The 133,045-nt window shown below is 36.3% G+C and overlaps 5 protein-coding genes and 3 long non-coding RNA genes across 15 annotated transcripts; 3 read left to right on the top strand and 5 right to left on the bottom strand.

The window, feature by feature from the left end:
• Nucleotides 1–11,438: 11,438 nt before the first annotated feature.
• On the top strand, nucleotides 11,439–11,979 carry LOC109184389. The gene is made up of 3 exons (XR_002054769.1): nucleotides 11,439–11,542; nucleotides 11,620–11,719; nucleotides 11,899–11,979. It is a non-coding gene; the product is annotated as an uncharacterized LOC109184389 (long non-coding RNA).
• Nucleotides 11,980–18,449: 6,470 nt separating this feature from the next.
• Nucleotides 18,450–22,148, bottom strand: LOC109184302 (protein FAR1-RELATED SEQUENCE 4-like). Its single transcript, XM_019334299.1, has 4 exons — nucleotides 22,137–22,148; nucleotides 21,982–22,056; nucleotides 21,541–21,800; nucleotides 18,450–19,110 (listed from the first exon to the last, which is right to left on the bottom strand). The coding sequence occupies exons 1-4, from the start codon at nucleotides 22,146–22,148 to the stop codon at nucleotides 18,450–18,452; spliced, it is 1,008 nt and encodes a 335-aa protein (XP_019189844.1).
• Nucleotides 22,149–38,025: 15,877 nt separating this feature from the next.
• Nucleotides 38,026–43,380, bottom strand: LOC109184388 (syntaxin-32-like). Of its 2 annotated transcripts, none has more exons than XM_019334387.1 (5): nucleotides 42,643–43,380; nucleotides 41,659–41,903; nucleotides 41,300–41,475; nucleotides 39,778–39,981; nucleotides 38,026–38,408 (listed from the first exon to the last, which is right to left on the bottom strand). In XM_019334387.1, the coding sequence occupies exons 1-5, from the start codon at nucleotides 42,881–42,883 to the stop codon at nucleotides 38,249–38,251; spliced, it is 1,026 nt and encodes a 341-aa protein (XP_019189932.1). In that variant the 5' UTR covers nucleotides 42,884–43,380; the 3' UTR covers nucleotides 38,026–38,248. The 2 variants fall into 2 exon arrangements, with proteins under 2 accessions (XP_019189932.1, XP_019189934.1); XM_019334389.1 differs by having other exon boundaries at nucleotides 39,778–39,978; nucleotides 42,643–43,379.
• Nucleotides 43,381–49,272: 5,892 nt separating this feature from the next.
• Nucleotides 49,273–49,990, bottom strand: LOC109184390. Its single transcript, XR_002054770.1, has 3 exons — nucleotides 49,919–49,990; nucleotides 49,867–49,872; nucleotides 49,273–49,290 (listed from the first exon to the last, which is right to left on the bottom strand). It is a non-coding gene; the product is annotated as an uncharacterized LOC109184390 (long non-coding RNA).
• A 3,043-nt stretch (nucleotides 49,991–53,033) lies between these two features.
• LOC109184342 lies at nucleotides 53,034–55,043 on the bottom strand. Of its 3 annotated transcripts, none has more exons than XM_019334338.1 (3): nucleotides 54,919–55,043; nucleotides 53,360–54,330; nucleotides 53,034–53,268 (listed from the first exon to the last, which is right to left on the bottom strand). In XM_019334338.1, exons 2-3 carry the CDS (start codon nucleotides 54,295–54,297, stop codon nucleotides 53,136–53,138), a joined length of 1,071 nt encoding a protein of 356 aa, XP_019189883.1. In that variant the 5' UTR covers nucleotides 54,298–54,330; nucleotides 54,919–55,043; the 3' UTR covers nucleotides 53,034–53,135. The 3 variants fall into 3 exon arrangements, with proteins under 3 accessions (XP_019189883.1, XP_019189885.1, XP_019189884.1); XM_019334340.1 differs by having other exon boundaries at nucleotides 53,360–54,299; XM_019334339.1 differs by lacking the exon at nucleotides 54,919–55,043 and having other exon boundaries at nucleotides 53,360–54,680.
• Nucleotides 55,044–70,717: 15,674 nt separating this feature from the next.
• Nucleotides 70,718–97,933, top strand: LOC109184379 (helicase and polymerase-containing protein TEBICHI). 4 transcript variants are annotated; one of them, XM_019334375.1, is made up of 29 exons: nucleotides 70,718–70,889; nucleotides 71,102–71,523; nucleotides 71,697–71,937; nucleotides 72,028–72,873; nucleotides 73,686–73,750; nucleotides 74,855–74,960; nucleotides 75,048–75,248; nucleotides 75,521–75,721; nucleotides 76,616–76,777; nucleotides 76,855–77,094; nucleotides 77,255–77,467; nucleotides 77,704–78,054; nucleotides 78,229–78,381; nucleotides 78,947–79,171; nucleotides 79,412–79,630; nucleotides 79,743–79,860; nucleotides 80,154–81,274; nucleotides 81,744–81,941; nucleotides 82,957–83,216; nucleotides 83,563–83,752; nucleotides 83,858–83,968; nucleotides 84,097–84,449; nucleotides 85,090–85,198; nucleotides 85,310–85,450; nucleotides 85,790–85,886; nucleotides 86,170–86,337; nucleotides 86,438–86,810; nucleotides 86,867–87,181; nucleotides 97,920–97,933. In XM_019334375.1, the coding sequence occupies exons 1-26, from the start codon at nucleotides 70,854–70,856 to the stop codon at nucleotides 86,268–86,270; spliced, it is 6,480 nt and encodes a 2,159-aa protein (XP_019189920.1). In that variant the 5' UTR covers nucleotides 70,718–70,853; the 3' UTR covers nucleotides 86,271–86,337; nucleotides 86,438–86,810; nucleotides 86,867–87,181; nucleotides 97,920–97,933. The 4 variants fall into 4 exon arrangements, with proteins under 4 accessions (XP_019189920.1, XP_019189921.1, XP_019189918.1 ...); XM_019334376.1 differs by lacking the exon at nucleotides 97,920–97,933 and having other exon boundaries at nucleotides 86,667–86,810; nucleotides 86,867–87,250; XM_019334373.1 differs by lacking the exon at nucleotides 97,920–97,933 and having other exon boundaries at nucleotides 86,867–87,250.
• Nucleotides 97,934–102,099: 4,166 nt separating this feature from the next.
• Nucleotides 102,100–114,009, top strand: LOC109184380 (G-type lectin S-receptor-like serine/threonine-protein kinase At4g27290). 2 transcript variants are annotated; one of them, XM_019334379.1, is made up of 7 exons: nucleotides 102,100–102,105; nucleotides 110,832–112,087; nucleotides 112,211–112,476; nucleotides 112,576–112,786; nucleotides 112,945–113,179; nucleotides 113,271–113,421; nucleotides 113,500–114,009. In XM_019334379.1, the coding sequence occupies exons 2-7, from the start codon at nucleotides 110,836–110,838 to the stop codon at nucleotides 113,797–113,799; spliced, it is 2,415 nt and encodes an 804-aa protein (XP_019189924.1). In that variant the 5' UTR covers nucleotides 102,100–102,105; nucleotides 110,832–110,835; the 3' UTR covers nucleotides 113,800–114,009. The 2 variants fall into 2 exon arrangements, with proteins under 2 accessions (XP_019189924.1, XP_019189923.1); XM_019334378.1 differs by lacking the exon at nucleotides 102,100–102,105 and having other exon boundaries at nucleotides 110,748–112,087.
• On the bottom strand, nucleotides 102,714–124,464 carry LOC109184381. Its single transcript, XR_002054765.1, has 3 exons — nucleotides 124,452–124,464; nucleotides 106,033–106,039; nucleotides 102,714–102,837 (listed from the first exon to the last, which is right to left on the bottom strand). It is a non-coding gene; the product is annotated as an uncharacterized LOC109184381 (long non-coding RNA).
• Nucleotides 124,465–133,045: the final 8,581 nt, after the last annotated feature.

Genomic DNA, 133,045 nt, shown 5'->3' with positions numbered 1-133,045 from the left:
TATCCCTTGATGAACAAAACTTGTACGTGTTTCGGGGACTCCGACTGGAATTCTGTGCCATGGCGGTGTCTCTCGCCATTTCAGGTACTCCCGTATCCATTTCGTAATTATCAAACTATTTACAGGCTCAGCAATTCATTTTTTTCGATGATTTTCCGTCGGGTGGTGACGCGTTCTCTAGCGGGTCTCCCACGGCGATGATCGCTGGTCGTGGTCGCCAGCAGAACGGAGATAGCGGCCTCTGGAAACCAACAGTCTCATGGTGGTCAAGGTCGTGGACGTCAGCGCGGGCACGGTGGTCAGGGCCATGGTCGTGGAGGAACGCCTCGCTGCCAAATCTGCCGATCCCACGGTCACGGAAAAGTAAGCCCCCATGCCTTGATTGAATTTGGCTTCACTGCGCCCAAATCCAACTAGAAAATCTCACATTGGCCTCTTGTTTGTGAGGCTTCAGCTGTAACACCCCCATTTTCCAAAACCAAATTAATTTATTAAAAGGCATTTATTTGATTAAAATTTCATTATTTAATTGCGGAAGCTAAACCAAACAAGGAAAAAGGGATGCTACCGCCACGTTCAGGTATTCCTCTTATACCCAAACGCTAAGGCTAAAAACAATTAATTAACTAAAATAACTCAAAATTATGAACTAGTACATCAACAACTAACAATTCAACTGTCTAACTAATAAATGATATCTCTAGGTGGTTCACTCATTCTCATGCCCAATGCTCATGCCAGAGTTCCTGCAAAAACAATTAAAGAATAGAAAACAAAGAAACACACAAATTCAGCATTAAGCTTGTAAGATCTACTTCACCCCGTAAAACATTTTGCACATAGCACATAACACATAGGAGCAGGTAATTTGCACATAAACTCCTTAAACATTTTACCATCTCATCAATACCAATAATCTGTAACTTTAACCATTTAAAATTATAAATATTGAGGAAATCACACACTCAAGTACAAAAATATCCATAACAACTTCTAGCAAAACGACTAAGGCATTGCCTATCCATAATCCAAAATCATCCAACCATTATTCTTTCCTCAAGATTTCCATATAACCTCATCCTCAAAACATTTCATAACATCCTCATTACTCAAAATTTCTTTAAATCATAGTCATAATATAATCACCAAAATAATTTCCAATAATAACCAAATAGAGTTTCCAAACTCTCAAAATAATAACCAAAGAGAGAATTTCAATCTCTCAAAATGATCTCAGAATATATTACCAAAGAGAGAATTCCAACCTCTCAATTTATCTCTTTCCAAGAGAACATCTTCCACCAATACATTTAAATTTCTCAAAATCAATCACACTTGATATATATCAATTGCCAAGAAGAAATGGGTACCAAATGGAGGATTTCCAAATTCTCAAAAATATATTTTCCATGAACAGGGAGTTTTCTCGGCTCCCTAGTGAGTCCGCTTTTACATCACTGCTCACTCCTTAAAACAACAAGGAAGTTAATATAGAACCCCCTAGTGAGTCAGTATATCTCAACTGCTCACTCCACAAAACAGAGAGTTTTTAGGCTCCCTAGTGAGTCGGTATATTCCAACCACTCACTTCACAAAAACACCAGATGGCACCACTTTCCATTGACAATATATATATATCTAAAACCTCAAAAGTTCACCACTTAAAGCAAAATATTTCCACCCAAATAATACTTTCAACTTTACACCTGAATCTATAACCTTTGTACCAATATTTCCAAAAATGTATTTCCAAACATCCTATTAACCTCATAGATATAACACAAATTAGCGTATTCCACACCTAATTATTATGAACACAACTCTCCATATTTAAAAAAAATGATAAAATGATATTTCACACGCAAGCAACTTCTCAATATCTCAAATAAGAAACTGACAAAAATTTTCAGAAACTATGACCTGAATTGCAGAATTTACTGAGAAAAATCGGTAACATATTTTCATATGAAATTCTCCAGATAAGTGGTAAAAAGAGTCTAGATTACACACAAAAAGTTTCAAGCCAATCCAAGGCATAGAATTATTTTTCCCGAAATATTTCCCAACACTGCGCCAGACTGTAATTTAACTGGCAGAACACTGCCTCAACTTTACGAAATTATTCTGGAAAAACCTAAACATATTTTTAATCAAAACTTTTTACAAACAACAATTATATCAAGTCTAGATTCTCCAGAAAACTTTTCAAGCAAAAATAAGTTTAGTAAGCATTTTTCACGAATTTTTCTTTCCAGATGCGCCAGACAGAATTTTCTCAGGCAATTATCAAATTGTGTAAAATTTATCCTTCTTAATCACCACAAAATCTCCATATCACATATGCAGGGTTTTCAAAACATCTAAACACATATATCTATTCGCATAATATAATCAAATAACTTTTCACGTTAAATATCACATATTCGTTAAAATCATAAACACATAGGAATAGTGATTTTTGATTTGGGGCAAAAGAAATTTTAGTGAACATAAATCTTACCCTAGAAGTCAGAATTTCTGTTGCATACGCCCAAAACATTAAGAGTTGATGATCCTCGTCTACTAGCTATTGATTTGATGATGAGAAGGGAGAAGAATACGTTTGATGACGAAGGAAGAAGCGAAGGTTATATTTTTTTACTTTTGTTTTCTGCTTCTTGGCATCAACTGAAGAATACGGAAGGGATGATATTTAGGGTGGAAAGACGTGAGATGAGATTAGGAATACTGGTAGAAGTTAATTAGAAGTGTACTGTGTATCGAATGTCGTGTATATAAGTATATATGTAATAGGTTTATGAAGGAATTTAATATAGGAATATATATGTATATAGTGCCGTATGTATGAACTAAGATTTAGGGACAATGTGGAAAATGGTAATTAGTAACAATTATATAGGTTTGACCGGATATATGAGGTGCAGCATATATATTAGGAGGTAATATATTTTAAATTACAAAACTATTTGGCTCAAATAATAATATGGGTTTAAAAGATATTCGGTCAGAATTAGAACCAAAGAAATAAAATAAAATTACAAAATAAGGATTAGGAAGTTTGCATACAGCGTCCAAAAATATGGGGTATCACATCAGCTGTTTATAACCTAATTTCATCCTTTCCGGCAGTTTACTGCTTCAAGCGGTATTCTGGGCAGCCTCTGACTCAGGCCAACGTGGCAGTGACCGGCTATGATGGTGCAGCGGCTGCAATAGACACTTGGTATCCGGACACCGGGCTTCCTCACATGCGACGGCCGATGCCACGATGATGACACAATCGGAGGAGTACACTGGCAGCGACCTGCTTCGGGTCGGCAATGGTACATGTTTGGGTATTTCCCATATTGGTCATGCATCTATCTCGTCTGTGTCTAAACCTCTTCGTTTGTCAAATATATATTACATGTGCCTGATTTTTCTGTCCCCCTCTTGTCTGTACAACGGTTCACTAATGAAAATAACATATTCTTCGAATTTCATCCTAAATTTTGTTGTTGTGAAGGACTGCATCACCAAGGCGGTACTTTTTAAGGGTCCTAGCTCGGGTGGCTTATACAGGCTGTCGGTTCCCCGATCTCATCTTGTGTTTCTGAATGCCCGTGCTTCGTCCGTGGTTTGGCATCGTAGGTTCGGTCACCCGCATGTTTGTGTCCTCCAACGTGTTCTACAGAGTTGCCCAGTTATTCCAAATAAATCTAGTTTGTCGGGGTTATGTTCTGCGTGCCAACTTGGCAAATCTTCCCGTTTCCCTTTAGATAGAGTAGATTCCTCTAGTAGTAATATTTTGGATCTTATGTACACGGACATTTGGGGCCCTTCCCCCCTTATTTCGGCAAACGGTTTTTGATACTTTGTTTATTTATGGACGATTATTTCCGTTTTTACTGGTTTTATCCCTTACGTTTAAAATATGATATTTATAAGGTTTTTGAACTGTTTAATGCAATGGTAGAACGTATGTTTTCACGTTCTATAAAGTCTATACAGTCTAATTTAGGGGGTGAATACCGCCGTTTACATTCTATATTTGAGTATATTGGTATTATGCATAGGCAATCTTGTAACACCCCTAAATTTCAAGGTATTTAAAACTTATAAAATAAAGGTGAATTCATTGATTAAATCCCAAATAGAGCATGAAGCTATCCATAAGAGTCGGGGTGCTATGCCACACCTAGGTTTGAGAACCTAGGTGCACAGGCTAAACTAACTAAACATAAGAAATCCTCAAATAAATATTCAATACAATCCCAAGGCACGCAGACCACTACTGAGCTAAAACTAACTAAGCTAAGTCCAAGGCTCTGACTAGCGCGCTTCGGAGCTAAAGCTCATCACCTGAAAAACATTCGGTATAACAACCGTCAGCGAATAATGCTGGTAACCCACTCCAACGCGTTAAGTACAATATAGGTAGATATAAGAAACTCATTTTGAAACTGAAATACATATATACTTACGAGACTCTAGTTTAAATCCAAGATCAAGACTCAAGGCATATAACAGACTCAATATCATAGAATAATCATAAGAACTAATAGACATCCTAACCATGCAATGCAAGACATAACAGGTGGATAAGCATGTAAATAACTAAGGCATTTAATACAATCAATTAGCAAGTAGTCAACAAAGCACACAATTCATCATCCACCCTTATACCATGTTCCAACCGTATAACTCCCCTCCGTCCTTATATCAGTTCCAACCTATACCTCCAGGCCACCCTTATATCCCCACCCCTTATGCCCCCGGGCAACTACATGCCCCCACCGACGAACCCACCTTTCAACCACCAACATATCAAGATGGTGCCACAGTGCCATTCAATGATCCGCACCTCTAGTGCCAATATCAAGGGGTTAGCGCATATAGCCCTAACATGACACTGCAACACTTATAACCTGACCCAATACTCAACTGCAAGCTAGTCGAAGGTGGGTGTGTGCCTTTAGCACAGTCACTGTTATGGCCTGTACCTTTAGTACAATGACCGGACACAAGTAGTGCCAACCGCCAACAATTTATTTTCCACCAATCACAACCTCATCAATATCATTATCATCATCATTATCAGTTACACTGGCCATTGCGCAATGACCACGATACTCATCATCACCAATCAATCAACACATAATCACATAACAAGCAAGACATGACAACGACACGTAATACACATAAAATCCTAGAACGATGCCTAAAACACTAAACGAGACTCATACACGACAAACGGGGTACAACGGGACACCACGGAACACGGGGAAATATCAAACGGGAAAAAACACCACAAACCACACCGGGATTCCAGCGGGTAGGTGGCGGGTGGAGGACCACCCGCCGGCGGCGGGTTACTATTCCAGCGGGTGGCCGGCGGGCAGACCGCCGCCCGCCGGCTGCCCGCTGGAACAGTAAATGCGGGCAGCGGGTAAGTGGCGGGTGGTCAGTCCCCCCACCTACCCCCCCACTGATACACAGGCAACTTTATGGTCCTGGGATCTCTCATGGAACCTGAAACCATGTCCAAACACATTCAAACACATAACGACAACACCACGTATTCAAGTAACGAAATTAAACCAAGAATCACACCAAATATACCCTAACACGATTCCTAAACATGCCAAGACTTAACATAAATCTCATAACGATCCAGGGACATCTGGGATCACAAGAACATCAAGAAATCTATATGCAAAGTCCTAAACACAAGTCCTAGGCTAGACTCAACACCCGATCATGCAAAATCCCACCCAAACATACCAAGAATAACATAATACGAAATCCACGTTATAACCCTAGGGCTCTAGACATAATCAAAATACAAGATCATTCATATAATTTATCATAGTATCAAGAACATCAAGATTATCACATAAGCATCAAGATTAACACATAAACATCAAGATTATCACATAAACACAATATAAACCCTAGGCAAGGTTCTATCAAGACTTAAGCACAGAATCATATATCAAAGGAGCCAATGAATAAGATATAGCAAGGAAAATAGGTTTTGTTGAGACATGGGTTACCTCTTAGACTTAATCAATATCCTTGGCTACTAAGGTTCTTTCTCTAAGATCTTCTTCCCGTGGGTTCTCCTACGTTTGGTGGCATGGGGATTCCTGGGGGTATCTTGTGTGGTAGAATTAACTGTGGTAGGGTTTCTAAATGCTTCTTAAGTCCGTATATATATATATATATATATATATATATATATATATATATATATATATATATATATATATATATATATATATATATATATATATATATATATATATATATATATATATATATATATATATATATATATAGGAGTCCTAACTAGGGTCTGAATAGTAAGAATCCACCCATCCTATTCCTTATAGGATCAAGGATTTGGGTTTTAAGAATAAGGGTCCATGATCCATGGTGGGCCTCTTCAATTAATTAAAGGGATCCTAACCCAATTAAATCCTTTCTAATTATTATTAACGGTAATCAATTAAATAATTAGTTCGGGTTAGAGGCCGTAACACGGGGTGTTACAAATCTTGTGCCTATACGCACGAGCAAAACGGTCAGGTTGAGCACCAGAATACACATGTTGTTGAAACTGGTTTGGTTCTCCTCGTTGAAGGCTCGGTTCCCTTAAAACACTGGGATTCTGCCTTCGAAACAGCTACCTATCTCATAAACCGTTTACCTTCATCTGTGTTACAGTTTGCTAGCCCGTATCATCGTCTATATAAATCTCTGTTGAGCATATAATATAATATAACATAAACATGAATGTGCAATCCAACTATCAGCTTAGGCTTTTAGTTGAGATGGAGCACATGCTTGAATTTGGTATCAGAGCCATGCCGAAGGTCATGGGAAAAAGGAGACTACGGTCCATGTGTTGTTTGTAGCCCATCAAAAGTATCGGCCCTCACACGTAAGGGGGCATGTTGAGCATATAATATAATATAACATACTATCAGCTTAGGTTTTTAGTTGAGATGGATCACATGCTTCAATTCCCCCTACATACACTTTCCTTCGGGTTTTTGGGTGTCGTTGTTATTCTTATCTTAGGCCTTACAATCGACACAAGATAGAGTTTCGTTCAGCACCTTATGTCTTCTTAGGGTATCCTACGTCATTTAGGGGTTACCGATGCATGAACCTTAATACTGGAAAGACCTTTATCTGTCACCATGTAAGATTTGATGAGTCTGTGTTTCTTTTTGCTACAGATTCATCTTTGTAGGGTAAGCCGCATCAATCGCGCATAATGCACCGTAGGGTTCCGGGCTTGTGGTGCCAAATACTGAACTCTCAACGGGACCAACGGTCACGCCCTTGGATCTAGAAGGTGCTGTCGTGGCTACCTCGACTAGAAGGCGTGGTTCACATGCCCAACCGCAAAAGCGGGCTCACGTCATGCGGCTTCGTCACATAACACGGGGCACTGGTGAGCAGTTCCATGCTCTAACCGCGTCTGTTGATCCCACTTGCTATTCTTAGGCTGTGGGCCATCCACAATGGCGTGACGCCATGGACCAGGAGTTCAATGCCCTGCTACGTAATAACACCTGGCGGCTTATTCCGACTGGACCGGGTATGAATATAATTGGGTGCAAGTGGGTGTACTGCACCAAACGCAAGGCAGATGGATCTGTAGAGCGCTATAAGGCGCTTGGTTGCCAAAGGGTTCAACCAAGTCGCTGGAGAAGATTTTTTTGACATGTTTAGCCCTGTAGTCAAGCCGACTACAGTACGCATGTTACTTTCTCTTGCAGTATCCCGTAGCTAGACTCTACGCCAACTCGATGTGCACAACGCCTTTCTAAATGGGCATTTGGCTGAAACTATGTTTATGTGGCAGTCACCCGGTTATGAGGATCCAACGCATCCTTATCATGTTTGTTGGCTCCAACAGTCTCTGTTTGGATTGAAACAGGCACCCCGGTCCTAGTTCAAATGTCTACACGATTTCTTATTGTCTACAGGATTTGCTGCATCCAAAATCGATGTGTCCCTTTTTCACTACTCGGCTGGCACCTCGCGGGTATTTTTGCTGGTCTACGTGGATGACATCATCATGATGGGTAATGATCTAGCCTTAATTGACACGCTTCTACTCTTGCCTCTCCTCTACCCTCAAAATAAGGGACTTGGGCACGCCCAACTTCTTTCTTGGCATTGAGACTCTGCCGGTAGACGTGGGCCTACTTCTCTCTCAGCGTCGTTATATAGATGATCTTTTAAACTGGACATGTATGTCTGACTGCAAGCCGCTTGCCACTCCAGCGGCTGTTACACAGGCTGTAGCTCCCTCGACTGAGCCATTCGATAATCCACGCAATACCGCTGCTTAGCCGGTGCACTTCAATACTTGACTATAACTCGGCCAGGTCTTTCCTATGTGGTCAACCGGTTGTGTCAGTTTATGCATGCTCCTACCAATGAGCATTGGGGGCTTCTAAAACGTGTCTTGCGTTATGTCAAAAGCACGCTCACCTATGGTCTACGCTTGTTTGCGTCATCTTCTTATGACATTCATGCGTTTTCAGATTTAGATTGGACTGGGTATCCCGTTGACCAGAAATTGACGAGTGGGTATGCGGTGTTTCTCGGTTCCAACTTGGTTTCTTGGGTATCACGCAATGAGCGGACAATTGCCCATTCTTCAACTGAGGTCGAGTACAAGGGTCTCGCCGATGTTGCGATTAAGGTCACGTAGATTGTGTCGCTTCTATGCTAGCTTGGCCTTCATTCCGGTCAGCCAGCTACTCTCTGGTGTGACAATCTGGGTGTGACCTACCTGTGTGCCAACCCCGATTTTCACACCAGAACCAAACATTTGGAAATTGACTATCATTTTATTCGGGACAAGGTGGCTTCCAGGGACTTCTTGGTTAACTTTGTGTCTACGAAAGATTAGCTGGCCGACATCCTCACGAAGCCGTTGCCAGCCACTCGGTTTGGGTCTCTGGGGGCCAAGCTCGATGTTGTCCCCCTCCAACCTTGTTCTTGAGGGGGTGTGTTAGAGATATTAGTAATATGTGGTTTTAATTAGATTGACTTTAACTACTAGCCTAATGTATATGAGTAGTTACGTATTCTATTTCCATTGTATTGTTGTATTACCAATATGATATTGAATACACAACTGAATCCTCACTTCATCGTGAGACGGGTCGTATCTAAAAACAAAATAAGTTTCAATGATGGTTATGTCCTTGGTCTTTGTCCCTTTTTAACTGCTTAATTTCTTATACATTTTGTTTTCAATGTTGTACAGTACATTTTTATTGACAAAAATATCCAATATATTATGTTACTGTTAAATGGACTAAAAGAACCGTTAAATATAATATAAAAAAGGCAAAATTCATTTCGTCCACTCATTTTCCTTTCACATTTTCTCTGATTCAACCTAATTTCTTGGCCGTTCCCGATACTGCTCATCCATATATTAATATCTCTTGGCCGTTCCCGGCGATACTGCTCATTTTCTCTACAGATTCCTCCCATCATTCATCCGCTCATCTTTCATTACCTATCTGCCATAGGGTACCTATGAGGATCTGCAATCAGCGAAATCCTCTTCATTACCTTCTCAACAGAGGAAAGAACAGTTACAATCAACGGCATTCAAGGGGTATGAACATGAATTGCGCCTCAATGTTTAAGTGGAATTACTATTGCCTTCTTTCTTCCAAATTTAATCTAAGGTAATTAATTAATATTTTTGTTAATTTCATACATTTTGATGGCTGTCATTGAAGGTTCAAATACATAATTTCAAAAATTTGCCAATCAAATTAGTTATGAATTTCTTGATTTATTACTTTATTTAGTTTTGGAATATTGCTTGATTTTAGGATGTATGTAGCTATTTAAACTGCTTCATTGTACACTGAAAGCACCATCGAATAATTCCATGCTTTTATTTTTTCTTTCTCTAAAACTTTAGTATGTTATTTCACCCTCTTTATCTCTTCTCCGCCACCTTCAGGTTCTTACTTCCCCTATTTATTCCCATTGTTAGATGGATAGTGATGCTTAGAGTTTGTAGTATTTAACTCTTTATGACAATGTGGAAGTCTTGAAATTTGCTTTATCTTTGATATTTTCATTTTTGTTTGATCCAGGGGTAGGAATAATAAAAAGATCAAATGTTTAGGTAGAGAATTGAATTCTGGTTGTTAAGGTTTCGGTTTCACTGTTTGTAATGATTCTAATGTTCTTGCTTTAACTTTTGCTCATTCTTTATTAGCTTTGTAGATTGGTCAATTGATGAGTGGGGATAAAAGGAATTAATTTAAAGTTTTCTTTGTCCATGCCTCTGGTAACCCTATAGGCCACAGAGAGTTATGGTTTTCAGTGTTTGTATATCATTAAATAGAAATATAGAATATTGATTTGAGTGCCGACCTGTCTATTTTCTGTCACTGTTGGAATCTTTAGTTTTCTTATGTTTGGAATTTTGACAGTTGATGGTCGTGGCTCTTTGTTCTGACAAACATGGATGATTTTAAACTTTTGTTGCTTATTCCCAGATTCTGTTCAATTCATTTCCTAAAAAATTTCTTAATATGTCTTGAGCTACATTGTTTGAATGAATTTACACTCCCTAAAGTGAAGGTTTATCGCAACAAATTAACTGAATTCCTTGCTGATAACTTTTTTCAAGAGTAACAAAAGACGGTATTTCCATGAAAATATAAAAAATCTTTTTTCTTTCAACAAGTATTAGTGATATGATCATAGTTTTAAGGCGAACCAAACTTTTATGTTTCTTTCTGATATGCTAAGAATGTTGTATAGTTTTGATGCTTATGTAGTTATATCACTTCTTGTAGTATCTCCCTCCCCTATGGCGCACATGCTTTCATGAATATCTTATAGTGCCACACATTTTCATAACATATATATATATATATATATATATATATATATATATATATATATATATATATATATATATATATATATATATATATATACAAAATATTTTTTCAGAAATGGAATCTCACCTTTTAATCCCTCAAATCACAACTAAGATAAAACAATGGAGTTGTAAAGTTTGTGTTATTGAAAAGTTGAACACAAGAGAGTCAAAAACCAAACCTGAAAACTTGTACAAACCTATACCATTTCAAGATGAAGCGGTTACTCCTTTTATCATTTTGAATTTTAAACATAATTATATTATGCATATGTTAGGATTATAAATATTTGTTATATTTTATTGACATCTATTTTGAAATATAATTATAGGGCAATACAGTTCATGGAATGACTTATCAAAATGATATTGAACTGCTTGATGAAAGGCTCAAGTTAAACTCCACATATATTATCTCTAATGCATTAGTCTCTCGTGCTAATGGATTTTTCAATGTTCCATATGAGAGATATAGGTTTGTTTGGTCAATTAATAGGAAAACTCTTATACAAGATGTCAATGATGATAAAAAATTGGATTTGCAACCTTCTTCTGACATGGATACAAAATCATTTGGACAATTGTATGCCTACAAATCTAAAAGACAAGCAATCAGTGAGTTTTGATTCTTTCCATGTGTTAAATAATATTTTTAACATATTGTGTCAATCTAATTCTAATATTATTTGTAGATATCATTGGAGTTGTGATTTCTAAACTACCAAGAGAATTTATTGTAACCAACATGAGATGACAACAAAAAGCTAATGATTTTGTGATGGTTGATGAAGGGTATGTTTATTGAATTTATTTAACTTTGAAAGTCTTTAATTGTCTATTATAGCTTGGAAGGAAGCATGATAATTTTATACTTTATTTTATGTTTTCTTGCATTGTGTAACAACAAATAAAATATTATTGTCAACTAAGTTTGCCATGATCTATTTATAAATTCCTTATTAATTTCCTAGGCTTAAACCTATCATTTTCACAATGTGGGAAATTTTACGGTTTATCAAGGGGTTGAAATTGACAAAGAACTCCAATCAGGAGATTATCCAGTTGTTCTCGGAAAAAAGGATTATTGTCACCCCATATCAAGGTTTGTATGCAATCTTAATATTCATTTCGATAAATTAATTATGAAAGAGTGAGTATCAATAAAATGATCAAGTATTAAATGAGGTTGTTAGAAAGGGTAAATTTTTGCAGCATGAATAATTTTCTTATAAATTAATTGCAATTCATATTTTTATGCTGCAAAAATATATGCGCAATATTGGTTTAAAGGTTTAAATTACAAACCAAATATTGTAATTTCAATATTAATTTTAGCTTGTTTATAGTTCTAATAAGAGTCCAACTTGTATTCCATATTTTCATGTTCGTGTTGCACCCTTGCCTAGACTTATTTATACTGTAATATGTTGGAGAGAACTATGAACATTGAAATAAGATGTACTGAGTATTATGTAGTTAAGTATTGTATCAATGTGAGGACTTTAAAGTCAATTATGGAGACTGCATTCTGGATGTTCTATTGTGTTATACGGAGTTAAATTTTTTATGTAGTAGTCAAGCCTTTTATGCTCATTTCTTTAACTAAAAATTAAATCGCCTCATTAAATCCATGCAAGTCATAAATTTCATCCTTCTAACTCAAATTCTACCGGTAGGATGAAAGGAGGTACTTGTCATTTTCCTTATCAAGTGTGTTTAACATGTTAAATAGAAATTTCCTTATTTACAAGATCTGATTCTGGTGTAGAAGTGAATCTGTTTGGCAAACGTGCCGAGGCTCTTAAAGAATGGTAACCTAAATTCATCTTTTGTCATTCAAACGTTCTGCTAAATGGTTCTATGTTGTTGATAGGGCGAAGACTAATTCTTTGGTTATTCAAAGATCGATTGTTGAAAAAGCACATAACAATGCTATTAGTGAATTGGCAATCCCTCTAGATAAACAAATATCACCAATTTCAAATTTAAAAAAGTCATTTGAGTAGGTTTCTCACTAATGTTAGACCCTTTTATTGTTTACATTTTCTTTTTAACTTTTTTTTTCTCACTTTTATTTTGTTATTTGTATGCATATGTTCAAAATTAAGTAAAAGCAGTCTGGGTTAAATCAAAGATCACACTCATAGACAACGGAAATCCTACCTACTACATTGGTTGCAACTATTGTGATAAGAAAATTAATTGTAATGAAGGTATTAAATTCCAATGCATGTTTTGTGGTCATGCGAATGCAATTTCTATCAAGAGGTAAATCATAACTCTTCAACGTACTTGTACACATCCTTATAGTGTTATTATATTATCTCATAGTAATCATGAGGCATTTTTTTTTACAGATACAGATTAATTGTTGAGCTATTTGATGACACAGATAGAATTGAAGCAACAATGTTTAATCATCATGTGGATAAGTTATTTTCTTTAACAGAAACAGAGAATGGAAATGATGGCTTTGATTTTCAAAAGCTCCAAAAAAAACTTGATACGCATACTTTTGCAGTTGAGCTTAGGTGTGAACACCAAAATCGGGGAGGAATGACAACAACTTACACAGTTGCATCTCTTGTGAAGATATATCAACTTCATCAATTACCGGTACTAAAAAAAAACTTGCATTTGGAGAATCTAGCACTCCGGTGGACGATTCAACAAATTTACTACCCTCAAATGTTGACAATCACAATGTGAGAGAAAAATATCCCATACTTGAGTGATATTGTGATTTCTAATTATGAAGTCTTTATGATACTTTTCTGCTATTACAAGAATCCATGACTCAAGTGTCTATATATATATATATATATATATATATATATATATATATATATATATATATATATATATATATATATATATATATATATTCATATGTGAACTTGAGGACTGATATGAGCCTTGTATTTTAATTTATGTACGGATCTGATTTTAATAGTATTATCATTCATTTCCTTTTTGTGTTTTGCATTATTTTGTATAATTATTTATAAAATTGGTAATTTATTTATGAAAAAATTAAATGATCCATTAAAGATGGAAGAAATTTTGATCAAAATAGAAAATAAAATTCCCCAGCTACCAAAGAAAGGTAAAAGGATGAAAAGAAGAGAGAATTGATCTAAAGGATCGCCAGAATCACGAGTGAGACTAGCTATTTCTTCAAAGAGAAAGGAGAGTTTCAGGAGAAAAGAGAAGGAAAAGGGCGAAGCCAGAAAATGATCATTAATAAGAGGGGTACTGGATCACGAAAAGTCAGGGATGATAATTTGAGTAGATAAAAGAGAAATCTGAAGTTATTATTAGTGGTCCAGGATATGGTAATGTTCCCAATGCAGTGGAGGGGGAATTAGTTGCTGCTGGTTGGCCTTCTTGGCTTTCTATAGGAGATGGATGATCCCGAGTGACTTGACAGTCGCGAACAAGATGAGAAAAAAAGAGAATAATAGTCGCGAACAAGAAAATACACGCAGAAAAATATCAAACGCGGACGAGAAAAGCAGAGAGAGAGAGAGAGATTGAGATCAAGCAACGACACCTGCACAGATCAGATCATAGTTTGTATATGTACCATCTCATATTTGCTGCATTTTCACTCTCCCATGTCACCGACACCTTGCTAACATACGCGCCGCCACCTCTCCCCGCCAGGTGAACTGCCTTCCAACTTCTATACCTCTGCATTTCTATCTGTGTTTTGTTCTATTTGTTGAATCTAAGTGTAAATCTATCTTACTTAGTGACATACTGATACTCTTATTATTGTGAAGGTGTTGTTATAGCGGTAACTAGTGACAAGGTCAAACATTGTTTGGGCCGGGTTTGGCATGAGTCATGGCTGGTATGGGTCGGGCTTGGCATGGGTTACGGTTGGTATGGGCCGGGCTTGGCATGAGTCATGGTTGGTGTAGGCGGACTGCTCGGGAAGAAGCGGTTCGTGAACATGCATTGGGAAACGTTTGATGCTGCGTAGTGCATGGTGCAAGCCAATGGCAATTGCTGGTTAGTGGAGCATTGGACAAGGCACACAGTTTAGTATGACTTTGCAGGGGCACTATACCAAGAAGGGACATGGACCTAGTATAGGCCAGATGCAGGAGGTCAGTTGAACGGGGTAGTTAGCATGAGTCGCGGCTGGTATAATAAGTCGACGACTGAGGGCGAATGGCTTAGGACAAAGCGGTTCGTGTACATGCACCGGGAAACGTTTGATGCTGCGTGGTGCATGTAGCTGGCTAGTTGGGATGAGCATGGTTATTCCTACCCATGTGTATATGTGAGATAAATCTTTTCTCTTAAAGGGCATATTTGTGAAGGTGGAGATGGTGAGATAAGTCTTTTCTCCTAAAGAGCATATTCGCCAAGGTGGAAATTATTGAGTTTGTCACATATAGGGATTAGGAATATGAGTTTGTCTCATATCAGGAATAGGAGTGAAACAGGTAGACCCATTGTACAGGGACTAGATGCTTATGAATATATTGGTTGTATCCCTAAGGAGTTGCATCACCACGATCACTGTCACTATGAATAAAAGAATAGTTTTACTTCCGTGGATGTAGGCATATTGCCGAACCATGTAAATCTTGTCTTCTTTATACTTTCTGCCATTATTATTGTTTCTTGTTCCTGTTAATCTAAAAAACAGATACCCGTTCTTTTCAGGTAGATTAATACCCCATGATGCCCATGATTTCACCTTCAATGGAGTGTTGGAGACAGGGGCGGAGCTATAATAGGGGCAGTTGCCCCCACCGCCTATATATATAAACTTGGGCTTAAACGTGAACGTGTGCACTCGTACTAACCGTTCATTCTTTTTTGATCGACGTACACAAACGGGAGTGCACCGCTGCTATGTGCACTCAATCCACTAGATCGTTGCCCGTGTAGATTGGATTTTTGTGTTTTAGTTCTTATTCGACTCTTCCTCTCAATCTTACTCAACCCGTGCCTGTCGATCGAGCTAATCCTCCGAACCCCACCCGTTAAGGAACTTGGTCGGCTCATCCTAGGCTGGACTTTTCTCGAGTGCAATATCCATGGTAGATCTCAAAATAGTCGTCCATGGTTGTCTCTCTTAAAATTGGTGCTTGTAGTCTAGGTGTTCATAAACTCAGAGTTATCAAACATTCTGCCTAGAAATTGCACAATGGGTGTTTAACCAAAATTGCAGATACAGTAATAATCTGAATAATCGTGTTATCTACTTATCTTAATAGTTATTAGTTAAGGGGAGTAAATACTGCAGTAGGTCTGTTTTTGAGTTTGAAAACGTAGTTAGGGGTCACTTGGTGGTTGGGATGGATTCTGCATGATTGAAAACACTTAGGGGAATGAAAACATGAAGAGTGTGGGGCAACACTGCCAAGCTAGTGCAACAATGCCTAAACTATTTTAATATAGGATTAGACTTCCAAAATGGGATTTGGATTCAAAAACATAATTATTTGTACATGATTCCGTCTCATTTATCGGGATAATAAACTTCAGAATTTTCATATTAGGATATTTGACTTCTAATATCATGCTTTTGCCTTTTGGTTGCTTGTGTTCTATTCTAGTACTATTGTAGTGTCTAGGTACTGCAGACGTAGAAAATGGTTTTTGCCCAAAATTATTATTGGTATTAGTAATAATGAGTTTGGTGCAGATCATGTGCTTGGGTGCGTACTTGGACTCTAAGATGCAGGGGCTTCGAGCTGCACGCCTTCAAATGATGAAACCAAAGACGATGCAGATGGCTTGGAGGGATACCACGTCAACGTCGGAATCTGGGATCTTCACTATGCGGCACATGGAGGCATACGCTGGACAGAGCTGTGCGAGCTGGGATACGGGCCTGCAACGAGAGAATGCCATGCAACTACTCAACTTATGCAAGCGCTACATGCATAATATCCTTCTCAGCGTGGTTAACGCCCATACAAACAGTATTCAACGCGTGTTGCAGGGTTTTAACGTAAAAGATTGGTGCAGCTGCATCGGTGATCAGGTTGGGGTGTCAGCTTGGAATAAATTTTGGTAGTAACTGAACCTCAAATCTGGGGGTTTTATTTACATTTTTGTGGCAATAGCAGGTATGGCGTAGCTCTAGTCGCATGCTTGAATGTTTTGGTTAGATTATCTTAGTCGTTGGTGGAATTGAATACTAGTTCTATTATTAAGGATGGTGCAGTGCATTTGATTTACTTCGTCTACTATTTTATATCTGATTTCGCTTGTTAATTATCTTATTAGGGGTCTATACATGCAACTGGTTTTGTAATCAATATTCGTTTGATTATCCGTATACTGGTTTGCAATCCGGGGTCTTGCGAATGATTCAATTTTAAACATTTATTGTTGTATACCAATACCAAAACGAGGTTGTGCAACTCATGTGGGATATCCATGCACTTAGTTTTAATATTAGTTAATGATGATTTGTACTACGTCGTAGTCGTACAATGAAAGTGTGTAAATAATGATGACATCTTCAGATAAGTGCCTGGTGAAAATTTTATTGCACATTAGAGCTTGATAAGTCGCTAATCACATTTGGACCAGTTAGCATCACTGCAGTTTAAATTAGTTGCCATTATCGTTAGTTAGTACAGCCAGTTGAACCAAAAGTTGAAGGGGATAAAAAATCTGATGTAATTAAAATGGGGTCAATGTTTTACAAGCCCAGGCAGTACTAAATGGAATCTACAAAATACGCTTAATCCAGAAAACAGAGCAGTAAATAGATTCTAAAGTAGGTGGGAATAAAAATAAAACAATTTAAACACACTACAAATTTTCAAACAAGTTACTTTGAAGGGAAACTACGTGCGTTATGGCATGCGTATTTACCACAAATCCCGCACTTCCGGCCGACTTTCACATTTTTCTCAATTGCTATCTCCCTGCTACTTTTTATACGCTTCCCGATGCCTTTGTTCTTCGCTTGGGGGGGGGGGGGGGGGCTTGGATAGTTATGGATTGTAGTGGCTCCACGCCGTATAATGCTTGTATTGCAGCACGGTTACCCTTAACAGGGCTCACATTTAGGCCGTCACTACCAAATTCAGCTGTAAGACACTTTAGTACCGAGACCATCCGTGTCTGCCGCTCTAGGCTATTACCCGCCAACACAACGCACGTGTTTATCTCAGCCACAGTTGGGTTGCTACGGGTGGTGGGTTATCACTTGCAGATGGTACCCCCTACAGTTAAGGTGCTTGTACCACCGGTTCACAATATATTCGGGTGGTAACTGTTCCAACTGTGCACCCCGGAAAACCACAAACATATTTCAACAGACGAGGCTGATTCTTCTGAACAAGTTGCAACTGCAAGACGTTCCAACACCGCCTGCCTTGTAGTGCACAGTCACAATAATGTTGTGCTCACCCTCAATGTCGTAATGAGTGCTACCCCCATCGTGTCGTACACCGACCACAGAACAATAAAAACAAGCTGCTTTTATTTCTTTCTGTAACTCGTAAAAAATAGTGATTGTGAACACCTGTGCAATATGCTGCTAGAGTGCTAATGGCGTTTTGAACTTTGGCAGGTAACCCTCGCACTCTGCGTTCAGTTTATCTTGCTGATAGCGTTGTGTTCCCAACACGCTCTCAAATTGCATGTAGAACACTACCAAACTAGAATGGGGGTGTGCGAATCTACCGTATACACCATTCTCTGCTTCTGACCGCGATGTGGTTCGCAACAGCCCACTCATGGGAAGATCTGAAAAAAAAGCTGGGATCCAACTCTCCCTTTCAGCAAACATTTTGCAAAACCAACGGTGGTTTGATAGATTGTATTCATCCATTAGTAGTTGCCATTGCGCCTCAAATTCAACACTGTGAATTCCCTCGTTCGAGACAATAGCATTTAGTTTCTTGCGAAACTCTGTGACCTTAGCTAACTCACCCCCGAACTTTTCATTAACCTTTGTCATGATGTGCCACATAAAGTAGCGATGGCGGCACTCCGGTAATACTTGTTGGATAGCAATTCTCGTCGCTGAGTTTTGGTCTGTCACGACGCACATTGGGGTCTTGCCCATTGCACATGTAAATTTCTCTAACAGCCAGCTGTATGAGTCAACATCTTCCTTTGTGAGCAATCCGGCCCCAAAAGTGATGCATCGTTTGTGGTTGTCCACACCAGTGAACGGCACAAACACCATACTATACCTGCACAATTAAAAGGGATCTGTGATTTTCTAACCGGCTAATACTATTATCATGCCACATATACTATACATGTAATGCATCACCCGCATGTATGCAATACCAAAATCTGGCAGGAAATAAAAAGTGGCAATCACGTAGGTTAACAAATAATATTCTCCACCACTACCTTAATAATTATGTGCAGAAAAAGATACAAAAATTCATTGAATAAACAAATCCCATGTTACGTAAGTATCAATTCATTATTAAATAAAACTATTATTGTGGTATCTAATTAAACAAAAATCAAGAGTTGGCAGGAAGTATTTTTATTCCAACGTAATTTAACAAATAATAATTCGGTCAACAAAAATGCTATACCAATTCACATACTGTTTAGGGGATCAGTCCGAACACCAATGAAAACAAATGAATTGGAAATCAAATTGCAACCCCATACTTATTTGTTCCATAGGTTGCATCGAATGAAATGTTATCACCATAGCAAGAAAATGTCTGCCTACCGAGGGGGTCAGCCCATAACAGTCTCGTTAGCCGGTTTTCTTCGTCCAGATGGTAATAAAAAAAAGAAGTCACTACAGACATCATGCTTGGCTCTTGATGTTGCAATAATCATCTCACCATCAGCTACATCAACGTACGTTTGGACGTCCCATTTGAAATTATGGAATTCCACGTCGGTTGCACCGACATTTGCATACGACCCAGTTGCCTCCTTGCAAAACCGCAGCCCGGTTGAAGCACCAATGTTAGCCCTAATACAATTACCTAAAAAAGCTTGTTTATCCGCAGGAATAGTTTAGACGACTCCGAGCATAGCTTGTTGGTATGTTCCTCAACAAAAACGGGCACAACGAACTCCCTGAAACCTTTTTTCTTAAACCCGATTCTAGCTCCGCAATTAACCCTATTTGAAAGCCGACGGTGGCGCTCCCGCTTATCTCCACCACCTACAACCCGTTCATGACGTATCATACCACTTCCTTTGACCCCTTGCCGACTGCACACCAAATACCGTGAGTAGATAACTCCAGCTCGGTCTCGCTTCACGCTACTGCAACGGACGTCAAACTCTATTCGGGCATAGTTGGTGTAGTGTTGGATGCCCTCGTTTAGTGTTTTGAATACACGCCCCACCGCTAGCAATACTGAAACTTCCACAGCAGGCGTCTATTGCTGGTCGTCACTTGGGGTTAACCCCGCCGTAAAGCCAAGGATGGGCTCTGCTTCCAGGATCATCGCTCGGTCCCCTGTACAAACACGGGTCAATTGTTACGAGGGTAAAAAACAAACAATGTCGGGAGCCATGCAGCGAGGAAGAAAAACACGCGGAGGAACCTGTTTATGCACAAGCATTGGAGTCGCCCATCGTCACTCCTCGTCGGAACAACCACTGTTGGTGAAGGATGGGACGTCAGCACCGTAAACAATGCGAGAAATCAGTAGTGTATGGATTGTCGGATTCTTATCACACACGATTGGGGATGTTACGTAAATAGAACGGGTTATCCCATGGTGCGTGGTGCAGCATACCCCTTTGCACTACCAACGTCTGGGCCCTATGATCAAACATATCTACGATCCATGTTGGTACACTAGTTCACACGTTATTAATGGTTCGCAACAGAAAAATAGCCTATATATATATATATATATATATATATATATATATATATATATATATAGTTTAGTTTTACGTATAAGTATAAGCATACAAATAAAAGTTAACAAAAGATGACTTAGTTTAGCTGGGCACATTTTTGACTTTCTAAAGGTTGAGGAATTGAATCCTTCCATGGCTCAATCATTTTGTATTCTAACTATTTTATCAAATTAATTATGTTTCATATTTTGTTATGAATATTTTTATAAAGTTTTGATATGTTTTATTTTTACTCATATCCGATAATATTTATGACTATACTTCTTAAGTGTTGTATTTGTGACTCCTTAGTAGCCTCGGCTGTTGTTTTCCAAAAATAAGCGAACCCGGATTATCCCAAAATTCTCCCTCACAAAGAGAGCTCATTTGCCACTTGAGCTACCCCGTTGGGTTATTACACTTTAGTTTCATTTGATAATATTGCTCTGTTCTTCAGGTTCATTTTTCATTCACACTAGCTTCATTATAGAAATACCAAAGTATCATTTTAATTCTACTCCAGCTTCGTTTGACAATATACATTATTGCATGAGGTCTATTTTGTAGTTTCATTTTCTACACACACTAATTTTTTTTTATTATTTTTGAAAACAAAAGATAACCATATATTAAATCAAATGTGAAATACAACTAGGAGGGAAAGAGTTCCAGACTCCAAGAACAGAGGAAGAATCAGTTGCCCATGCAAGCACATAAGCCACGTGATTCGCTGACCTAGATGTTCCCAATGTCACTAGCAATTAACCGACACTGCTTAATAATCAAACCATCCAACATGAGAACAGTCTTGTCTGATAGAATTGTAACTAGTGCAAAAATTAAGGCAATCAATCTCCACAATGTAGCTATTCACCGGACGAGATTTAATCCACGATAGAGCTTCTTTGACCGCCATGGCTTCAGCAAGAAAAAGATCATCATTACAGCGAAATTGCCCAAAAGTTGCTCTATCTGCATGTATTGCGGCATCGACATTGCACTTCAAAACTCTAGCAGGTGGCGGAGCCCAGGATGAAACATCGTTGTGCTACTACAAAGAACAAGTAGGTGACAGCAATAACTCTAGCCATGTTGCAAATAACACCTCTCTCTGTAGTTCTCATGGAGACAACCATATCAATTAGATAATTTAATGATCAAACGGAAATTATGTTTGGATATGGAGATAATTTGGTGTTGCAATGCTCACATTTGAAACTGAGCCCGACCTCTGAAAACGTCAATGCTCCTTTTCCAGCTGCTGCTGCAACTCCAAGGCCTACTGTGACCGCATCAACACATTCCTACACATATAACATTCAATAGACAAGAACATAGATTAGTGAACATTGTCAAAGCAAAACGCAGTTCAAGACAAATGGACAAGAAATTCCATATTAACTAAAAGTTTAAACTATTAGTCAAAATACACATTTATTATTTATATATTTATCCTCAAAATGTAGCAAGGCTCATATTTTCACTTATTCAATCAAGAAAATGAACTAAATACTAACTGCTTATTTATATATTTATCCTCAAAATGTAGCAAGACTCAGATTTCCACTTATTCAATCAAGAAAAAGAACCAAATACTGACTGTTTATTTATATATTTATCCTCAAAATGTAGTGTTAGACATTATATGGTAGAATAATATTTGATATGATCTCAGTATAATATCTTAGGGATAGTGTGTATAATATCTTAGGGATATTATTGATCCTTACCATAGTTAGTGTGCATAGCCTAGTATAAATATGTGTATCCTCTTGACTCAATAGTATGGAATACAGAGATTAGAACATGGTATCAGAGCCACATAAAGAAAAAAAAAAACACAGAAATTTTTTTTCCTCTTTCTGCTTCTGCGCACGGTGGAGGTTTGGGTCGGGATTGTCGCCGGCCGTTTGTCGTCACCACCATCAGGAGCAGAGTCGCCGATCGCCGATAGGCCGGACTGCTGAATTCAACGTGATTTCGCCCGGCGAGTGGCCCTCACGCGCCGCCTTCGTCCCTCGCCGGCTGTCCACGCGCCGGCGCGTGTGCGTCACTCCGGCGCCGGAATCCACTCCGGTCTACTTTCCTGAGGTCGACCGGTCTTCTACGTCGCTGCTCTAGGCTCGGTTTTGGCATTGGAGGTCCCGGTAATATCCCTCTTATTTTTTGCTTTGCAAGACAGTGAAGTTGTGTGGCTGTTTGTGTGTTTGTTGTGGCTTAGAGGTCTGATTCTGGAAGTTTGGTTGTCTGATTTGAGATATCTTCTTGTTGGATAGCCTAATGTCTGAGCCTAAGTCTATAGTTGTGTCCGATATTCTTCCAGTTAATGCAAGAATCACAGAACACAAATTAAATGGCTCAAATCATTTGGATTGGAAACGAACCATTAAAATATATCTGCGTAGTATTGACAAAGATGCCCATATGACTGCCACCCCACCCGAGGATGACAAAGCTAAGCAAACTTGGTTGCGTGATGATGCTAAATTATTTCTTCAAATACGGAACTCAATTGAATCTGAGATATTTGGTTTTGTTAGTCATTGTGAAACTGTCAAAGAGCTCTTAGACTATCTTAATTTTTTGTATTCGGGTAAGGGCGACATTATTCGAATCTATGATGTTTGTAAGGCTTTTTATAGGGCCGACATGCTTGACAAACCTCTGCAGACTTATTTTATGGAGTTCAAGAAAACAAATGAGGCTCTTAATGAATTAATGCCATTCACAACGGATATAAAGGTGCAGCAGCAACAGCGAGAACAAATGGCCATCATGAGTTTTTTGGCTGGTCTTCATCCTCGACTAGAACCAGCCAAGTCCCAGATATTGTCCAGTGAGGAGCTCAAGTCCCTATCTGATGTATTCTCTAGAGTATTACGTACAGAGACCTATCAACCCCCTCAGTCGAGTAGTGTTCTTGTCAGTCAGAAGTCAAAGGGGGGGGGGGGGGGGGGCATGTGAAGTCGTCATATCACAATAGGGATCCTCATGGCCAGCAGTATAATCCAATCATTTGCCATTACTGTCAGAAACCGGGGCACATGAAGAAGGATTGCCGAAAGCTTCAGAATAGAAATCATGGCAATCGGTCTGCCAATATGGTGTCTTCTGATACTCATGGTGAGAAAACGGTTGTATTTTCTGTAGATGAGTATGCTAAGTTCCTGAAGTACCAAGAATCCTCATCATCTCCCTCAACTGTAGCGGCTGCCACCTCAGGTAATCCCAACACTTGCCTCGTCTCTTCAGCTTCCAAATGGGTTATTAATTCGGGAGCCACGGATCATATGACAGGTAACTCTAACCTCCTATCTACCTTTCAATCTTCTCCTTCAACTTCCCATGTCACTCTAGCTTATGGATCCACTTCTAGGGTGCTTGGGATTGGCACTGCTAATCCGACTCCTGATCTCCCGTTATCCTCGGTCTTGAGCCTTCTCAACTTGTCTTTTAATTTGATCTCTGTTAGTCAAGTCACTAATGCTCTAAATTGTTCCATAACCTTTTTTTCCACTCACTGCATGTTCCAGGATCTTACGACGAAGCAGATTATTGGTAAAGGGCATGAGTCTGGTGGCCTCTATATTCTTGATTCCAGTATACCGAGAACTGTTGCCTGCTTTGGGATGGGTACTCCGTTGGAAGTCCATTGTCGTTTAGGGCACCCATCCTTACCATTGTTGAAAAAGATGTATCCGCAATTTAGTAAGGTGTCCTCTTTAAATTGTGAGTCTTGTCAATTTGCTAAACATCATCGAGTTAGTTTAAGTCCTAGAGTCAATAAACGAGCACGTGCTCCTTTTGAGTTAGTTCATTCTGATGTTTGGGGTCCATGTCGTGTTATGTCCAAAACCGGGTTTCGGTACTTTGTTACTTTCGTTGATGACTTCTCTCGCATGACTTGGTTATATTTTATGAGAAGTCATTCTGAATTATTTTCCCATTTTCGTGCTTTTTGTGCTGAGATACAGACACAATTTAATATACCTGTTCGTGTATTGAGAAGTGACAATGCTAAAGAGTATTTTTCTGAACCCTTTTCCTCTTATATGCTTGAACATGGAATTTTACATCAATCTTCCTGTGTTGACACCCCATCTCACAATGGGGTTGCTGAACGCAAAAAACAGGCACTTACTAGAAACTACTCGGGCTCTCCTGTTCCAAATGTGGGTTCCAAAACATTTTTGGGCTGATGCAGTCTCTACTGCTTGTTTTTTGATCAACCGTATGCCGTCTTCGGTCTTACATGGTACAACACCCTATCAGTGTCTTTTCCCTCACAAATTTGTATTTCCTATTCCACCAAAAACATTTGGATGTACTTGCTTTGTGAGAGATGTAAGGCCCCATATCACGAAATCAGATCCTAAATCTTTAAAGTGCATCTTTTGGGATATTCTCGTGTTCAAAAGGGGTATAGGTGTTATTGTCCGTCAACGGGAAGATATCTCGTGTCTATTGATGTAACCTTCCATGAAGATGTTTCATTCTCACCTTTTTCAAATTCAGAAAGCCATGGCGACAGTGATGATGATATTCTCATCTATACGGTTACCACCGCTTCCGCTTCTATTCCACCTTCCCGACCACCAATCACTCAAGTATATTCTCGTAAACACCAGTCTGTTCCAAAAGAGGTTAACCCGAATCCCGACACTACTTTGGTTCCTGACAATACGCCAGATTCATGTCCTGAGCCGGATTCTTCGTCGTCTGATCCAACTATTGTAACACCCCAGATTTTCAAGACATTTTAAGCTTATATAATAAAGGTAAAATCTCATTACATCCCAAAGTATATCATAAGTGTACGGGGTGCTATGCCACACCTGGGCTAGAGAACCCAGGTGCACAGGCTGTCTAACTAATATCCATTGGAATACAATGCATAATATGGCACGCAGGCCGAAAGGGAAGCTAATCTACTTCTATGCTCTAGTTCTAGCGCGCTCCAGTGCTCTAGTCCTCTGTGCCTGAAAGCCAAATATATCTGTTCAGCGAGAGATGCTGGTAACCCACTCCAACGCGTTGAAATACAATACATATAGAGATATATATAGATATACGAAAACCATTTTGAGCATGAAGATATATCCTACGAACTCTAGCTTTAAAACCGGGAATGACTCGACAGATAAGGCCAGACACAAGCAACAGTTATAACGAGCGTATGCAGTTCACAACAGATAAGGCAGATAAGGCAAAGCATAAACAATGATCATAACCCAACATGAACAATTCCCAATATAAATCCCATAGTCACATCCCCCAAGACACTCGTAATCACAACTCGTCCATGTCACAGCACATAACACACTTTGTTGGCGCCACAGGACCAATCGCATGCCCATACATGAGGGTCAGCGCATATAGCTCTGACACGGCCCCGCAGCACCCTGCCCCGTATCGCAACACGGAGGGGTCGATCGCAACCGACCGATGAACCGCAGCTCATCATAGTGTTTGATCGCAACCAAACAGTGGACCGCAGCCCAAGAGAATGTCATCTGACCGCAGCCAGGAAAAAGGACGAACCGCAGCTCGTATAGAAACATTTGATCGCAACCAAACGGTGGACCGCAGCCCAAGAGTATCAATCTGACCGCAGCCAACTTCTGAACCGCAGCTCAGGATAACCAATCCGATCGCAACCGAATTGGGGTAACACACACACATAACACATAGCAAGCACATGCAACCCACATTACACATTGGGAAGGGGGAGGAAGCGTATAACAAAACCTATGCGTGATCCATCACATACTAAGAATAGTCCTAAGGGGTTCATACTTCTTCCACCTAGGTCAACGGGATACCAATTCAACTAGCATGCAATATAATAGACTCGTAAACCTATAAACGGCACCCGAAATATCAAACTAGACATAGGCACGATAAACGGAGTCCGTTGGGACACCACGGGGAACGGGGGAACATCAAACGGGGAAGCTGGGATCCCGAGGTGGGATAATTTCCAGCGTGTAGCCGGTGGGTGGGGGGCCACCCGCCGGATGATACTGTTCCGGGCAGCGGGTCGCCGGCGGGCAGCTGCCCGCCCGCCGGCCACCCGCTGCCGGGCGGTATTTCTCGGCCGTGGGTAGGTGGCGGGTCCCCTACCCCCCACTGACTCTTTTCATCACTTTACGCACCGGGAACCGTTGTGAAACCCGAAACCATGCTTAGACACTTTACAACGCAATTAACGATAACACGTAGACAATTAACGAATCAAATACAAGAAACGGACGGCACATAACCTATCATGCTTTTCTAAATATAATCAACACCCAAACATGCGATTTCCCCACCCGATAATCCAAGAATAAGATCATACGATACAACCTAGGGTTCTAATCACTTTTATATCAACAAGTATACGGTTCGTCTTCTAATTGCAAGATTCGGTAAGAATAACACATAAACATCAAGAGCATCACACAATTATCAAGAACAACGCATAATCATCAAGAACTCTATATAATCATCAAGAATTCCATAATCATCAAGAATCTCCCAATATCAAGATCATCAAGATCCCTCATGGGATCATCACATCAAACATCAATAATAATCATCATATCTCGCCAATACACAATAATATGGGGGAAACTCTAAGGGGGAATCATAGCTATGAAAATAGGTTTTGTTGAGACATGGGTTACCTCTTAGCCTTAATTAATTCCTTGGCTATGAAGGATCTTTCTCTAAGCTTCCTTGCTTTCTTGATTTCTCCTAAGGGGATTCTTGGAGCTCTTTTGGGGTGGTGGGGCGTTAATCTTGTGGGAAGTTCTAGGTGCCTCCTAAGTCCCCTATTTATATATTTAGGAGTCCTAATTAAGAACTTAATATTATAGGCTTGCTAATTCTATTCCTTTTGGAACTAAGGATTGGGTTTAGGGGTTGGGTTTATATATGAGGGCCCATGGACTATGGTGGGCCTTTTTCCCTAATTAATCATTATAACTTATTCCTTCTTTTGGGCTATTGATTGATTAATTAAATGGTTTTAGGGGCCGTAACACGGGGTGTTACAACTACCTTGCCAATAGCCCTACGCAAAGGTAAAAGAACTTGTACTTATCCCGTTTCATCGTTTGTTTCTTACAACCACTTGCCCCATATCTCCTGCTCTTTTATTGCTTCTCTTGACTCTATACAAATTCCTAAAACTGTCAAATAAGCATTGTCCCATTCTGGTAGGCGTAACGCTATGATTGAGGAGATGAATGCCTTGGATTTCAATGGTACGTGGAACTTGGTAGATTTACCTGTACGGAAGAAGGCCATTGGGTGCAAATGGGTGTTCGTGGTGTAGGTTAACCCTGATGGATCTGTAGCTCGGTTGAAGGCTCGTCTAGTTGCTAAGGGGTATGCACAAACTTATGGTATTGATTACTCTGACACATTTTCTCCTGTTGCAAAATTGACCTCTGTCAGATTGCTTATTTCTATGGCTGCTACATTTAATTGGCCTTTACATCAACTGGACATTAAAAATGCTTTTCTACATGGTGAGCTTCAAGAAGAAGTCTACATGGAGCAACCACCTGGGTTTGTTGCTCAGGGGGAGTATGGTAAGGTTTGTCGACTTCGCAAATCTTTGTATGGCCTTAAGCAAAGCCCTCGTGCATGGTTTGGGAAATTCAGTCAAGCGATTGAGAGGTTTGGCATGATAAAAGGAAAGTCTGATCATTCTGTCTTCTATAAACGCTCTGAGAAAGGCATTATTTTATTAGTTGTCTATGTGGATGACATTGTCATCACTGGAAGTGACACCGCTGGTATTGTATCTCTTAAGACCTTTCTTCATAGTCAATTTCAGACTAAAGATCTTGGTACATTAAAATATTTTCTAGGTGTTGAGGTAATACGGAGTAAGAAAGGTATACTTCTCTCCCAGAGAAAATATATACTTGATCTATTGACAGAAACAGGGAAACTAGGAGCTAAGCCCCATGCAATACTCCAATGATCCCTAATTCACAGTTGACATCATAGGGGGAGCTATTTGATGATCCAAAAAGATATAGAAGATTGGTTGGTAAGCTAAATTATCTGACTGTAACTCGTCCTGATATTGCTTACTCAGTAAGTATTGTAAGTCAATTTATGGCATCTCCAACTATTGATCATTGGAAAGCTGTTGAACAAATCCTGAACTACTTGAAAGGTGCTCCAGGACGTGAAATTGTATATCAAAACCATGGACATGTGAACATTGAGTGCTTTGCAGATGCAGACTATACAGGGTCTAAGGAGAATCGGAGGTCTACAACCGGATTTTGTGTCTTCTTTGGTGGAAACTTGATCTCGTGGAAGAGCAAGAAGCAAAATGTTGTCTCACGATCGAGTGCAGAGTCAGAGTATAGAGCAATGGCACATGCAACCTGTGAAATCTTGTGGATATATCACATTCTCGATGAAATAAGGCTCAAGGCCTCTATTCCTGCGAAGCTATGGTGTGACAATCAAACGGCTCTCTATATTGCAGCCAATCCTGTTTTCCATGAACGAACCAAGCACATTGAAGTTGATTGTCATTTCATTCGTGAAAAGATACAACTACGCTTAATTTCTACTGGATTTGTGAAGACAAGAGAACAGCTAGGAGATCTTTTTACAAAAGCTATGAATGGGCCTCGAATAGATTACTTATGTAACAAGTTGGGCATTATCAATATCTATGCTCCAACTTGAGGGGGAGTGTTAGACATTATATGGTAGAAGAATATTTGATATGATCTCAGTATAATATCTTAGGGATAGTGTGTATAATATCTTAGGGATATTATTGATCCTTACCATAGTTAGTGTGCATAGCCTAGTATAAATATGTGTATCCTCTTGACTCAATAGTATGGAATACAGAGATTAGAACATGTAGCAAGGCTCAGATTTTCACTTATTCAATCAAGAAAAGGAACTAAATACTGACTGCTAACAAAAGTTGCCTTGTGAGATGAAGAGACAGAAGATTGATGAACTCAACTCTTTCTCCAATCCCCCCCCCCCCCCCCCCCCCCCCCACTAAGCACCTCAGTTGCCAAGCCAGGTTAATGGAATAGCTCAAAGTCTACTTTCAAAAAATTGCCATCACAGAACAGGGATCATCATAAGCCAGATTAATGGAAACCACCCTTAAGAACTCATGCCTCTCTGAAGTTAAGCCTCATTCTCAAAATAAAGATTTTATAAGTTTGTCGTCCTCCCAAGAAATAAATAAATAAACATGGGAAGTTTACTGAGGGGGAGAAAGTAAAATCAGTAAATGAAGTTCAGATTCGCCTTTTCTCTATCAAACAATAAATGAAGGTTAATCTGCCTAGCTGCAAAAAAAATTGCCATGCCGAGATACAGGTAACATATTTTCAGACAAATCTAAAGAATCATCAAAGCCTCTTTCATACTTTTTAGGGCTTAGAGTTTAGGGTCTAAGACAGCCACAAAAAAAAGAAAAAAAAATGAAAGCACCATATTCGCATTGTCTATCAAAGTATAATAAAGCTGATTTCACAACAACACTAACAAACTGAGAGATCGATTTGTGCTCAACACTAACAAAAGAAGACCCCTAAACCCTAAACTCAAAAATTTAAAAACCCTAACTTTCATAAACACACAACTGTTAGCACACAGAAATTAGGGAACATGAATAACTTACTTGAATAGCTTCCCGGTGAAATGAGCTGCCGGTGCGGTCAAGTGTGGCCGAGTGATTAACGAGAGAGTGGAGGGCAGAGGGATTAACATGGGAGAAGCTATGGGAGGAGAGCGGAGGGATTAAGGATGGAGAGTAAAGTAGGTGAAATTTAGGGTATGGCCCTATTTTGGCAGAGTGAAAAGTGGGATCGGATTAATAAGGCGCGACTTTTGGGCAAAAATTTTGGGTGTGGCGCCTCTTTCTTTTTGGCATTTCTGTTTTTTTTTTTTTTTTTTTTTTTTTTTTTTTTTTGCAAAGATTTTTAGGTATTAATTATATAAGCTAAAGTTCTTTAATAATAAAAATACATATCAAGTACTAATTAAAATAGACATTAAAATTATTAAAAATCATCCTCAACATTGTCGAATTCGTCATTATCAACTTCATCATCAAGATCTCCATCATCATCTTCTACAAAATCATCATTCTCATCTTCTTCAATTTCTTCACTATCCTCTTCTTCTAAATCTTCAGTTTGGACACCTTGGTTAGACCATTGGTTTTCGCTTTGAGGTAATTCCACTTCATTCATTTGTAATGCTTCATGCACTAACTCTTGAACGTCATCTTGAATATTTTGATCATATCCATATGTAGGCAACGGTGTGTTATCCTGTTGATATGTGTAACTAGAGCTATATGCATTGTCAATAGCTCCTCTAGGGCGTACATTCAACACTACCCACCAATTCATTTTCTCCCTTATACCTCGTGGGTATGGAATATAACACACCTGGCATGCGCTTTGTGCAATGATAAAAGGATCATACTTCCTATATCGTTTATTGTAGTGCACCTCAGCGATACCATATTCAGAATTGAATCGTGACCCAATATTTGATGTCGGGTCAAACCACTCACACTTAAAGAAAACAACCTTTTTAATTGGAACATTTGGGTACTCAACCTCAACAACCTCTTGCAACGTGCCAAAAAAATTTGATTCAGATTATGCTAAGCCACCTCCCTTAATAGACACTCCATAGTTAGAAGTCGACCTTCTACGGCAATATGCTTCAGTCTGAAACTTGAACCCATTAACAACATACCCATTGTATGTGTTAACCTCCATTATCGGTCCAAATGAAAAATCAATGAGTGATTGGTTACCCACATTGTTCACTGGGTTACATAGCTAAAAATAAATATAAAGAATATGTCATATAATACCAAATATAGTTAATACTGAATGAAGAATGTCAAAGCACATTAAAATCTTACATATTCTTTAAACCAATGTGCAAAACTTCTTTCGATTTCACCATCTACATCTTGGTCAGTACAACCAGGATTGCAGCGTCATAAACCATTTTCATACATCCTACAATAGTGAAATTAGATATATTCATTTAAAACCAACATTAAACCAAAAATACAGCACACATACCTTAAAATAGGTCGAACCTCCTCACAATTCAGTAACACATATTGATGAGCGGCAAATTGTTCTTCTGCACTCAAAAATCTTATTTGTCTCTTGCCCATCGACCGACCTGGTCGATTAAATATTGACAAAGTAACTGGCAAGTTAGGATCAATGCGGCCATCATTTAGGTTACGACATATCCTTGTTCTTCTACTCTGCACATCATCGTCAAAATAAAATGATGCAAAATGTGTTGCTTCTTCAAGCATATATACATCAGCAATTGAACCTTCAACATATCTCTTATTTTTCATTTTGGACTTCAAGTGGTTGAGAAATCTTTCAAATGGATACATCTAACGATATTGTACTGGGCCACCTAAACGTGCATCATAAGGAAGATGGACAGGAAAGTGTTCCATGCAGTCAAATAGTGCTGGAGGTAAAAAAAAACGTTGTAACTTACACAACGTTAAAACAATCGAGTTTTCCATTTCACATATTTTGTCTACACGTAGGGATGTGGAGCAAAGATTTTGGAAAAATGCACTTAACTCAGTCAAAGGCTTCCAATGAGAACTTGGTAAAAACATGAAGGCTATAGGTAAAAGAAACTGCATAAAAATATGACAATCATGACTTTTCATCCCAATCAATTTAGAAGATGTAGAATCAACACATGTAGCCAAATTAGATAAAAATCCATCGGGTAACTTCAAAGTCTGTAACCACTCATAGATAGCCAATTGATTAGTACAGTCCAAATTGTAGCTTGCCTTGGGAATAAGAAAACTTCCATTTTGTTCCTTCAACTCAACTTGTGGCCTATTACATGCATCTTTCATATCGAGACGTGCACTAGGCGTGTCTTTGTTCTTTGCTATGCCTTTGACATCCATAACCGTATGAAAGATGTTGTCAAACACATTTTTCTCTATATGCATCACATCAAGGTTATGACGTAGCAAATTATCCTTCCAATAAGGCAAATCCCAAAATATGCTCCTTTTTTTTCAATTATGTGACTGTCCAAACCCCTCAATGCTATCAATTGGACCATCAATAATCCTCGGGATATTTTCCAAACAGTGAAACAACTCATCCCCTGTCCTGATTGGTGGAGGTATTGATTTCTCTACCCGTCGTTTTACGAAGGCATCTCAATTCTTCCTCCAAGAGTGATTCATTGGAAGGAATTGACGGTGGCAATCAAACCAACATGTTTTATGACCATTCTACAAGTAAAATGATTTAGAATTCTAAAGACAATAAGGACATGCTAGTTTCCCGGCTGTCTGCCATCCAGATAACATACCGTACGCAGGAAAGTCATTGATGGTCAACATTAACGCAACTCGCATCATAAAATTTTGTTTCAGTGATTAATCATAAGTTAAGACACTTGTTTCCCATAACAATTGAAGTTCATCAATTAAAGGTTGCAAATAGACATCAATATTGGCTTTTGGGTTCCTTTTTCCAGGAATAATACATGTTAAGAATGTGTATGGTGCAGTCATACACATTGAAGGTGGAAGATTATACGGAACAACCATAACAGGCAACAAGAGTACTACTTCGCATTGAAAACAAAAGGAGAAAATACATCAGAGCATAAGCCTAATCTCACGTTTCTAGGATCTACTGCGAAATCAGGAAACCTCCTATCAAAGTGCTTCCGTGCTTCACCATCTGAAGGATGACACATAATACCAGGTTCGTGGCGATTTTCATAATGCCAACGCATATGTGAAGCAGAGCTATGTGATGCATGCAAACGTTGCAATCTAGGGATGAGAGGAAGGTAATGCATTCTTTTGCGTGGCGCCTCTTTTGCACGAGTACATCCAGGTGGACGTGGTTTAAATCTTGGCTCACCACAAAACTTACAGTGATTGTCATTGATTTTAGACTTATAGTACAGCATACAACTGTTTACACAACAATCAATCTTCTCATGTCCAAGACCAAGCTTTGTAAGTAATTTTTTTGCATCATAATACCTGGTAGGTACTCGATTATCGGGACCTATAAAATGGTTAATATACTGAAATATCTGATCCATTGCTAGCTGCGGTATATTAAAAGTTGTCTTGATATTCATCATCCTCAATGTATATGCCAGCTATGTTTCTTCACTAACATTCATTGATAAAGGTTGTCTCGCAGCATTTAACAAATCATAGAAGTTTCTTGCACTACTATGTGGCTCTTCATCTTGGGCATTCTCGGTATTTAGTGGAAAAAATGATGGACCAGATACATCAAAAACCATTTGTTCATACCGATTATTTTCACTAGGGCCCTCATTCATATACGGTTGTCTTGAGGGGGGGAAGCTCATCGTGACACATCCATACCCAATAATTCGGTTCAAAACCCTTCTTATACAAATGAAAACGAACATCATCTACAGACAAGTGTACTAAATTCCTACACTTACTACATGGACACCTAATCTGCATTGAAACCTCGTAAACATGAAGTGTGCTTGCATATTTTATAAATTCCTCAACACCCGCTAAAAACTCATCAGTGTACCCTCTTCTTCCCGGTAACAATCGATTATACATCCATTTTCGATATTCAGGTATATTAGCCATGTAAAACAACTGCAAAAGTATATACAATACAAACACAACATATATAAATAATTTAAATAATTATATTATCAACATACTAATAAATACACAACATATAAATTAAAATCCAAGGTTAAAAAATCTTAAATATACAAATCATTCTAAATACACACATAAATAAATAAATAAATTTTACACACACATGTATGCACACTACATAAATAAATATAATAAATTTAAAATGTATTCACAAAAATATAACCAAAAAATTAAACCTAGATCTACAAAAAATGACATAAATAGAAATTCTTAAAATATATAAACATATCATACCTTGATTTCAACACTATAGTCAAAAATTTCCTGCAAAAAAAATGTACAAAAAGGTTCAAACTAGCTAGATCTAAAAAAAATGACATAAATGGAAGTTCTAAGTATATATATACATACTTTGCTTGATTTCTACATTATTGTGAGTGGTTTAGCAAAAAAATATCCAGCAGAAACGAAGAATTTGTAGAAAGAAGTTTAAAAAAAAAAAAAAAAAAAAAAAAAAAAAAAAAAAAAAAAAGGAGAGAGGGGTTTGGAAACTGGACAGAAAATCTCTGCTACGGGTAGATATAAAGGAATTTCCACCACCCACGGGTGGTCGGAAACAGGCAATTTTAAAAAAATAACTCAGGGAATTTCCAACCACTTCCCCAAGAGTGGTCGGAAATATCCGACCACCAAAGCGATCGGAAATTTTCCCTGACGCGGCTAAGGAAATCGTAATACCTTTCCGGCCACTGTTGCATGTGGTCAAAAACTACCTACCACTATAGAGAAGTGGTCGGAAACTTCCGACCACTCTAGCAGTTGAAAAAAAAAATGAAAAGAAGAAAAGCACGATTTGTGACCATTTTTTGAGGTGGTCGGAAAATCGCGAATTTCCAGCAGTGACTAAAGTATCATTTTAATTATACTATAGTTTCATTTGACAATTACATTGTTGAATGAGCTCTATTTTTTAGTTTTACTTTCCACACACACTAGTTTGAGTAGTTTCATTATAGCAACACTAAAGTATCATTTTAATTCTACTATAGTTTCATTTCACGACCATGGTCTACATAGCACTATGGACTATGGTACACTGTATAACAACCGCTATGGGAAGGATGCTCCATTTAGGTTATCCACATTAAGCCCAATAATGTTCGTGTAGGAAATAATTATGAAGAGTTAATTTCGCATTAACCACAAAATGAAAACGTTACGGTTTAAGTTCGAGTCATGTGATACTCCCACTCTCCTTAAAACCTTATTTGCTACCTCCTTTAGGTGGTAGGAGTGTTGTAACCTAGGTTTCTCAAGATGAAACGAATTAGACTTTATGTTTGAGAAGTCAAACAAATAAGTCCGGTGAACAAGAATACTGGTTAGAACACATAATATTTGGAGGAAGGAGAGTAGGTTTTTTCGAGAGAAAATGTTTCAAATTGTTTTGTAAAATCTCCCGCTCATCCATGTTATTAATACTGTCAAAGCGTGCCGGCCTTCCCCACCACGGGCCTAATTTCTGGGGGGTTTTGCGGGCCGGGTGCAAGCCCGCGGGCTAAGATTCATGCAACCCTAGCCTGCCCCCACGCAGGTTGGCGGGCCCCGCAAACTTTTGTTTGTTTGTTTTTCTTTTTTGAAGGAAGAAAACAAATCACAACTGCGGCGAGGTTGGAGGCTAGAGTGGCGAGTCGATGGCATGCAGCGTACTAGCGACCTTGGCGTGCAAACATTATGAACCTAGTACTCTCTTCTTTATAAACAAGACAATGAATATGGTATTTGTTTCATTTCAAACCACCAAAACTACCATGCTGACCCAAACACATACTAACCACAGTAATCAACATTGATCCAGAAAATTTTAGAAACCAACAGCAGGTTTGCAGAAGAAATATCATCCACAACTGGCACATCACGAAACCACCTAGAAATCAATGTTATCATGACCCTCAATAATCGTAGTGAAATGAGAAATCAATGTTGAAAATAACAGGCCAGAACTTCAAGACACTGTACAGTATCAAAACTATATGCTATATGATTCACCTCCCGTCAAAAATCTCATGTCCCTAACTAGAGGTCACTCTTCTAACAACTAATTCTTGTTTAGCCATTTTGGAAATTCTCAAGTCAGCAATAGAAGACCTTACTAATTGTTTTGTTTCTCTAAATCACAGCTCGAAAAAAGAAAAAAACAACTGAACTGTTTTCTCACAGCTTTTTATTCTTCTAAGACCTCTGTTTTGAAGGAAGCAAACAAATCACAGATGCAGTGTAATGGCTCCAAGTGTAAGGGCAAATGGAAGAAGTGAAGCAGATGAAGCCTAGTTATACAGCAGTTAAGAACATGCCTAAACGATGTCGTCTGAGCAGCCGTTAATTCGTTGGTGAGAATAAATTGAAACGACGACGTAGGACTGGGCAGTTGCAGGGCAGCAGTTGATCCCTTCCAGCGACGTCGTTTTGCATCCTCAATTCCAGATGTGCGTCAGTTAGTTGTAGAGAGCTGAATTGTGGGATTTTGTTAGCCTTAGCTTGTATTTAGCTACTGTAAGAAGGATGGGAGTTTTTATGCTGAAATTTAATACAAATGTCATCTCTTTTCTTCTTCTTCTATCCCTTCTAAACCCTAATTTCCTCTCTTCTACCTTCAATTTCTATCATTCTACCCCTAAGTCCATTACATGCAGCGAGGCTGGAGGTTAGCGCGGCGTGTCGATGGCGTATAGCGTATTAGCAACCCTATTATGGTGGCGACTGACGTGGTCCGCGAGGCTCTAGGGTTCATTTATAGAGTTTTTTTGTGCTAAGTCTTAAGTTTGTTATACAAAAATGAAATAATGTTGTGAAAGTAGTTTTGATATAAGGAAAACAAAATGTGAATTTCCTACTTTACCATCTTCCATCAGTTTTAACCGTCAGGAACCGAATGAAAGTAGTTTTGATATAAGAAAAATAAAATGTGATAAAATGTGAATTTCCTACTTTACCATCTTTCATCAGTTTTAACAGTCAGGAACCGAATGCGACACACCGAATGCGACACTTCGTTCATAACTGAAAGACTAAAAATAGATATAATCATAACTCAAGGACTGAGTCAGAATAACTCAGGGACCAAATATGCAATTTTCTCTAATAATAATAATAATAATAATAATAATAATAATAATGTGCATTTTAAACTTTATACTAGTTATTTCCTTTCAATTCCCATGTATACCAAACATTAAAATTGAAATTCGTAGCAAATTAAATTTGGCAATTTAAATTAAAAATTTAATATTTATTTATTTATTTATTACTTGAATATTAAAATTTATATTAAACTACTAATTTGACTATATGGTGTTAACAAATACCAAGATGGGAAATATTTTCTATTACCAGAAACAGCGTGACTATATGGAGTAGGCAAATACCACTTACCAATATGGGAAAAAAAAATTCTATTCCCAAACAGAAACAGGGATAGAGATCGGGTTGGGGTCAAAGAGAATACTCCCCACTGTCATCCCTTAAAAAGTTCTCTATGCTTGCATCCTATCCACCTTAAAATATGCTTCACTTACAATGAACAAAATTACTCCGTATGGTCAGTTTCAAATATAAGCCCAAAAGATGATAGTAATATGTTTCACAAGTCAAAGAAACATATATGACAGAAAATGTCTGCAAATACCAAAATTCTTATGATTAAGGTATTAAAAAAAAAAAAAAAAAAAAAAAAAGGATCTTCACAATGCATGATTTTCTTGTTTCAATATATTGCCAGTTCACTATATTTGCCATTCTTACTATGCCACAAAGAAAAGGAAAATCATGAGGAAGAAAATCAACACAAAGAATATCTTAATCATCAGCCACCTATTAGATGAGATGCTGTTGAGATACTTGAGTAAAGCTCCTTGTGCCCCTTCCACATTTGCCAGTGTGTCATCCATATTCTCATCAATCCTGAAATAGTAGGGCAATTTGTTATTGATGTTGCATTTAAAATATACTCCCTTCAATCCAAATTTGTTATCCACATTTCTTTTTCTATATGTCCCAAAATATTGTCCACTTTCATAAAAAATAAACACCATAAACAATTCCACTTTCTCACATTACCTTTCCTAAGAGAAGTTAAAAAGTGGAAATGTGTTTTTAACAGTAACTAGAACAACGAATTTGGAACGGAAGGAGTAGTACTTTGTAAATAGATTTTCATTATGATTCAAGAAAAAATAGCAATGAGAAAAGATGAGCCTTGAACCCTGTACTGGTATACAGGTTTCGGTTTCATTCACAAGATTGTTCAAACAATTATGACAACATGGTAATTAAGTAGTTTGTAGTGTGGGACAAAGAAACGACGTGCAGAGCTTCTTCAATGTATCTTTTCAATTATGAGTTCACATTAGTTACAAGAGATGTAGCCAAGAAAAATGATTTCTGCTTAGTGCTTAAAAAAGGTATTCTTTGAACACTAACAACTAACAAGTCAATAAAGACAGCAGGCTTGCAGATTGCACCGGGCCTGGGTAAAAATGGATTCATGTTGGTCCTACTCCTGCTCTAAGTTGCTTCTAATTATTCATATTACTTTGCTCTAGTTATAGTTCAGTTCACTCAAGACAAGTTTATATATTTTCTACATCTTTGTCATCACCCCACAAAAAGACAAGAACAGGAAGAATAAATTCAAACAAGCAGAAACAGACTACACGTTTTTCTCCTTTTGGCAGAAGGAAGACAAATCCTTTGGTTTTGCTGATAAGTCGGAGAAAAAAAAAAAGTTTAATGAGCTTGATTATGAGAAATAGACTTCCTCTCTGGTATTACTTCCTCAAACAGACAAGAAAACAGGAAAATTAAATTTTCAACAAACAGAAACAGACTATCCATGAAGCTACAAGAACTTTTACTTGTTACAACCATAACCAAGTTCATTATACACTGTTTTCCATGTTATTAGTAAAATGGTTGGATTATCTTCCTTTGCTACCAAAAGTTAGTGTTTTCATTATTAAATCACATTACAGAATTCCATTACACTTACCCATCAAAATCCAAAAGTACATAACTGTTATCTGGCCACAAACTAAAATCTGAACAGAATTAATAAGGTAGTCTTTCCTTCATTCTTGCTATTGCATCTTGAGTTTCCTGGTTTCTAATCCAGTTACTATTGGTTTATTGTTTCTCTCTTCTTGTTGATGCATGATCAGGTAGACTCCAGAAAGCTAATTTTATACTATGTACACTAAACCCAAAAATGTCAATGTGAACCAGATTGCAGTATACCACATAACACTATTAGGCAAAAAACATCAATGTGTACCTGATTGCTATCTCTCCTTGTTGAGAAACTAACGTGGCCAGTTGATTAAAAATACTGCCAAGCTCATGTATTGTAGCCTCCACATTTTGAAGAGCTTCAGCTCTACTTTGCATGTAGGTGTCTTGCAGGGGAACCATTTGTTGTTGTTGCTGTTGCTGTTGCTGTGGCAGTAAGGGTTGACTTTCACCATCATTTTGTTTCCTGCTAGACAAGTTTAGAAAACCAAAAATAAGGTTCACTTACTAATCAAAATAAAGTAGTTGTAGTAGTAATACTAATAATAATAAGGTTCATGTTAAGAGTCCCACATTGATAAAATAAGAGAGAATATACAGGTTTATAAGGTCATGGGTTAGACTAGATAATTGGTTGGATTCAATCTTTTAGTGTGGTTTGGCCCATGTGCATTATAATCCAATTGAGCAAGCCTAGCCCCAATCTCAGTTTCTAACAGTTCATTTGAAGATGTATCCTTTAACCAGAAAAAAAAAAAAAAAAAAAAAAAAAAAAAAAAAAAAAAAAAAAAAAAAAAAAAAATCTGATACTGCTATGAATCAAGGGTCAACAAATATATGAAAAACAGGAACAAATTACAATACCAAATGAATTCTGAGCATGAATTTGTCTCAATCTTTTATTCTTTTTGAACTTTTCATTTATTAGAGCGATTATTATTTTATCTGAAAACAAGAGAAGAAAAGAGGGAAGGAAAGCAACAAACTAAAAGAAAATAGAAAAACAAAAACAAAAAATTAAGCCCACTCTGGAAGAAATTGGAAAAATATAACCTGTATACTTTATGAGAAATTATACATTTTGGATATGGATTATTTATAAATAGAAAGCTAAATGGTTGTTTAGGTAGAACATGCACAAAGCCAAGACCAATAACTGCAGTCAAATGATATGTTAACAACATTTTCTCCAAGTTTATTAGCATTATCATTAACTAATCAACTTACTGAAAAAGTATGAAGACATGAAAGAAAGATCAAAGATGCAACACAAAAAGAATTACTGCATATTTCAATTCAGATACAAGTCATACAACACCTTGGCATTGCATTTTGTGAATAATACAGTTTTGGTAGATGACTATTAAAGTTGTATACATTAAACAATGCATACAATATTGTTTCTTCTTAATCTACCTGGATCTATCCCCCTCTTTATTCTTCATTTTGGTTATCTACTAAATAAATTTTAAAGCAAAAATTTGTGTTTGATCTTAAACCCCTCATCTAAAAGTCACAAATTAGAGATTCTGTCACACTGTTTCCCCTGGCTATGGCCATTTTTATTGAAAAACAAAAAAGGAATATTAGAACACAGATAACTGTTTGGACATGAGATTTTTCTTTACAAGTTACTAAAGACATAGAACACCTAAGAGAAAGATAGGATTCACTATAAGTTAATTTCTCCTGTTAAAAACTAATTGATTACAGTAAAATTAGAATGAGCAAGAGCTTCATGATTCTCATAATTGACTAAAAGAAGCATCATAAACAAGTAACCTTACCTTGGGAATAGCTGAGAAGAAGATTTTGACTCATTAGCCCATGGAGGAGGAGAAGGGCTAGAAGTACCAGCAGCAGATTTGGCAGCTAATGGACGCTGGCGAACAAATGGATTTGAGGAATCCTTTGAAGCAGTAGAAGAAAACAACTGTCTTCTGTTTTCATGAACTTTCAAATTCTGCCAAAAGCCAAAGAATATTTATTGAACATTAACCAAATGATAATAGCATTAGGAAACACTATGTTGCATTCAGTAAAAAATGAATAATTGAAGAGTTGATTTTACCCACAGAAATCCAAAATATCCGGAAAAAGAAAGAATCTAATCATAAAGCCATAAGGCAATATCATCAGTGCTCACCTCTGTACGCATGGTTAGGACATCCTTAAACTCCTTTGTGGCACTCATCAAGCGGTTCTTTAAGTCATCTACAACTGTGGTTGAATGGGTAGTGGTGTCACTATTACCACTTTCATTACGTGAATTAGATAGAAGCTGAAGATCAACTACAGCGGAGTTCAGTGCAGTAATATCTTGCTTGATAACTGCAGTCAGTTCTTGAATCTCTGTGGTTGGGTCATCAAAAACAGAGGTTCTTTTTGCCACTGCAATGCAACGAAGTGTGCATTATTAACTCAATGACATCAATATAATAATTCTTAAGATGGAAATCAACTATTCTTCCCAGCCCCAATCCCCTTCAAATGTATTCCTAAATACTTTTAACATTCTCTTATGTAATATGAACAGACCATGATTTCTTTTAGGGGAATAATAATAATAATAAAGAACAACAGAGAGAGCCTCAATCTCTAGAATATACAAGCAGGAATCCTTTTTCAAAAAAAAAAAACAGGAATGAACATCTGAGTTATTTTACAAGTATAAAATCTGACCCAAGCAAAGGTTTGTGGGAGAATCTTCAAAGATTGAATTTGTTTTTTCCAACATTCAGATCTTCACTAGTTTCCAATAAGAAATTCAAAGTCCAATATGCTTTCCCATGCATAGTAAAAGCAGATCATAGAGGTAGAACAGAGCTGTTCAACAGAGTTAAAAGAAGTAATGTTTACTAGACTACAATTCACTAGGATCTTACACCACGCATCCAATCCACTAACATATTGTTAGCATAAATGAGCTAAGAGATTCATGACAGTTACATTCACATTATTGTCAATACTATACTGTTGCCGAACTCTTAATTGTGCACTACACTTAGAATCAAAATCAACAGCGTGTCATTTTTCCAATTAGCTTGAATCACATAGCATAAGAGAACACTAAAATAGTAGGGTGGAATTCCGACCTTAGAAATTGGGTTAAGCATGATTCATCACTTACATTTTGCAAGCTTAGAGAGCTTCTGCGACGTCTGGTGTATACCGAACCCGATTTTCGACGCCTTTTTATTGAACTCGGACTGCATGGCTACCATGGACCTCTGGTCTAATCTACTGCTGCTTGCACTACTACTCGCCCCATTCTGCGCCGACGAAAAGGATTTCTTCACCCGCTCTGCTATGCTATGAAACTCATGAGTTCGATCCCGAACCGACGCACTCGCAGCTTTCGGTAGCATCATTTCAATTTAAAACCTCTAAATTACCATAAAACGCCGCCAAATTATCAAAGTATAATCACCAAACCTCGAAAAATTAGGGCTCCAGGCACGCAATTTGACAAATCAATCGGGAATAAGTAGATCTCTCGTTGTTGATCCCGAATTCTAATAACTCCAACGATGTTATCCCAGATCCACAACCGCCAAAAACCTTAAAATTTTCGAGAGATCGAACGCAGCAGGAGAAAGCGGAGCTACTACCAAGCAATTGCTGGCGAGGAAGTAGCAAGGATTCCTGTGATTTCCGGAATGAAATGGAGAGGGAGAGAGAGAGACACGAGGAGGAAGAGGAGAAGGAAAGTACAGCTTCCTTGCCTACGGTTGCCAAACGCTTGAACAGCTGGAGCATAGAGGAGAAATCCGAAATGGGAAATTTGGAAACCGCTAAAGAGATCCGGGATGGGACTTTGGAGTGACGGGCAGACCCGGGCCCGAAACTCTGTACCTGTTTCACCCACCGTTTTTAGCCTTTCCGTATTATATACCAACACTTTACACTTTTTTTTTTTTTTTGAAAAATCAACACTTTACACTTAAACTTGAAAAAAGTGTTAAATAGGCCTTTGAACTTTATGCAAGGAATCAATTAGGCCTTTAAACTTTCAAGTGTTGCAATTAAACACACAAACTCTTCATTTTAAGTCATTGACGCCTTATGACCGGTTACTTCCCTGTAATTGTCTGTAAATTCCTCTAACTGAGCAATATAATTATTTTTTTTAATTGCCGTAAAAAAAATTGTTTTAAACAAAAACAAAAAGAATGGATTTATAAACGTAATCGTCCATGTGCTCTTCACGATGAAATCGACATAGTTTCTTCATCTTTCTACACAGATTCTTCAACCTCTTCTTCTCATCCTTCTTCTTCTTCTTTTCCTACGTCAGTCTCATCTTTTCTACTCTTGGAGATGGCAACTTCTTCTTAGAGTGGTTCACCAAAATCTCCCCCAAAGTTGAGACCAAATTTACAATATGAGACATCCTTGTATTGCCGTTGTGGATTGAAATCACCACTATGTGTATCACGAGACAATGGACAATAATTTTTTGGGTGTCAACGGTGAAAGGTACAAGTAAGGGGGACTGTCTTTTTTTTTCTGTTTTATGAAAAGGGAAACAGCTATCTCTCGAGCACAGGTTGAGGTTCAGTCTCAATTTCGATGAATCATTTCTTTGGACAGAAGATTATGTAATTTTTAGATTTTAAAATTTTATGAGTAATTGTTTTAAATTTTTTTAGGTTATTGTTTTAAAAATTTGTCTAGATTTTTTAATTTTTCATTGCTTTCAAATTTATGAATTTCTTGAATGGTTGAATTTTTCCAGGAAGCTGGTTGTGGGTATTGTATGTAGAAAAGTGTATTATGCAAAGATGAAGAGCTTGAAGCTGATTTGAATATGCAAATTGAATTAGAGTTGAAGAAGATGAAGTACGAAGTTATGGATGAAATGCAGCGATTACGAAGTGATGTTGAGAAGGCTATTCAAACTGAAGTTGATATGTAAATTTGCAACAAAGGGCAATACCATATGAAGCTTGTGATTGTTAAAAAAAATAGCTTAAAATGACATAAAATGGCATGTTAAGTGGCTATTTTGTGGTACAATTATCAGTGGGGTCCACTTCCGATTTGGGTCGGGTCAAAGTGGATTCGGATTCTTCGTAGTGAGATGAAGAGATCGATATATTGTACGCTCAAAACGTATAATTGGTGAATGAGATATTGATTATCAAAGTAGACCCATTTGAGTTGGAAAATGATGGGAAAAAGTGAGCTTTTGTCCCACATTGGTTTGGAAAGAGGATTTTCCCCCCTTATATACAAGAGCTCTTTTGAAGCTTGTAGAATTGTATAGCATAGAGTGCAAATCAAATTTCAACTAGACGAGATTGACAAAGGTTTGATTCAAGCCCGAGCTCGTGCAGGCACGAATGTCGTTCGGAGATTAGGAAAACTTCGGAACATTTTTCCAACACAATGCCACTACAAGCTGCCATTTAAGTTTCGACCATCATGGCCAAGTGGGCCGAAACTACAAGACAAGGCACCATGGCCGAAACTTCCAGTGGGAAGTTTTTCAATTGAAATCCATGGTAACGGTTGCTGTTACCAGGTGTAGTGGGGGGTGCCTTAAAGTGCCTTATTAAAAGTTATTGGCTCCTTCACCCTATATAAGAGAGGCAGTGAGAAGCAGATTTTTACACACAAGAGCACAAGCACTCTACACGAAACTTAGAGTTTTTCAAGCCTCAAAATTTCTACTTCTACTCCTTCTCTTTCTAAGCCTACTGTGTTCAAAACCTTGTCTTGCTCACCGGATTCTTTGTTTGAATGCTCAAACATTGAATCATAGCAAGTTTTATCCTGGGAAGCCTAGGCCACAACGCTCCTAGCATCTTTGGGATGTGGCAAATAAGGTTTTAAGGAAAGAGTGCTCGCTTGACTCTTGCAAAAACCCAACACCAAACACGAGCCAAATTTTCTCTATATTTCCTTCCCTTTCTTTCCAGAAAATAATAATCTTATTTTATTTGATTATTATTTGTTTTCTACCAACGGTTCCAACAGTGATATGGTATTTTTACGATGTCTGTATTTTTGTTGCCAAACCAAGTTTGTGATACAATTAAGAAGATTATGAATCGATATTGGTGAAGTAGTGGAGGCGGTCGTCATAAGGGTATTCATTGGTTAAGCTGGGCACGGTTAAGCACACCCAAAAAGTGTGGAGGTATGGGTTTTAAAAGGTTACGTGAATTTAATATTGCTCTTTTGGCCAAGCAGGGTTGGCAGTTAATGATTAACCTAGATTCTTTAGTGTGTAAACTTTTGAAAGCCAAGTATTTTCTAATGTGTAATTTTTTGGATGCTCATCTAGGTAATAATCCAAGCTATATTTAGAGAAGTATTCTTGCGGGTCAATAGCTTCTTAAATTAGGTGTTGCTCGTACCATTGGTGACAGGAATGATACACAAATTTGGGGTTGGTCATGGCTTGCTGATTCAGCTAACCCAACCCTTTTTACTTCATGTATTGAGGATTTAAAGGATGCCCAGGTTAGTGGTTTGTTAGATGAGCATGGTAACTAGGATGAGGAAATTATTCGAGACTTGTTTGATGTTACTGATGTGCAAAGAATCCTAGCAACGCCTATATCGCATCATTTGAAAGATACTTAGCGGTAGAAGGGAAATATTAGATGCATGTATTTAGTGAAGCACGGTTACCATATCTTCTCACTACCAACACCATGGTCACTGATCCTAACCTATCGTTCACTACATGGGAAAAGATATGGAAGCTTCCAGTGCCTCCTAAAGTGCAAAATTTACTTTGGAGGTGCGCACATAACATTGTACCAGTCCAGGAGATCCTAAAGACGAAACGAGTTTGGATTGGCGGTGATTGTTCGTTGTGTGCTAATGCTAATGAGACGACCGAACACATCTTTTGTGAATGCGAGGTGGCTCGTCAGGTCTGGGGTGAGAGTGATGTCCAACAAGGGAAGTCCCTATCTGAATTTATGGAATCTATTTTGTGTTTGTCAAATATGGACCGTCCTGTGCATATGGCTGTTGTTTGGTTATGTGGTGTATGTGTAATGAGAAGGTGTGGAGAGAGGGTAAGTGGACGGTGGAGGGCTTGCAAATGCAAGTCCAGGGCTTGCTTGTTGGTTGGCATGCAACTTATAGTACGCCTGTGATTGTAGTGCCAAACAATAATCCTTTGTCTTGATCCCTCCACCTCATCTCTCTCTAAAGTGTAATATTGATGTAGCGATCTTTGATGACGATGCAGGTTATGGAGCGCTTATTCGGGATCATCGGGGTCATTTCGTAGCAGCCAAAAGTGCCCGTCTAGGGTGTGATCGTGATTCTTTATTCTTTGTTGGCAGACGCGTTAGGCTTGAAAGAAGCCTTAGCTTGGATAAAGGAGCTCGAGCATAATAATATTATTGTAGAATCAGATTGTTTAAATTTTTGTCATGCTTTTACTTCTCATTTTTTAGCCTTTTCATATGTTGGTTTAGTTGTTAAGTAATGTCGTACTATTGATAGGGACATTGGGAACGTTTCTGTTCGCCATGTCAAGAGGTCAGCGAATCACGTAGCTCATGTGCTTGCACGGGCAACTGGTTCTTTGTCTGTCCTAGGTTCGTGGGTTTCTTCCCCGCCCGCCTGTATTGCTGAATTACTGAGTTGTTAATGCAGTTTGTTTCGTTTTGGTTTCAACAAAAAAAAAAAACTACTGGTTTGTGGAAGGGGGTGGTGGCAGCTCTCTAAAATTTTGTTATTCCACACAGCAAAAGCAAAGTGATGGCTAGCAGTCTGTGAAACATTGGAGGAAAATTTTAGAATTTATAAAATTTTTGTAATGTTAGTGTAACACCCCACTTTTCTTAAACTTATTTACAGTTCTAAAACCAAAATAAGAAAAACTAAGCAGCGGATAAACAAGGGGAAAAACTAAGTCATTAAATCAAACTAACATTTAAATTACTTAATTTAAAGTCACAAGGGGAAAAACACCCCGATGTCTATCACCAACCATAGGTAGCATAGGTCTACAATCCATCATCAAAACATCATAATAATAAAAAGAGTTTAGACTACTAGATCTACTAAGCTAGTCTAACTCGATCAACTCTCAAATGCTGGGCCCACCTGAAAGGGGTTTTGCAAAACAACAAGTAGACAAGTATAAAACACCCGTTAGCACGAAGCTAAGTATAACCACACTCAACCCTGTAAAGTACTACAGTATATACATTGGAAAAACATTTGCTCACATTCTCAAATCAAGCAATCTCAACACTTAGACAACTTTAAGATAAACTACAGACTTTCTATATGCTCGCAACCTATAATATCAACAGGCATGCTTCAACGATAAATAACTCATTAACATAATCACTCCAACACATATTTCTCATAGCAAAACTCCTCATAACGAACTCATGCTATCAAGCAATTGCATACTATCAATCAATACGAAAATATTATCATGCTTTCAAGTTCTCAACATGCAAACTAGATATATAAGACATCAAAATGCAACTAAAGCAATCATGCTCAAAATGCAATCTCGGCTATTCAATCTCATTATGCAATATAGTGCAAACATTCTCATCATGCAATCTAGTGCAACATTCTCATTATGCAATCTCGTGCAATACTATAAGTATACATATACACTCGTTTGTAAAATAGAATACTTTTCTGTGGAGGTCTCTTAGAGCCACTAGGACTCGCTTGCTTTCTTTTCTTAGAGTCGCAATGACTCGCTTTCTTGGAGTCGCAATGACTCGCTTGCTTTCTTTACTAATCGATGAGGTAGGAACTTCACCGTAGCGTGAATGAACCTATCGCGGTACGGCTTCTAGCCGACCTATACTCAAGCTCATCCACCGAACCACTCTCTTGGTTCTAAACGTACTCATCTCTGTGGAATCAGGTATCGAACTTTTAGCGTGCACACCCCCTAACCAGGATTTCAAGCCTGGCGGGCAGTTTCCAACCTCGTAACGTGGGAATATGCCGCGTTACATATATTTGGACCGCAATGTCCATTTCTTTCTTCCGAGTGGACGTAGTCCAAACAGGTCCTCCAAAACAAGGTTTTCCTAACCATAGATATATATAGATATATCGCTCATGCATCTCATATATGTAACATTTAACTTATGCAAAAAGACATGCACATACTTCTGAACTCATTCTTAAAAGACAAGATAAAGATGCTCTATGTGGAATGAGATTTTTGGAAAATAATATTTAGGCTCACGTTGGCCACTTATGCACTTTTAAAACATGATATACTCAAAATGGCATTTACTGTAACCACATGCTTCTACTTTCTATTCGTTGTGAAACTCAACAATTTAATAATCATGCTTGCAACTCAGAACTTAACAAATCTTCTAAAATACACTTAGCAAGTAGTTAGCATGCTACTTGAACTCAAAAATATACTCACAGTAAACATACTCAACATTATGAACTTGGCAGTGAACTTCAACAATTTATTGTAAATACTTTAGGCATGCTTTGCTAGCGAAAACCAAACATTTAGGCTCATGCTTTTCTATCAACTCTTATTCACAAAGTGTTCATGCTTCTCTATTCAACTACTCAAATATCATCAGGAAGGCAAAGGCAAGCAAATCCCAAAAACAGAGAACTCAGACAACATTCATGTGAAGCATTCCATCACAAAATTCTACTATAACATGCTCATTTCTAATCCAAATTCAACGAAATCAAAGCCCAAATGTGCGTCAAGACAGCCCCGAGGTACCGAGCCACAAGGGCCTGTGACACCTGGTCCGAAACGACATGTAGCTGAGCCGCAAGGGTCCGGCCACTGCACAGGGAGCAACACACGGACCATGGGGTTATACACTTTATAGATCAAAAGCTCTTAGGTAATATACGATGTTACTAACTGAGTAGTTTTAGGAAAATAATAGAATAAGTTTCAAATATCTTTGTGATCAAATATATATCTCATACATAGTTATATATGTATATATTCTCAAAATCAAGTATAACATTTCTCAAAACATATATACTCATATATATAATTCTTGAAATAGAGTTTTCTTGGCAAATCATAGCTTTTGGTAATTCAAATCTTTCTCAACATATTTATGATTTTCTATAAAAATACTTTTAAATATAAATAAAACCTTCAAGCCCAAATAATATAATATATACTCCAAGATAATTTCTTAAAGGTTGAAGTTGTTTAAGTGGAAGAGGCTTTGATTATTAAATAGGGGGTTAGGGGTTCAAATCCCACCTTAAACAATTTTCCCAAGCTAACGGATCTTGACTGTTAGACAAGGTTTCTGCTACTCTCTATTTTCCTTCTCTTAACCAAAATCACACAGCATATCAGCAACACCTAACTTAGGACAAAATACTAGATTCACCTAACCTCAAGCTAGATCTTCTTCTTTACCAATAATCTCATCTTAGAAATAAGCTACCTACTTCCTCAAGAATTCTTCCATCTCCAACCTCAAGCTAGGTCTTCTTCTTTACCAATAATCTCATTCTTAGAAATAAGCTACCTCAAGCTTCAACCTCAAGAATTCTTCCATCTCCAACCTCAAGCTATGTCTTCTTCTTTATCAATAATCACATCTTAGAAATAAGCTAACCAAAGGAAATGGGAGAAGAAAAATGAATTCTTCCATCTCCAACCTCAAGTTAGGTCTTCTTCTTTATCAATAATCTCATCTTAGAAATAAGCTAACCAAAGGAAATGGGAGAAGAAAAATGAATTCTTCCATCTCCAACCTCAAGCTAGGTCTTCTTCTTTATCAATAATCTCATCTTAGAAATAAGCTAACCAAAGGAAATGAGAGAAGAAAAATGAAGAAGAAGAAGAAGATGATAGGGGGGGGGGGGGGGTGTAAAGAGAGACACGAGAGAGCTGCAGATTTTCTTGGAGTGAATAGTGAAGCAAGGGAAGAATACTATTCTTTATAGTTAGGGTTTGGGGTAAATTTGTAAAATAACAATGTAGTGTTCACCTTGCATCATGAACCATAATCTAGAAAGATGATTTTTGAATAAATTGGGGTCAAAATAGATTTTCTAAAAGATAGTTCTAATTAAAACACTTGGTTCAGGTTTCAAAGGTTCCTTTCTGGTTTCACTCAGATTGACTTTTGGATAAAAAACTTGGTACGCAATGTAACCAAAAATTTAGGATTTTTGAATTAAAATAAGTTCCTGTGTTGAATTCATTTAAAATGTAACCCAAAATAATTTATTCAAACACCAAATTTATCTCAAAAATTTTTATAGAGTGAAAAATGGCTATTTTGGAATTTCTTAAAATCGAATTTGTAAAATAAAATTTTGGGTTGTCACAGTTAGATTGTAATTTGTATAGGTTTTAGCCTTGCACTTAGAAAATTGTAATAGCAAAAATTAAATGTACTAAGTTCGGTATTTCTGTCACCGGCACCCTAAACCCAGGATCAAGATCTCGGCATAAGCCCTACGAAGTAGGCAACTTTGGTCGGTTAAAAACAGACGTTGGGAGTAAGGTGCCCGTTTCAAAGGTCCTCGGACCAATTTGCCCAGTTATAGGGCATTGAGAGTAAGGTGCCCATTTCGAGAGTAAGGTGTCCGTTTCAAAGGTCCTCGGACCGATTTGTCCGGTTGTAGGGCGTTGCGAATAAGGTGCCCATTTCGAGGGTAAGGTGCCGTTTCAAAGGTCATCGGACCGATTTTCCTAGTTATAGGACGTTGGGAGTAAGGTGCTTGTTTCAAAGGTCCTCGAAACGATTTGCCCGGTTGTATGGCATTGGGAATAAAGTGCCCATTTTAGGAGTAAGGTGCTCGTTTCAAAGGTCCTCGGACTGATTTGCCTGGTTGTAGGGCGGTTGGAGTATGGTGCCCATTTCAGGAGTAAGGTGCCCGTTTTAAAGGTCCTCAGACCAATTTGCCCGGTTATAGGGCGTTGGGAGTACTTGAGCCCACATATTTGAAGCTACGACCAACTGAAGCAGAATTTTTTTTAGAACTTGTAAAATCTTTTAATTTGCTTTGTAAATTGTACATAGAATAGTAGTGTATTACGCCCGGTTAGGTTGGTATTGCCACCACTGGCACTCCAGCCCCGGGACTATATATCGGCATAAGCTCTACGAAGTAGGCAATTAAGCCCGGTTAGATCGGTATTACCACCATCAATACCCTTAGCCCGGGATGAGATCTCGGCATAAGCCCTACAAAGTAGACAACTGAGCCCACTAGGTCGGTCTTTCACCCCTTGTAAATCCAATATCTTGATTGGTAAATTAGATCACGAGATCATGTTAAAAGTCCAATCACATTCAATCTCTGATCTTCATCATATCGAAATCTGATCCCTCGATCGGTTAATTTAGACATCGTAATCTCTAAAGTCCTACAAGGTAGGCAAATCGACCATTGTTACCATAAGTACGGTCAGGTTGGCGTCCCGAGCACCGACACCGTGAACCCGATCGGGTCACTTCCCGAGCATAATGACCTTCCCGGTCTTATTATCGTTAGACCTCCAGGTCTCCAAACGCCCCTCCACTTGGGACTCTCAGTTCGTAAACCAAGCATAAAAGGGGAAAAACACCCCGTTCAAATCATTTCGGTTAAACCCCATCATAATGATTAACGTGGTAATCAAAACTAACCAAACGTGATCGGCTAAGAACGATCTTGAAACCAGGTAACGTAGGTCAGGGTTTGACCAAGCTCAAACTAGCTACTACCTATTAGCCCGAGTAGAGGGCATGGGGAAAAGCGTTCCCACTTATGATAAGTAATATCAATATTGGTCCCTAGACTGTGAATAAATCCAATCTCTTAATTGGTAAGACTTGATCACTAGATCTCATTAAAAATCCAATCTCTCGATTGGTGAAACCTGATTGGTAAAATCGAGTCCCTTTTCATGTTAAAAACTTAATCACTAGATTGCGAATAACACTATCAGTATGGTCCATATAGCTGTGTGGACTATGATCCACACAATAACAGTAGTGTAATATATCCGTCCGGGGAACAATAATTTCTAGTAGAATTGTTATGATCATAAGAGATGTAATAATTATATCAATCATTATTCATGGATCTCTGTAAAAGTATATTATTTTTTATACCCTATCAAATATTGTACATTTTAATACACAAATATTATATTTTTAGTATGTTAGAAATGTAGTTTAAAAAAAAATTGTTTGGTTATATCAGTAACATAGACTCAATCCATAGTGAGAATATATCAAATTCCTAATTTCTCTCTTTACAGGGAGGGTAAGCCCTGGCTATGTGCTGTTATGTTGTTACACAGTCCCCAATTTTAAGAGCTCAATTAAAATAAATAAATTAATTAATTAAAAAAAAAGATTGGGTTATAAACTACATGGGTGTATTCATATTTCATAACCACATTTATATTCATTATTAATGAAAAAAAGAAAAGATTGGGTGATATAACAATTGACCAAGTAGTGGTATGACAAAATGGAGAGCCACAAGTGTGGGCTACTACCCCTCTTTCTCATTTAGAAACTCTACTGCATGTACAATATGTAAACACCAAGACCATGAGAAACAAAGCACTATGATCTTAGGTAACATCATATCCATCAGTGCCTACAGAAAGATGCACATAGAACAGATCTTAGATAAAAGATGATAACTGGTATCCTATATTGCAATGAACAACAACCCATTCTGAGGAAATTCATCACCAAAGTTTGTCTTCTCAGAACCTTCATCATCGTCGTCAATCAAAATCTCCTCTGAACGGCAAGAAGAGCTGCAAAATGCTTTCTCACCTCTGCACAACATCAACAAGTAAAGTGCCGCCTTAAAATAACAATTAATTGGTTCATACATATACAAATGTAGAATGGCATGTTTTGGCAGACCTGTAAATGTAAATATCTTCACCATCCAATTCTTTCTTGCAGTGATGACAGAAGCTTAAGAAATCACTCGAGGGGTATGCAGTACGGTTTTTGAAACCGTCACTAGTCCCCATTGCCATTGGTAACTCAATCCCTTTTTCACCCTTCTTAGAGGAATCGGTGAGCTCGTGGTTGGGCCATTCTAAAATGCAATCCCCAAAAATATGAGTAACCTTAGGATAGGGACTGTGGGTTTTCACACACGTATAATACTCTGAACGCTGGATTTCAATTGCTGAAATAGAAGAAGCGGGTTTTGAGCTGACTTCTGGGTTCATTCCTTTCTCAAAAACCAAACTGCTAGAGATCAATTCGGAGTTGGAGTTGGAACAAGATAGCTGTGATCCAGACTGTCCAGAATCCGGTGAGCAAGAACGAATATCACCAAATGAATCTTGATACAATGGGGAATCTCCACTTACAAACAAAACATCAGAAGAACCGCTCTTTTCAAAACCCGGTGGCTTAGTCTGGGCACAAACTGTCTCAAAAGAACCAAAATGCATTTGAAAACTCTGCATTTGTGGTCCAAAAACAATACTTTTGCTCTCAGATCGTGGCGACGTTTTCCCCATCTGCTCCAACTCATCATCAAGAGAACCTATAATGCTCAGGCCCACCTTACTACAATCCCAAGGTTTCTGGCTCCCCTCATTCGATGACCTTCGAAACTTAAAGCGATTGGCAAAACTCGAGAAGACCCTCAAATCCAGTGTACAAGTCGGGCTGCTGAGTGAACCAGATTCTGAACCCTTTCGATTAAACCCAAGAAACAACCCCGGAATATTGCAAAAGGAGTTGTTTTTATGCTCCAAAACAAAATCATCAGAATGAGAATTGGTATCAGACATCAAGTGCTCAGCTTTCTGCTCTGATCTACTACGCTTCCTCAGCATCATCCCTAAAACCACACATCACACACCCCCCTTAACCTGATATTCCACCTATATCAAGAAAATCCAATAATTCCCAACTCTGAAATACAGTAATAATAAATAATAATAAGGCCAAAATTGATCTTGGCCTGAAGAAAATTCCCTCAACTGCATTACAGGAGAAACAGAAATTCTTCCCCAAATTAAAGCAGCTTTAGGATTGTGATATTATAATTACAAGTCATTAAAATTACATAAGGGAGATTCCCATCAATTCAAGAGCAACTTTTAGAAGCAATCTACCCAAAACTGCAATGCTAATAAATCAAGAATCTCCAAATAGGGACTTGCAGCTTCATTAGTGGAAGATTGAAGAGAACTATGAAAAGAAAACAAAATGCAATTTGATTAAGATAGATAAATCAAGAATCTCCAGAAAAAACCTAGCCAAAAATGCAAAAGAAACACAAAGAAGAAAGAGGTCCAGTTATGAATTACATGCAGAGATTATCAAAAAATGGAAAAGAAAATCGAAACTTTATCACCCTTTAGTATCAAGAAAATCCAAGAAAAATATTTGGAACAATGCATATATACACACATATTATGATTCCATGCTATTGTATTAGAACAATAAAAGCTTGCCTTTTCTTTTCCAGCTTCAAGCCTTCAACTGGGGAAGAAGAGGAAGAAGAAGAGATAGAGAGTTATCTCTCACGGTTTTTGTGTTTATGCGTTTCTCTCTCTTGCATTTACATGCATCAAAATTAGAGTATTGAATTCCTCACCACTTTTTCTCTCTCTACAAGATTGTGATGGTATACGACTGGAAATACGTATAAATACATGTATATCTACACACTGGATGTAATGAGTGAATGTTCATATAGTGTATTACTGTGTACTAAACAACCAATGTACCTGTGCATGTTTCTTGGCCAAATTCATTGACAGTAATGGACCCAAAACCCATATCCTGCAGGCCTTATAGTTAATAGTATTATTACATCACTCCAAGTTATACTTTTCACGAAGTAACCATCCACATTAATTCATATGAGATAGGCATTGTATCCATTTTTAGAATACACTATAACAAAGAAAAATGCAATCCTAAATTCAATACTAATGTCATATCATATCATATATTGAATAAGAGTGTCTTTAAAAACCTGAAAAATTATTTATGGAAAACATATTTTGGATTTCTAATGTTTGGTAAATGGTGAAAAATTAAAGTTAAAGAAAACAACTCCTGGTCAAACGGAAATTGTCTTTGTTTTCCTTGAAAATAAATTCTCTCTTTTTTTTTTTTTTTTGGGAAGTAATTTTACTGGATCCACACACACTTAAAAACTTCCACCACCACCACTATCACACTACCACAGCCGCCGCCACCACCACGACCTCCATCGCAATCACCGCCACCCCACCGCCACCCCACCACCCCAATACTACTACTACTACCACTACCACAACCACAATTTATATTATTATTATTATTATAAATGTTATTATATTCTAAACAAAACAATTAAAATGTTTTGTTTTACAATTCTGCTCATTTTTCAGAAAAATGAACCAAACACACCAAGACAATTTTTTAAAATGCAACCAAACATTGGAAATGAAAATGTTTTCTGGAAAATGACTCATTTTTCAAAAAACATTTTCCACGAGTCATTTTCCTGATTTCAAGCACACCTTAACGTTGCGTTTGGTTGGAGGGAGGGAATTACGTGGAAAATGAATTGCAATTCCATTGGAGATGAATTACTGGGAATAAAGTGGGAATTTAAATTCTAGTATTTGGTTTACAGGAATATAATTACTGAGAATTTCAATTCCAATGTTTGGTATACATGGGAATTGAAAGGGAATAAGTAGTATAAAGTCCAAAATGCCTATTGTTGTTGTAGGCATCAATTAAGTTAAAAAAGGGAGAGGTAATTTTGTATCATGATTATCTTTTTTTTTTCTTCCTAAAATCCATGGAATTAAAATCCAGGGGGGAATGAGATTTTAATTCCATGAAAATGAGGGAATTGCAATCCAATGGAATTGTAATTCCTTCCAAGCAAACTAAGGAATTTAGTGGCCTTTGGGATTAGGTGGGAATTAAATGTGAATGAAATTTAAATTCCCTCCAACCTAACGTCGTGTAAGAGTAAAATGAAATATAATGGATATTGATGGAGTCATGGGTCCTAGGCCCACAAACTATTTGACTTGAAAAGAGGAAAGCCCACAAGACATGGAGGGAAGACTATTAGACTTGGAAGAAGTGAGAGGATCATTATTCTATGGACCATGATTTACACAGCTGTGTGGACCACAAATAAATTAAAAAGTATATTATTTATATACATAAAGTACATTATTTGAGTATTGAAAGTACATTATTTTGTATACTATCTGATGGGGAATATACCCCGGCATACTGACCATTCCTTTACCGAAAACCTGCTCAGATGCGACTCCACAGGTGATGAAGGATTCACCTGACCGACTCGACCTGAGAGTTCAGTAGCCGAACGACATGTAAGCTGTTACTCTTAGCCTTTGGTGCCCGGTCCCGATTCGGGCGATCGGCTGATGGAACCGAGCCCAAGATATAAGCCCTTAAAGAAGCATATTGATGATAACCGAGCCCGTAAGCTATTGGTTAGACAGATACCCTTCAACACGTGGACGCCTTATCATTAGCCGCCAAAATCGCCGAATGCATGGAGGAAACGTGGTGTACATGTCGACATCCCAGCATGTGTCCCCTCCACTCTTCTATAAATACCACACTAGACGCTTGTAAATGGAACTTTTGGCTCTCCCTCTAAACTATTCATATATTCGGAAACCTCCAACCTTCGGTCTCAGTAACCCGAGCCTTTGGAACAAAATACTCCTTAATAGGAGATACGAATACCGACATTCAGTAGAATTTAACGCATCAGTTTGCACTACAAAAATAAAGACATTTAGTGACAAATCTTTTGTGACACTTCATAATTTAGTCACAAATAATAGCATTTTTGTGACCAAAAAAAATAATTTGACACTATTGTGCGGTGTAATTGTGATAGCTTTTTTTTTTTTGTCACAGATAATATGGTAATTGTGACGAGTAAGTATTTGTTACGAATAAGTTGTCACTATTACTAGAATAATAGCGTCGTAACATGTGTTGTCACTATTTATTGTCACTAAATGTATGTTTATTTTGGCGCCATTATAACTATAGCGGGAACGAATGTAATTGTGACAAAAAACAATGTTGACACAAATTTTTGTACTTTTTGTGACAAATAATTGTTGGTCACTCTTGTTGATAATATTCGTGACAACGTTTTTTGTCAATAAAAATACAATTGATTTATACCATTAGAAATGAGAAACAATTGTGAGAAGAAATATTGTTGTCACTAATATTGTCATTTTTTGTGATGAAATTGTTACAAATATTTGTGACGCTCTATAATTCCGTAACAAAAATTACTAAATTGTGAGAATAATTGTGTTGATTTCCTTTTTTTGTCACTAGTTTATTATAATTGTGACGAGTAATTAATTGTTAGAATGACTTCACCACTATAGTTAAATAGATGGATATTGTGTGAAATAAATGTAATTGTGAAAATACATTTTATAATCACTCATTTTTAAATGTTCTTATGTGACAGATAAGTTCACTATTACTTATTTTACTAATTTTTCATATTAATTTTTTTAAAAAATATACATGTATATGTTTAGTACCAACAATATATTTCAAAAAGATTTATTAAAATTAACCATTCAAACTCAAAATATTTTTTTTTTTGAAAACTTCAAACTCAAAATATAAAAAGTAAAGAATTCAAAAGTTATAAATACAAATTCATATAGTACTCAATTATCATCATCATCTTCATCACCACCTTCATCATCTTCAGATGTTGGAATCTCATCATCATCATTAATAAAAGCATCTCCATCAGTATCAATTTCATCTTCTTCAATACTCATGGTATGAACATTTGATGAGTTTATTTCAATAGTTGCAGCATCCAAATCAGACCTATGCAATACCATAACATCATTATTATATATCTTCCAAATTAGAACCTTGAATGATAAATGTGAAACCCGATTTTTTTTAGCCCTTCTAAATTCTTCTTTTTCGGATTGATCATTCATTTCTTTTATAATCATGCCTTAAAAAAATGACATTATCCTTATCCTATTATTATTGTTTTAAATAAATACAGAATAAAGTATGTATAATTATAATGTTTGAATATAAATATGTGGGTAATATTTTGAAATACAAAATAATTATTTTAATATAAAGTGTGTACATATCATTTTGAGTCATATAATCATATATGTACATTTTATATACTTATGTATTATATGTGTAGTACATATATTATTTGTATGTAAGTTATATATATATATATATATATATATATATATATATATATATATTAATTATAGATACTACACGCCACACACACATAATTACCTCTATATATATATATATATACACACACACACACACACACGTGTGTTGTTAAATAATATATATATATATATATATATATATATATATATATATATATATATATATATATTGGTTATAATTACCTTAATAGATATATATTGTATGCTTTTATATGATAGAAATCTTTAGGTAATTGGCTAAAATTATTCTTTCCATTAATTACTAAGTTGACTAGGGTTGGATGATGATCAATATAGATATTCTCTTCCTTCTTTTTTCCTACCTTGGCCGATTTTACTAGCAAAAGAAAAAAAAAATCATCTCTTCTTCTCATCTCTTCATTTTTGAAATTCTGAAAAAAAAAAAAAAATCTTCTCCTATTCTTCTCAAGAGTTGAAACAAACTACTCAGGCCTAAGGAGGAGAACTTAGAGCATTAAAAGATTAAAAAGATTTGGGAAGAATTTGTTCCAAGTAAGTGGTTGTCCTTTATCTTACTTTGCCCATCTTTTTTTTTTTTTTTAATGAATTTTTGTTTGGTTGAAAGTTATGAATCAAATTAATTATTTTATGAAATGACCAAGTGTTATCTGAAAATTTTCGTATGATGTATTAGTCAAAAATGCATAAATATGAGATTTTGGTTGGTTGATTTTGTTGTATGAATCATATCTAGATAAATTATATTCATAATAGTTGAAATATATAATTTTTTAGTATTGAACATGTATTATGCTAAAAAAAAAAATTAGTGTAATATTTGATTTATTATATGTTCTGTAGTTACACATGCATATATAATTTTATATTTTGTGCATTTGGCTAGTATTATTTGGAAAAGGAACTGTGACCAAGTAATGGTCACAACAAAGTAATTATTGATAACACTTTTTTGGTCACTGATAATCATTTTTCCGTCAAGAACAATTCTCACAAATAAGTACAACGATTATGACTAGAGTGTTGTCACATTAAAATAATTAATTGCAACGATTTTAGTTGTCACTAGATGAATTTTTTGTAATAACATATTTGGTCTCAAATTATACATTTATTGTGACAACCATCGTTATCACTCAAATACTACTTTTAGTGTAAGCAAATATTGTCACAAAAATAGTGAGTAATTGTGACAACTTTTCAAAAGTCGTCACTACTACAATAGTGACGACAGGTGACGACTTCAAAAATTGGTCACTAATTTCAATAGTGACCAACATTGATAGTTTCGGTGACAACTTCTGTTGTCACTAAATGTGAAATTTCTTGTAGTGTTGGCGTCGTTTGTACGGACCGGTACTAGTAGCCTCGAGCTTGGCTTGTGTCCCCGTTCATGCATCCTTAACTTGATCTTGAGGAAAGTCACAATCATGCAGTGTTCGACCTTCATTCTCAGTTGTCACCTCGACAAGCTTCGACTCAAACACTTCAAGTCAGACCAGCCACTCCATGTTCAACAAACTTCAACATGACCAACACAGGTGAAATTTACTCATTCACCCCAAACCTATGTCTAAATCCTTTTGTGATCGGCTTGGTTTCCGGATGGGACTTAGCCTCTCCAAGCATGGGGTATCCACCTCCAAATCCTTTTATGATGGGCTCATTTCCACCTTAGTCCATATTCCAACGTCTCGTGTGTGCAACCGTCCCGATCTTCCCAAGAACGTAGTTAGTATCGACACTAACAAAACTTAAGTCGGTTACTTGAACTAGTCAGCCAGCCAATCCAAGTCCAACCAGACCCGGGCGTTGGGGATTCTCACAACCATGATTCCCGACAATCCATTCAGCATCGGCTAGTGTCATGCCTCCAGCCATGGGATCATAACGAACAATCTGTCGAGAGGCCCCAAGAGGTTATGGGGCACATTGATAGATCAACCCAGTGCACCACCAACTCCATCGCAACCACCGCACCACCACCAGCCCACTACTATTACTACTACTGTAACACCCCCCAAACAAGACCTATATAAAAGCCTTAACACATGCAGATTAAACAACAAAACTAGCACAGCGGAAGATAAAACGAAACTGGATAAAAGAAATCCAACGGGGTGTCACGCCACGTCTACCAAACACGGTAAACGCTACAGCAAACAATCTGCAAGTGTATACATCTATCCCAAAACATCAGTCTAACTACATTGGCGCACAGGCCACAAAATCAAGGATAAAGGTGCTAAGCTACCAGGCTCTAGACATCGCTCTCGTCTAAACATCACCTGAAAGATACAAAGATAAACATTGGGACGACGCTCGGTCAGCGAATAATGCTGGTAACCCACCAATACCGTTAAGTATCATAAATAGATAGATATAAGTCATAAAAACCATTTTCGAAACGGAATACATATATATATAAGTCAAAACCAAGATCAACAGTCAACACAAGACTCATCACTCTCAAAGTCAACACGGGAACACATCCCAAACCACAAAGGTTAACCACACGCAAGGATAAAGACTCACCCAACGGCAACACATGCCAAAACAACACAAGCCTCCGTGACTACACACGTCATGAGAGAAGATCACACAACGCCGACTTTACAAGCCCTCGCAACATCACCCATCACGAGTTGGTATGCCTTCCTTATGCCCTGTTCCAACCTTGTGGCTACCCCCAACCTTGTACCTTCTTTCCAACCATTACCTTCAGGACCCCTGTACTTCTTAGTCCAACCTTATTCCCCCCGGGACCGTCGTCCCCCACCAACAACCACCAACGAAAACCACCAATCACTGCAACACATGCCCGGATAACACATGTTATCCCCCAAAAACGTGGACCCATCACTCAGGCCACAACTCCATAATCACGTCACGACCACCACGAGGACCGCTGCAATACCTTGGTGACTAGTGTCCCATACCACTAATCGTGCAATCCAGGTAAAGCCACACACGCACCACAACTCACACGAGAGTCAAACAACGGATCACAACGAAGGTATGAAACGTACTCAATCAAGGAATGGGTCACAGCCCAACAACAACAACGATGGATAACACAAGTTATCATCAACCAAACGGAAGGTACAAACCACACACACGCTAGCATTAAGACAACAAACTAGCATGCTTGTCAACGGGGAAACTCAAGATAGTTCCAAGGAACACACAAGACACCTCTTAGTCCAACGAAACACAATGTTGAACACTTAGCACAATTCAAGACACCAAAGTCCTACATGGATACCTACCATATAGTTCTAGACGTACGAAACATCAAGGAGACACTTAAATAGTTCCACAAAAGAATATCAGGAAGTCAAAAGACCAAATAACGAGACAACCGAATCAGGGGGAACAAATCCCGATCCAACACCTTTGTGTTCCCCGCGGTGGACCCACGGGTAGGCCCCTACCCGTGGTTCTGCCCGCGGGTACACTACCCACAAGCCTTTGTACCGGCGGGTGGGCGGCGGGTAGGGCTCTCCCCGTCGTTCCGCCCGCGGGTACATACTCCTGTGCAAAATAATCCCTTTGGGGATTTTCTTCTCCAAACACAAATTCAAGTCCAAAACATGCCAAATCTCACCCAATACAACAAAATGACTTGAACAATAGAAAATGCCAAGCAATGGCACAAAGGAACCATAAACACAAGCTCTAGATAAGCAATATCACAAGACAAATGCATAAACCCTCACATTTCATAGCAAAACACAAGTATAATCCAAGAAATCACATATAGGTAAGCAAAATAGGTTTTGTAGAGTATGGGTTACCTCTTGAAGACCAAAAGACTTCACTTTACACCACAACAAGCTCTCCACAAGGCTCACTATCCAAACCCACTTCAAGATTAAACCAAAAGATCATAAAGATCCTACCTTTAAGAAAAAGACAACTAAGATGGAACCAAAAACACAAGATGAACTTAGATCTTACCCTCCTAGATGCCCAAATAGGTGAAAGGTTGAATCTTGGAAGCAAATCTTGGAATCTTGACAAGGGTCTCAACTTGGCTTGGAGAATAAGCTACACTTCTTTTCTAGAGAGAAGGTAGAACTATTTTCTAGGAATTGTAGAGAATGAAATGAAGAAGTCTTCTAGGTTAGGTTACAATACTAACTCTTGGTGAAAAGACAAGAATGCCCTTACTAACCCTTAGAAAGTGTAAGGAACAAGGGAACTCCCCTCAAAGCACAAGGTACAACACAACTTAAAGGTTGACTAGTCAAATTCTAGTCCTTGAGTATTAAAAATCAGGATTTTAGGAATTAGTTCCTCAATTAAAATAGGATTAATTACTCAATTAATCCATGGATTGAATGTGGATTTTTGGGGTGTCACAACTACTACCACCACCACCACCACTACCACTATTTATATTATTATAATAAATGTTATTATATTCTAAACAAATAAAATAAAATGTTTTGTTTTACAATTCTGCACATTTTTTCGGAAAATGAACTAAACACAATATGACAATTTTCTGGATGCAACCAAACATTGGAAATGAAAATGTTTTCTGGAAAATAACTCATTTTTCAGAAAACATTTTCCAATAGTCATTTTCCTGATTTCTAAGCACACCTTAAGGGTCCGTTTGGAAAGCAGGAAAATGACTTCTGAAAATAAAAAGTATATTATTTATATACACTATATGATAGGGAATATACCCCGACATATTGACCATTCCTTTACCAAAAACCTGCTTGGATGCGACTCCACAGGTGACGAAGGACCATTCTCGACTTAATCAGACCCAAATAGAACACCTGATTGACCCGACCTGAGAGTTAGGCAGTCGAACGGCCTGTAAGCTGTTACTCTTAGCCTTTGGTGCCCGATCCTGATCCGGGCGATCGACTGAGGGACTCGAGCCCAAGATATAAGCCCTTAAAGAGGTATATTGATGATAACCAAGCCCGCCAACTATTGGCTAGACATATACCCTTCAACACGTGGATGCCTTATCATTAGCCACCAAAACCGTCTTGTGCATGGAGGACAAGTGGTGTACATGTCGACCTCTCAGAATGTGTCCCCTCCACTCTTCTATAAATACCACACTAGACGCTTGTAAATGGAACTTTTGGCTCTCCCTCTAAACTATTCATATATTCGGAAGCCTCAGACCATCGATCTCAATAACCTGAGCCTTTGGAACAAAATACTCCTTAATAGGAGATACGAATACGAACATCCAGTGGAATTTACCACATCATTTTGGTGTCGTTTGTAGGAACTAGTACTAGTAGCCTTGAGCTCTTCACATGTCCCCGATTATGCATCCTAAACCCGATCTTGAAGAAAGTCCCAATCATGCAGTGTTCTACCTTCGTTCTCAACTATCGCCACGCCAAGCTTCGACTCAGATGCTTCAAGTCGAACAAGCCACTCTACGTACAACAAGCATCAGCATGGCAAACATAGGTGAAATTGACTCATTCACCCCGAGCCTAGGTCAAAATCCTTTTGTGGTCGGCTTGGTTCCCAAATGGGACTTCGGCTCTCCAAACTGGGGCGGGGGGGGGGGGGGGTATCCACCTCAAATTCCTTTCATGATGGGCTCGTTTCCACCTTTGTCCATATTCCAACGTCCTGTGTGCGCGGTCGTTTCGATCTTCCCAAGAACGTAATTGGCATTGATACTGATGGTTTTATCCGGACCGAGTTTACCATAAACTAGGTATAGAGAATATTGAACGAAGGTAGGAAAATAATAATATTTTTACTCAAGGCGTAATGCTCGAAAGAATATGTACAAAGCTCAAAGTACCGTCCCAAAATGGCGGTCTAAATAATAAATAAAAAAATAATTGAAGGACTAATGAATAAATTAAATTAAATAACCTAAATATGTTATTACCACAACTCGAACCCAAGCACACCAATAAGGAAGAGAAGACCAAACCACCTTACCAGAGAAGAGATCGTGTCTTAAAAGTCGAGAGATGTCTTTACATGGACCAGACCCAGCTCTCCACCCTTTTATACTACTGGAGGAACCCCATGCACCCTCCACGTGTACGGCATCTAGGAGGTGTCAACTCCCAACTAGACATGCGTCCCACATTATCCTGTCACCAACCGCCTCAACCACCACCAGAAGCTATATGCCCGGACTCATCGCGAACAAGGGGGAGCACAACACGCGTCCGTGCCCGGGCACGAAGGCAACCGTGCCCGAGCACCCGGACCGCCTTGGGGTGACGCGACTAACCGCCACCCAGGGCGATTGGCCATGCCGCCGAGGCGTGCAACCGGCCCGCCAAACAGCAATCGCTCCCCCGCGACACACCGGCGAAGGTTGACGCCCCCGCCTTCCCTTCGGGCCCCCTTTTGCACCGCCTTGCCTCCTAGCTTGCACCCTCCTGCCTTGCACCACCCTATCTCCTACCTTTCACCCCTCCTTCTTTGGGCTTTGCCCCAAAGCAAAAAAATAAAATAAAAGCCAATAATGGCCCACATCCAATAACCCCATCAGATACCCGCAAATTATGCTGTGCAACCGAATGCACCTTGCAAGGTGCATACGGTTGCAAAACGGCGCCGTTTTGATTAAAAAAAACGCGCGTCCCACTTAAAGAAGAAATCAGGTTCGATTCCCGGCAATAGCATTTTTATATAACCACAATTTCATAACTATATAACCACAATTCCATAACTATATAACCACAATTTCATAACTATATATCCACAGTGAATGAATGAAGTAAAAATCCACAATGAATGAATGAATGAAGTAAAAATCCACAATGAATGAATGAATGAAGTAAAAATACACAATGAATGAATGAATGAAGTAAAAATCCACAATGAATGAACTAAATATCCACAATATATGATTGAACTAAATATCCACAATGAATGAACTATATAACCACAATTCCATAACTATATAACCACAATTTCATAACTATATATCCACAGTGAATGAATGAAGTAAAAATCCACAATGAATAAATGAATGAAGTAAAAATCCACAATGAATGAATGAATGAATGAAGTAAAAATCCACAATGAATGAATGAATGAAGTAAAAATCCACAATGAATGAACTAACTATCCACAATATATGATTGAACTAAATATCCACAATGAATGAACTATATAACCACAATTTCATAACTATATAACCACAATTTCATAACTATATATCCACAATTTCATAACTATATATCCATAATAATGCTATTGCTGAGAATCGAACCTGATTTTTTTTTTTTAAGTGGGATGCGCGTTTTTAGTCAAAACGACGTCGTTTTGAACCGTATGCACCATGCGCATGGTACATTCGGTTGCACAGCATAACTATTGTCAGATACCAACATGCATTACAAGATAACAAAACTTAAGTCGGTTACTTGAACTAGTCCGCCGGTCAATCCAAGTCCAACCAAACCTGGGTGCGGGGGATTCTCACAACCATGATTCCCGACAATCCATTCAACATCAACTAGGATCACGCCTCTAGCCATGCGAGTTGGTGGTATGGCGGCTAGCAGGTTTCACAGAGCTTGGGAGTCGACCACGGAGTACACGATGCACATGAGGCTTGATCGACTAAGTTCAGGCCATTACAATTCATAAGAGAAAACCAAGGGTGACCATAGCAGCTGACCATTAGTGAGAGCAATCTGCCGAAATGTAACTAAACTGAGAGCATGACCGAGCGGCACCCACTCAACAAGCAAGCAACAAGCAATCGGCGCCCATAGGCTGTACCTGGGCGTCGAGGAATAGCTTCAGCTTCTGCCTTGATATTCAGATCAAACTCTCCTGCATTTTCAGTTTACAGTCTTCACCACCATCAACCATAACAGAATTGTGTTCATCGTGAGGGGAGGCTGCTTATAGAGCCTAGCAGTCGCTTTATCTTTGTCAGCTGCTAGGAATTCCTCCGCTACCACCAAACCTTCTACTATTTGGCTGCGCGGGTGGAAAAAAAAAAAGGGAAGGTTGAGACGTCACTGCATGCAGTAGTATCTCTAGGCAATCCTTTCCTTTGACCTGTGGAGTTGTGTGATCTGCGAGGAGATGTGTGACTTCTTCCCCGACGACTGAGGGACTGGAGAACCACCACCGTGGAGTGTTGTGGGCAACAACGGAATTCAAAAATTGAAATCAAGAGCGGCAGGGCCTCCTTTTCATGTTTATGAAAAAAGGAAAGACAAATTTTACCTAGAATTGATCACTGGTCCCAAAGCTTACTACCAAACATTGATTGGTGGTGGCGAGTGATTGCAATAGCCCAGTGAATTACATTTTTTATAAATTTCGCAATGATACGTTGTTGCCGAATGAGTAGTATTACCATAGCAAAGTAGAAAACGACTTCCAGAAGACATTCTTTCTCAACACCACGAACGACGATCGACCTGAAGTTGGCTATCGTGGTGGCGGGGATGGCGAACTTTCTCATCTTGTACTGGGCAGTGTGGAATGTTTGAGCTCAATAAAGTTGATTTGCTACTTACTACCTTGTCATTTGTATTTATATCATTCTTTGTACGTACTACAAAGTATCTTTGTATCCTAAAAAACAATCAAATTATACTAGAGACATAAGGGGCACCACTCGGAGCCTAAGGCACCCCTCCCCACGAGGCAGTTGACCTTTTTGGAGTATGGGAAAGAGATTTTCGACGTTTCAGTCGAAGTGGGCGTGTAGGCATCTTGGATCATGACCATGTGATCATGCCGCCCAGTCTATCACATCATTAGCGTTTAGAAGGTTTGCGAGCCGACCAGTCACCCCTCGTAACGAGGCTAGCTGACTAGGCTTTTTCAAGCCTTTATATTTGAAAGGAGCGGAAAATTCTAGCTATTCAACTTAAAGCATACAATTGTTATGTAGAGGAAGACTGCCCAGTCTAAGTAGTCACCCCTTAGACGCGAGGTGACTGGCTAATTCTTTACTAGTTTTCTTTGAATCTTGGCAGGTTTGATTATTCGTGGCAAAACATTAAGGGACTGCTGCACAATCAACTAACTTAGGCTAGATAAGCTAACTGGTCTGGACCATACCCACTCGGTGGGGCACATCTCACGAAGATGCGTTTTTACTTAATCAATGTCTTAAATTTTGCAGGATTAAGAGTGCTCAGGAGTCGACAGTCGACCCTAGAAATGGGATCGACAGTCATTCAATACCACTTCTCGGTGGTCGATCTTCTATATATTCTCCCCACCTTTCGGCAATCATTTAATACCACTTCTCGGTGGTCGATCTTCTATGTATTTTCCCCACCTTTTGGTGGTAGGCAGTCATTTAATACCACTTCTCAGGGGTCGGTCTTCTATATATTCTCCTACCTCTCGGTGGTTGGCGGTCTTTTAATACCACTTCTCAGTGGTCAATCTTCTATATATTCTCCCACCTTTCGGTGGTAGGCAGTCATTTAATACCACTTCTCAGCGATCGGTCTTCTATATATTCTCTTACTTCTCGGTGGTCGGCAGTCATTTAATATCACTTCTCAGTGGTCAGTTTTCTATATATTCTCCCACCTCTCGGGTGGTCGGCATTCATTTAAACCCACTTCTTAGTGGTCAGTTTTCTATTACACAGTTTAATGTAGATATATTTAATAAAGCCTTAAACACAATACTTTATAGCTTAAATGTAATACTTCATAGCACAAATCTAATACACAGTTATATATATATATATATATATATATATATATATATATATATATATATATATATATATATATATATATATATCATATTGTATGCCTTAAACACAATACTTTATAAGCTAAATGTAATACTATATAGCACAAATTTAAAACATATATAGTTAATACTTTTACATCAAAATGCAAAAGTATTACATTTTTCCTCAAAAGTATTATATTTTCGCTTATAAGTAACAAAATTTTATTATTGATTAATACTACATTTGAGCATATAAGTATGACATTTGCGCATATAAGTATGACATTTGCATGTTGATCAAACCCGATTCGACTCGTCTCATGAATAAGGATCTGTGAGACGGTCTCACACAATGTGACACTTTTTGATAATATACAACTATACAAGAACGTATAAAGAAGACAATGGTTTGGTTATGAATTGACGGTTCATGGTTTGTGATTAGTTGGAATTGAAACATGAATCTTATGATAAATATTTTGTTATTGGCTTGATGAAAACTACTATGGGTTTCGAATACCCTATCAATTGAAAAACTCATACCCAAATAAAATAAGGATTTCATTCACTTATTCATTCTCAAGCACTACTATTAGTAACCATTCACATTCCACCCTATTACCAAACATGTTAAATACTTTCACCAAAACTCATTACCATTACCAAATATTTAATACGCATTCCGATTCTGATTCCCATGTGCGAACCAAACACACCCTTAGCTTAATGACTTCTTATTTTAGTTTTTCTTTAAAGAAAACATTTTACAGACAATGATAAATACTAAACAATGACAAATAAAATCTTCAAAGTTATAGCACCGCATGTGTACATCTAGACATTAGCTATTAATTTGAGCAATTATTTGCACAAATTCAAGCAATGATAACATAAAAATACATAAACGATCCAAACCATATCTTTAATTGCACTATATAATATTTGATGTTCTAATTTAAATAATTATATATCTATTCAAATATTCTTAATATATTATACAACAAATCCATTTCGTGCATCGCACAGGTGAAAATACTAGTTTGGTTAATGACAGATCCACCGAAACTTTGACGGATCCGTCAATTTTAGCATTTTGACCTAGTCAAAACACCAAAATTTTTGTTTGGTAAGACAGTGATTTGGAGCATTTCAAATACTACAAATAGCAACGTTGGGGCTTTGACATTTTAGGAAGAAAATGTCTTTACCCAAAACGCTCTTAATAATATAAAAATAAAAGTTTTTGAACTTTGTTTTCCTCACGTCTCCTCAATCCACATTTATTGAGGATATACTTGAGGCTCGTTTCTTCTTTCCAACATCGAATGGAAAGGAAAAACTAAGGGACATTGAGACTCCTTTTGTAAAGGTTAAAGGAGCCTCAAGGCCCCTTAGTGTTCCCCCACCGATGTGGGACAATACTGAAATATTGTGTTGTTGTTATTTTTTTCAACAACAACAACAATAACAATAATAATATATTATAATAATAATTATAATTATAATATAATAATAATATATAATAATAATTATTATTATTTTAATTATAATTATTATTTCGTATTATTATTGTTGTTATAGCAATGTATTTATATGTCTTTTTACAGATTGTTGATACAATCAGCTGGTCAAATCCGCTAACACAATCCGCTATTTGTTAATCGCTAATACAATCCGCTAAATGTTAATCGCTGATTGCCAAACAAGCCCATATTGTGGAGTAACTTATTTCATATTTAATTTATCAAATATTTTTTAATTTAAATAAGTGTTAATTCCATTTTTGGTATTAGATTTATAGTTGACAGTTCACATTTTATTTTTCTTTTTCAAAATATTATCATTTGGTCATAGTATTATTGTAACATGACTATTTTTGGTCCTCCATTAACAAAATCATTTAAATTTCATAATATAAGGACATCTAGGTCTTTATTATAATTTTTTTTCAAAAAATAAAAATAAAAATATAGAGGGTCAACACACTTTGTATAAAAAAGATCAAAATGTCATTATATTTAACGACATTGCAACGATTTTATTGACATATGATAAAAATAATAATGTCACAACAATACTAGACCAACAGAGATATTCTAAAAAAAAACTAAATGTGAACCATCACCTATAAATTTAAAACAAAAAATGAATTAACTCTTTAAATAATTTAATAAATACTCCGTAAATTGTAACCTGTAACTTCTCAAACCAAATAGGGCAATAGCCCTAATAACTTTGATGGGGCAAGGTCAATGTTTATAAACTCAGAACTTGAAGGATCGAATTGCAATAACGAGAAAGTTCTCTGAACTGAAAATTTGAAACCAGTGCGGCAGTGCCTTCTCTTGCCCGCCTTCTTGGTGGTCTTCCTGAAGAAGGATTTAAAAGTGTTCTCTGAAACTCCGAATCGACGAAGAGACGGGGCGTTTCACCCGACCCGCATATCTGAAGCCTCAACTCAGTTCAGCGTTGTTATGGATTCTGATGCTCCTCGAGCTCGGATTGACCAGGTAACCTCTCCCCGACACATACATACACTGTAATTGGAAATGCTATCCACAATTCTCTGAGTTCAAACCCTAAAAAGTTCCACAATTTTCATTTCTTTAGGATTATATCTGTGTGTCTCAATTCGTTCCAATGCCAGGTGTAAATAATACTCAATAATCATATTTCGAACTTATGGCATTGTTTTGCCCGTGTTCTTTGTTGGTTTTGTTAGTTCTTTGCATCAAAGAAGAAGAGGAAATTTGAATCACCTGCTTTGAAATCTCCGAGAGTCAATAAGGATGCGAAGATTTCGATTGAAGGGTCTCCGGGCACCAAAGGCTCCCTGGAGAGTTATCTAGTCAATTCTAAGGACAATAGTACGCCTTTGCAAGAGGCAGGTGGTTCAGCCGTTAAGAGAAATTTGACATTAGATCTAGGGCTAATTTCCAAACATGGAAAGGAAGTGGCTGTTTCTTCAAGGCAAGCACATTCTCAAGGTTTTGAAACTACTGGTGAAGGGGAGAAATTTGAAGTTTTATCCGATACAGGCTTTGCAGCTAGAGAGCTTCCTAAAGATTCCTTGGAGTCGACAGGAGTTCAGGAAAATTTAGAGCTTAAACAATTTGCTAGTGATTTCTTGTCATTATACTGCAGGTACTTTATTTATTATTTATATACACAACTAGTACCACTGAGATTAAATTCACAACATGAGAAAAACAATTTTTTTTTCTTCAGCATGATCGGAGCTTTATATATTCTTTCTGTTCTATATGTTAAATGATATCTTTTTTTTTTTTTTTTTTTTTCTTTGGTCCATCACACAGTGAAGTACCACCTAGTGAAAGTTTACCATTACAGCAAAATGTGCATCCCAATAAAAGGCATGCTAGCCCATCTACTTGTGATCTGGATGTTATGACATCAAAGGGAAGGAGGCCCTTTACTGCTGATGGGAGCCACTCTTCTGTTGAGGACAATACAGCTAGCTCCCCTAATAAGTATCTTGAAGATACCTATAATAATGTGGCTGCTAAGTCTGCATATGGATTTGTGCATTCTAGTGAGGTAGATTACAGAAACATCATTTTCAAATATTCATATTTTCTGTTTATTAACATTTTATATCTGCATTTGAATTTTTACATGCCATTGTAGGTGAATGTGGATAGACTTGCTGAACCTCAAATAAGCTTGAGAAAATGTAATAATGTTCCTGTTGCTGAAGCAACTGAGTCTCTAACACCTGGTTTGTCTGCTACAAAACATGTGGCTGATACTCCATCATCAGGACATAGGACCTCTATATTTTCACCGGGAGAAACTTTCTGGAATGAAGCAATTCAAGTTGCTGATGGGTTATTTGCTGGAAATAAGAAAGTTTCTTACCAAGTTACTAAAGAAACTGAAGCTTTGAATACCCGGCATGAGATACTTAGTTCCAACAATCTAAAGAATGGAGGATGTGACAATAAATCAAACAAAATAATTGAAGGAATTGCAGATAAAGTTTCTGGTGTGGGAATGGTTCCTGCTATTGTGCCAATAAGGAAGATTGGTAAGGAATTGGATAAAGAAGTCTCTCCATTGCCTGTAAAGCATTTTGACTTTGCTTTAGAGGACAAAATTTTTTCTCAAAGTAAGAATTGCCAGATTCTCAGTGGACAGCAAGCCCGACATGTTTCTGCAACTAATCAATATGTTCACAGCACCTGCAATGAAGCTCAAGTAAATGAATCTTCACTTGAGGAAAATGTAGGCACCTCAAAATATGCTGCTTCTAAAAGTAAAGTGGAAGTCTTTGTGCAAGACAATGGTAGCCCAATGTTTAATACACCAACCGAGAGATCAGGTGATATCAAAGCTATTTCTGAATCAAGTGAAGATGATACTCCTTCAAGTTTTGCCCTGCAAAAGGATCGTTTAGATCTTAGCAATTGGCTTCCACCTGAAATATGTAGTGTATACAAGAAGAAGGGTATATCAAAATTGTATACATGGCAGGTACTGTTTTACACTTTTGGGAAATATATAATTTCCAACACTACAAAGCTTATGAAAGTCGGGTGTATATGGTTAGGTCATAGGTGTGGGGATTAAAGTCTATATATTTTTTGTTGTTAATTGGAAACTAGATTGAAGGGGATCATTAGATTCTTTTTTTTTTTTTTTTTTTTTTTTGTTTGGGTGGATTGTTTGAGTTGGCACCAGTATATGGTTTGAGGGGGCCATGATCCTCCCCATAGTTAAAAAGAAGTACATTAATCCAGAACTTTTCAAGAATTCCTCCCCAACCCAGGAAAAAGAATATCATAGTGATTCTGGCCATGCTTCTCACTATTTTGATAATTTTCCACTGGTTAGATGCCCAAGTCCAGCCTACATCGTCCTCTATTGGACTGAGTTTACCATTTGAATGTGCCTTTGCGTAGGAGATATGAGACCAAAAAAAAGTGGGCATCATTGATTGCTTTGCTAGTCACTACCATTAAGTTATTCTAAACATGCATGATTGTCTTAGTCTTTCATAATGAACAACTTTATTTCAACCATGCATTTTTGTGGGTGTGTATGTTAAATTCCAGTAAGCAGCTATTGCATATGGTTATATCTTAGCTACCTGCAAGGCCAAATTTCTGCTGATGTCGAAAGACACTGGATTCTAGCTTGCTTCTTGACATTTGTTTCCTTTTAGTAGTAATTCCTGCTAACTGCTGTTGAGACTTCAGAAAGGAATCTTTTTTGCCTTCAAAAGATGATTATTATTTTTTCTTTTCCTATGTTAAAAGTATAATTAACATTTCTCCATTTTTCAGGTTGATTGCCTGCAAGTGGATGGTGTTCTGGAGAACAGGAATCTGGTTTATTGTGCCTCTACAAGGTATATATATCAGCTTTGAAAATTCTGTTCTTTCACATTTCCTTGTGGTGTCAATCTTATTTGTCTTTAAGCTTTCCAGAGGACCCTACTGCCTGACCTTAAATAAGCTACTTAGCTACTTAACTGCATTCCTCATTGATCCTTGTTTTAATATATTGACAGGATAATTAACTGGCATCTTAAGTGACCTTGCAGCTTGTTTATCTGTCTTCAATGAATCTGTGCACAGTGCATTAATTGCTTGGAGAGAAAGATTTGCAGATACAGAATTTAGTGGTCAATCCTAGTGTTATAACATATAATGAAAGAGAGAAGAAGAATAAATGCTCATAAATTATGATATTTTAGTCACTTTTATGAGCAACACTCATCACTCTCACCTTATGCTTATTCACTTTTATATTTCAGATGAAGACTAGCTTCCCCATTCTCAGTAACAAATTCTTCTATACCTCCTAAATGAGTTATTCGTTATTGTTCTTTCTAACCCCAATCTCAATTTGCATGAGTATGGGCAAATTTCTAGAACTAGATTGGAACGGGCTAAAATTGATATTAAACATTAATCTCCTAGCTTTAGATGATTATATTATCCTTGAAATTGTTTATTTACACAGTGGTCATTTTGAAAGAAGACGTACACTATAAAAATGTATTGGAACATTTTATTTTCCTGTTGCCAAATTCCTCTGGTAAATTTTCCAAGAGGTTATTTTCTCTCATCTGTAGGAGAAATAGCATGTCCAGTTCATCTTCTCCGCATTCCCAACGAAGATTCATTATTTTCTGGCAACTGATATAAATTTTTCTACACATTTCCCTCTATTCTCCATATGTTGATACATCAGATTTCATCAAGGTGAACTCTTCAAGAAGTTTAGTGAATCTAATTATTGTTTTTGACTTGGGTTTCTTTAATTCCTGTAGTGCTGGTAAAAGCTTTGTTGCTGAAATTTTAATGTTACAGCGAATCTTATAAATTTTTCTACACATTTCCCTCTATTCTCCATATGTTGATACACCAGATTTCATCAAGGTGAACTCTTCAAGAAGTTTAGTGAATCTAATTATTGTTTTTGACTTGGGTTTCTTTAATTCATGTAGTGCTGGTAAAAGCTTTGTTGCTGAAATTTTAATGTTACGGCGAATCTTATCAAAGGGAAAAATGGCAATCCTTGTACTGCCATATGTATCCATCTGTGCAGAAAAGGTGCAGCAGTTCTTTCTTCTTTAAAATGTTTTAGTTCTCTTGCATATGTTACTTACATTTTGACTTATGCTGAAATTACACATACAGGCAGATCACCTAGAGGTCCTTTTAGAACCACTTGGGAAGCAGGTACGCAGTTATTATGGAAATCAAGGCGGTGGAGCCCTTCCAAAGGACACATCTGTTGCTGTTTGTACAATTGAAAAAGCAAACTCCTTAGTTAATAGACTGCTAGAAGAGGGTCGTCTTTCAGAGCTTGGTATAATTGTGATTGATGAACTGCATATGGTATTTACTTTTTTTTTTTTTTTTTAGAAACATACTGCAAAGTTTCACTTTTCAATCGCTTATCACCATTTTCTTCTTCTCTCTCCTATAAGCAACAAGATTCTTTTTTGTTTGTTTGTTTGTTTGTTTGTTTGTTTAATATACAGAGTATATGACTTTTAACAGCAGCACAAACAGAATACCCTAATTAATCATCTACATGCTCTTGTAGCTGTGCAATTGCGATGGTATTTTCTGTTTTACTACTAAATATGTATGCACCTTCATAATAGGTTGGTGATCGGAGCAGAGGTTATTTACTGGAGCTATTGCTGACAAAGCTTCGGTATGCAGCTGGTGAAGGCAACACAGAATCATCTAGTGGAGAAAGTTCAGGTATGAGCAGTGGGAAAGCTGACCCTGCTCACGGTCTTCAAATTGTTGGAATGAGTGCAACTTTGCCAAATGTGGCTGCAGTCGCTGGTTGGCTTGATGTGAGTAAGACAATCTTTATTTCTGGTAGTAAACCAAAGATCAGCTTCAAAGTGTCTTAGGAGAATTACATTCTACAATATTCTTGATTTCAAGGGTTTGGATTCCTCCATAAATATGCCAAATGTTTATGTATTATTAATATATTATGGCTATAGCAATTCACAACAACTAAGGTAGCTGTGGAGTTATGGGTAAACATTTACTTGTCTTAGTGGACTCACAAAATATGCGATAGATAGTGTAGATTAATAAAAAGTGTGGTGACTCCTTTTGTTTACTATATTATTTATTTATTTATTTATCTGACGGTTAACTTTTCCAATTAAAGGTTTGGGTGCATTTATATCTTTATTTGCTTGTTGATTGCCAAAGCTCTGTATGTGTTTCTGAAATTCCCTTGAGAGCTTTGCACAATTTAGTTATACCTGCAATTAAATATTGGAGCATACCTGTGATTTTTCTTCTTTTGTTGAAACTGTATTACTTTCTCCTGAAATTATCTTTTGAATGCCAAAGCACTGTTTGATTGCTTATGAACACAGCAGCAATCTGTAACCATTTTAAGTTCATATGGAATTGTATTCTTGAATTGATGCATGGGCTAATTCTCCATTACAGTCTTTTTGCAAGCTCATTTGAAATCCAATAATTTTAGGTGAAAGGAATATGAATGCCACTGTCACATCTCTGCAAACCCTTCTGAGTTTACCCAATTTTCATTAAAAGTTCAAAATCATGCCTCTTGTATGATGCCCATGCATATGACTACCAATTTAAAATGTTAGCCTAGGATTAATTTTTTTTTTATATAAAAGTGATTGGTAGAATCTGGAAATTGGCTCTCAAGGTTCATGTCATCCGATAATTCTTTTTGTCTAATTTGCTTCTTACAGGCAGCTTTGTACCAAACAGATTTCCGCCCTGTTCCATTAGAGGAGTACATTAAAGTAGGTAACACAATTTATAACAGAAAGATGGAAATTGTAAGGACAATGTCAAAAGCTGCTGTGCTTGGTGGCAAAGATCCAGATCATATTGTTGAGCTGTGCAATGAGGTTGGCTCTCACTTTATTAAAATTCTATTAGCAAGGATTTTAAGCCCTAACAAATTTGGATAATTGGATTATATCAGGTTGTTCAAGATGGTCATTCCGTGCTAATTTTCTGTTCCAGTCGAAAAGGATGTGAATCAACTGCTAGGCATGTTGCAAAGTACTTGAAGAAATTCTCAGTCAGCCCTTACAACAACCAGACTGAATTGTTTGATATTGATTCTGCCATAGATGCCCTGCGAAGATCTCCTGCAGGCTTGGATCCTACACTAGAAGAGACTCTTCCAGCTGGTGTTGCCTACCACCATGCTGGACTTATGGTAGCATGTTTTTTTAGTGTTATATCCTGTCTTCCCTTGGCTTTTCCTTTCAAAGTTGTTATTTGTGCTTTTGTCTTCTGTTTCCTCCAACATGTCTTTTTTACTGACCCTTCAAATGAAGTACTATTTGAAGTATTAACCAAAGTTTTTCCTTTTCAAGGTTGAGGAAAGAGAGACTGTTGAAAGTTGTTATCGCAAAGGACTTGTACGAGTCTTAACTGCTACGTCAACTCTTGCTGCTGGAGTTAACCTCCCTGCCCGTAGAGTTATTTTCCGACAACCCCGTATTGGGTGTGACTTTATTGATGGAACAAGGTACAGGCAGATGGCTGGTCGTGCTGGCCGGACAGGGATTGATACAAAAGGAGAGAGTGTAGGTTTACCTTATCTTTGTGTACCTTTATCTTGTTGGCTTTTAATCATCAATTATGCAGAAGTACATAACTTGTCATAGAGTCTTCATATGTCAAGTTGTTAGGAGGGCTAAAAGCTGTTTTATCCAATTAGATTGTTTCACTGTTTTCTAATTTTTAATTTATTCTTGTGCCTCTTTTAATCTTATCACTATTAAAGTTGTTATATAAATGTGTTGTGTCTTTGTTGAATTAGGTGCTGATTTGCAAACCAGATGAAATAAAAAGAATACTGAGACTCCTAAATGACAGCTGCCCACCATTGCATTCTTGTCTGTCGGATGATAAGAATGGAATGATCCATGCAATATTAGAGGTTGTTGCTGGTGGCATTGTTCAGACCGCTAATGATATTCACCGATATGTTAGATGTACCCTTCTTAATTCAACAAGACCATTTGAAGATGTGGTAAAATCAGCACAAGATTCTCTTCGATGGTTATGCCACAGGAAATTTCTTGAATGGAGTGATGATACAAAATTATACACTATCACACCTCTCGGTCGAGCATCTTTTGGCAGTTGTCTCTCTCCAGAAGAATCACTTGTAAATGTCTCACACTGCTATGATTTTATACTCTTTGAAGAATTTCATTTGCTTTCTCTTGGATTCTTGACATTACCTGCTGCCATAATGCATTTTACTTATTGACATGGTTGAACTTCTTTAGAAAACTAAAATAATAGTTGTACTTGGTCTTGCTTATCTCGTCTTTCCTAGGTTGTATTGGATGATCTGTTGAGGGCAAGAGAAGGTTTTGTACTTGCATCTGATCTGCATCTGGTTTACTTAGTCACACCCATTAATCTTGAGGTTGAACCGGATTGGGATTTGTATTATGCAAGGTTCATGGAATTGCCTACTTTAGATCAGGTAAAAATCTTAGTTCCCAAGGCTTCTAAAGTTTGATAAGTGGTTTATACTTGCAGTAGTTTGTGTGTATTGCTCATAAAACTATTTGGTCTAAAATGTGAAATTATATGTTCATCCGTTTGATTTTTGTCATATAGTACTATGATAAGTGGAAATGTTTTATGATTATATGCATTATGATTTTATTTTCTGTACTATATATGATTTAGACCTATTGCTCATAAAACTATTTGGTCTAAACTGTGAAATTATATGTTCATCCATTTGATTTTTGTCATATAGTGCCCATGATAAGTGGAAATGTTTTATGATTATATGCATTATGATTTTATTTTCTGTACTATATATGATTTAGACCTATGACATCTTGCCTGGTAGGAACTGTAAATTTCTTACAGTTGAAGGTTTAGTTCATATACTTCTTTAATGCTTTATGCTGTTCTATTAACAGAGCATGGTTGAAGTGTCTTCTTGGTTAATTATTATAGAGTAGTTTGAGAAGATAGGAACAGTTATATTGTATTGCTGCATTGAACATATGCTTCCCTATATTTATGATGCGCAGTCTGTTGGCAATCGAGTTGGTGTTCAAGAACCCTTTTTGATGCGGATGGCTCATGGAGCTGCTCCAGTTCGCAGCTTCAATAGATCAAGGGAGGGTAATAAGGGATTGCAGGTAAAGCTTGAGTGCAAATCTGGGGTTTCAAATCATAGCGTGCTTTCAGATGAACAAGTGCTACGAGTGTCTAGGAGGTTTTTTGTGGCTCTAATACTAACAAGACTTGTACAGGTGGGATATCTTGGTCTCTAGTTTGTTTGTTTTTTTGGGCTTTTACATGTGAGGTTGAGTTTAATTGGTTTTCTTCTGGGTCCCTTGACCCTTGATTGCTCTCTCAAACACCTGGATTCAATATCCTCCTTGTCCAGTGGTTTAGAAAGTACTCTTAAGATATTTTAGAGTTGCTTCCCTATGTTGAGATTTTGTCTCTCTTAATTTTTATGCCTAAATTGCTATTGTGTTGGAATGAAGGAAGTGCCTGTTCCGGAGGTTTGCGATGCTTTCAAAGTGACTAGGGGCATGGTTCAGGGACTGCAAGAAAATGCTGGGAGGTTTGCATCTATGGTGGCTGTCTTTTGTGAAAGGCTTGGTTGGCAGGACCTTGAAGGCTTAGTTGCCAAATTCCAAAATCGTGTTTCATTTGGAGTCAGGGCAGAGATTGTGGAGCTCACTACCATACCTTATGTTAAGGTTATTAAAATTCCAGCCTTGCATATAAATAAATAAGTACATACACACAAATACATATTCCTATAGTTTTTTTTCCCCCTCAAAAGTCATTACAATAATCAAAGCTTACTAGGGTTCCCGAGCTAGAGCACTTTACAAATCTGGTTTGCGGACTCCTCAAGCAATTGCCGAAGCATCACTTCCTGAAATTGTGAAAGCACTTTTTGAATCTTCGTCATGGTCTGAACAAGGTAGTCTCTGTAAGATGCTCGTAAGACATCTCTAAGTTAATCTTTTCTCTTTGTTGATGTTTTTTTCTCACTTTCCTCGTATTCTGAAACTATTGTTAATATCTTAATATCTATAGATATATAGCTCTTTACCCATACTCATCTATACTTCATGTCCCCAATACTTTGAGCATTAGTACATCAAGGTTCAAGATGCTTACAGCCTTCTCTTACTTCCATCTCATCTATCTATGGTTTTCAATCACTATCAGCGAGTGATCTCTAACCTGCTAAAATTGCCTTCCTATTGAAAGGATCTGTACAGCGGAGGATGCAATTGGGAGTTGCTAAAAAGATTAAAAATGGTGCCCGCAAGATTGTTCTTGAGAAAGCTGAAGAGGCAAGAATTGCTGCATTCTCAGCTTTCAAGTCACTTGGACTTGATGTGGCACCTCTTTCTCGACCTCTTCTGTCAACTGCTGCAGGAAATGCTGATAGGAAAGAATCAAGCACCTCTTCTGATGAAAAGTCAACTAGCAGTTTTGTTCATCCGGAGCATATAAACCATGTAGTTTCGACATCAGCCAAGGAAGGAAATGAGAAGATAAATGGGGTTATTTCAGAAGCAGGAGAAGAAAATTCAAAAGGTAGATTTTCTATACAATATAATATTGCTTATGGTGAGCCTGTTTCAGCTGCAGAAGGGTATAGAAGTATCAATTCTGAAAATGAAACAAGCACTATTCCTCTTCAGTTCAATAGCAATGAAGAAAAAGCCTATGGTGAGGATATTGGTCATATGGTGCAGAAGCTGCATGACAGGGATGGAACTAGTACCAGAAATGACAAGAATGCACTGGAGAGCGGTCCAGTTAATGCAGTTAGGAGTCCTGGGGGATTTGATACTTTCTTGGATCTCTGGGACGCTGCTGGAGAATTCTATTTTGATATCCACTTCAACAAAAGATCTGAACTGAGCACCAATGTTCCTTCTGAAATTCATGGCATAGGAATCTGTTGGCAAAATTCTCCTGTGTATTATGTCAATTTTCCCAAAGATTTATTTTGGTCAAACAGCAAAAAAAATCTTCTGCTGTCCAATGTTTTTGGTGATAATGATGCTCTATCACCAAAGCATCAATGGGAGATGGCGTTACAACGATGGGATAGAATTAGAACTATAATGGGGAAAAGCAATGTAAAAAAGTTCACTTGGAACTTGAAAAAACAGATTCAGGTGCTTGAGTGCCCTGCTGTTTCAATTCTGAGATTTGGTTCAGTGAATGCCGCCGTGGCCAAAGCTGAGGGTTTGAATCTAAATGAAGGGTATTATATTTTTTCTCCTGTCCATTTACAAGATGCATTTGATCTTTGCATTGTGGCATGGATTCTTTGGCCTGATGAGGAGAAGGGTTCTAGTCTTAGTCTAGAGAAGGTAATTTCATACATCTAGTTACAAGGTTTTCTGATTGTAGACTGCACATATTTAAAATGCATGAGAAGGAATCTGCATGATTTGGTACCATGATCCCTAGGTATCTGGTAGTCACATTTGGCTCCTATTAAATCAAGAGTTGAGTTGGTGCTGGACTCCATTTGGGATTGAATCTCCATGATGTTCCATGTGTGTTCCTTGTTTACAAATATATAGCTTCAAATAGTGCTTCCGTGCAGTAAGGGAGCCACATTGGACATAACCCAGCCTTTTTGCAACATGAAATGACTGCCTTCTGTCTGCTCAAGTGCTCATAGCTTTAGAGCTTAAAAAAAACTTGCTGCTTTGCTAGTAATTGAGCCACTGGATAGAAATACGAGAAGGCCGTGTTTTTTTTTTTTTTTTTTTTTTTTTTTTTTTTGGATTTATCCATATATATTTGATCTCTTTGGTTAAAATTTATGTACAGGAAGTCAAGAAGAGGTTATCAAGTGAGGCTGCTGCATCTGCTAACCAGAATGGTAGATGGAAGAACCAAATGCGAAAAGCTGCTCATAATGGTTGTTGCCGCCGAGTTGCACAAACACGGGCCTTGTGTTTGGTTCTCTGGAAACTACTAATATCTGAAGGTCTTCTTAAGCCTCTTACAGCTGTTGAGATGCCATTGGTATGCTGAGCTACATCTGATCTTAGGTGTCATAATTTATTACTCCGTATGTGATTGCAAAACTCTTCGATGACTAGCTGACAATTAGTTTGCCTGTGACCATTCAAGTCCACTCACTGGTTATTGAGTATTTTTTAGCAGATACTATTCTTACTCTTTTTCCTGTGGTTTTTCCCTCCAACAATTAAGGATGGTGTTAAACACACAGAGCTCAAGGTTTTTTTTTTTTTTTTTTGTCCTGACTTTCTATAGTTTAAACTCCTAGGCCCTGTTTGATACATTGGAATTGTAACAAGTGGGAATGGATGAAATTTTGATAGGAATGGAGAAATTAATCAAAGGATATCTGATACTAGGAAAATAGATTTTGGTTCCTAGTCCATTGGATCATTGTTCCTTCTGTGTAGCAAAGTAAAGGAAATTGAATGATTCCTTATTCCATGTAGTGATTTTGTATAGAATTCATGTGCCAGACATGGTAAGGAGTCAATGATTGGAATTGTGATTCCACTATTAGTTATCACATAAGTGTGTCAAATTGCTTTCCTAAGCTTCCAGTTCTGTTTTATTTCCTCCTAACATATTTGGTCCAATTATAGCATATTGTTTGCTTCCATTTAGCCCTTTTTTTTTTTTTTTTTTTTTTTTTTTTTTTTGGTAGGGCTAATGAAATTTTCTCTTGCTGAAAGTAGCAATATATCTTGAGTTCCACTTTCCATGTTGGGTGTGTATGTGTGCCTTATTTTAGTTTTGATTCTTATAGCCATGATATAATTATTTAATGAAGTTCATGTATCAATAGTTACAGAAATTGACTGAGGTCTCTTTCAATTTAATTAGTTTATCCTTTTGTACCAAGAATATCCCTACAAAATCAAGTAGAGGAGAAAATAAAATTCCCCAGTAGCAAGTTTTTGATTTTCTTTGTGATATGATACTTGTTATTCACTCCTTAGAAGCCAATTAATGGTTTCTATTTTATCTCATTCTTTAATTTTTATTGTTTCTTTCTTAGGTTGATATTCTTTCAGATATGGAGCTGTGGGGAATTGGTGTTGACATGGAAGGCTGCCTACGAGCTCGGGAAATCGTGAGAAGAAAGCTAAAGTGTTTGGAGAGGGAAGCTTACATGTTGGCTGGCATGAACTTTTCATTGAATACTCCTGCAGACATCGCAAATGTTCTTTATAACCACTTAAAGCTTCCTATTCCAAACAGTGATGACAAAGGGAAACAACACCCCAGCACTGATAAACATTGTTTGGATTTGCTAAGGTACTCAGGTGTATCAATTGCCTTGCTGTCTATATAATGTTGCATTTTCCATTGGTGTAAAATTACTTGCCAAGAGACTTGAAACTATTCACCCAGGTTGCTGTTTTCTGGCACTACATTTCTTCCTTATAGTTTAAGGGAAAGCTGGAAATGGCAGTTTTGTGTTCTTGTCAAGTCAAGTTGAGCACTGCTTCATAATCTGGGGTAGATGCATGAATCCTTGTTCTTTTTCAGCTCTGTAGGATTATTGCATACTGTTGTTTATGCTGATTATGATGAATATACTTTTTTGCTTCCCTTTGCATAGACTTGATGCCACTGTATGAAAACATTTGTTCACTTTCAGGGATGAGCATCCTATTATTCCTGTTATCAAAGAGCACAGAACACTGGCAAAACTCTTGAATTGTACATTGGGTTCAATTTGTTCACTTGCTAGGCTATCTATGAGGACACAGAGGTATACACTGCATGGTCATTGGCTGCAGACATCAACAGGTACAGGACGGCTTTCGATGGAGGAACCGAATCTCCAGGTTCATTACTGCCACCAGTTTTTGTTGTACACTAAATTCCACTGCTGGATAGCTTTTTTCTTACAAGCACAGATTAATCTTACTACCATATACTTTTTCTGGTAGTGTGTTGAACATATGATTGATTTCAAGATGAATAACAATGATAAAGCTGATGGTGAGTCAAATGCTGACCATTACAAGATCAATGCTCGTGACTTCTTTGTGCCTACTCAGGTATCCTGTTTTAGATTTTGAAATCAAAGACTAGTAGACTGCATGTATCTGTTTGAATTTTGGTAATAACTATCATTGGCTATACTGTGATATACCTCTTTGTAATTTTTTTTTTTCTCATTTTTCAGGAGAACTGGCTATTTCTGACAGCAGACTACTCTCAGATAGAACTGAGACTTATGGCCCATTTCTCTAAAGATTCCTCTTTGATTGAGCTCCTAAGTAATCCCCATGGTGATGTTTTCACCATGATTGCAGCAAGGTGGACAGGGAAATCGGAGTCTATTGTGAGCTCAAAAGAGCGAGACCAAACTAAGAGGTTGGTTTATGGCATTCTGTATGGAATGGGATCTAAATCTCTTGCTGAACAATTGGGCTGCAGTTCAGATGAAGCTATTGAAAAAATTCAAAGCTTCAAAGGCTCTTTTCCCGGTGTTGCTTCCTGGCTACAAGAAGCAGTTTCTATCTGTCGTGAGAAAGGGTGAGTACATATTGCTAATTGTTTTGCTATATCTTTACAGACCTTTAACGGTTCAGAAAAGAAATCATCCTTGCTTTACTGAAAATCAAACAAGTCGTTCTTGAGGTCACTAGTTGCTTACTAACCTTAGGCATATCGAGTTCATTACAAGGCCCTTTCCCTTCACCAGATTACCAAGTTTCTGCCTTTCATTGAACAAGCATTTGTGGTTTCTTATGTAGTACTGGTTTTTTACTATCATTTCAATATTTATACAATTTTGTAGATTCCTGATTCTAAATCATGAGATTACAGTTTCAGCTAAAACATAGAACTCCTCACCATATAAAAATAGATCATTATCCAGCACTAAGGGAGGTTTTTTGTTTTTAATAGTTGAGGTTGTGTTGTTCTATTAGCTGCTTATCTGCATTAAGGTCATTTAGTTTAAGCAACAGAAACCATAATCCTTGTTCAAATGCGTGCCAGGGTTTTATGGACTTAACTTATATCAATCATCTTTGAGCTAGGATGCGATTAGTCCTCAAATTTCTGTTTGGGTCAAATTTTATGCTTCTTTCAGAAGTGGATAATCATTTCGTTCTGCTATAGAGTCATCCCTTATGACTCTCTCCTAATGGTATTTACTTTTGTGGAGCAGTTATGTGGAGACCCTTAATGGACGAAAGCGTTTCTTGTCAAAAATCAAATTTGGAAACAGTAAAGAAAAATCTAAAGCTCAGCGGCAGGCTGTGAATTCAATCTGTCAGGTATTTTTTGTTCCCTACTTCCATATTCTCCTCCTATTCCTTTTTGTAATAATTATTATTTATTTTTTTCCTGGTTGCAAAATGCTTATTACGCTTAATGCTGTTTTTAAGGGGTCTGCCGCTGACATTATCAAAATAGCAATGATAAGTGTCCACTCTGCAATTGTCAAGGATATTCCAAAGTCTAGATCTAATTCTGCATTGCCTGAAAACTTTGACATGCTTAAAGGGAGATGCCGAATCGTCCTACAGGTAGTTATCACTTATCAGTATGTCTTTTGACCAATATCCACCCAAAAATTTAAAATATTACCTTGGCTAAATCTCAAACATGATTATTATAATTATTTGCTTGAGTTGAAATTCATACTCATGCATGTTAAGGTGTGCTAATCTTAAAATTTTTCTTCAAGGTCATCCAAGAGAATTAGAGAAAGAACTAACAATATCTGGGCATTGAAAATTGCCACTTGAGGCTTGGTCTGCTCTTCAGGACTTTGTTAATCTTTCTAACAATTAAACCCAATAAGCTTTTCATGACATTTAGATTTACCTTTGAATTCATTTGATGCCAGAGTCTTTTGTCTTCAGGTTCACGATGAACTTGTCCTTGAAGCCGATCCTTCTGTTGTCAAGGAAGCTGCAATGTTGCTCCGTACAAGCATGGAAAATGCAGCATCACTTCTTGGTAAGAATTTGAATACAAATGCATGTGTACAGTCTTAATATTGGGGACATTTGATATCAGTATATTGTGGGGGTTGGGGGGGGGGGGGGGTAGTCATCAGGATTTCCTGTTCACCATCTCTTTCTAAATATGAGTTCAATCTTCCTTTCTAATTTGTGTAGTTTTCTATATGTGTGCATGTTTTCTCCACTTTGAGCATCATTGTAAATTGATGTCTATTATCCTTTGACCTTTACTAGAAGCCTTTATGTTCAAATGGATTTTATCTTCTATTTTCTGTCAGTACCCCTTCGCGTTAAACTGATGGTTGGAAGAACATGGGGATCTTTGGAGCCTTTCCTCGTTGAAGGATCTAATAGTGATGTTACAGTACCTACTTCATAAGATGTTCGCATGCCGATGTTGGATTGTGTGGTGGGCAACACATGTTATTGCTGATTTATGGCTAAAGGTAGCAATTTAGAATTTCTCATGTTTATTTCTTTCATTCATAGTGCTGTGTTGATAATTTCTTGCTTGTCTGGTCATCTACAACTTGAATTATATTTTAGGCACAACTATATTTTATTTGACAATGGCACACGTACCAACATTCTTCGTCGGCTGGCCCTTGTTTTGATGGCTTGTTGTTGCTGACCCTTGGCCTAGTTGGCTAAATTGAGGCCTCCAGACTGAATCTTGAATTCAAACTGCCCATCCCTGTTGTTTCAACAGGATTGTGAAGGTGGATAGCATTGGTGCAGAATAGTTATTGAGATGATAAAGTTTTCACATTTGCAGCCTGCTTCAGCTGGCTTCTTGAAAGTTAAAACTGTGATATGAATTCCTTTATCTCAAAGGGTTTGAATAAGGTCAAGGAGTTTGGTTTGCAACGCGATGGTGTAACGAAGCTTTCCTGTGCTTCAACTTCCGATGGCTTCGGAGGTTAAATAATTTGTACTGATCGTCTCCTGTCACTTATCTGAAATGACAATTTGTAGTTTTCTTCATCCTGGTTACTTGGTTCGTGCACTTTGTATTGATTGGAGGATTTGGACATAGACACAACCTGGTGAAGCTGTGAAGCTGAGTCACTATATGGCTTCGAGAGGCTGGGTGTTACAGTATTATCACCCTTCTGCCGGTCTCTTTCTTAACTGGGTTTTTTGGTTGGTTCAACGCTGCTGTTTGAAGCTGACAGTTATGGACAGTATCAACAGTATCACTGGAAATGCATAGTATAGATTTTAAACTCAAGTGTAACAAGTAACATGCCAGATGAGAGGGGATTTTCTCCTGTGTTATTATTATTATTTGTATAGCTTCAATTTGAGAAATCAAGATAGTGGTCAATGTTGATTAATGATTATAGGTATGCTGTTTTAGTTCTCTTTTATGCTATTTTGAAGACTTTTGTATATATATTTGGAAGATAGGAACTTGTAAAGAGCAGGAATTGCATTTTTCAATTGCAAAATTGAGTTCGTCTTTGTATTTATCGTTCAATTATCTTAGGGGTATATTCAATCATGACTTTTGTAGAGTTTTAAAGACTTTTAAAATGATATATTTTAATAAATTTTGATTGACTTTCATAGAATCGTTTAAAACTTTTTAAAATTTTATAAGACTCTATAAAAGTCTATATAAAAAACATTCATAGACTTTTATCAACTTTTTATTTTAAAAGTCTACAAAAGTCATTGAAATTCTAAATTAAATACATCCTTACAAATTTTCAATGGTTTTGATTCTTATCATTTATATAATTTTCTTACAAAACAATTATAATATATCATAAAATTTTCTTCTTATATAGTTCTTCACCCACATCAACATTCTCAACATTATTATTTTTATCCATAGTATGTTGAGACTTATATGCTATTTACTTATATATATCATTAAAAAACATAAAAAAAAATTATTTCATTAGAAATTCATAACAATATTGAATAATAAAATTTATAATAAAAGAGTTGATCAAATAAAATATTTAAAAATATAATTACAAGTTGCATAAAAAAATAAATCTAATATTTATAATATATATAAAAAAAATTATACTTAGATATATTGCTAGGCAACATGCAAAGAACTATTATTTGCAATAAGAGACTTATGGAGAATTAGAGAAAGTTAGGGATAAAAAATTCATAGATCGAAAAAATAAAAATCAATATAAACCAGCAATAATGAAGTAAAAATAATATTATTTCAAATTTTTAGAGGAAGATTGTAAAGTTGAGCAAATTACCAAAATGGTCCCTCGACTATGTCGATTTCAACAATTCAGTCCTAGTCATTTTGATTTCTCTAATCAAATCCTCCGACTATCAAAATTTTAACCATTTTAGTCCTCCGGTGACTTGGATGGCATATTTTGAGGGATATTATTGGAAGTTCACTATGCTCCGTTCACCGGCTATTTGTTCGTTGTTCACTCCCAGAAACCTAATTGATGAAGCAAGATCTGCAACGAAGCCACAACACTGCTTCTTTGTCTCCGTCTGCGATTCTCTCCACGTCTCCGACCAATAACACTGCTTCTTCGTCTCCAACATGGGCGATAGGTCGTCTTCTTCCTGCCAATCAGATCAGAGGGTTCATCATTACGGTGAGTTCATATCAGTTCCTAATTGTAATTGTGGGCAATTGTTGAATCTGAAAACTTCGTGGACAAATGATAATCCTGGGAGAAGATATTGGGACTGCTCTCGTTCAAATGTAAGTTTTTTTTTTTTTTTTTTTTTTTTTTTTTTTTTTTTTTTTTTTTTTTTTTTTTTTTGTAATCCTAGTTGGGAATTTTGATCACCATGTTTTTGTTGAAGTTCGAATGTGAAAATTAGGGATTTTTTTTGTACAGGGCAATGTGTTTGGATGTGGGTTTATTAAATGGTTCGATCCTCCCATGTGCTCAAGGTCGAAGAAAATAATTCCAGGATTATTGCGAAGAATAAATCGACATGAAGAAGAAAATGAGGCATTGAGAAGGAAAATTAGGGTAGCTGGCAATACTAGAATGAATGGCAAATCAAGTGTGAATTGGAAGTTTACTCTTAAACTATTATTCGTTTGGACTGTAATCTTAGTGTTGGCAATGTTGTATTTTTTGTCATCTGTATCTAGTGTTGAAGTTATGGAAAAGAGGCTTAAAATGTTGGCTTGATATTATGTTGTAACATGTTAACTTGAGTTGAATCAATGAAATGGTTGTTATGTTTATGAACCTTAAAATGGTCTACTATGTTTTGTATGATTTTGTCTGCTCGGTTTGGTGTAGTTTATAATGTTAACTTGGTATGTTATTTATTGGTGTTGAATGGTACTGAGTAGAGAGCTGTCTATGTTGTTTATTGGTGTTGAATGGTACTGAGCAGAGAGCTGTCTATGTTTTTTATTGGTGTGGTTTATAATGTTAACTTGGTCTATTTGAATGGTACTGAGCAGAGAGCTATTGAGTCAAAATGGTTCACTGCCAAAATAGAAGTTTGGTTTAATTGACAACTAACAAGAAGAGTCAAAACATAGATTTAATAGCAAAGTGTTGTTCACTGCCAAAACACTTAACATAGTTTTAGTAGCAAAGGGTTGTTCACTGCCAAAAGTCCAAAACACTTAACAACCAACAAAAAAGCCACAGTTTGGAGTAGTTATGACCACCAAAAAAAAGAAGAAGCTACTGTAGACACAGAAAATTTGAACCCAATAAATGGACCGATAAATGGTTATTGGACCGACATCGGAATTGATTATTGGGCCAATTTAATTAATTGGATCATATAAATTAATTAATTTAATTCGATTAGTCCAATTGAATTTGATTTGGGCTATTGAATTAATTAATTAGTTGGCCCAAGCCCATTTCATATTTGAATTTAAATTATAATTATAATTTAAATATAATATTAATTTTATTATATTTGAGTTAGATAATTATAATTTAGTTTGAATTTGAATTAGATTATACAATAACGAACCTGGACTTGATTCTGGGCAAGGTTCATTTTCTAAAATAATTAATTAATTAATTAATTAAAGGGGAAGTTTGTTGATGAATGTTGGTTAGGCTTCTAGTATAAATAGAGCCTTCATTTCATTCCAAAACACACTTGAAAGTTTGAAGAACTTGAATGCTTAGAGCTTGAAGGCATTGAACAACTTGAAGACTTAAGGAGTTGAGAGCATTTGAAGAACGCTTGAAGGCTTGGAGGCATCTTTTGAATATTTTGCAGGCAATTTGAATCCATTGCAGGTACTTTGGAGCTTTGCAGAATTGATTGTCTCGAAGATCTTGAAGTCTTTTGAAGGTATTTGAGGACCTTAAGGCGGCTTGAATCCATTGCATGTGTTTTTGAAATTTTGCAGGATTGATTACTTCTAAATCCTTGACGCTCGTTGTTGGGAGTCACGCCAATTAAATCCCGGAAGCTACGCCAATTGAATCCCGGAGGCACGCGCCACTTAAATCCCGGAGGCTACGCTACTTGAATCCCGGAGGCACTTCCATAGATAACGTTAGTGAAGAATCAGAGGACTAGACAGAGATTTTGTACCTGCATTGAATTATACACACGCTGTACACGGAATTTTGTGAATATATACAAAGTTTATTTATTTTTTTTTTGTGTTTACAGCTACATAATGTTATACTCCTAATCAACGTACTCCTCACCCCAATCATCATCATACTCCTCATGCCCATTCCTTAGGTTTAATGGGAAACTATAACAACCTGTATATAATATAATAACACAGAAAACAATAACAATAAAAAATTGTTTAAACAAAGCAAGTAAAACCACTTTAAACATGCTGCCTGAAAACAAATTAACAAATAAAAGTAAAAGCACATGGTTCCCATATGACTACAAAAAAGAATCTGACTACAACAAAGTACATTGGTCCCCATTTACTCACACACTGGTCCCCATTTACTCAACACATTGCTCCCCTTTTATGCACAGACAACACAATAGTCCCCATTAATTTCATATTGCACAGTGCAGGCAGACATAATACATCATTAACAACTACGAAAATTCATATGTATATGGTCCCCACTGAAAATATAGTACAATAAACCAAGTCTCTTTCCGCAGTACAATAAAGCAAGATCTGCAAAGTATAAATACCTGTTCCGCTTCCACCATCAGTTGCCATTACTCTGTTTCTTCGAACTTCAGACAGGAGTTCTACAAGCTTCGCCTTCTACTTCGCGCACATTTGACTGCTAGGGTTTATGTTGACAAAGCTTTGGGATTTTGACTAAAGACAACGCTTCTGGTTAATTAAAGCGCCAAATATTACGATTCAGCGGGAATAAATGCGAAGTTACTAAACTACCCTTACCATCGCCGGAAGTTGGTCATCCAAGTCACCGGAGGACTAAAATGGTTAAAATTTTGATAGTTGGAGGATTTGATTAGAGAAATCAAAATGATTAGGACTAAATTGGTGAAATCGACATAGTCGAGGGACCATTTTGGTAATTTGCTCTTGTAAAGTTTAGGAGAGAGAGAAAAATTGGTAGAGTTTAGGTATGAGGAAAATATAGGATAATGAATAAAAAAATAATTTTATTAAATTTAGATAGGTTTATAAAGTTTAAATATGAAGAAAAAATAGTTTAAATAGAGAGAGAAAACATTCAAAGTTGTTAGAAAGAAAATTTTGAAATCTTGGGTTGATGGTTGGATTTCAACTATTTATATTTCAGAAGGAAAAGTCTACAAAAGTTTTAAAATTAAAAAGTCTACAAAAGTTCATAACTTTTTGAATACCACATGACTTTTAAAGACTCTCTAAAAGTCTTAATCGAATACGACACGACTTTTAAAGACTCTTTAAAAATATTGATTGAATACCGCCTGACTTTTAAAGACTCTCTAAAAGTTTGAATTGAATACCCCCAAACTCTTAAAGTTCATAAAAGCCTTTAAAACTCTATGAAAGTCATGATTGAATACACCCTCCTTAGTATAATACTATAGTTACGTTTTTTTTTTTTTTTTTTTTTTGGTGCGTGGGAGGAGCACACGGGGTGCTCCACTAGTTGCATTTTATTGTTCTTTCACGCTTTGTCTCATTAAATACTTACGTTAACAGGTATAAAATTGATTATGTTGTTGTTAGAGTAATAGGGTGTTAGTTGAGAGGATTTCTCTTAGCCTTAGTTTTAGGTGTTTGAAATCTATGGCTAGGATTAGTTCTAGTCTAATATAAATAGTTCTATACTTTCTTATACATTGACACACAGAACATATAGTAGTATACGAGTTCAGTTCATTGTTTAACATGGTATCAAAGCCTTGAGGTGATTGGGTAGTGGGTGTTGGTCGGAAAGAGGAGGCGACGCCGACGAGAGAGGCGGAGCAGCCACCGAAGTCCTCACGCGCCGCCGCGGTCCTAGGCTTCCGACGCCACGCGTCGGCGCGTGCGCATTTCTCCGGCGACTACTCCAGTCGAGGCCGGTATCGTTGGGCTCGCCTCTGAACGCCCAGTACGTCTGTAGTGGTGGTGTAGTCCGGTGTTGCAAAGGTGTTTATAGGCTGTCGCGCGAGAGAGAGGTAGGGTTTGTGAGGAAAAAAATGGTTGAGGAGAGTGCAGAGGAAGAAGGGTTGCGTCGAGTGGTTCAGTGACCATAAGGGGTTTGGGTTCATTACCCCTGACAACGGCAGCGAGGATCTGTTTGTTCACCAGTCTGGTATCAGCCGAGAAAGAGAGACAGCAGCCGAGAAAGATAGACAGCTGAGAGAGGCATCTAAGAGAGATGGTAGGGAAGGTCCATGAAGCTGGGTGGTCTGAGGTCCACGAAGCTAAGAAATAATTAGGCAGTAGTTTTCTTTTGTTTATCGTATTCGTATTGATAAGTCTTGAGCTTTGTATTTTGTTTATCATAGTTTGTCGCTCTAAATTAATTTGGTATGGGAGCAATTCTAGGGTCTGAGTTGAGTCAAGTGCAGCTTGTTCAGTGTGCGTAAACAGGGGTGCTGCAGGAGTGGACAGCACGGGTGCCAGGAGTGGGGCGGACCTGACATATGCCGCGGGGGAGGCCGACGGCTGAAGAATGATTCAGAGTGAATCAGTTTACGTGCATGCACCAGGGAAACGATGTAGTGTTAGGCAACGTTGATAAGGGTGCATGGTGAGAGAGACAGGTGCACTGTGGTCTAGCAGCGCTAATGGTTTGTGGAGTGAGAGGTAGGTGCATTGTGGTGTTAGGCAGCGGTAATAGGGTGTGGGGAGTGAGAGGTAGGTGCGGCGCTGTGGTGATTGGCCTAGCTTTTGTTGGCTCTGTAGAAGCATTGTTGATGCGACAAGATGCATTGTGGACTGGTTTGGCACAGCGTGGTTCGAAGGTCGTTCGAGTGGTTCAAGACTTGGGCTTATGAGTCTAGGTGTGGAGTCCTATGGTTCATGTGATACATATGTAACAAGTTGGATGCTCCAACTTGAGGGGGAGTGTTAGAGAAATAGGGTGTTAGTTGAGAGGATCTCTCTTAGCCTTAGTTTTAGGTGTTTGAAATCTATGACTAGGATTAGTTCTTGTCTAATATAAATAGTTCTATACTTCCCTGTACATTGACACACAGAACATATAGTAATATACAAGTTCAGTTCATTGTTTAACAGTTGTGATAGAACGATTACAATTTTTTTTTTAAATGCAATTAGAAAGACTGTTTTGTATCCCAATAACATTTTCATTGTTGTGATGACAATTGCACTCAAATAGCCAAACCTGATGGGTATGGGAAAGGGGAGTGCTTTTGAGAAATGGAGACAACAATTCAGTATTTGGAGACATGGAGTTTAGAGTTCAAGCAAATCTATTGATTTTATTATTTTGAAGCATAAAGAAGTTAACAAATCTAAAATTTTGTCAATCAAAACTTTCATTTTGAAATTTTAATTTTCATACTCTTTTTCCTTTTTATTAAATATTTATTTGAAAAACAATTGAATATATGATTTTTGAGGGAGATAAGGAATGGAGGAAGAAATTTATGGTGGGGATGAGGAGTGTGTCCTTTCATATTCCCGGTCCCATTGTCATTCCATAAAGAAATATATTCTTTTCTAGGTTATAAGAAAGGTGTGAAAGGTTACAAGTTCTGAAATCTTGTAGCAAAGAAAGTTGTGATCAACATGGATTCCGTGTTTGATAAGCAATACACATTGCATTAGAACTGAGAGGATATGTCCGTTGATAGTTCTAGGCCAGCTGAAGTAGAGGTGGATATAGACCAGATTCCGTTGACTAAGAGGCAGAGAATCCACCTACAGCTGAGAGGGCAAAAATTTCCTCTACATCTAAGAGGCTTGAGGTTTCATTGTCCACGTCTACAGGTTCTGATGGAGTAGACTTACAAGATTATAGTTTGGCAGGGACAGATCGAGACGTACCAATGATAAGCCTCTTAGTAGGTATGGATTTGAGAACATGATATCTTTCGCACTTCTTGTTACTAATAATGATATGGTTACCTTTCAAGAGGTTATTTATAGCCATGATCGAGAAAGATAAATGGATGGTTGGTATGGTTGAGGAGATGTAGTCTTTGCATCAGAATCATACCTAGGAGCTAGTTCAACTTCCCGAGGGCAAGAAAACTATTGGGTGCAAGTAGCTCTATAGGAAGAAGTCACCAATATCAGAAAAATGAAGGAAAATGTCACTCGATTAGTTGTGAAGAGATTTTCATAGTTGAAGGGGATAAATTATGGTGATATTTTTTCTCCTGTGATTAGATATACTTCAATCAGGGCGTTAATTGCTTTAGTGGCTGCTTGGGATGTGCACTTGGAGTATATGGATGTAAAGACCACTTGGAAAACTTTGTTAAAGCTGGAGGTGAGCATGGTGATCTAGATAAACAGATTTACATGAAACAATTGGAAAACTTTGTTAAACCTGGAGGTGAGCATCTAGTTTGCATGCAGACTTAAGAGATCGTTGTATGGACTGAAACAGGCTCCAAGACAGTGGATGTAACACCTCAAATTTTAAAACCAGAATATTAAATAAAAAGGCATTTGTTTATTTGAAAACAAGATTTAGATGCGGAAGCAAAATAAAAGAACATTTTACACACAGGGTGCTACCGCCACGTTTGAGCTACCAACTAGGCCCAAACGCACAGGTTGAAAAAGGTTCTATCTATCTAGATGTGAGACGCGACTTATTATGCTAATGATTAGATTTATCTTTATCCTTAAGCTTTAATTGCCTTGTTTTATGCTTAAAATCGGGGGTGTTACAACTATGATTTTGCCTCGTTAAAAACTTGCTAAGAAAATCTTGTAGGAAAAATCTAGACAAGAAAAGTAGTACAAGGTATATGGATAATATATTTGAATACATTCATGCCTCGTTAAAAACTTCACTAGGAAAATCACGTAGGAAAAACCTAGTTGAAGAAAAGAGTACATGATATTTGTAAAATCATATATTGTATTGATTGCCTTGTTAAAAACCTTAACTTAAGAAAACCATGTGGGAAAAAAAACTTAGTTAAGGGAAAAACAGTGCAATCATAAGCCTTCAAGGCATAATCTTTAGGATTGGGGTTTGTCTATTTAAGTATTTATTTGCAACTTTTCTCCCATTGACATTACTATATCATACTGATGCCTCGTTAAAAACCACACTAAAAAACCCAATGGAAAAAACCTAGTGATGAAAAGAGTACAGGGTACGTATATGTTGCAAAAAAAGTACAACTGTTAGTCTTTTAAGACCCAATCTACGGGATTGATTCGAGTGAATGTACTTCTCGTCTCCCCGTGAAGATATCAATCTTTAGGTTCTACATGGCTTAAAGTAAAGTCATTGTTTCAAAAGTAGTACAATCTTCAGGATTGTCATTAGAATTTATAAAATAATCTTGTGACTCTTCTGGAGCATACGTGGGTTTCTTGTGACTCTTCTGGAGCATACGTAGGTAGAATATTTATACAACTTGTCCACTATCCTTCAAATATATCCACTTATAATTTGTATAAGACAATCTTTATTATCTCACATATGATAGTGGAGGTAAAGCAAAACATAACTAGATGGGATTTGACATCATATAATAAGAGTCAAAACAAAGAGTCAATACCCAAGTGGCCTTGGAAAATCACACATTGCTTTCAAAATCTTTTTATAAATCGAAGGTACTAGAGGATATTTGAATATTATTCCAATATATTCAATTGTAAGAGGAGCACTAGGTGTTGCTAGTAATTTCATTGCAAGGACAATGTCAGTCCTGATGCGATCATGGAATTTTTGATTCTATGATAGTGCTCCACTTAGCGATGAAGTAATGGATTTCTAATCCCCAAAATGTCCCCATTATCGAGATAGTCTTTTACCTACTTCAAGATATTATTGGACAACAGTTAGTGTGATTAGTTAGTGGTACTTATTCATAATGTGTCAAAGAATTTTTTTTTAAAATAGACTAATTAGTGTGTAAAATTCCTTTTAAGGAAATACTCGATCTACATGACGAGATAATACTTGGTTTTCCAAGTCCTTTATTTTACAAAAACCCTTTAATAAGTACCTAATGGTACAAATTCATTTCTAAAATTTCATACTTTAGGAGAAAATTACTCAGTAAATTGCTTTGCTAAAAAATAATCAGTTAACTTTGCTTTCTTCGCATCTACAAGGCATTTCATTTAAATATTTAAAAAAAAAAATTAAAACTAATTGTCGAACGCCGCCTGCAGAATTCATCCGTTCGACTTCTCTTCTTCGAGAAGAGAAGCCATGACTTCTCCGTTTGAGAAGCCAGCGAGCTTCTCCGTCCAAATCTGGACAGAGAAGCTTGCTGGCTTCCCCATGAACGGAGCTTCTCCGAATGGAGAAGCCAACGAGTTTCTCCGTCCAGATTTGGACGGAGAAGCGGGTTGGCTTCTCAACGGATTCTAGTCCATGTCGACAGGCTGCTGCCAGCCTGCTGCCATGGCATTATATTGGTTTTTTTAAAAAAAAAAAAAAAAAAACTTTAATTCGCTTTTTAAAAAATAACTTTAAAAATATTAATATAATTGACGTGCCATTTTATGTGGTAGGTGACTTGAAGGTAACATGTTATTATAGGTCAAATCAGTTAATTGTATTATTTTAACAAGTTTAAGAATTTAATTGAATGTTTTTTAATTTAAAGAATTAATTGCACTTTTCTATATAGTTGGAGGGTCTATTTGACCTTTATCCCTATTATTTATAACAATTGAGAATATTTTATTTGATGTAAAATTTGATGCAAAATTTGATATTTTAAGTTGGAGATGACATAAAGCTCAAGTCCAACAACTCCAACGGCTTCGCCTCATCTCTTCAGGGAATGGGGTCTCTTTCACATACGGAGTATATTAAATAATAGTGCCAGGCAATTAATTTTCCAAGCTGCATATTCAATTCAATCATCTTTATTTTACTCTTTGTTGGGTCAAATTAAGGGAATATACAATGCATATGCCCCGTCAATTATAATTTTAAAATTTGAATTTAAATAAATAAAATATATAGGAATAAGGGTCAAATAGGCCATCGAACTGCACACGAGAATGCAATTAGGTCACCGAACTTAAAAAACCTACAATTAGGTCCCTAAACTAACCAATTTCATTCAATTTGTCCATTTTACAGGTTTCTAACAGGTTACTCCTCCACCTAGGATGCATATGTGGCATTTTAAAAAAATTATTTATTTTTAAATTAATTTTTTAATATTTAATAAATAAAAACTAAAATAATTTTATTTTTTTAAATAAAATATTTTGTTAATTTCTTTAAAATTCACAAATCACAAATACAAACTAATTATTTTTAAAATTCGAAAATCACCAAATCACGATAGTTTCTATTAAATAATTTGTTGATTTTTTTATTTGTTCCTGGCCAAAGCATATTACAAAGGGAAATAAAGCAGTAAAAGCAATATATTAGAAAGCAGTAATACTATTAGTAAATGTATCATATTATTAAACAAAACCATAACTATTAGTATTAACAGTAATATAATTTATTGTTTTTTAAAAAAGAAGCAGTATTAGTATTATTAGCAATAAAGAATAATCAGTAAAGAAATAAAAAAATCAACAAATTATTTAATCAAAACTATCGTCATTGGTAATTTTTGAATTTTAAAATAATTAATTTGTATTGGTGATTTGCGAATTTTAACAAATTATTTTAGTTTTAACAAATTATTGTAACAAATTAACAAATTATTTTATTTAAAAAACAAATTATTTTAGTTTTTATTTATTAAATATTAAAAAACTAATTTAAAAATAAATAATTTTAAAAAAATGTCACATATGCATCCTAGGTGGATGGGTAATTAACCTTTTAGAAACTTAAGAAACCTGCAAAATTGACAAATTGAATGAAAATGGTTAGTTTAGGGACCTAATTGTAGGTTTTTTGGGTTCAGTGGCCTAATTGCATTCTCGTGTGCAGTTCGATGGCCTATTTGACCCTTATTCCAAATATATATAATTTAAACTTTAATTATAAAATGAAATTCAAATATAAACACATATCTAAAAACATAATAAGCCTCAATTAAAGTTATATCCTTGATTTTTGTCCCTCTTTTTTTTATGCAAATAAATGTGTGAATTTTACTTTAAATGTTGTACAGTCTTATGTTATTAGACAAAACTACCCTTACACCGTTATAACACCGTTAGTTTTTTAATTCTAACATTAATAACACATCATTATTACTATACACCTATATCCATCATATCATTTTCCTATCTTTTAATTATCATTTTATTAAAATCATTATATATTAATTTAATACTTAATTATATTTTAATTAAATTTCTATCAATGATAAATTATATATGTATGTGTACAAAATACATATATTATTTGTGTATATATAATTCAAATTATAATTTTTAATTATTTGTATTTATCACTATTTTAATATTGGACATGAATTTTTGCGCATGGTGCGTACAAAATGCTAGTTACATATATAAAACACGAATACAAATATACTACTATCTTAATCCCCATAAAAAAAAAAAAAACAATGTTTTTATTTTTTTATTTTTTTTTTAAATGTCAAATTGTATGTTGAAGTGAGGAGAAATGTCCCATCATTTAAGTCAAGATCAGAAACATATTTGAATTTATTTGATTTCATAATCATTTACTGCTAGCTTATGCAAATGGTATACCTTATGCCAAACGAATCGAGCTGCCATGGCTCGGCCAGGGCGAGACCATGGTGTAAGGTCGAAAGTTGGCCTTGGTCGAAACCATAGTGAGTTTCGGTCTTTGAGGCCGAAAAGTTGGTCTTGACCGAGATCATGGTGTGTTTCGGCCTTGAGGCCGAAAGTAACACAGAAGAGGGCGAATCAGGTTTGTCAACAGTAATTGTAGATTAAATTCATCAATTACGAAATTAATTGTCTATTAATTTTAATTTTTAAAATTTGAATTTAATCTCATTTAGTGACTGGTTGTTTCAGGTGTTACAAGGCTGGTTTAATGGCCATAATGAATGCTATTCATTCCTTCATCCCTATATAAGAAGGGGTAAGAGGGGCAGCAGTTTTTTGTGAACAAGAGATCGACACAACACACAACATATTTTCTTCTCTCAAAACTTTGCTCCTACTTTTTCTTGTCGACTGTGTTCTGCTCGTGCTCTAGTCGCCGGGTTCTTCGTTTGGGTGCTCAAACGTTAACCGTAGTACGTTTTATCTTGGGAAACTTAGGCTACAATGCTGCTAGCACTTTTGGGAGTTAGCAAATAAAGTTTTAAGGAAAGAGTGTGTCGATCGGCTCGTACTAACCACTCTTCTTCTTCTTCTTCTTCTCTTCTTTCGGTTCACGAGATTATGCTTTTAAGCAATAAATCCTTACTCATTTCTTGTTGGTTGGAATTATAATCTGAAGGATTATAAATTCCATTTTGGTTTATATATATATATATATATATATATATATATATATATATATATATATATATATATATATATATATATATATATATATATATATATATTCATGTGAATATATATATTTTATTATTTTTTGTAAAATCGACTTGGTTCAAATTTTTTTTACATGTTTCAATTAAGTAGATTTGTTTTGCGAGGGATGCCATTACCTCCACACAGTTCCTTAAAGATGGTGAAACCATTTTTTCTTCAGGTGGAATCTTTGAGTTGGGATTCTTCAGCCCAACCAATTTATTGAATCGCTTTGTAGGCATATGGTATATGCAAATACCAGTTTTCACAGTGGTTTAATTTGGGTTGCCAACAAAAAAAAAAGTGAAAAAGGAGAGTTATCAATTTAACCTTAGTAAAAGGTGCCATATAAAAGAGTAATAACAGTTCCGTTTAGAGAGAGGCAGTATATACCTTCGGACAATTCAGGAGCAATATTTATACCACTTAAAATTGAAGAGTGACATTTATAATTGACTTATTTTTTGAAAGGAGCCTGTGCGGCATTTATTCAAAATATGCTGAAATAGCAGCTGGTGGACTTGAGTCCGCATACATAACTGTCGTCTGAGTAGATGCAATAGATGCTAGAGTATGAGCTAAATAATTATCTAATCTAGGAATATATCGAATTAAACAGTTCTCAAAAGCCAATATACTAGCCCTGCAGCTATCAATAGCATAGCCCAGGTAAGACCGTGGTGATCGAGTCGTAGATGATAGATATTGCTGTAGTACTGAACAATCTGTGAAGAGCTGGATAGAGTTTATACCGCGATTCCTCAACCATGACAAAACTTCCTTGCACGCTAGGGTCTCCGCCATTAAAGGTGTAAAACATTCTGACATAGGGGTGGTCATTGCGGCAATATATCCTCCTTGCGCATCTAGAATAATTGCACCTGCTGCTGCCTTGTTCGTTCGTGGGTCGTATGCCGCGTCGAAGTAGCACATTAGGGGAGTCACATGCGGCAGATTTAGTTGTTGTTGGTGTCCGTGTGGGTGCATTATATTGCTGCTCATAGGCAGCCCAGATTCTGGCGTTTGGGCAGTGAGCTCCACGGCGTTTTGCTGCCGTGTGATTGGGCCGTCTGCTTGCTCCAGCACGGCCGCATTTACCCGCGACTGTGCATGTGTCGGGTGGGCAATTTTCCAAGAGTGTACAGCTGAAGACGCCATCGCAATTACCTTCTGAGGTCTGGGCAAACATGCGTCCCACACAGCCCCATTCCTCGCACGCCAAGTGTAATATAGAATTGCCACTGCATAAAAGACCGCCCGATCTACTACTCCGGAATTGAAGCATATACGGCGGGGAGAGGGAACAACCTTAGGAACTGCTCATTTGAGAGAGATTTAGACAATTCTCTTCACTCACGAATGGGGTTGCCAGCGCGACTTTCCACAGATTATATACTCTCGCGGCTCTCCCTAGGCCTCACCGGACTTGTTGATTTCAATTTCCAGAAGGTTAGGAGACTGTTTCTTTGGCTCCACCGCTTGTGCAGGCCCCCGTCAATTCCTTTGAGTTTCGGTCTTGCGACCGTACTCCCCAGGCGGCAAAAATGCTTTCGCTTTTGGCAGAAGTTCCTTTGCCGGAGGTCAATTTTTGGACTTTAAAAGAACAACGGGGTCAGATATAATAGGATTTTAACCGCTTGTTGGAAGCTCAAACCTCGTGGGCTAGCTCCCCCGTTTCTAACGAAGTTTTATCCGGCTTCCTTGTTCTGCCAAACAACCTTGCTTTTCGGAGGATCCAGGGGTCGAAAGGCGGGCTGCGGCTTATTCATTTAGGACTGCACAAATAGACTTTTATAAGCTTAGTTCGGTCAGATCAAGCAATTTTGGCTTGGGACAGTTTCACAGGGGCGTAGCGAGCAGAAAATGTTGAGTGAAAGATTTTTTTGTTGCTAAATGTATGTTACGGCCTAAATGCTGAACTATTGACCCTACTTGTTCGGATGGGTGTTCACCCCAAAGTGTTGCGTCGGTAGGGACCCAGAGAGCTGCCTTCGCTTTTGGCGTTCCTTCGTAGATCTCAGGATTTCACCCCTAACACACGAAATTCCACTCTCCTCTGTCTCACTCAAGTGAATTGGTTTCGAGAGCATTCCGCCTTGCAAAGAGGTTTGTTTTCGGGGCTTCGTTGATTAGTACTTGGGATCTTAGTTCTACATGATGCCGGAATTGGATCTACTATTAAGGATTGTTAAAGGACAACTGGCGCAAGTCTGCAAAGATGATTAAAGAAGCTTTCGTGAGTGGTTATGCCGGATCTCTCAGCCCGTTCATAGAGGAATCCTTTTCCGAATCTTTCACCTTGATGATTTTGATAATGATTTGGATTCTGATAGTGATTCTGATAATGATTTTTATAGTGGTGGCAATATTGACGAAGAAGACGATGTTTATCTTGATATGATTGACGATATTGATGGGAATGGGGGGTTGGCGCCGTTTAACGGATTGCTTGCTTACCAAGCGATCCTGGCCTCTCCTGGCCGAACTCGCCAAAAAAATAACAATAGAAGAGATCTATTTACCAGAATCGCTTCGTTTTATACGGTAAATCCCCGAATTTTTCTCGGTTGTGAGACAAATTCAAAATTCATATTCATCTAAGTCTCCCTCAAAAAAATCCAAATCAATTTCAAATCAAGAAAACCAAAAAAAATAAAAGGGGGTCAAACTTCTTGAATGAAAAAAGAAATTGGCATCGTCCTGAAGAGAGTCTTTGGTCCGGCACTGCACAAATAGGATCCGGAGCGAGTTAGAATATGAGTTAGGGTACCAAAGGAAGAACAAGAGACAGTCTTTTTTAGTATCCTTATAAGCAATTGATTTATCTTACTGGGAAGTGATCTCATTTCTCCCTTGTAGCCGTTACCCGAATTCGCGCAAGTGTGTCCACACCCCCCAAACTTACTTTACGAGAAATCTTTTCTCGCGAACAAACACAACCCCTACACACACCTAGGAGCACCCCTTCCTGAGCGTCTGTAGCGTTAGAAGCCGTTGCTTGTTCCCTCACCCTACTCTTTCATTTCCGCTTAAGTGTATTCGGAGTTTCCCTGGGGTTGGTAAGGCGAAATGGGGCCACCCTAGCCCATTGAGTGCTCTACCTCGGGCCATCGACATCATACGCTCTACTGAAATAGATTTCGCGGAAAACCAGCTATATCCGATCTTGGTTGGCCTTTCACCCTTAGCCACAAGTCATCCCCGTATTTTGCCACTTCCCCAAGAGCTCACATCGACGGGAAGGTTTGGCACCTCGATGTCGGCTCTTCGCCACCTGGGGCTGTAGTATGTTCCAAGGGTTGGGCTGTTCGCCCATTAAAGCGGTACGTGAGCTGGGTTCTTAAAAACCCGTAGGTTCCCAATTTTAAAGGAATTCCTGCCAAGATGACGGATCCTGCCGCCTCATTTCAAATGAAGCGAATTATTGATTGTGTCATAAAGACCCTTATGCCCACGACCTAGTTGTCCTCCCGGAGGAATATGTGCATCTAAAAGATCTTTCATACTGTGCCCAATCCCGAATTTGGTTCTATACATATGACCAGCAACGAGAAAAATCACGCTCAGAGACCGGGCCACCAAAGGTCGGATGGATCGGCCTATTGAGAAAGACCGGCCGCTAATTCACCTTTCTTTTATCAAATCTCAGGGACATGGTCTAATCATGAGGGTAGTATTTTATCATGGTGTCGGATCCTAAGTTTTTATGGATTCCTAGATTTTACTGTTTGCAGCATGGGAGCAGATTCCCCAAAAAATCCCTGGGAACAATAAAAAAAAGATATCTCGGTCGTACTCGCTTGTCGACTCTCTTTCCGAGGAAATCAGGTGAGACTTCCTTTCTCGCGCCGTCCCGGGGCGCTAAGGGGCTTTTGTTTTTGGAACAGACGGTAGTGTTTTGCTGACGCCTCGAGTCGAGTGGGAGTGGGTTGAGTTGGGAAGTGTCTTTCTTGAGCTTAGCAAGCGGAAGGGGTTTCATCGGAGAGCAAACTCCCGAGATATTAGTGGCTTGATGAACTATCCCATTTCGGCTCTTTCTTTCACTGCTAACCCCAAGAAGTTTCTTAATGCTGATACTTTCTGTTTCGTCGAGCCCCGAGCTTGTGGTCCTCCTTTGAGTGTGGATGAATCTGTCCCGGGAGATGATCGAGGAAGTAAATAATATATACGCTAATATGAAATCAACAAACCTTTTGAGACTAGGAGTATATCATGGGCCCACCACACGGACCGGAGTTGCTTACCTCATAAAGCTTTTTTACCGCCTGTATACTAGCCAGTGATCTTTAGGGTGATTTATTCTTTTTTTTTATATACATATTTTTTTGTGTTCGTAGTTCTTCTAGAGTATTGGGTACTTGGGGATGATATATCTTCGCTAGGTGTTTATGGAATTCTTTTAGCAGGTCGGTCTAGGTAGTTGATATTGCTCCTGAGAAATGAGTTCTTTCCAGTTTCCTTTGTGCATCTTTCTCCCATGCTTTCCGTTGGTCAACAACCAACAAAAACTGGAGATCCCTTTTCTTAATACCCTTATTCCCCCTTCATCCGACGCAGGGTGGGATGGGTTCTTGTAAGGGTGTGGAGCCGTTTATAAAGTGGTTATTGAGAAATTAGGTTTCCTGAACTCATTCTCTGACACGAGATTCAATCTAAATACAAATCCTTATTTTCTATGGCTTGGATGACTCGCTTGTAGGGAACAGAGGCGTGAGTCCCCGAGGAGTCTAGACTCCTGCCATAGTTTATATAAGTTTTTTCACTTAGGCTAGTTCCTCCTGGATAAAACATAAAGCCTCTTAAACCTGCGCACCCCTAAACTACAAGCTTTCTTTGAAGCCCCTACTTCATGGGATATTTGAAGAAGCCCTTTTCTACAAACCTTTCTATAATATTATATAATATAAGAGAAGCTCGAAGAGCTTTCTTCGCATGCTTGAGCGAGCGCATCCCCTTTCTATTAGTAAGGTTGTCAAAAGGCTTTCCTTTAGTTCCTTTATGACTAAGCTAATTCCGACATATCTCTCTGTTCGAATCGAAACTTCCTCTGTTTGTTGGAAAGAAGTCCGCTCTTCGGAGGAGCCATCGCTCTTCGATCGCTAGATTCTTGCGATAGCGAAGGATCGAAGAGCGATAGCGAAACCTAAAGTCTTATTGTTTTGTTCCCGAACAACGATCATTCATTACGGCCGGCCCGACCAAACACTGAAAGCCAGGTCCGGGCAAGCTATATTATGGAACTGATCGGTCTTACTGAGTTTCCCCCTCATCTTTTTGCAAAAAGCCGCTCCACGGTGGTAAAGTCTCATCTTGTGTGTTGGAATAATCTCATTATCATCTAAAACATTCATCAAATCATTAAACCAATCACTGAAAACATTTGTGACACTATTGGGGATTGGAAGGTGAGATTGTGTCCAAATGTTTGTTGTATAGCCACATGTGATCAAAGAATGCACAATATCTTCATGTGAAGCCCCACACATAGTACATGTTGGATCAATATCCACTCTCTTTATAAGTAGATTGTTAGTTGTGGGTAAAATATCATTTAGAGCTCTCCATATAAATGTTTTCCACTTTGGTGGGATTTTGAGTTTCCATAAAACCTTCCATTTATCAAAGGTCCCTAGTGGTTGGGAGTAATTGCCCACTAGTTTCCTATACCCATTCTTGACAGAATATTCACCATTTGGATCTCCATACCAGTACCACAAATCATCATACCCAGGTGATACAGGCATTTTTTTAATTCGTTCCACATCCTCCGGTATGAAAATATCTGTTAGAATATCCGGATCCCAGGTTCCAGTTTGTTGATCCATTAAACCCATCACCTTAGCCTGTGCCAATTGGGGTGGTTTCTCTGTTTGTATTCTTGAGATGTTTTCATCATGTAACCATGGGTGGTCCCAAATCAACGTTGTTTCACCATTCCCAATTCTCCTTCTCACACCCCCACAAATTAACTCTTGAGCCGCCAAAATACTCCGCCAGCAAAAACTCGGGTTATTACCCAAACATGCATCATAGAAGGAATTAGTGGGATAGTACCTAGCCTTATAAATTCTTGACACTAAAGATTTCGGCTGTGTCAGAAAATGCCACCCTTGCTTCCCAAGCATAGCAAGATTAAAGGCATGTAATTCCTTGAATCCCAAACCTCCATACTTCTTTGGAATACATAGTCTATCCCATGCCTTCCAATGTATACCCTGGTCATTCTTGGATTTCCACCAATATCGATTCATGGTTCGCTCAATGGCGGTGCATAAGGTCATAGGCAGTAAAAAAACACTCATTGAAAAGGTAGGCATTGACTGGGCCACACTTTTCAATAAAATTTCCTTTCCTGCTTGTGATATCAATTTCTTATTCCATGAGCTGATCCTCTGTCTTATTTTATCCTCAATATAAGAAAATGCTGCTCTCCTATTCCTGCCCACAAACGATGGAAGTCCTAAATACTTCCCAAAATTCTGAGCCTGCACCACCCCCAAAATATTGGCAACCTCATCCCTTATTTCTCTACGTGTATTCTTACTGTAACAAATATTTGACTTATGATAATTGACTGCCTGTCCAGACATCTTCTCATATTCTGATAAACATCGCTTAATTATTTCTGCCTCTTGCACATTTGCCTTGAAAAAAAAGTAAACTATCATCGGCAAAGAAAAGATGGGTAATAGAAGGCGCACCTCTTGCCACCCTACAACCATGTATTTCTCCTTTCGCCTGCGCCTGCTGTAATAGTAGTGAGAGCCCTTCAGCACAAATAATGAATAAATATGGTGAAAGGGGATCACCTTGTCTCAAACCACGAGTTGGGATTATCTGTTCACTCTGTGCCCCATTTACTAGTACATTATAAGATACTGTGGTTACACACATCATCAGTAAATCCACCCATCTTCCATCAAACCCCAAGGCCATCAACATTCTTTGTAAAAAGGACCATTCCATACGATCGTAGGCTTTAGCCATGTCCAGCTTTAAAGCTCCCCAACCCATGAGTCCACATTGTTTCCTGTTCAAGTAATGACCTACTTCTGCAGCTATCAATATATTATCTGTAATCAATCTCCCAGCTATGAATGCACTTTGTGACTCAGATATGACACTTTCATCATCGGCTTCATTCTAGCTGTAATAACTTTGGCCATAATTCTGTACACCACATTACTTAATGCAATCGGTCTATAATCAGAAATCATCTCTGAGGTTTTCTTCTTCGGAATCAATATAATATTTGTCTCATTCAATTTACTCGGAAACGAATTAGTATTGAGACAGTTAACAATATAAGCCGAAATATCAGTACCCACCACATCCCAGAAGTGCTGATAAAACCCAGGGTTCATCCCATCCGGTCCTGGTGCCTTATAATTGACTTATAAATGAGGACATATATTACAATTTTTTTTCAATAACCCCACATGAATAAAAATTGATAATTCAAGAATTAGAACAACAGCACAATAGTATTAAACAAACATACAATTCTTGCATTGGATAAATAGATTTTACCATTTGAACCTTTCATTGTAGAGATATATTTACTTACTGGTTAGTGGTTACCTACTTGTCCCCTCGAAAGGTCTATCGTTTAGAAATATATTCTGATACTCCAAAAGTCTACCATTTAGAAATATTTAGCGATATCTCAAGATCTACCATTTGGGAACATCTACCTATTTCCAAACTCAAAGTCCACTATTTGAGAAAATCGAGCGATTCGCCAAACTTTACTGTAACCTTTTCCACAGTATCAGATATTAAAACTCAATCTATCAAAAAAAAAAAAAAACTCATCTTCTGAATTGTGAATCAAAATAGAAAAGATTAATTTTTCTTAATAAATAGCCAGATAACCAATATTCTTGATCAACAAATAATAAAATTTTTATCAACTTAAAATAATATTTTTACTTTGCAATACCAAAATATTATTTAAGTTCCTGGTAGTCATGTTTGAAACTTTAGGGTGTGTTTGGTTCGCACATGGGAATCGGAATCGGGATGGGTATCAAATATTTGGTAATGGTAATAGGTTTTGATGAAAGTATTTAACATGTTTGGTAGTAGGGTGGAATGAGAATGATTACTAAGGGTGTGTTTGGTTCGCACATAGGAATCGGAATCGGGATGGGTATTAAATACTTGATAATGGTAATGGGTTTTGGTGAAAGTATTTAACATGTTTGGTAGTAGATTGGAATGGGAATGGTTACTAATAGTAGTGCTTGAGAATGAATAAGAGAATGGGACCATTATTGTATTTGGGTATGAGTTTTTCAATTGATGGGGTATTCGAAACTCATAGTAGTGTTCTAAAAACCTATCAACCAAACAACAACAATCACTTTCATACCCATTCCTATGGGCAAAACCCACCAACCAAACACACCTTAATAGTAGTGCTTGAGAACGAATAAGGGAATGAAACCCTTATTTTATTTGGGTATGAGTTTTTCAATTCATGGAATATTCGAAACCCATAATAGTGTTCTAACAACTTATCAACTAAACAATAACAATCACTTTTATACTCATTTCTATGGGCAAAACTCATCAACCAAACACACCCTAAATATTCATTACTATATAAACGCCAACTATCCGCCTCTATCTATATACTCCGTACTAAATATACTTAACATTGCCACAAGACAAATTCATAAAATCCATGCATAAAGGAAAATATTTTGAGATTGAGCTTCCACTTATTATTATACACTTTAAATTAAATCTATAGAAAATTGTACTTTTCCATTGAATTATGTTTATAGCGTTTTTCCCCTAAATTGTTCATATATTCATATTAACCCTTCAATTGTTTTAAAAATAGTAATTTTCCTCCTATTTATTAAATGGATATATTTATCTTTAAAAATAAGGGCAAAATAAGTATATCATTTATTTTTATTCTCCAACAAATTATTGTTTATATGTGAGAATAAAAATAAATACGAAAAAGAATAGACACTATTAGCAAATATTATAATTATAATTTTAAACTAATACTCGTAACATAATAAGGCTTAAACACAAATAATTTATTAATGTTAATTTAACATTAACGAATTGTTTGTGTATAAGTCTTTACTAACTTAAAATTATAATTATAATATTTACAAATGTTGTATGCACTTTTTACATTTATTATGATTTCAACATAAAAGCAATAATTTGTTGGAGAGAAAAATATTTATTTTGTCATTATTTTTATGGATAAAAATGTCTATTTTTATAGAAAAATGGAAAATCACCACCTTTAAAATAGTTGAGAACTAGTGTAGATACATGAATAATTCAACTGAAGAAACATTATAAGCATACAATTTTAGAAAATAAAAGTGTCATTTTTTCTTTTTAGATTTTAAGGGAAGGGGGATACCCCAGAATACAAGGTAGTGTAATTTTTTCTTTAATCTATGAGAAAGTAGGTTCGGTGTGTGCCCTAATGAGATTAACTAATACTCCGTATTATTTAAGTTAACTAGTCTACGGTTGTAATGGTATAAAGAATGACTTATAGACAAGTTGGAGGTAAATTATTGTGTGGATTATAATAAAAAGGTACATTTTTAATATACTAAAAATATATTATTTGTATACTGAATATAATTATATAAAATAATGTACTTTTAGTATTCAAATAATGTACTTTCTCTAAATATAATGTACATTACTAATATATTAAAAGTATATTATTTGTATATTGAATGGATATGACAATTACAAGCAACGGCTGCGGTGTACCCGTCCTTAGCTTGTAGATCTAAGGTTGAAGTCCAACGGCTGCGCCTCATCTCTTCAGGGAATGGGTCTCTTTCACATAAATTAAATAATAATGTCAGGCAATTAGTGCTCCATGCTGCATTTTTCAATTCAATCTTCTTTACTTTATCTTTGTTGGGTCAAATTAAGGGGATTTACATATACCCAATCAATTATCAATTATAATTTTAAAATTGAAATTAAGTTATATATATATATATATATATATATATATATATATATATATATATATATATATATATATGAAATTAAATTCAAATATAAATGCATAAAACACAAAATTCAAATATAAATGCATAAAACACAAAATACAAATATAAGACTGTCTTCATCCGCCCCCCAACCCCCAACCCCTCGAAAGAAAACAATGTTTTTATTCTATTTAATGGAGTAATTTATTTTTTTAAAAAAGTCAATGTGTCTGTTGAACAGTTGAAGTAGGGACAAATGTCCCATCGTTTAAGTCAAAGATCAGATACATATTTGAATTTATTTCATTTTATAATCATTCTTCCAAAAGGTTGAACCCCAACCCTAAGGGCTCCCGTACCCCGACCAGAGAGAGCATTTGGGAGGATGTAAATCATGGTCACTCAACTGAACATGAACTACAGAGACTAGACATGTGCTCATTGCGCACAAGGAACTTCATTTCATAATCATTGATTGATTACATGCAGTTATTTCATATTTGACTTATTTACAATATATAATTTCTCACTTTTACTTTCTGATTTGGTAATTATTGATAACTGATAAGTTATCTTTTTTTTGTGAATTTCAAAGAAAACGCCTACATCAAAAGTTTAAGTGAAGAAACAGAAATTGGGAGTAGAATCAAAGGATCCAAATAACATTTTCCTGTATACCTCTAGTTTACAGTTCATTTTTTTTGTTTTACTTCTTACTTTCGTTGCGTATTCTAATTCATCCAGATAAAATAAGCCAATTTTTTTTTTTTTCTCTTCTATTAATAAAATAGGACATATTGTGAAATTTTACTCTTGGAATCCGTGTATTATTTTCCTAAATCTACCTATTAAAAGAAAATACAAAATAGATTATATAGCCTGAAGAAAAGTAAGGAACATGAAGATAGGTACAACACTATTAGAATACAAGTGTTTCCAAACATAAGGAAAAAAACAAAAAACTTAGGTCAATGGGAAATGATGGTCCATTGTTCATTGCTTTAATTCTCTTAGTTTCAGTTCAGAAGATTTGTTTTGCTCGGGATAGCATTACCTCCACGCAGTTCCTTAAAGATGGTGAAACCATTGTTTCTTCTGGTGGAATCTTTGAGTTGGGATTCTTTAGCCCAACCAATTCATTGAATCGCTATGTTGGAATATGGTACAAGCAAATACCAGTTTTCACAGTGGTTTGGGTTGCCAACAGAGATACACCCATCACCAATACCTCTTCTTCAGTTGTCTTCCAGATCATCCATTCAGGAAGGCTAGCTCTTGTTGAAGGTAACAATTCCATTTTATGGCACACTAACACTTCCATATTAGTCCAAAATCCAGTTGCCAAATTATTAGATTCTGGGAATCTGGTCATTACCGATGCAAACGATACTTTCCTGTGGCAAAGTTTTCATCATCCTACAGATACTCTTATGCCAGACATGATGTTTGGGAAGAATTTCATCACTGGTGTTGAGATTGGTATGTCATCATGGAAGACAGAAAACAATCCAGGCGTCGGGGATCATAAATTTTTCCTCGAACCCACAGGATATCCACAAGTGGTCATAAAAACTGGCGCCAAAGAAGTGCTTCGTTCAGGGCCATGGAATGGTGTGGATTGGAATGGAACACCGGGAATGGACATGTTGGGAAGCGTCGCAGAAATTTCTGTGATTGCTAATGCAGCTGAGTTTTTCGTGCATTATAAGGTCATCAATAGCTCAAACTTGGTCAGGGCAATAATATCAAGCTCCGGGAATTTACAGTTCTTCTTATGGGCAGATGGTTCAGAGGAATGGAACACTCTCTATACTGCACCAACCGATATTTGTGACAGATATGGATACTGTGGAGCATATGGTGTTTGTTACTATGATAACTACCCTTCTTGTAGCTGTTTAGATAAATTCTTGCCTAAAAACGGAGGAGGGTGTCTTCGGAGGACGCCCTTGAGCTGTCAAAATGGATCATCGTCGGATGGATTCTTGAAATATAATGGTCTTAAATTTCCAGATACGAAGTTGTCGTGGTTCAACAGCAGTATGAACCTTCAAGAGTGTGAGCAGGTTTGCTTGAAGAATTGCAACTGTACAGCTTATTCGAGTTTAAATATAAGCAATGGAGAACATGGTTGTCTGCTTTGGTTCGGTGATTTGATTGACATTAGGGTGGTACCTGAAAAAGGGCAAAATATTTTCATCAGGATGGCTGCTTCTGATATAGGTAACAATTTACAGTTGAATTTTCAAAGAGATAATGTTTGTATATATGTAAATAAATCTACAAAGTGTGTATGCTGGCAGTAGCTGAAGTGCATCTACTTTTTGGTCTCTTCTTTTTTGGTAGATTACACTTCAAGCTCAAAGGGAAATGGCAAAAAATTAAAAGTAATAAAATTGAGTTCCTCATTGTTGATTGGACTGCTGGCTCTAAGCTTGACTATGATTCTGATATTCTATAAACGGAAAAGGAAGGAGATGGAAGCAGTTCAATCAGAGTTATTATTGGTAGAAGATCAGACACTATTTGAATCATCTAAAATAATAAGAGCAACCGATAACTTTTCAATCACGAACAAGATTGGAGAAGGAGGATATGGACCTGTTTACAAGGTAATTGTATTGTCAAAAAACACATAACAGAGTAATGATAGAAACACTGAATATCATGAATATCTATGCTTTTTGATATTCCTAAAAAATCATTTGCAGGGTGTTCTAGATGATGGTAGGGAAATAGCTGTAAAAAGGCTTTCAAAGACTTCTACACAAGGGCTTGAAGAGTTCAAAAATGAAGTCAATTTTATTGCCAAACTTCAACATAGGAATCTTGTGAATCTTCTTGGATGGTGCATTAAAGGAGAAGAAAAGATGTTGATATATGAATATATGCCAAATAAAAGCCTCGACTCATTTATATTTGGTATACTTAAATCATCTAGATTATTGCATTTTATCACTTCAATGTCAATGTGCTTTTCAAATATATTAACAATATTTGCTTAACCAATAAAATCCATTCTTGGAAAAGAAAGATCCAATCTTAGAAGGATTTTATAGTCTTATAAAATCCTTTTGCAGATCAACAAAGAACATTACTTGATTGGTCAAAACGCTTCGACATTATCAATGGAATTGCCAGAGGGCTATTGTATTTGCACCAAGATTCACGACTAAGAATTATCCATAGAGATCTCAAAGCTAGTAACATCTTGTTGGATATTGACATGAACCCAAAGATATCGGACTTTGGCCTAGCTAAAAGCATTGGAGGAAATGAAACTGGAGCAAATACCGGCCGAGTAGCTGGAACACAGTAAGAATCTCAAGTTTATTTTATATCACTGCATTTTTTTGGTAGTAGAAATGTAGAATATAACAATTAACAAAATAACTGCAACGCACAGTGGTTACATGTCACCGGAGTATGCAGGAAATGGGATGTTCTCTACTAAATCAGATGTGTTCAGCTTTGGTGTCTCAATACTAGAAATTGTGAGTGGGAAAAGAAATAGGGGATTTTCTCACCAAGATTACTATGAGAACCTTCCCAGCTATGTAAGTCTCATATTTTGAACATATTGTTTTATCCATCAATTTATGCTGTCCTGATCTACTAATTTCTATATACTGAAGGCTTGGAAGCTTTATAGAGATGGTAAATCAATTGAACTACTAGATGAGCATTTGGTTGAATCATGCAATTTGACTCAAGTTCTACGATCAATCCACATTGGGTTATTATGCGTTCAACAACACCCTGAAGATAGGCCTAGCATGTATTCCGTAGTTCAGATGCTATCTAATGATGCTGACTTGCCCATTGCTAAAGAACCTGGGTTTTTTACAGGAAGGACAATTGAGGCCCAGATATCTACTGCAGAAATAACTGATTCCATAAATGAGGTCACCATTTCATTGTTAAATCCTCGTTAAAAACGAGTACATAATAGGGCTGGGCTAGTACCTTATTTCCCCAAGTTTCTCTGTGTTTTTTTCTAGCATTCATAGTTACATGTTTAGTCATAATGGTGTGGAATGTTGGATTATTGAACCTAAAACTCTTCTAGCATACAATGACAGCAAAATAAATATGCATGTAATATTAGAACTTGGATAAAATTTGAAAGCTTTAGGATTCAATAATTTGGAACTCTTTTTATATGAACTGAATTTCTTGGTGTAGCTAGTTGATTTAAGTTCTGCTGTTGTACTTTTTTGATAAAATTTACCAAGTCAAAGTTATGCACTATTAAAATAGTTAATAAACTTCAGTGAGGTCAACAGCAACTTAAACTTAAATGTTCTAATAATTCAAATAGCGACATAGCGTCATATTTCCTATAGGAAGTCCATAATCAGATAGAAGACTTTTTAAACCAACTTCAATGCGAGCTTACATTGAGCATTATTCACCAGATTCTTGATTACAGTTTGGTTGGTTTAGAATATGTATCTCTCCACCAACTAAACAGAAAATCACATGTTTTTACTGAAACAAATACACATACTCATGCTCTTTCTCACTTGGATTCAAGAATTATCCATATAACCAATTTTTAACTATACAATATACATGTAACATATAAACACATTGCATGTCAATATAACATAACTTGCAGGCTAGAAATAGCACACAACAGGGGCATAGCATTCATTAATATAATTTTTAACTGCATATTATGCTAAACATTTGTAGAGAATAATTTGGAGAAAAAAAGATGACCTTTGGTTACGATTGCTAATTAGAAAGAAAAAGGAAATGAAGTATATTCATTCAACAACAACAACAGATACAGTCGGGTGGTTTAAGTAGTAACGGCCAGGGACAGTCTGGACTTTTCACCCTCACAACCGCTTAACTACTTTTACATCAAACGCTGCGTTTCATCTAACTGCCCAACAGCTTGGTTATCAAACGCTGCGTTTCGAACCTTATAAAAAGGGTTCGTTACAATACCCTCCCCTTAAACCAACCTTGTCCTCAAGGTTTAAAGTTGGGAAATTGAGACATGAGATGGTGGAACTCTTCCCATGTAGCTTCTTCTGGAGATAGATTGGCCCATTGTACCAATACTTCTACTAGGGCCGCATTGTTTCTCTTCAAGATTCTCCTCCCTAAGATGGCCACAGGTTCGGTTAGAGGCTGCTCATCAGGCCCAACCAATGGAGGTTCTAGTTAGACTGTTTTGCCATGACTGACTCTCTTCTTGAGTTGAGATACATGGAAAACTGGGTGTATCAGGGCCCCAGCTGGAAGCTTTAATCTGTAGGCCACCTGCCCAATCTTTTCTAACACTTCATAAGGTCCAAAGAACTTAGAGCTGAGCTTGATACATTTCCTGATGGCCACTGATACTTGCCTATATGGTTGCAATTTTAAGTAGACATGATCACCTATCACAAATGATCTCTCTGATCTATTTTTGTCAGCGTAATGTTTCATCCTTTGTTGTGCTTGTCCCAAGTTGTCCTTGAGTATGGACAACATGTGCATCCTGTTCTGTACCCAGCTTTCTGCTCTTTCATCAGCTGCCCTGGATGCATAATTGATTGCTAGTTGTGGAGGTGGATACCCATACAGGGTCTGGAAGGGGGACATTTTTAATGAGCTGTGGTAGTTAGTATTATACCAGTGCTCTGCTAAGGACAGCCAACTCTCCCATTGTTGGGGTTTATGTGAGCACATGCACCTGAGGTAGGTTTCCAGACATCTATTGAGCCTCTCTGTTTGCCCATCCGACTGGGGATGATAAGCAGTACTCATATGCAGCTTGGTTCCCATTCTTCTAAAAGCCTCTCTCCAAAATTTACTGAGGAATACCTTGTCCCTATCTGATACAATTCCTTGTGGCAGCCCATGCAGCTTATACACATTTTCCATGTATTTGTTGGCTACCTTTTCAGCAGTGAATGGGTGATTTAGGCTCATGAAATGGCCATATTTTGTGAACCTATCCACTATCACCATGATGACATTCTTGTTGTTGGATTTAGGTAGCCCTTCAATAAAGTCCATGGACACTTGAGTCCAAGCTTGCTCAGGAATGGCTAGGGGTTGCAGGAGCCCAGGTTTCTGCACATTTTCTGATTTATTTCTTTGGCAATTATCACAGCCACTCACAAATAGCTTGACTTGCCTCTTCATCCCTTTCCAATAGAAGACTGCTCTCAGTCTAGTGTAAGTCACCTGATTCCCAGAATGACCTCCCAATGCAGTGTTATGGAATTCAGTGATTAGTTTCTCTCTCAGCTCATCCTGATTCCCAATCACCAATCTCCCTTTGTATTTCAATAGCCCATTTTCTATGTTCATAGCAGGCACAGAATGGGGATCTAACATTAATGCAACCATCTTCTCTTGTACCCAGCTGTCATTATTGTAACTTTGCAATACTTCTTCTATCCATAGAGGTTTAAGGCTGGATAGGGCATTACACTTCCCCACTTCTTCTTTTCTAGATAGGGCATCAGCTGCTGTATTATCTTTTCCCTTCTTATAAGTGATGGAGTAATCCAATCCCAACAGCTTAGTCAGTCCCCTTTGCTAAATGACTATAGTGATCTTTTGTTCAAGTAGGTATTTCAAGCTTTGGTGATCAGTTTGGATATTGAAGTGCCTTCCTTGCAAGTAAGGTCTCCATTTCTCAACTGCATTTAAGATAGCCAAATATTCCTTCTCATAGATAGACCAAGCTGCATGTTTAGGCCCCAGTCCCTTGCTGTAATATGCTACTGGTTTGCCATCCTGCATTAGTACTGCCCCAATCCCTCTACAAGATGCATCAGCTTCAATTACAAACTCCTTCTCAAAGTTAGGCATGGTTAAGACTGGAGCTGAACACATGGCTGCTTTTAATTGTTCAAAGGCCACTTGTGCTTCTATGGTCCAATGGAATCCATTTTTTTTCAGCATGTTTGTTAAGGGTCTGCATATGGCTCCATATCCTTTTATGAATCTTCTATAATAGCCAGTGAGGCCAAGAAATCCTCTTAATGCCTTGATGGTGGAAGGTTTAGGCCAAGACATCACAGCCTCTACCTTGGAGGGGTCAGTGGCTAATCCTTCTCCTGTCAGAATGTGCCCCAAGTACTCCACTTGTTTTTGAGCAAAGAAGCACTTGCTTTTCTTGGCAAACAACTGGTTTTCCCTTAGTAGATGCATGGTGGCAGTAAAATGTTCCAGATGGGTAACCAAACATGGGCTGTATACTAGTATATCATCAAAAAATACAAGGATGAATTTCCTTAGGTGAGGCAGAAATACCTCATTCATTAATGCTTGAAAGGATGCTGGGGCATTAGTGAGCCCAAATGGCATAACCTTGAATTCATACAGCCCTTGGTGTGTTTTGAAGGCAGTCTTAAACTCATCTCCCTCCTTCATTCTGATTTGGTGGTATCCAGCCCTTAGATCAATCTTTGAGAAGTATATGGAGCCTGCTAGTTCTGAGAATAGATCTTCTACAAGAGGGATATGATACTTGTTCTTGATTGTCATCTTGTTCAGGGCCCTATAGTCTATGCAAAACCTCCATGATCCATCTTTCTTGGGCACTAGTAGCACTGGAGATGCAAATGGTGATGTACTTGGGCACACAATTCCTGCTTGTAACATCTCTGCAATCAACTTTTCAATAATATCTTTCTGATCATGAGTATATCTGTAGGCTTTCAAGTTGACAGGGCTTGCACTGGCCATCAGGGGAATGGAATGGTCATGTCTTCTAGGAGGAGGTAATCCTTGGGGTTCCTGGAAAATGTCATCAAATTGTCTCAGCAACTCTTCCACTGCAGTGTCCATAGTTCCCTTAGATGCTGATGAGGATTCTATGGCATTGCAGGCTCCAGTTAGTCCCACTGTTTTCTGTTCTGAACCACAGCAATAAATCAAGAACCCCAGTGCTCCTTTCTTGGACCAACTAGCCTTTTCCTTTGTGGTGGCTTCCTTCAGGTTCATCCTACCAGAAATTCCTTCTAGTGTAACTTCTTTCCCTTCTTTGATGAATGTTATTCCCAATAGCTTGGTGTGCAGTTGAATGGGGGAGAATTGATCAATCCAGTCCATGCCCAAAACCATATCACACCCTCCCATTCTTAGTAGTCTGAAATCTCTGTAGAACTCCTCTTCCTGTACTGTCCAAGAAAACTCACTGCATGCCTCATCACACATCAAGGTTTGGCCATTGGCCACTGTCACATAAAGGGGGTTAGTTTTGTAGATGTAAGTTTTAAGCCCTTGAACTACTGCAGGATCCAAGAAACTATGTGTACTGCCTGTGTCTACTAGAATAATCAGTTTCTTCTTCCCCACTTTGCCCAATAGTTTAATTGTGCTCAATCCTTCCCCTCCTAGCATGGCCAAGAGAGAAACCTCAGCAAGCCCTTCTTTCTCTTGAAAAGTGTTCCCAATTTCCAGATTGTCCTCTGACTCTCCTTGATCAAGCTGGACCTCTTCTAGGCCTGTCATTACATTGAATGACTTAGGTTTACATTTATGGCCATGTTGCCATTTTTCCCTGCAATAGAAGCATAGCTTCTGTTCTTTTAGCTTTTCCATTTCTGCTTGACTTAGATGGGTTGTAGGCTGTCTCCTGTTCCCATTAATAGAAGCTGGTGTGTGAGTATTGGTTACCCCACCTCTGTTAGACCATTATGTTCCCATCAACCCTTCTTCAAACTGTCTAGCATACACATATGTATCCATTAGAGAAAGGGGGTTGGTTGTTTTAACAAAGCATCTGATGTGGCTTTTTAACCCACTGATGTAATTCCTGATGAAATATATTTCAGTCAGGGTGGGATGTGCCATCAACATTTGGATTCTAAGCTCATCATATCTGTTGCTATATTCTTCCACACTCCCCGTTTGTCTCAACATCTTAAACTCTTCTTCCACACACTCTAGTCCACGGGAACTGAACCTTCTACACACATCATCTGCAAATTCATCCCAAAATACTCTTCCCCCATGGTCCATTATGTAGCCATCAAACCAAGCATCAATACCTCCTTTAATGTAAAAGGAGACGTATTCCATCTTCAATTCCTTAGGAATACGATACAGGAGGAAGAACTTGTTGCACCTTCTAACCCAACCCCTAGGGTTTGAGCAATCAAACTCTGGGAAATCAATCCTAGGCTTAGGAGCTCTCAAGTACTCCTCATTGTTACGCATCAATGGCCTAGGTAGATCCTGAACATTGCCCCTCTGTATCCCAGAAGCAACATCAACAAGATTAGGGATCGGCCGGTTACCTGCGAATGGGCGATCAATCCTGACTTGGGGGTTCATGGAAGTGCTTCCTGCTTCGGAGTGCTGCGTGTGGACTCCTGATGGTGGATCAACGGGTCCTGGGACTGGCATGTTCCTCATCCACTGCCTGACCTCAGCTTGGAACGCCTGGAAGCCGGTCTGGAATGCTCCCAATGTCTCGGCCTGAGCTCTCTGGCTATCATTCATCTGAACTTGCATATTCTGGACTTGTTCTTGGATCTCAGTGATGTGTCTTGCAGCTTCATCGAAATTGCGGCGTGTGTTCGTCATGAGCTCTGATACCAGCTGTTACGATTGCTAATTAGAATGAAAAAGGAAATGATGTATATTCATTCAACAACAACAACAGATACAGTCGGGTGGTTTAAGTAGTAACGGCCAGGGACAGTCTGGACTTTTCACCCTCACAACCGCTTAACTACTTTTACATCAAACGCTGCGTTTCATCTAACTGCCTAACAGCTTGGTTATCAAACGCTGCGTTTCGAACCTTATAAAAAGGGTTCGTTACACCTTTGAACATCGTAATCTGATCGATTTGGCAAATATAAACATACCACACACCTTCAATTTGACCTAGATGCAAAAAGACCAAAAAACATTAAAATAAAATCCTAACCGAAAGGAGAAGAAGAAATGCGCTGGTTGTTGGGGTTCTCGTGTTGCGGCACACGTCGCGCCTGTCACCAGAGATAGGGTGAGGACACCAGAGGGAGCTGTCGGAGTAGCCAAGTGTGAAGCAGGCTTATGACGGACAGCGAGGTGCAATGGGGCTATAGACTATATTTTTTTTGTTTGGATGTTTGTCTCTATCTCTTTTGTCAACCTTGAAGGGTTTCAACCATGGCCGCCAATCATTGTAGATGAAAATTTAAGGATGACTTTTTTCAAATTTAGAGGTGGTAGTAATCCCTAGAACAACTTTGATTGTATTACAGAATCTTGGCTTGGTGGATACGAAAACCAGAAATGCAAAATGAAGAATCTGGACTTACCTAGTGAATCTCCAGTATTGAAAATATAATCCTTGGCTCATTTGGGAAAAGCAATAAAATATTTAGATGGAGTTTACTCGAATTCAAAGCTCCTCTAACAAGTTGTTTATATATTATGTTTAATAATTGCCATATTTTTAGTTTGCGTCATTATTTTGATCATGCATGAAAATGCAATTGTAGATGTATCCAATTTAACTTTTTAACTTCATTGTAGTAAGGATTATATGGATGAGTTTAGATATTGAATGCTAAATATAAGAACTACGTACAGCTTGTGATATTAGTATATGGATTAAGTAGTATATATATTTTTGGCAAGTGAGAATATATATATATATATATATATATATATATATATATATATATATATATATATATATATATATATATATATATATATATATATATATATATATTCTTTTGTAATTTAATAACTAAAGTAGTTTATGAAATGTTTTTAATAATTAACATATAGATTAGTTAGTCTCGGTGTAATCAGAATTACTGATAAATGAGAATATAGATTTTCTTTTGTAGTTTACTAAGATGTTTGTAATAATTTGTTATTTTAAAACAGTGTATTAAAAGTTTATTATTTTAGCTAATTACCCATTTTAAATAACAAATCTTATTTAATTGATAGTATGTTTTTGGAAATCAATAAAATTATAGTATTTTTTCAATTGTAATATCGCAATGTTTCCTATATTAGTTATTACACAACAAAACTTTAAAATGAATAAAGGTTACATATCGTATTTACACATGAAACTTATTTGCAATAATAGTTGTTAGTATCATAAAATCACTTCAACATAGAAATATTTTAAAAAAAATTGTTATTAATAATTAACTAATTAATATGTATTTAAAAGAATCATTGACTGAGAATAAAAATGGCATGAAAAGTAGATCAATTTGAAAAGGAAATGATAATTAATACTTGATTAAAAATGACACTGAATATATTACTGGAAATAAAAAAAATATATAAATATGTTATTAATAATTAACTAATTAATATGTATTAAAAAAATCATTGACTGAGAATAAAAATGACATGCAAATTAGACCAATTGAAAAAGAAAACGATAATTAATATTTGATTAAAAATGGCATAAAATATATAAATTCTAAATATATATCGACAATTATATTAATAATTATAGTATAAATTAATTGATATGTACCAAGACTATGTGGTTTAATGGTATTCGGGTTGGACTTCCATTTGGAAGGTTGTAAGTTTGAGCTTTAGTGGAGGAGGTGTTATTGGTTCTTTGTGTTTTAGTAGTAAGTTGAGAAAGTATAAAATAATTGACTGAGATTAAAAATGACACGGAATATACAAATTATGATATTTTTTTTAAAAAAGATCTCCAAATTAACAATGTCGAAAATGAAACGGATTAACAATTGTATATGTAAATTGGAAAAAGGTATCTGTTATTAATAATTTACTAGAAATAAAAAAATTATATTAATAATTATTTAATTAATATATATTAAAAAAGAATTATTGACTGGTAATAAAAATGACATGAAAATTAGGCCAATTGGAAAAGGAAAGGATAATTAATACTTGATTAAAATGGATTAGAATATATTACTGGAAATAAAGAAATATGTTATTAATAAATAACTAATTAATATGCAATAAAAAAGAATCATTGATTGAAAATAAAAATGGAATGAAAATTAGTCCAATTAGAAAAGAAAATAATAATTAATATTTGATTGAAAATGACATGAAATATATAAATTCTAAATATATATCGACAATTATATTAATATTTATAGTATAAAATAATTGATATGTATTCAAACAATATTTGACTAAGAATAGAAATGATATGGAAATTAGCACAATTGGAAAATGTAATAATTATTAATACTTAAATTAAAAATTAAAAATAATTCCAAATTAACTCAAATGAAAAAGGAAAATGGCTAGACAGCCCAAAAAATAGTATAGGTAAATTGGAAAAATAATTGACTGTGATTAAAAATGCCACAAAATACATAAATTATGGTATAATATATTTTTAAGAAAAAAACGATCCCCATATTAACTATGTAGGAAAGGAAACGGATTAACTATTGTATATGTAAATTGGAAAATGTATTTGTTATTAATAATTTACTAGAAATATAAAAAAAAATATGTTATAAATAATTAACTAATTAATATGTATCAAAAAAGAATCATTGAATGAGAAAAAAATGGCATGGTTGGAAAATGAAATGAGATATATATATATATATATTGGAAGAAATGAGTTCGACCCTTAATGAAGGCGATATTCACTCTTTATGCTTCATTAGGTTGAAAAAGTATAGATGAACAGATACTATAATGTAATAGAGTCAGTATCATTATAAATAAAAGATAAAATTGAAATGTTCTATTTAATTTAATATCTTTAAATTTTTATTTTATTTTTTGTATTTTCGTTCAAAATTTTTAAAATTGAAATAATTTTATTTTATTCGAATTTAGTTGTATATATTTTCAATCTTATATTTAAATTACAGTAAAGATTAATATTTGTATTAATTTAAGCTTAAAATAATGATTATATATATATATATATATATATATATATATATATATATATATATATATATAATTAAAAGTAAAATTCTCATAGCCAAATCCCCCCCCCCCCCCCCCCCCCCCCCCGCAAAAAAAAAAAAAAAAAAACTTAAGGCCATTTCTGTAATATCCGTAAATATATAATTAGTCTATATATAATTCATAAATATTCCGTGTGTGACTAATTAGTTATGGAAAGAATATTATGGTAATTAATTAATTTGTTTATAAAATTTATTCGGTGTGAATTTCATAGTTGATTAAAATTTAATTAATTATAGAAATTATATATTCATATTCGTGTATATATAATTAGTTTCTATCTATTTCATAAATATTCCGTGTGTGACGTACTAATTAGTTATGGAAATAATATTATGATAATCAATTAATTAGTTTATAAAATTTATTCCGTGTGAAGTTTAGTTGACTAAAATTTAATTAATACCTGTTGATGCTAGCATATGCAATGATTATCAACAAAAGCCAGAGTCCAACACTAACTCACGTTGGCTTTTTCCCGAGTCACTCATCCTGATGGCCTTAAGGTTTTAGCTCTAGACGAGGATGGACAAACTTTTGTTACTACTACTAATGTCGTCTACAAAGAGGTTTTCAACAGTGTCTAATTCAAAACAGTTATATTATGTATTCTTCTAGCACAAATATAACAAAAATGTTATATATCTACATATTACGTATATGTTCCGTTACAAAAATTTCTATAGCTAAATTACTACACATAAAGATAATGAGACCAATTAATTCAATTTCGAAACATTCATACAAACCTTAATTAACGTTCAAATTTACACTATCGAATATGAAGCAAATTATAATTCATATATTATAACAAATACATTCCGTGCATCGCACGGGTGCAAATACTAGTTGGAGTAAAATTAAAATGATCTTTTAGTGTTGCTATAATGAAATTAGTGTGTAGAAAATAAAATTAAAAAATAAAGCTCATTCAACAACCTATATTGTTTAATGAAATTGCAGTATAATTAAAATGATATTTTAGTGTTGCTATAATAAAATTTGTGTGTGTGGAAAATGGTACTAAAATCCAGAGCCATACAATAACATATTTTGTCAAATGAACCTGAAGTATAATTAAAATAATACTTCAACACTACTATGGTTAAACTAGTTTGTGTGAAAATGAAACTATAGTAAAATTAAAATGATATTTTGGTATTACTATAATAAAACTAGTGTGTGTGGAAGATTAAACTAAAAACTAAGCAATGTTGTCAAATGAAACGAAGTGTAATTAATGTTAGGAACATTTGTAACATAGATTTTGATGATACCAAAAGTTAGGAATTTTAGTCCTCAATTTATTTCTTTTTCTAGACTTAGGATTTTCTCCTTATTCGAATAATTCAAAGAAGATAGAACAGTAAATCGAATGGTTACAGTTTGAATGATTAATACAGAAGGTTATGATTCGGATGAAAAAGACTTCGAAGAGTTGAAGATCAGAAGAAGAGTCGAAGAATAGAAGACATCAAGACTGGAAGGTTGCAAACGCCGAATCATATATGGAAGGGCCTACATTTCGAATAGAAGGGGATTCAAAAAGAAGTTCGAATAGTAAGGACAACTATTCAAAACCGAAAGGTTGCAAGTGTTAAGGTTCATAATGTTAACTCGAATAGTGTTAGTTAACCATTTGAAAAGAACTGCTCAAGACATTCTCTGAGTCGACTCCATAAAAGACCTCAGACCGGTACAAAAGATATGGCAGAATCCTTTGGTGGTTTGGGGAGAGGATCTCATGGGGGCAGCGAGATACGCGGAGGCAATAAGGAAAGAAGATCATCTAAACTTAGGAAAGAAGATCAATTGTATTTAGAAAGGAGATCAATCGTACATAGAAGAGAGATCAATTGTATTTAGGGCAAGAAAGACTTTAGACCCTTACATTCTTGTATAAATAGGCCCCTGTACACCTTGAAAAAGGATAAGCCATATACACACACAAAGCAATACAAAGCGTTATTTTTTCGGTCACCGTGTTTTATTTTTTGGGTTGTGTTGGCCCGCCGTTTGACTACCCCGGTGGTCAATAAAATCAAAAATACAGCTAGACTTTGTTTGGTAGAGGTTATTTAAAAATTCAAATAAGATATAAGCTATGTTTCGTAAAACATGAGAACTTTACAAAATAGTATATTTTGAAACGCTAGTGTTTCAAATTATGCTCCTGAATTTTTAACTTTTTTTATATTAATTTATAAAAATGATACCATCTACTATTCATTAATCAAAATCCTAATACCTTAATTTATCTTTTTTATGTCTTTGTACATTTATAGCTCATTCAATAATTAATTTTACCAAACATTTTACTTTCAATTAGTTAGATGATTAGCTATTACGTTTTCAACATTTAGTTTTTAGTTAGATTTTCAGCTAGCCGTGCCAAACAAAGCTTTAGAAGTATATGTTCTTGACAATACAAGTAGCATTTTGCAGCTACTTTTTATCTCTGTGAAAAAAATTATTATTTTTTCATTTACATTCTTTATTATGGATTTGTTTGGATTTATGTCACTCTAGACCAGCTGTAGTTGCTCCGACTAAGTCGATGCAAACAAGTTTGATTTTTTTTAGAAAAGTATGTTTTTCGTATTATTTTTATCTATAATTGATCTTCCGTAGTTTTTAATTATTGTTTTGTTTTTAAAATTTTGTATTATATGTATTTTTTTTTGTATTATTGCTTTGTTTAAAACAATAATTATTGCTTTGTTTAAAACAATAATTTTGTAATATTGTTTATATATTTTATTCTCAAGCACAATTTTTGTTATTTGTGCGATGCAATGGTTACAGAGTCAGTAGGGGATACTACCCGAGTTCACTGTTTTTTGGTGACTTTGTACTTTGTAGTTAAGAGAGAAACGAAAGTTGCGGTCGAGAAGACCATCGCAAAAAAAAAAGCAGAAAAATGATTCAGCTTTAAAACAAGTTATAGAGAAAAAACAAATGTCGATGGCAAGATTTAGAAGAATGTGGTTGAAAGCGATTCCTCTTCATCTTATGAAGACACTTCTTCTTATTCTGAGAAACAATTGAAGGCCAGTAGATTAAAATATCCATGTATGTGCATTCTTGAAAGTACCATTTAGTATTTGTTGCTTTTATTGACCTAAACTTGATTTTCTGTTATTACATTCTTATAAAAAATTAATGTTCTTATATTTTTTGTTTTTAGAGTATGGATTATTTGTTCCATTCAATTTTTTTAAAATATATTGCGAGTTGTGTTTTAAGTATTGAGTATCTGATGGTGTTTTTTATTGTTGTCTTTGTGTCATGTAGGAAGGATTTTATTTTTTATTAATAGAATATATTATCATATGATTAATATTACTAAAGTAAGAAATTTATATATGAAAAATTACTGCATATAATTATGGTAACATTTATTTAAAATATAATGAAATTAAAATTTTTTATACTATTAATACAAATAAAATTCTCCTGTATAATTTCCAGTACAAACTTTTATTAATAATATGGTTATTTTCCTTTAAAAGTGAAAATGGAAAACAATCGGTAGTATCAAGAATTTAAAAGGAAGATTGTGCGAAAATAATAGAACCAAATTGAATATTAATAAATAATTGCCCAATTTTAATAATAATAAGCTTATTAAAACAATCAGTAATCTATACTATATATACAAACAAAATCCTATATTTTAATTCCCGTCTAAAAGACTCCTACAGTATTAATGTTTGCGTAATATTGTAAAATATATGGTAATACAATTTATATTCGTACTACAATGGTACAAATATGGTAATACAATCCCTACTACAAATATTCTTTCATACTTTTATATTTGTACTACAATTCTAAATTAAATTTGATATCAATTTACCTTATGTAAGATATCATATGACATCTATATATTATTTCCTCTTCTATTTTTCTTATTCTTTTTATTTATCTTTTTTTTTTAATGTCGAATAATTACCATAAGTTATTAATAATAATTGTAAATTTATATTGGGAAATTAAATTAATAATTAATTATTAAAGCAAGTATAATTTGTTTGTACTGTAGACACATTATTTTTAATAATTTTGATTTAAGCTACTCAAGTTTCTATGTTTTTTATATACAAAGCTATAATTGTAATACTTTCATAATAATATTGAATAAATATTATCCATATATTTAGATTTAATTATATATATATATATATATATATATATATATATATATATATATATATATATATATATATATATATATATATATATATATATATATATATATATATATAGATAGTGATGCTTAATACGGGCAAACCATATAAGAGCATAATCTAATATAGGAAAATATTCATTACTAACCATATATAACTTAGAAAATAACTAAACTTATTGAAACCTAATTATTTATAATTTCACATTTAATATAAATATGTAGTTTGAATATCCAAAATTAATAAGATTTTTTTTTTAATGTGGATCTATATATTTTAAATAATTTCAATTTAATAATACTATACCTTAATTATAAAAATAATACCTTATATAGAGTAAAATCCTTCTAGCCAACTTTTTTCTCCAAAAACTAAATTGAATTGAGGGGTGAGAACGTTGTAGATGAAGGTCTTTTCTCATCATACTTTGCCTTTTTCTAGAGAGAGTGAGAATGTGATGCTGAGGAAAGAGAAAAAGGAAATGGAGAGATTTTTTTAACCAGAAGTTTCTATGTTTTTCTTATACAAATTTATAATTGTATATTTATATTAATAAATAATTATTAAGACAAGTATATTTTATTTTACATTGTGGACACATTATTTTTAATAAATTTGATTTAATAATATTATACCTTAATTATAAAAATTCTACCTAATAATTTTAGTATTAAATGTCATACAATAATTACCATAAACAATGTTTAATAATTGACAAATTCTATTAGGCAATTAAAATTACTATTATAAAATCTTTGGTAATATGTACACATTATTTTTAATTATTTCGGTTTAATAATATTGTATCTTATTTATAAAAAAAATTGAAATAATACTTTTAATACTATTGAATATTGATTGACTAAAAATTGTCTTAATTATTAAAGCAATTAATAAGTATTTAGCTTTAAAAAAAGTTCAAATATATGAATTATAGATGGTAGCACGGAATCAATTAGTAGGACAATTATATTAGGTAATCTAATTAATAATTTACTTTTTAAATTATTTTCCGTTTTTAATAATGAATATTTTCTTAAAGGATACACATACTATGCTTATCAATATATAATTAATTAAAGCGCACACACACACACACACACACACACACACACACACACTCACACACACACTTAATGTATAATATTATTAGTACAAAATCAATTATACTTGTCTTAATAATTAATTATTACTATTATTTTCTAATAATTATGTATTGTCACCTTTTGCGGAGAGGGAATTCCATTTTTGGTCCTACTGTTATAGGGGCGTTTCCAATTTCAGTCCACTTTAATTTTTTTTGCCACTTTACAACCACTGTTATTGAATGTGTTCCACTTTTAGTCCACCGTTAATATTTTCGTCAAGAGGCCGTATAATCAAAGGGTATTTTGGTATTTTTATGTTTGTATCTTCTCTTTTAATCTAGGCGCTTCGTCCTCCTCCTCTGATATTCGAAGATGGCTCTTCGAACAACGAGAATGGGAAGCCAAAGCTACATCGTTTCGTTCGTTCCAACATGGGCCGGCGAGGTTTCTTAGGTTTTAGGTTTAATGTTCTCATTTCTTTAGTCAAACATAGTCTTGGATGAGAAGAAATATCAAAATACCCCTAGATTACAACTCCTCTTGATGGAAATACTAACGGTGGGACTAAAAGTGGAACACATTCAATAATAGTGGTTATAAAGTGGCAAAAAAAATTAAGGTGGACTAAAATTGGAAACGCCCCTATAACAGTAGGACCAAAAATGGAATTCACTCTATAATTATTATAGTAATTTATATACATATATATTTTTATACTTAATGTATAATATTATTGACACAAAATAAATTATACTCACCTTAATATATAGATCATTTTTTAATATAATTTCCTAATTTTTATTAAAGGTAATTATTCTCATAATTTGTCTTTTCTTCTTTTGTGCAATTATTATGATAATTTATGGTAATGTATTTAAATATTTGAAGAGAACAAATTTTATAATTAATATAATTTAATGAAATTATTATGGTAATTGCCACAATATTTGGTAATTATAATTAATATAATTAATGAAATTGAAAAATATAAGATTTCTTCCGTAGAAATATTTGTGACAGTTTCATTAAATTATAATTAATAAATATGAAATATAATTAAAGAAATGAAATTGACCTAATTTCAATGAAAATATATTAAGAATATTTATAATTTTTCTTTTATTTTTTTAAATATACATACATACACTTTTTAAATTTATATATATAATTTTTTAAGTATAAATCTATCATTATAAATTATAATTAATGAAATTATATTATAGAATTTTCCTATATACATATTAATAAATATTATGTGTATATACAATGTATTATACAATCATATAAGGATATGTGTCCGATTAGAGTTTATATTTATTCATACAAATTTTAGAATTTACATTTTTTTTTTGATTTCTAAGTACAATTCTCCTAGTTATTATTATTCATATTTTAATTTTAATTTCATAATAACAAAAAAATTTCCGTGCAACGCACGGGTAAAACACTATATTTTAAAAAATACAATTTGATAAATATCATAAATTAATTTGTACAATATCATTTATGTTTATAATAATTAAAGAAAAAAATTAAATAATTCAAATATGTTAACCAATGATTTTAAAATGAAATTAATATACAGTTACAAATAAATATAGCATGATAATATTTACTTTAATTAGTTTTAATTCCTTTAATGATATGTCTTTTCTTTATCAGTTTTTTTTTTTTTTTTTTTTTTTTTTTTTTTTTTTTTTTTTTTTTTATGGGAGAGTAAGAGGGTGTTTGGATTGCTACAATTTTTTATTTTTTTTTAAAATACTTACTAATAAAAATAATTTTAAAATATTTTTTAACCCATCATAACATGTGTAAATCTTATATTTTTTAAAAATACAATTTGATAAATATTATAAATTAATTAGTACAATATCATTTCTGTTTATAAATTAAAATAATTAAAAAAAAGTTCAAATATGTGACCCAATATTTCAAAATGAAATTAATATACATTTACAAATAAATATAGTATGATTAGATATACTTTAATTAGTTTTCATTTTCTTAATGAAATGACTTTTCTTTATCAGGTTTTTATGGGAGGCTAAATGAGTGTTTGGATTACTGAAAAAATTTTAAAATAAAAATACATACTAATAAAAAAAAATTTATAATTTTTTTTTTAACCCCTCATAACATGTGTAAGGAACAAAAGAAGAGAGATGACAAAGAGCGAAAGGAGGCTCAGTTACAAAAAGTGAAGCTTTTAGATATGTAAAAGTTCTTCAACTTCGCTTTCGATTATTTTGTATGTGTTCCTGATCATTATAAAAGTTACCTTTTGTCCAAATTCTCATGTTCCTATCTAAGATAATTGTTATAATTTCTTGTACCTTTCATTACTGCTTAGAAACTGAATGTAAACTCTACTGCATGACTGTTTTGAAATGAAAAATCCTTTATGGGATATCTATCAGCTTTATAGCAGAGTATAGGTTTTGGCATCATCAAAAAGGGGGAAATTGTTAGGATCATATGTACTTAGATTTTGATGATACCAATGGAATTTAGACTATAGACCCCTACCTTTTGAATCGTTTCTTTTGATACTTTCGTCTTAGACGAAAGGTGCCATAACTCACCATGTAATTCGTGTTAAGCTAGACTGTTGGTCCCGAAAGGGTGGCGAGAAGTCTAGAGGGGGGGTGAATAGACTTCTCTAACTTTTCAAACTTTCTTTGAAAACACACAAGGCAAATAACACTTTGGTAATTTCAACTCTAAGTAACAAGCATTAACATGATAAGCAACTTAGAGTGTGCAGCGGAATAAGTAGCGGTAAAGTGTTATGCTTAATTAGTGCGGTGCTCAAAGAGAGATTCTAAACATGCAACACGTTAGAAACACTTGATATGGTTCAAGGATGATGTACGTAAAGTTTGGCTTGCATGCAAACGTGGGAACTATCAAACCCAGACATATAAAGATAAGCGATAAATCGTAATCGGGTTAGTTCGCAGTTAGAATAAGCATGCACAAAATATATGAGCAGTAAGTAAATAGAGAGAGAGATTTATAGTGGTTCAGAGGTGGTGTAATCCTCCTAGTCCACTCTTCTCCTTTCACTTCAAGGATGAAATTCACTATTCTTCGATCACCCAGATACAATAGTGAATAAGTGTCCACCGACACTTCTCCGAGTGCTTCGCACAAAGCTACACTCCTCCAAGATTTTTCGCAAGCTTCTCTTGTTACTCCGCCTTCCCGAGTACTTCGCACCAAGCTGTATTCCTACACCATGAGAACTACGCACAAAGCTACGTCCTCCAAGGGTTTTCACAAGCTCCTCTTGTTACTCTGCCCTTCACCACGAGTGCTACGCACAAAGCTACACTCAACCAGGGTTTTTCACTCTCTCTAGTTACTCCGCCCTCTTTCTACACTCAGTAGAGAAATCTACAAAGAGATAAAATTTTTCTCTCACTCAGACTTGAATTTAATCGTGTATAGCTCAATATATGACTTGATGATTGATTGGATATTCTTTGAGTTTGTATACTGCTCTTGTTCGTGATTCAAGTCCCCCTTGTCTTCAAGTCTGCTTGGACAATTTATAGCTAGTGAAAGCTATTTGCCCGTTGATCAACTTTTGATCTCGATCGTCCATTTTGAATTGTAGTTGATCAGATAATATTGTCAACTTGATCTGAAATATTAGGTAGATGTCATTTCTCCTTTTGTCAGATGATTTGAATAATTTACCCGTTGCCGTTTCTTGAATTTTGTAGCCTTTAGAATTTGAATAAATTCGGCGCGGCAATCTTTGACATTTCTGGTCCTTCATAAATACTCTGACATGTCAAGTTGATCAAATAATTTATCTGCTGATTCTTGCTTGAGTATAAAATAATTTCTCCGCGAATCAGCCTTCTTTGAGCGTCTCCGGTTCCACCGTAAAAACTTGATGTTCAGATGAAAATATATCAGATATTTTCTCCTTCATGATCTTTGTAAGATAATATACTGGAACCTCTGTAAAAGCTTCACTGTTGTTCATGGTGAGATGCTCTGTTTCGAATTTCTAGCTTGGTACAAGTTCTTTCTCTTAAAAGAGCAGTGTACAGAAAGAGAGTTGCAGAAGCAACAATTGCGTGAGGTTCTTGATTTGTTCAATAATTCGTCCAACTTGATGGACCGAATGGTGAATGGATCAAAACCTCCTGGGGAAAGAACCGGAATTGGTTATGACCTCAGCTCCCCTTCACATGTCTTATTGAACAAACCCACAAACGTCTACTCTCGTGAGAGCTTCAAATCTACGTTTGTTCAAGGCCCCACTCAAATATCTGAGCCGATGAAAGAGATTAACAATTGTGGTCAACCACAATCGACAAGCTTACCGAAAGGAAAGGCTGTACAACGTATTATGGAACCACGAAATGGGAATAACTTGAAAGGCAAACCTAGGCATGATACTAATGTCAAAAGGAATGAACCGAAAGATAATAGATCTAATCTATACTATCAAAAAGGTCAGCCTACATGGAATAACCAATCGAGGGTAAGAACAAATGTCAATCAGAGGCAAAATCGTTCTAAACATCCACGAAAGGATCCTCTACGAGGAAACCCGAAAGGAGAACGTAATAGATATGCCAAGAGGTCATTTAGAAGACCAATGACAGGCAACGGATGGAGTGGACCATCCGAAGAGGATTGGCTTGTTTATCCTGAACCTTTGTCAAAAGCGCAATTTGAGAAAATTCATCGACATAAACAAACCAATTATTCTAAACAGTATCGCAATCCACCCGGTGACTATTTCCAAAGTCGATACAAAGCTAAACCTTTTGCCAAAATCTACTATGATTATCAAGTTTTTAATGGATATAAAGGACCGAGGATGAGTCAAATCAACTATAGGTTCGTATGGATCCCAAAATTGACCACTAACCCTGAAGGACCCGCAACCGAAGGGGTACCTAAAACTGCATAATCTTTCTTGCAGGAAAAACAGGTCATATGGTAAGTAGATAGTGGATGCTCAA

Source organism: Ipomoea nil, unplaced genomic scaffold, assembly GCF_001879475.1.
Source record: "Ipomoea nil cultivar Tokyo-kokei standard unplaced genomic scaffold, Asagao_1.1 scaffold1259, whole genome shotgun sequence".
NCBI classification, from domain to species: domain Eukaryota; kingdom Viridiplantae; phylum Streptophyta; class Magnoliopsida; order Solanales; family Convolvulaceae; genus Ipomoea; species Ipomoea nil.
Note: the sequence above shows the minus strand (reverse complement) of the source record. Positions and strands in the feature narration are given on the sequence as shown.

What these genes read in the sequence shown, in the direction of transcription:
- LOC109184302 (XM_019334299.1), bottom strand. An exon ending in GAGCATTGACGTTTTCAGAG is followed by an intron (nt 21,801 to 21,981) that starts GTCGGGCTCAGT and finishes TCTTTGTAGTAG; the next exon opens with CACAACGATGTTTCATCCTG. An exon ending in GACTGTTCTCATGTTGGATG is followed by an intron (nt 19,111 to 21,540) that starts GTTTGATTATTA and finishes TTAATTGTGCAG; the next exon opens with GTATAGTATGGTGTTTGTGC.
- LOC109184388 (XM_019334387.1), bottom strand. Translation starts at nt 42,883, where the DNA reads ATGATGCTACCGAAAGCTGCGAGTGCGTCGGTTCGGGATCGAACTCAT. An exon ending in TCCTAACCATGCGTACAGAG is followed by an intron (nt 41,476 to 41,658) that starts GTGAGCACTGAT and finishes GGCTTTTGGCAG; the next exon opens with AATTTGAAAGTTCATGAAAA. An exon ending in CAAGGAGAGATAGCAATCAG is followed by an intron (nt 38,409 to 39,777) that starts GTACACATTGAT and finishes CTACTATTTCAG; the next exon opens with GATTGATGAGAATATGGATG.
- LOC109184342 (XM_019334338.1), bottom strand. Translation starts at nt 54,297, where the DNA reads ATGATGCTGAGGAAGCGTAGTAGATCAGAGCAGAAAGCTGAGCACTTG. An exon ending in GAAGATATTTACATTTACAG is followed by an intron (nt 53,269 to 53,359) that starts GTCTGCCAAAAC and finishes GATGTTGTGCAG; the next exon opens with AGGTGAGAAAGCATTTTGCA.
- LOC109184379 (XM_019334375.1), top strand. Translation starts at nt 70,854, where the DNA reads ATGGATTCTGATGCTCCTCGAGCTCGGATTGACCAG. An exon ending in TACTAACAAGACTTGTACAG is followed by an intron (nt 79,172 to 79,411) that starts GTGGGATATCTT and finishes GTTGGAATGAAG; the next exon opens with GAAGTGCCTGTTCCGGAGGT. An exon ending in CTACCATACCTTATGTTAAG is followed by an intron (nt 79,631 to 79,742) that starts GTTATTAAAATT and finishes AAAGCTTACTAG; the next exon opens with GGTTCCCGAGCTAGAGCACT.
- LOC109184380 (XM_019334379.1), top strand. Translation starts at nt 110,836, where the DNA reads ATGGGAAATGATGGTCCATTGTTCATTGCTTTAATTCTCTTAGTTTCA. An exon ending in CCTCGACTCATTTATATTTG is followed by an intron (nt 112,787 to 112,944) that starts GTATACTTAAAT and finishes ATCCTTTTGCAG; the next exon opens with ATCAACAAAGAACATTACTT. An exon ending in ATGAGAACCTTCCCAGCTAT is followed by an intron (nt 113,422 to 113,499) that starts GTAAGTCTCATA and finishes TATATACTGAAG; the next exon opens with GCTTGGAAGCTTTATAGAGA.